The sequence below is a fragment of the Ascidiella aspersa genome, chromosome 2 (assembly GCF_963924565.1).
Source record: "Ascidiella aspersa chromosome 2, kaAscAspe10.2, whole genome shotgun sequence".
Lineage (NCBI taxonomy): Eukaryota > Metazoa > Chordata > Ascidiacea > Phlebobranchia > Ascidiidae > Ascidiella > Ascidiella aspersa.
In genome coordinates this window covers 33,797,591-33,912,922 of record NC_139448.1, presented here as the reverse complement: position 1 = coordinate 33,912,922, position 115,332 = coordinate 33,797,591, and the positions used below count along the sequence as shown (strand labels likewise).

At 36.7% G+C, this 115,332-nt stretch overlaps 2 protein-coding genes and 1 non-coding gene across 3 annotated transcripts; 1 reads left to right on the top strand and 2 right to left on the bottom strand.

Annotated features, from left to right (window-relative positions):
• Nucleotides 1-9,800: 9,800 nt before the first annotated feature.
• Nucleotides 9,801-101,793, bottom strand: LOC146165421 (uncharacterized). The gene is made up of 94 exons (XM_083380922.1): nucleotides 101,717-101,793; nucleotides 101,524-101,649; nucleotides 100,764-100,947; nucleotides 99,027-99,284; nucleotides 98,260-98,368; nucleotides 97,524-97,721; nucleotides 96,568-97,101; nucleotides 95,676-95,850; nucleotides 94,507-94,598; nucleotides 93,942-94,010; nucleotides 93,322-93,453; nucleotides 92,354-92,752; nucleotides 91,794-91,975; nucleotides 89,969-90,098; nucleotides 88,771-88,917; nucleotides 87,465-87,657; nucleotides 86,119-86,378; nucleotides 85,552-85,704; nucleotides 83,538-83,695; nucleotides 83,087-83,167; nucleotides 82,918-83,014; nucleotides 81,810-81,904; nucleotides 81,323-81,446; nucleotides 80,735-80,826; nucleotides 80,273-80,422; nucleotides 79,839-79,962; nucleotides 79,184-79,347; nucleotides 77,173-77,306; nucleotides 76,432-76,525; nucleotides 75,902-76,055; nucleotides 75,017-75,191; nucleotides 73,703-73,845; nucleotides 72,239-72,366; nucleotides 71,301-71,547; nucleotides 70,597-70,687; nucleotides 69,860-69,956; nucleotides 68,619-68,806; nucleotides 67,692-67,984; nucleotides 66,880-66,968; nucleotides 66,239-66,466; nucleotides 64,322-64,517; nucleotides 63,285-63,491; nucleotides 61,336-61,598; nucleotides 60,325-60,493; nucleotides 57,720-59,307; nucleotides 56,404-56,700; nucleotides 55,704-55,832; nucleotides 54,808-55,286; nucleotides 53,757-54,108; nucleotides 52,518-52,727; nucleotides 51,780-51,986; nucleotides 51,123-51,405; nucleotides 49,998-50,249; nucleotides 49,013-49,289; nucleotides 47,053-47,499; nucleotides 46,728-46,830; nucleotides 46,185-46,354; nucleotides 45,675-45,814; nucleotides 45,046-45,176; nucleotides 44,269-44,492; nucleotides 43,314-43,484; nucleotides 41,390-41,502; nucleotides 41,001-41,110; nucleotides 40,465-40,546; nucleotides 39,893-40,003; nucleotides 39,459-39,597; nucleotides 38,835-38,952; nucleotides 37,710-38,004; nucleotides 37,098-37,278; nucleotides 36,718-36,800; nucleotides 36,125-36,249; nucleotides 34,620-34,826; nucleotides 31,565-31,710; nucleotides 30,798-30,914; nucleotides 30,325-30,455; nucleotides 30,152-30,259; nucleotides 29,438-29,608; nucleotides 28,423-28,583; nucleotides 27,469-27,629; nucleotides 26,322-26,468; nucleotides 25,207-25,292; nucleotides 24,599-24,741; nucleotides 23,853-24,030; nucleotides 22,220-22,382; nucleotides 20,771-20,997; nucleotides 20,163-20,337; nucleotides 19,358-19,517; nucleotides 18,686-18,851; nucleotides 15,726-15,914; nucleotides 15,004-15,169; nucleotides 13,735-14,003; nucleotides 13,037-13,198; nucleotides 11,075-11,189; nucleotides 9,801-10,000 (listed from the first exon to the last, which is right to left on the bottom strand). The coding sequence occupies exons 1-94, from the start codon at nucleotides 101,791-101,793 to the stop codon at nucleotides 9,801-9,803; spliced, it is 17,964 nt and encodes a 5,987-aa protein (XP_083237048.1).
• Nucleotides 29,043-29,117, top strand: Trnav-gac (transfer RNA valine (anticodon GAC)). Its single transcript has one exon. It is a non-coding gene; the product is annotated as a tRNA-Val (tRNA).
• A 1,180-nt stretch (nucleotides 101,794-102,973) lies between the features above and the next one.
• On the bottom strand, nucleotides 102,974-112,644 carry LOC146165420 (OTU domain-containing protein 1-like). Its single transcript, XM_083381988.1, has 6 exons — nucleotides 112,477-112,644; nucleotides 109,348-109,551; nucleotides 108,657-108,789; nucleotides 108,155-108,278; nucleotides 106,882-107,117; nucleotides 102,974-105,972 (listed from the first exon to the last, which is right to left on the bottom strand). The coding sequence occupies exons 1-6, from the start codon at nucleotides 112,587-112,589 to the stop codon at nucleotides 105,748-105,750; spliced, it is 1,035 nt and encodes a 344-aa protein (XP_083238114.1). The 5' UTR covers nucleotides 112,590-112,644; the 3' UTR covers nucleotides 102,974-105,747.
• Between the last annotated feature and the right edge of the window lie 2,688 nt (nucleotides 112,645-115,332).

The window sequence follows — 115,332 nt, the reverse complement described above, 5'->3', positions numbered from 1 at the left end:
ATACTCAAATACAGATGATGGTGTAATTTTCGATTATCTTTTAGGCCCTGTGCCATGTGAGAGTGATAATACTGTGAGCCCTAATGCCTCTCCGCAACCTCACAAAAAAAATCGAATTCCTCCAAAACGAACAACTATGGTGTTCGTCGGAAGAAACCAATCAATTCTCGTCAAAGTCAAATTTGGTCCCGGGAATGTCAAGGAATGGAAATTCGGAGACTACAAGGGCATTGAACCCAAACAAACCAAAACCGTGAATGCCCCTGAAAGCGGTATTGTCAGGCTTGCAGTCATTTTTAGAAATGGTTCCCGGTCTTTGCTAGAAATATCAAGGGATGGCGAAAAGCACACATGTCTTTTCATGAACTTAAACCAGCGTATTTCAATTACATATGGTGGTGAAGAGTTGAAGTTTTCGGTGAATGCAAATACAAACACACACGCTACATACAAAGAACGAAATATCGAAGTAGAAGGAAAACTTGCCGCTGATGATCTCTTCGGCAACGAAAAAATACGTGTAATTGATCGGTTTTACACTGCCGACTTTGATGAAATTGATCGAGAGGAAACAGTGGACAACTGTCCACTTGCCAAATATGTGGTGTAACACATAGCATTTTAATATTGGCCTTCCAGTTAATCACCTTCGTTATGCGCAATGTGTTTACACCTATACAGTTGAAATGATACAGAAAAGTCGGGACTTTTAATCCGGGAAATCCCCAGTGGGCCTTTTACTTTTCTCTCGTAAACGATACTTCTCTTGGTTACGCAATTTATGACCTTAGCCCTAAGCTCTTCTCTATTTACTTTTTTCCTTTCTTTTCGATTTGTTGTTATGGAATGACACGCCAGGTTACCCAGTCAGCGCGGCGCTGCTCTACATTACGATCGGCATGCAGAAAACTATAGTTTTCTCCTGATAGCCTGTTTAGTTTTAAAACTTTTTAATTATTCTGCATTGCTGTCATATGTTTGTAATTTTTTTATAAATTTTGTGATTAATTTGCTGTGTATATGGATTTTGCTTTACTTACAGAAACTGATAACGCCAGTTTGGGCGAAATATATATTCCTTTTAGATAATTTTTTGATCATGGGTTTCACGCGAGTTTTTAAACTTTGAGTCTCATTTTTTGTCTTTAGGTCTTACGAAAAAGAAAATCCCACTCCAGCCATTTTATTAATTAACAACGCCAGTTTAATGCTATTTTGCGTAATTTTTTTTTTGAGTGTAACAAAGTAGGAAATACACCAATTTTATCACAAATGCAGCCGATTTATACACGTAGCTTTAATCTAAGCAAATTACCCTAATGACGTTTATAGGACGTCAAAGTGACATAAAATACTAACTTTAAATGAGGTAACATCACTGCATTTTTACCAGAAGGCTTATGTAAATATTAAGCTTCTTGTACTGTTTTGTTTTGCAATTAACCATTCGCCAAAGCAGTTACATTGGCGTTTGAAAACTTTTCTGTACATTTCATAGCAGCCTCCACTTGAGTAGCAGAATTGCTTCTTTTTGCAACTTGTCATTATTTTTGTTTTATTTTAGGTTGTCATTCTTTCTTGCAGTAGGCTATGGCTTGTTAACTGCAGAAAGTGGCCATCAGTCCGTTCGTACAATTTGTTTTGGTTAAATCAAGCTCCAATGCAACTATCAAATGACAAGTAATAATAAGATCCCTAAAAAACACGTTTTAAGAAAGTTCGCATTTATGTTACATAATTGTGTAAATGTTGGAGCTTTTTTATCGCTTTGAATATTTCGACTATATGTGATAACCTGCCAAGAATACGATGTTGCATTCTCACAATATTTAAACTTGCATGTTGAAAGTAGCAAAGGTACGGCCCCTTTTATAGTTAGGACTGACACTAAACCTTTTACAGGCTGCGAAAAACGATAATATCCGGTCGCTGTTGTATCACAATTTATGTTTCTGCACAGAAACTTGTGAAAACGTTTACCGGTCTGTTCAAGTTGTAAATTCTGTTAATAAACTTCCTTTTTTAGAAGGCGTGATTCATGTATATGTGCGATTGTAACATATTTGTTTGTCAAGTCGAAAAAATCGTGTAAAGCGTTTTATATATACGATTCTCTGCTATAAAGAAATTTAACAGGTATAGCCTTGAATAAACTTGTTTGTATGATAGGTTAAAGTTAAGCCAACAGGGTAGGATGTCACTATATATATTGTTTATGACTAATATTGTGTAATAATATAACAAATGACAATTTTTTTATTTTGTTTCTAGAGATATGTTCAAAATATAATTAGGACTTTCTTCACCTGAATATTAGTAAATATTTTATTTTTGAGGTACACCGATTGGCGGTGACAAGTTTGACGACTTACTAAACAGAATACATATTTTTGTTGAACTTCATTAACCTAATTATTGTTGACAAAGGAAATATACATAACTTTGCAATAACAACTATGGTCGGCCTTAATAGATTGTCATACAGTTTACAATTTCAATAAAATTTAGTTTTGAATTTCAATCGTCTTCATTAAGGAAATATGTCGCAGACCGAACTAATTGTCCCGGCGGATCTGGCCCGCGGGCTGTAGTTTGGTGACTCCTGGTCCAACGATACCCAAAAGTTGGGTCTTTTAATCTGGGAAATTCCCAGAGGACCTTTTAACAACTGGTTTTCGTAAAACGATACTTCTCATCAGATTGTAAACAAGTGATTCTAACGAGTAAACTGAAAGTCTGCTTTAAGCGTAACATTTAAAGTAGAATTCACGATTTTACGAAGAATGTATTCAATTTAAATACAGCCTATATTTTTTATCCAAGTTTTAAAAATCTTGGATTAAAAAAGTTAGTTCAAGTCGCTTTGACACAAAAAACTAACCCAAGAGAGGATATTTACAACAATGCCTTTCATGTTGTGTTTATTGCAAGAAAGCACTTTATATGTTGACTGTGAAGTTTATACACCCAATTAAACGTCAGTTGTTTGTCTAAATATAGTTACCCCCTAGCACTGTTTTGTATTGCAATTGGCCCATGGCAGACGTAATAAGGGTTGCAAAACTTATTTCTAATGCAATGAAAAGCACATAATTGTGTGGCACACTCGGTCAACAAGAGGATCTCAAATATTAGGAGATTGGAAGAGGGCCGTTATACCATGGTCTTTGTTAATATTTTAAAGACTGAATACATTCGATTCAAGCGTAAAAAATGCACTTAGTATTAAGTTTCCAAAACTTTCGTTTAAAAGAGTGCCACTGTACAGAAGTTGCTATTAGGCTGTCAATCTGCAAAAAAACGCGTAAAACATATTGAAAAGACAGATATGATTCGTGAATCGCGAAAAAATATATTTTTGAATTATTTAATAAACCAAGCAAAAAATAGAGTTTAGGGTGACATGTATGGATCATCACTTGGAAGTATGTGTATATACACATGATATAGGCCTATAGCGAGGACCGGATTAAGGTTTTGATGGACCTGGGGCTGTATGGTAGTCAGAGGCCTATGGGTCTATTTTCGTTCTGTTTACTGTTCCAACCAAAATTAATTCACCTAGCAAACAGATTCAATTAACATGTTTTCTAGTTTGACATAAAACAATGCTGTGGATCACTTCATAGCTGTGTATTTTTTTTCCGAAATCTCGATTTTAATACAGAGTGGAGCTAAGGAATGCAACCTATTTTGGCCCATTGAGCAGACAGGAGTCGGCAACTCTAGTCGCGAGCCAAAACCAAACGCAGAAAGGTCTCTGCGGGCCTCACACATGACAACTAAGAATTGTGTTATTGAAATGTTAGATCAACTGTCAATCAGGGGAGCCTCGGATATTTTTTTCACTTAAAACGTGTTTAGGTACATTTTCAGAGACAGTAAAGTGTTGACGCGAAGCGCGAAAAAAGGGATTTGTTTGGTTTAAAATTCGAGTTCACACGTCGTCATCCATACTACTAATGACAAGTGTAATAAAACTACTTTGAGGGAACGCGATAACATTTAAAGTTAAATCAGTGTTTGTTAAGCGTTTTAAGTCAAGGCGCACCTGGTCAGCAAAGCGAGCGCGATTTTTTTTGGTATAGCGGTATTTCTTTTAAATTTCTTTCAAGTTTTTATTACATTGCCGAAAATAAAAATAAAAGTTCTTAATAAAATATATGTCCAATATTTTTGAATACGTTTTCCGTTGCGCCGTGACGCACTTGGCAGCCTTCCACGGCGCAACGGTAAAGAAGCGCTGATAGTTGAAAAGACAGCATCAAAACGTAAACAAACCGGACGTAAAATGGTCATTCGCGCAAAGCGAGGAAATTTGTTGCAATTACGTAGTTAAAATAGTCAAAAAGCATGTGAAATAAACTCTGTCTAATTTGTCAAAGAGGCGGCGGGCCAGATGAATTGTATTCGCGGCTCGTAGGTTCCGACCCTTGGAATAGACGAACCCATTTTGGTAGTCTTTTAAGGACCGAAAATAAGCGTTCGCCTAAACAATTGGTAAGCATTAGATAAAAGATGCATCCTTAATACAAAAGACACGTTACAAAACGCATACATGAACTCATTTTCCCTAACAAATCTAAACATTTGAGCTGCTACTTTCTATGTTAAAATGGTTTTAGCAGTGAAGAAAAATGAATCATCTCTTCAGGCAGTGATTTTTTCAGATCATCTGGGTAAAACACTGAAGCAAAGTCTTAGCACACTTTTTAATATTACGGTTAGACTTGGTATAGTTCCGCCAGAAACGGAAAAAGCAAACACGGTTCTTCTTCAAATCTGTTTGATGGGTCAGGTAATGTGTTTTCAGAGTTGTCCCCGCTCACCAATCGCACTTTTTCTCTTTTCTAGATTTTTGCTTTTCCTAACCACTTTTTGTATTTTAGTCTTATTTGTAATTTAGCATGAAACATGACTTCGTCAAACCTTATACTTACATCACATTCTAACATGTTTTTGTAACACTCCTCTACACAACAAATTCTTTAACACTGCCTATGAGGCTTGTTACCTTACGAAGCATGCTGGCACAACACCGAAATAATTATTTGAAACATTCACGATTTTTAGGTCCTGTAACAATCTGGCTGAGCTAAACATTACTTAGGGTAGCTCATTGTGGTTTGTTATAAGTTTGTTTTCGCATAGTAGCTTAATTTGTGTAGTAACAAGCATGCACAGACGTCACAAGTTTACAGCCTGACGGTCTCAAAAAAAGATGTGGTGATATCTCTAAAATATAACTTTTTATACAAGATAACTTCGGTTGGTCATATTAAGTTGTTAGCGGTGGGCCTATTTTTGTTAGTGGGCCTGGGGCTGCAGCCCCTCAGCCCACGCCTTAATCCGCCCCTGGCTATAGCTTCAATCAATTTTTTTTTTGATTATTTTTAGCTGTAATGAATATGAATTAATTTTTCTTGTGTTTCAGTAAACATAAGTAAATCTAATCAGAATTAAAAGCCCATACATATTTAGTTATTATTTTGAACATTTCGAATAACTCTTTAATCATTAGACTATGTTGAAAATGAATAAAGAGTTTTTTGAAACGTTGAAAATGATACCTGCACTTCTGTATGGGCTTTGATATTCTTCAACCATTATGCTCCGTAAGTAGATCTCTTTTCTCTTAAAATCAAGTTGAACGTTTCGACAGTAAAACGCCCTTATGGGCGGCACGCCGCCGGTAGGGTTGAGTCCAAGTGGAACAAATAGTGCTAAAGTTTTGACCCAACACAAAGAATCTACAGCAGTGGTTGTTGACGTATTTTCTATCAAACTCCATATGCATACTCTGATATTAAATAAGTATCATCCTAAACCAAAATAAATTCTGATTTTGTAAATTAGACATATAGGTATAGCCTAAGTACTTACAAATGTAGTGCAACTAGATGTTTTTAAATGAAAAGTTTTGCATACTCAAGGGCGGGTTTAGGATATTTCTCGTTGATGGACTATGAAATTTTTTAAAAGTTGTGGCCTAATATCAGAAATATAAATGCTGTTAGGACAACCTTATTCCCAGAATTTTCCATTGTTCATGCCAACAAAAAGCAATATACTGTAACGAGTCCAGGAAGGCAGTGAAGCAACCTAACAACGGCAGTAACAGTGTTTAAACACACAAAGTCGAAATACACAAGATTCAGAGCTCTGGGACGACGCCGTGTGGCTGGCAAAGATGCGTCTCGACTAATCAGCGATCGGTAAGGCCGTCTCGACCAATCAGCGATCGGTAAAGTGCTAAAGCCCTTGGCCAAGCACTTGATGGCGCCAAAGGTCAGTATTTTTTATCCAAGGTATTTGTTTTGAATAAAGTTAAGGACCAACGATTTTAATATTTTCTCGCACGGCAATTTTAACAACAAAATATATAATGTCGAGTTGTGAACATAAACGAGCCCAACAAAACGCCCACCCAGCAATGGCGGTATTATAGTGCTAACGTGAATGAGGGTGGAACTGCACAGGGTCTATAGCAGCCATTCTTAACTCATGTAAATGCATTGGAAATTTGACTATGCTTGCGCAATATACCATCCGTGTTCGTTTGAAAGGAACTCGATTCTTTTTACGAGGTTTCGAAGCGCCATCAGTAATATCACTCTCACATTGCACAGAAACTAAAATAAATAGAAAAATAAGTACAATCAATAGTTTTATTAAAGTTTTAAGTTTTAAAACACGGGACAAGAAAGAATGGTAGGCCAGATCTGTACAATTAGATAGCATCTAAATAACTCACTGCGACAGCGCGAAGCGTAAAAATGTTATTTTTATATTGACACATTTCCAAAACCACCTTGTCTATTACAGTATATTTAATCAAAACAATTACTTTTTTGCAAATAATTAGGTTTTCTTACCCTTAAGCGGCTTGGAACTGCTCATGCGAGCCGACTCTTTTTCAAGCCAAACTTTGGCGTGATTGTAAAACCTGTTGTTCCCATTTTTATCTTTACGACCAAACACCTCACTCAATTGTTCAAGGATATCCTGTAGAACTTCATTATCGGTGGCCAAATTATTCACATCTTTGGCATTTGCCGGAAACCAACAATTGTTTGCTGTACCTATATGAATGTGATTTTGGACACCAACATCGGGAGCAACATTACTTGGTTTTACCATACTTAACCAACAGACCAGCTAGTAAGCCTTTGTCAAACCTTAAAGTTGCACTTTATTTCCTGCGTTGAATCAGGCATGTTTTGTTACTTCACATCGCTGCAGCAAACAGAAAAAAAAAACAGTAATTATTTTCATCCGGTTATATACAAGTGTGAGTTTTTAACTATAAATTTTTGTACTTTTTTATACGTTAAATAATGCATAAAAGTGTGTACGGACGGCCGGTTGCGGGCAACATGACTAATCCGTCTTGTCGTGAAAGAAAATGCTAGGTCTGGCAGTAAGTCAAACTCTATCATAACTCCATGCGGGCCCAGCAGATTAACGTATAGCTTATACTTTTGTCACTATTAATCGATTTACAATATAAAATCTCGTTGTTCCTTAACTACAAGTGTAATTGTTTTTAAGTTGTTATACTTTCTCTTTAAACAGTGTGTACAAACGGCGAGTAAATAACAACATGACTAAGCTGTCTTGTCGTGATAGAAAATGCTAGGTCTGGTAGTAGGCTAAGTCGCACTTTACCATAATTTTATTCAGCTTGACAAAATGAACCTCGCTCTTTACTTGAAAAACTACAGCGATTGGACTTACATTGCAACGCCTCAAATCACAGTAGTTTGTGCTTTACTGACTGGAGTCTTAAAATGACGCTGGAAGCCCACAAGACGACAAAATGACAAACGACATTTCTTCTTCAGTTCATCTCGCTTGACTGACTTTTAAACATCAGTGGCCTACGGCTTATGCGAAACCAGTCGAATGATACACACATTGACAATTTTAAAATCAACTAAAAGTTCTTGTATACTATGCAATTTGTTTACAAATCTATTGCGAACGTCGTTTTCCGGGAGACTAATACTAAATGAGTGTTGTTTAAACAATAAATATTAAACTTAGCGAATTAAAGCTGCCAGTTCAGCCAATTTTGAATGGCAATTGATCAGCAGCTAACTAAAAACACACTAACTGGGTACAACCATATCGGTAATAAGAAATTTGTTGGAACTTTATTTGTGTAAACCCAACTTATAAACACCCGCTCTTTAAGAGTGAACTCAAGTAAATATCGCCATGCCGTATCATGTCATGGTACAACACCTTTGAGCTGATATATTTCCTTAAAAAGGCCTGCAAAACACACATTTAGAAAAACACCAATCTTGCTTAGCAATAATGATGCACAAACGTGTTTGACGGATGTTGAAATGCGACATTAGACTCGATTATAGTCTTAAAGTATATAAGATTTAGCCTACATTAAACACTGCGAGTTCTACACGTTTTGATGATAGTGAAAACAATTGTTTTAAATAAAGCCTACTGAAAGTGAGAATAAGTGGTGGGCTGCACATAAACATCAGACGGACCTGACATTCCTGCTCTAGCATCTCCGGATATAGCTCCTATACAGAAGCTTTTTTTTTTTTTTTTTTTCGGACTTTTTTAATAAACAGAATTAAATTAGGCAATCTTTCTTCTCCAGAAAGAAGGTGGTATAGCCTACGTGGCGATGGTAAAACAGCCTTGGGTGACACGCTGCCGAAAAATGTTGAGAGCCAGTGGTGTAGACAAATAATAGAAGGCTACTAAAGTTTTGACACATTATAAAGGAACTACAGCAGTGGTTATTAACGTGTTTTCTATTAAAGGTCTTGTGTCCTATACATACTCATATTCACCATCCTAAAATAACTTCTGATGTTGTGAATAAAGAAAATAGCTCTGGGACGACGCCGCGTGGAAAGTGCGTCTCAACTAATTAGCGATCGGTAAGTCCGTCTCGACCAATCGGCGTTCGGCAAATTCCGTCTCGACCAATCCGCGTTCGGCAAACTCCGTCTCGAACAATCCGCGTTCGGCAAACTCCGTCTCGAACAATCCGCGTTCGGCAAACTCCGTCTCGACCAATCCGCGTTCGGCAAACTCCGTCTCGACCAATCCGCGTTCGGCAAACTCCGTCTCGAACAATCCGCGTTCGGCAAACTCCGTCTCGACCAATCCGCGTTCGGCAAACTCCGTCTCGAACAATCAGCCATCGGCAAAGTGCTGAAGCCCCTGGCCAAGCACTTGATCGCGCCAAAGGTCAGTATTTTTTATCCAAGGTATTTTTTTAAGTACTATCCATTGTAGTACTTATTCAAACTTTCTCGCACGGGAATTTTAACAACAAAATATATAATGTCGAGTTGTGAACATAACGAGATCAGCAAAATGCCCACCCAGCAATGGCGGTGTTATAGTGCTAACGTGCATGAGGGTGGAACTGCACAGGGTCTATAGCAGCCCTTCTTAACCTGGGGTAAATTTCCTTGTTTTAGGGGGTAAATCCAAGGTATGCAAGCTCTGAATAGTTTGGTTCCGTTTCTTCAACTAAACTATGCGAAGCGTTTTTTCTGCATTGCTTACTATAAAATCTTAAGCACAAAATCGACCTGAATCTGATCTTCGTTGTGCATTACCTACTACTTTACCAGACATTGAACAACTCGTTGCCAAAAATCAAGGGCAGCCGTCGCACTAAATATAACTGATGTAATTTGTTACTTTCGTTTTTTTATTAAATGAGCACCACTTTAAATATTAGGGGTAAATCTGATATTCATCTTTGTTGAAAGGGTAAAAGATCCAAAAAGGGTTAAGAACTCCTGGGTCTATAGGGTATTGCTCTTGCAACGACTTTCTTCCAATTCCGTCTCTTCCAGTTCAGCTTGAAGCTCGTCTATCGACACTTGGGCGTAATACTCGAGCTCCAACGTGGAGACGTAAGACATAAGTTGGTCGATTCGCTTCTCCAGCATTTCCATCGGTGAGTCGGCGGCTTGTTCGTCTTGCTGGAAGGCTGGGCGAGACGCTGAACGATCAGTACACATTACATATTGATATATTACCCCTTTTGGGCAGGTGGTATTTTGCAACGTGGTCACCCTAAACAGTTTCGGTTCGTGTTGACCAAGGTCGACATGGGATTTTTTGAGGTAACGTCATACAAAAAAAAAAGCAGACTTATGAAATCTGCTATTTTCAGTCCGACAAATGAAAACTGAAATGCAGTGTAAGGAGAAAGCGCCATCAAAGCGTGTGTTTCAATTAAATTATTTTCTTTCAAAAAAATAATTTCAGTTTTAACGCCAAGAAGTTAAGAGGGCCTTCATGAACCCCTAAAAATAGTTCTGCACGTGAGTTGAATCCCAGTTTAGGAATCCCTGGTTAAAGGAAAATTGTGGAGAGGGGGCTGGACTTATTTTTTTCTGTCGGGTGTTTATACAATTTTTTTTGACAGATCAAAGTATCAATGCGGATATTAAGTTTTATGGTGTGGTATAACAAATGGCCAAATGAAGTGGAGGGCAACACAAAATGATATGCATCTGTCAAAAGTATCGCCTGGTTTATATCGTTGACCAATTTTGCTAGAATTACAAAATCAGAAATATATACTTATATTAACTCGGCGGGCCGGATGTGGCCCACGCGCCGTACTTCGGTGACCCCTGACTTCGATTACTTCCTCTCAAGCAGTTCCCAAGTGGGCCACCAATCTCAGGCAGGGTTTTTTAACCGGGGCAAAGACAGAGCCGTCTTTAGGGGATAATACGTAGTAGGAAACTGGTCCATAAAAGCCTAATTGAAATCTTGGTGTATATTGAAAAATAGAGTTTAATACAAAAACGATTTGCCGCCTTTCTCCTTAAATCATAGTTTCACTTTTTTAGGACCGAAAACATTCGGTTTCTAAAGTCTACTGATATTATGCCGTCATCTCTAAAAAATGTATGCCGGGTTCATGTGAAGCCCCCCCCCCCAAAAAAAAAAAATTAAGGAGTACTGCGTCAAAATAAGTTTGAAAAAACCCTGCACTAGACCGAGCGCTTGTCCCAACATTGATTGCATTAACGTTTTACTGACCAGGTTCGCGTCAACTCACCAATAGCATTTCCAAGCCACTTCGGCATAAAACTGTAGCAGAAGGTGATCAGTTCCTTTTTGAAGTAATCGACCACTTCGAACTCGTTCTTGGCACCCTGGACCTCAATGCGGGCCTGAACAAATCAAAGCAAACGATGAAAAGCGAGGTTACACATTTTTATGTCATTCCGTTTCTATGATGACGCATCATTTTAAAATCGTCTTATAAAACGTTCGTATTATTACATGGTGTTATTGTTTTGTGATGTTTCTCTTGCGTAATCTTACGTCGATTTGATATTTCCGTGATACTTGGTCGCATAAATGTGTGGTGTAATTATTTTGCGATCGTAATATTTTGTAATCCTAACGTTATATATGCAAAAAATTTCGTAATCTTATAATTTTATCATTAAAAATTTGTAAAATGATTACCTATAATATTGCTATCATTGTTTGATTAAATAATTTCGGGATACTTATATTTCATGTTTATGATAATGTTTAAACTATGATTCAAGCTAATGATAGATCATTATTGTAAGTCAGGTAATGTTCTCAAAATGGGTCACTCCATGTATATCCAGGATGTATAACACAGAAGTGTTTTAGATCACAATTATTGGGATGAAAAATAACAACGTTTCACTCATTACTAACGGCACTGGTTCCTAGCCTTTAGTGGCTCGCGGCAACACTTCTAATAATAAATAGGTTGAGGTACTCTTACTAGAATTTTTATTCAGTAATTTACTATAAGGCCGCAATAAACGGATCTAGAACAGGGTGGTCCAAACCCAGGCCCGCGGGCCACATGATGCCCGCGACATCATTTTTCGTGGCCCGTCTGCTGAATTATTGTAATACGTAAAGTTGGGGGTTTAATCAAAAAAATATTGCAATTGGTTGGTTACAGGCCTAGTTACATTATTAAATAAATTAACCGGTTTACTATCACCCATCAAGTTTTAATCCAGGGGTGCCAAGAACGCCTAATTTTGGTATGTGTTAGAGCTGTTTGAAAGTCGCAGTACGTTCTATATAGAACTTTTTAAAATGGCTGTTTTGCGAACTTGTAGGTTACATTTGCGCTTTGTTTTACGTCTTTTTAATGTGCCAGTAAACATAACATAAAAAGTACGACCCTATATATAAATTACTATTTTGACCACTTTAAAGTACATAAACGATAAAATATATAGCGCTTCGGTAAAGTATTGTTTTACAGGATTTCACTGTGACTAAAGGTTAATGCCCTGGACCTTTCCATCGTGCAATTCTCGCCAAATATATCTATAGTTGAAAACATTCTACGCTTATGAATGCAGTCTTCTGTTTTGTCAAGTACGCAATTTTTTCGCGCTTCGCGCGCACCATTTTCCAGCAGTCTAATTATCACATTACTTTTTGACGATGCGTATGCCGTCATCGTTAACATATCGTGCCTTGACCAAACAAAAATCGTTTCCGCCCCATACGCATGTATCACTTTATGTGGCCCGCGAAGTATCTCAAAGAAATACTGCGGCCCGCGACGCTGTCAACCTTGGACCACCCTGATCTAGAACAATACACATCCACTTTGCACAATGTAGGAAAATATAATTTAAGTCATTATACTCTAATTGTACACAAAAAGCCATAGAAGGCTTCAATTGACCAAAAAACAGATTCTTAGAGATCCCGAAATATCTGTCGGCATCCTTGACATCATAGAAATCTGACACTCCCGCTCCACCAACGTCCAGTGAATTTTGGAAAAATACTTTTCTGAGCCCGTTAAAATTTGCGATCCAACATTTTACAATCACATTTTTCGCGTTTTTTCACGCTGCGGTACGCTCCTAATAGTCGTCTCTTTTGTAAAAACACGTTTTCTGCCTGAAAGTTTTGCTTTGTGTTCATCCGATTTGTACATTTAACATTATGTAACAAAAGAACGCCCATTTGCTTCACAATTACAACTCTATGCCTAACTTACAGCCTTGATGCTGTCGTCCAGTATCACGATGAACATGTTGATGAGGAGTATAGTACAAAGGCCTGCGAATCCGGTAAAGAAGAATGGACCCAGGAATGGATCGGCCTGTTTTAACTCCGTGAAGTCGAAGCGACCCAGGAGCATCGAAAGCATCTCTTCCGCCTGCGAAGCAACAGAACTATAGTTGTCTGCTGTGTGTGGTGGGATGTATTTTGCAGTATTTGTATCTTAGACGACAGCCGCATTTGTGTGACTATACAACAAATGTAAAACAGGTAACACTTTATAAAAGACTAATAAATGTTTTTTTAAAAACAAATTATTTATTAGTCTTTTATTGAATATAATTTCAAATTTCAAAAGACTAAAAAAGAGAAAAAAAGTGAAGACAAATGATGTAGTGGCGTAGACTTATTAGTATGGCGACGTAGCCTTGAAAAATTTGCCAATTTTACTACCACAGTTTGTCGTTTAACGTTGTTACCTAATTTATACACTTTACAACTACAAAATGTAAATTGTTTCTATGAAAGAGGATTGCCTTTACAGAACATATTGTAAAAGTTGGTACTAAGTTTAGGGAAGTTTTATTTAAACATCAATAGCGGCATTAAAGCTCCCTTTAATTTATAAAATAACTAAACTATGTTTCTCAAGAAAGTGGCCAAACTTTCTTCAGCTATGAAAAGCAAACTTACGGTCAAGTACAAGGTGCTATACGGGTAGAGTTTCTGATGAAACCAAACATTGGCCAGAAAGAGAAATGCGGCAAAGTAGATGCTGAAAGAGGCGAGGAAGTATGCGATGGGCTTGGCGGCGTGTCTGAGCGTGTAGGCCAGCAGTCTGATGCGTTGGTTGAAAGCAAGCAGTTGGTTGAACTTGATCGTGGCAAAGAAGAGCGTGAACGCCATCGAGTAGCGGAACGAGTCGTTCCAAAGCGCAATGTACTGGAAGTTCACGAAGGTCTCTGTTGGGATATAAGTAGAAATGAACAGTCAGATTAGCATTGAGGCAAAGTAATATATATTGTTGCAGACAATAGTGTACACTAGGACGCGGAGACGGTTAAAAAACAACCCGAGACCAACTCCCCGAGTCCGGCCTAACAAATAGACTCAAGTCCAAATCCCGAGCCAACTCCAGACAATTCGTCCATTCTGTCATGTCCAGAGATCGCTTCCTACTCTACAGTCTATATTCCACCCATTTATGGAACTAAAATAAGGTGGATATACATGAAGTCACTCCAAAAGGGGCATACAACTCATTCATCACTATTACGTAGTTTGAACTTCAACTATATAATATTCCACCTTTACGATAGTCAGTTTGCGACTTATCAGCCTTAAATTTTGGCATTGACTTCCGACTCGGCAGCCCTGCTGTGCACTAGACAGTTAGCTATACTGTAATACTAAAATAGGAAATATAAATCGATTTGTAACTGTCAGAACAAGTTTGAGGATTGTGATTCAGGTAATCGAAATGTAACAAGTGGGAGTAGTAATTGCCTTATTGTCAAACGTCTAATTGTGTTTGATTTGACCTTGTTAGATAACTAGTAAACTATTGCTTTGAAAAAATATTCGTTATCTTTGTAAACTTTCAACGTGATAAACATCGAGGCAACACGGTGCATATATGTTGTAAGTTACAAAACAGTTGATCTCATATCTATGCGTTTGTATACCAAAAGAACAACAAGTGTTTAAGAAGGTCTAAAACAACTTAATTAAAATACTAAATACTGCAGTTACCTCCAAATTGCATGTTTTTTTAGCAGAACTGATAATGTCGTGTTTAACCTCACATTGTTCTATCTTTTATTTTTGAAACCTTTTTTGTGCTTAGGCTTAGATCCAATTATAAACAATAAAAATAATAAAATTTTAATTTTTCACTTGCTTAACTACCACTTGAAAATCATCAAAGCATTATATAACTATCTCAAGTGTCAACGTTACAACCTTTGTCGAAGTCCTCGTGTATCTTCTCAAGCACCATGTTCTGGTGGATTGTTCGGACTGCGTACATCGCGATCGCGAACAAAGAGATCGCCGCGCTAACGAAATCAACCCAGTTCCAAAAGCAGTGGAAAAACTTCAAACCGTTGGCGCGAAGCGACATGAAAATCTGAAATTAAAGCAACCTAAATTGGTTTAAATTTATCAAATTAAAAGTTTTTTTCTAGTTGGAAGCACAATTAGGTTTTGTCATAGATTCATCGATATTAAAATACTGTTGAATGTTATTCTTTCTTCCGCAAAAAATAATATATATTATTATTCTATAAGCTTTCAAAATCATTGAAGTAAATATTGCTATTATTTAATGCAATTAAATGTTTATTAACCGCGAAAAGATTGTTTGATAAAACCTGTTATTGGTTAGTAAGTTTATCGGTAAGCAGCCTGCTGATTTGTCGATAGATTCATAAGTACAATGTTTTCGTAAAATTGTTGTGGTTAGCTTTCATGACGTCATATGGTTAAACGGCAAATAAAAACAGGGAATTATTTTTAAAAGGAAACTAACCAAAATAGCATTTGCTTGGAAAAAAGGCAAATTAATTTGGAATACCAAATATTGTCTTTGGAGAAGTCGTAACTTAAAAAAAACACATTTTTACCACAAGGCTATATAGTTTGTATAAAAGGAAAAATAATAGAGATTTCCAGGAAACGCTTACACTGAACATTTTGTAGCACAAGACCAGCGCAAATACGACGTAGATTCCAACGAGCAACGTTCCCTTGCCGTCGATAAACTCGTAAAGCCGGATCGAAGTAATCGAAGGATAACCAAAGAAGGCTCCGTTGCCAGATCGCTCAAGGAGCAGAACGCAAGTGGAGAATAAGTTAATGTTGGCATTGTAAACCTGGAACGTGAAGAGGGTGTTTGACTTGCAGACCAAATGTCCCAAATTTAACAATTTAGTATCGTAAACTTACAAAATTGCCACATTCACACTTGCTATGTATGTAACCCGTTAAACGAGGCAGATTTAGGCGGATTATGTTTGTAGTATGTCTGACCCTATAGTTTGACGAAAAGTTTTGCACTTAAACTATATACTTTTAATTTTGTAATATATAACGAATCAATAACATCTTTCTACCATAGCTTTTTTATTGAAAGTAAAACCTCTTCAAAATACAACTGTAATGTTAAGAAAACTACACGTTTAGATGTAACTTTGTTAATTTTACGTTACGACGCAAGTTTGTAAGGTCATTTATTAATCAACCCGCTCAACTAAAAATATAAATGTCAAATTAGCCAATTTAGACTGCGCACGATAATTAGTCGCTCCTTAAGATTTGGTATATTTTCAATCACAAATAAAAAAAATATATCAGTAGTGAAAGTTGATGTCCACTGAAATCTTTATCAGTTAACAGACCATAAACACAATTATCTTAACGACAACTTAGTTCCTTAATTTGAATGAATTACACAAAGTTATCAACACTAATAACAATTAACACAGAATAAATATAAAACTTAACTTACACCGCAACAGAGTAGATGTTACCACTAACACAGGCGCGTCTCAAATGAAGGGCAAACGAGACACGTTTAAACGAGACACGTACATGCTCTAGGCCAGTGGTTCCCAAACTGTGGTACGCGTACCACCGGTGGTACGCGAGAGTCTTTCAGGTGGTACGCGAGTAGCTTCAGCATACGTATAAATTTCGAAAACGTTTAACTTTTAAAACTTTCAGATTGGGTAATTTGCCGTGCTGCGTTTTAGTTACCTTTAACTTGAGGTTTCGCACGTTTATGACGTAACACTTATCTTGTTCAAGATAATAAAACGTTAATTGTTAGCTGGTTTAATATATATGTAGTAATAAACTAATAGTGAGCGGTGTAGTATTGTCGTATGTATCGACCAGCTGGTGAAGAAAAAACACTATCGCATTGAACCTTGGGTTTTGTTTAATTTATGGCTTCTTTGTCTTCCTGGTATGGCGTTTGGTAAAGTTAAATTCTGCTTACATGCTCATTTTATTTTGAACTAGACGAAATACCCGGCGTTGCCCAGGTTAAAAAGAATAGGGTAACACTAATTTACGGAATGATGAATGGTCGGAATGGTCGGAACGCTCACAGTATTATTATTAATTATAATAACACTTGACCCACCTTCACCCAAACGCTAACCCCCACCCTAACTCAAATATTGTGCGTTGGTTTAATAATTGTTTTACCGGGATAACACTGTTTATTTTTTAACGGGGTAACACTTAAATTAGTGAGCGTTCCGACCATTCATCATTCCGTAAATTAGTATTACCCAAAATAATATTTACCGGTTATTCGTAAGATCTTCGTAAATGACATAAATAATGCAAACATATTTTTTTAAATGTCATAACAAGTTTGCTTATACCTAAACGTTTGAACTGAGTGTCACTAAATAGAAATTTCAAATCATGTGATGTGAAGTCGGTTAACTATAGCGCACAACACTTGGCTAAGCATGCAATACATCTTTTAAGTGACGAAAACCTGTGACATTTGTCAATTGAGAATAACTCCCAAACGTACAACTTTAGGTTGTTTGCAGCAGCAATTACCTAGACTTGCTTGATAGCGTCATGTTTAAGCAAATACGTAATCCCGGTGCTAAACTGCGTCAAACGTGAGAAAAATCCTTATTGAAAAAACAAATGCTTACTGTTAACTACTGGAATAAACGCAATATTTCGCGAACTCTGCTAAGTATTGCGTGGACAAACGGCTTAAAAATAAAAACTCAACTTTTCGTAAATTTGCGAACTCTATACCTAAATTTTTCGCGTAAACAGGCATCAATAAGTTCCTAAACATAATAGTCTTAGTTAGAAACATTAAAATTTTACTTTACTAAGGAAATATACTTACTTTCATTTTTTTTATTAACCGGCAGGTAATTGCGCTTGAAAAAAAGTTTTGCGCGGATACGTTAAACTTGGACTATCTTTTACTTAAACTCTGCCTAACACAAAAACTTCTAAATATACCTATATTAAATTAACTAACGCTGGGGCCTGGGATACGTGTTTAAACACAATCTTGGTAAGTGACAAATCACATTGTAACATTTTGTAAAAACATTTTGTAAATCGCATAAAAGTGTGATGCAACACATTGCAAATTGAAAGTGAGCATTACAACAGTTTTCCACCAGTAAGGTTTGAACACACGACCCCTGGTTTACGAGACCAGTTTTCTACCACTGAGCTAAAGCGCCGCAAACTCAAAGCTGCTCGAATTTCATATTATAATCATCACCGACTGGGCGAACATCTTGCCACACACATACACACATCTTACATCTCACAAACTTTCTCTTTTATTATGTAGATAATATGTTAAACTAGTTAAAGTTTGAGATATTCTGGTAAGGCGTAACTTAGGTGGTACCTCAACACTGTTCAAAAGCTCAAAATGGTACGCGAGAAAAAAAGTTTGGGAATCACTGCTCTAGGCAAAGCGCGCCACTAGGAGCAGTGTTTAAATAAAATAAAACGCCAAGGTTAACAAGTAGCACACACAACGTACTTTACTCAGCCTAATGTGAAGACTGAAACAGCATACCTATGTTCTTAAGGCAATGTTTGAATATTTCTAAAGTACCAATTTAATCGCAAAACCAACCGTGAACTCTACAAATATGGCGGCGGTTTGTCGATCGATCCACGAGTTGCGCTTGAGTTTGTCGAGTATTTTTCTGCTGCTCTTGGCCGTGTTTCCTAAAGTGGCCGAATACCCACCGCCGTCGTACCAACGGATCAAGCCGTGATAGGGAAAGCCTCCCAAAGCCCTGGAATATAGAACAAAATTTTATGAAATATCAAAAGCTAGAAGAGCTGTAAGAAATATTATTAAGCCTGACTTTTCATAATACTGAGCTTTGGAAAAATATCATTTGGGCCTTGACACCACTTAAGCTCCCAATCTACAGAAACAAATTAAAAACAATCAGTTGCTATTTTTTCCTTATGTGTTTAAGCGGGAGACCTCCCAAAGACATAAACATTTCAAATGTTTAATTGTCTTTGAAAACATTCCACTCCGAGATGATTGATTTACTGAGCTGAAGAAATATTTTTGGACAGACTAAAATCATTGATTTTTTACGAATTTGCTGAAACAAATCAAAATCAATAAACGCCATAACAAATAGAATCGTTAAGCAAATTTTCAACACAGTTTATATAAATTCACAAAAAATGTTTATGTATTAATTTACATTTACAGCAAACACGAATATAGGCTATATGCAGATGAAATACACCCTTACAAAAATATTGGTTCTGCAACCCTTACATGAAATTTTGGAAGCTCCAAGGCGATTGAGTGACATTCGTGGCAACATCATCGTTCACCCAACCTTCTGTAAAGTCACTGTCCTCCTGTCCAACCAAAGTGTACCCTTCAATGCAATCTCGCCTCAGTCCTGTTCTCGAGTTATTCACAAAACAAGCACCTGAAAGATTTAAGGCTTGTTAGGGAGAAATTTTAACCGTGGACAACTGAAGCGTCGGATAAACCGTTAACTGTGACTATTTTTCACTCGAAAACAGTGCTCCTTAGCTTTTTTAATGAAATATGTTTGGGGGCTCGCTTATTAACCACTGGTGTACAATGTTTTTGAGTATCCGGCATTAAAAATCACTTTATAAACGGCTTTAACATTGGAGCATAATGGTTGGAGGTTGTAGTAAGACATAATAAGAATACCAAAGGCTATACAGAAGTAGGCAGCATTTTAAACCCTGTTGAAAATGAATATAGAGTTATTCGAAACGTTCGAAATGATACCTACTTGTGTATGGCCTTTGTTATTCTCACAAGGTTTAACATTGTTTTTCGAAATATTGTTTTATACTTTATGCCATCACAAACGCGTTGTATTGTTAAGACAAACGCAGGTTGTTTGTCAATTGTCGTCTAAATGCAATTGCTGAAACGATAGTATATTATAAGTGATATTCAAACGAAACTCGAAACGTCTTAAACTGCAGCTTAAACAAGGTTGCTATAGGTGCAAATATCAAACATCTATTTAGCGAATTGAACAGAATGAATGATATACCAAGTTTGCAGATTATTTTTGAATGTAAAATCTCACCCTCGTGAGCGCGGAGTTGTCTGATACGAGCTGGTCCGATGACGAAGGTTTGTCGGTTGCTGAGGAATCGGCTTTCCATCCAGGTGACTCGCTTGCCGTTGTACCAGTTGGAGGCGTGCAGTCCTTCCACCAGCACTTCATCGCACCACGACCAGAAGTCGTCAACAGTACGAACCTATCCGAGTAAAACATGAAGTGTTGTTACAATTATGAAATGTATGATATGTAGCAATAGACTCTTAAATTGCATAAGTTAGTTACGTCTTACTTAACCTTTTAACTTAAATCAAAGGCGTCAGCAGTGTGGGCCCTTAAAAAAATGATGTGTTAATACAACACATATGCAATGTATTATACAAAAAATGCTCAAACAAAGCCAATGCTAGCTGCTGTAATTATTTAGGATGGCTGCCTTGTTTTTTATTTGCCTTCGCTTGCCCATTTACTTTTTTACGTTAGTACTGAAGTTTTAATATTTTGACGCACGGTTGCGCGTGAGCTTGGCAAAAAATAAAATGCAATTATCCAGGAATTAGTGCCAGCTGATTTCTAGCTTTCCAACTTGACCAATAATCAATTGATACATTAACTTTTTGGTGCCGACAGACCTCCAAAAAGGCGGGATCTCTCTCCAAAAAGAGTTTCGAAAGAGATTGGTGCATCCGGAACGCGTTGTTGTCCTTAGCAACGTTGGCCGCTATCAGCAGGAATATGACGTAGAGGAGGTAGGTTGCCACGTCATGCATGGTCGAAATCATCCGCTTGTGGTGCTCACGAGCTTTTTTCGCCTCGGCCAATTTTTCCGGGTCGGGACGGAAGCTGCGCTCTACGTCATCTGAGTCGAAAGATATTTATTGTCGTTTGTTAAAGTTATGCTTCGATAAAAAAATTGTTGTATAGAAAAACAGGAATACTATCGGCTGCATGGAAATGAGGATTAATGATTATAGTACGATTTCAAGGCCACTAAATTTACCCTCATTGGGCAACAGCAACCTCTGATGTTTTTCTTGTGTTTCATAGAGGCAAAAACAACGAATCGAATTCAGATATCACTTGCAAACACGGTGATTATCATAGCAGTAGATCCCTGAACTAGGTCTCAACACATTACTGTAAAAGGATTGTCAGACTAAATAGCTTTTCTCCACGGGTATTATACCTAAGAGCATAAACATTTTAGCGATAGTTTTGGTTGTTTAACCCTTGAAAATATTAACACCTACCAGGCTATTGAATAGGACACAGTATTAGACAAAAATATATCTTTTTAGTTTTTTAAGAAGTGCATTTTGGCTGTGTTGTTAAAAAAATCGAGCCTCTTGGGTAAAGAGCACAAAAATATTCTCCAACGGTTTTGTGCCTAATTGTTTACATTCGAAAATGTTAGATTTTGGATAAAAGATTTTAACCCTTAAAGGTGTTAAATTCAAGCAGTGCAGCCGACTTAAACATAAAATCAGCCTTTTACCCATACGGCGTAGGACTGAATTGAAACAGTGCTGTTCATGTCTGTAAACTTGTGGACTACTGAAAATAAGATTTGCGCACTAATTATTAACCCATTTTCTAAAAATGGAAAACGCCGGTTGTAACGGTAAATCGCATTTAATTTTTGCACCAGACAGAGTTTTTCGCAGCCGGAACACAAAGATACCACTCTGCAGTTCCTTTGGCAACTGTAAATGCCTAATTTGCCAGGCTAATGATTCACGTCCCACAATAACAACAGTGCTGTGTTATCAGTGCCAAAAGATTCCCCTTTTTTTGTTTTTTAATTTTTCTCGACGTAATCTGTAAATATTTGCTGTATAGAACACTATGGACTTCCTCAAATGGTGACCCCGACGTAACATGCAACCTTCACCTACAACATTAACAAGGATAGCTTGGTGTCTATATTGATAGTTTGCGTATGTGTATACTATACATATCTGTCGTTATCGTTGGCCAGTACGAATCCAGAAGGGCTTGATCACAGAATACACATTGTGTATAACATGTACGTTTCAGTTTAAGAAACAGCTTATAGTTTTTATATTATAGTTCCTCCTTACCAAACTCATCTTCAAGAGGACACTGAACAAGCCACTCCTCCTCCTTGCGTTTCAGATCCTGGACGTTGACCTGCATCTGATCTTGCTCCTCCACTACTTCTTCGGCGCGATCCTTGGCGAAGCGGTTGATCGCACAAGAAAGCACAACGGCGCCAAACACAACCTGACAAAATTTTAAGACTTAAAGTTTATTAAATTCCTGTTTTGCGAAGGCTTAATGTGTGCGCATACTTTTTGGCTCAGTGATTTTTCTATTTAATTTTTTTCTGCGGCACAACACAAGCGTTTTCTGAGTCATGCATTTTACTACTGAATTAAATTGTTGAATTGTTGGTGGTGTTTAGTTGTACACCAGTTCTGACTGTGTATATAGGAAGTGGGTAACCATTGTACCAGATTGTTAAACATTGAATTAAAAACCTTTTGCTTCCTATAACCAAGACTATTTTTACTTCTGCTTGAAATTGTTTTCCCTTTTTAGACCGAATTTGAGGTCATTTGACAGTGGCGGCTATCTGACTATTTATTATATATGTGTATGTGTATATACATGTGTCACGGGTATATGTGGAAAGCCTTCAGAGAAAATGCTCAGTAAAACTCACTTCTAGCCATAAGTCATTACAAATCGTCTATGTATTTTTTCCTGTTAGTTTTATATATATTTTGAGTATTATAAGCGTGCAATGCGCCATGGACTTCACCCTTGATTTAGATAAGGGGTGTCCAACAAGCGGCACGCGTGCCAAATGTGGCACGCGACCTAATAAAAATGGCACGCAAGCTCTTCCTAAAAAATGCTAAAATTGGTATTTAGCCAATTGTCAGACAATACTGAATTTGTTATACAGCCATTGCCATTGTTTGTTCACAATATAAAACAATCGCGGCAACACGACAACCAACAATTACTTTTGATATAGTAACATTATACTGTGTGGAGGCTAGCATTCACATAATATTAAATATCTTGGTGTGAAGAAACAAAAGTCAGCTCACCGAGAGACACTTAGATGTAGTGATGCGCATTTTTACTAGACAGTTTTTTTTCAAGTTTAAATAAACGTTCTTATTTTTGGTAAAAAAGCGCTTTCATGATTAAAAAGAATTGGTTCGGTTATGAAACTTTGGCACGGGAAGAGGTTACAAGTTAAAAATTGGCACGCCGGCATGTTTGAGTTGGACACCCTTGATTTAGAACAATACACATCACCCATTGTGTACAAAGTAACTTGCTTTATTTCTCAATCGTCTTAATCGTAAATCGACTATATTGACCTCACCACATTAGACCAGCGGTTCTCAACCAGTGGGCCATGGGAACATTTGAGGTGGACCGCAGACCAATTTAAAAAAGCTATTTGGTTTCATTTGTGTCACTATATTTAATTTTACAGGAATAATGGCTTGGGAAGGAATTAACAAGAAATGTAAACTTATTGTTCAGCCGCAAGTATCTTACTAATGCACAAATGAAATAAATAATTTGTTTTGAAATATGTTCTGCTGTGTTTTGTTCTAAACCTATTTTATAGTTTTTTCTTTCATAAAAATGAATTGGGCCACAGAATTTTTTTGCAACGTAAATGGGCCACGGAAGAAAAAAGGTTGAGAACCACTGCATTAGACCTACCTTAATCGGTTGCACAACAAATATGGACTGTGTTAACGACAGCACGATTGAAAGAAGCCAGTCGTTTGACTTTTGAGCGCCCCAATCCACGCTGTAGATGAACACAAATGACGCGCACACTGCGCCAACTATGAAGAGAAGGCACCAAGCAACATAGATGAACCAGTATGGAAGATTCCTATTAAAAAAACGTTTACAGTTTCAAAATTGGAAAAACTGTTCGTAAGTTAGTGTTTAAGTTGAAAAAAAAAAAGTCGTTTGTAATTACTGGACGACCTGAATTAGTTTGATTAAATTATAATTACAATTATAAATATACTTTGATGTTTTTTATAAATACATGACAATTATACGTTGTCGAACATATTAATTTACAACTAAACATGCTAATGCACAATTAGGTAAAAAATGAAACCTTTTAAGTTTACAAATTTTGTTATTTTGCTTAAATCACATTTGTAAAAAATCAGCAATTGGCAGTTTCAATGTTACAAAAGCATCAGCCTTGATAACAAAAATAATAAAATATTGCATCCAGACTAAAATAATTGGAATATATTGTAAAACCCATTAGTCCCGGCGAAACAAAAAATAGGAATTCATCTAATCATTTGGGCATTTGTAACTATTAAAAAAAGTTAAACAAACGCTTGCTCTGCCTTAATTTTCAAATCATAAGTTTATTCATGGTTGCGTATCAGTCTTTTCATTTGATTGACGTTTTTGATATCAAATGATTTGCAAACCTGGTTTTAGTTATGCCTGGGCTTTTGTCTTTGTTCCCAGTTTCATTTTCGGTCAGTGTATCGAGGGCTGACGTGTTCAAAATGTTTCGAATGTTGCTTGAAATGTTAACTTCGGTCGATTTCGGGGGAATTTTTCGAAACAACTGTTGAAATGTGTAAGATGAGAAAGATTAAATATTATTTAGACTTTCCTGTCTAAATTAAAATCAGTCATTTATAAGTTCTTACGAAAAAAACTTTTCGCCACAAAATAAGGCAGCATCAGTATCTTAATTCGAATGAATTCAATATTTGAACCGCACAAACCTTTAAAATATTTCCCTCCAAAACTAGACTTATATTTCACGATTACGTAAAATGTCTTGGATTACAAAAAAATATGACTTAACGTGATACATTAAACTTAAATAAAATTAGACTTATTTTTTATATAAATTTTTTTTGAATAAATTTAGAAATTTTTTTTATTAATAATTATTATGAAATATATATTTATGACGAAATATTTTGTCTTATGACAATACCAAATACGTATTATTATGCGACCCAAAGAGTGTTGCGTGGAATTCAAACACATTTAGTTAGGAAAAGCAAAATAGAACCATTACCTGGACAAGCAGAATGTTGACAGGTATCACAATGAGAGAGGCCTGAATGCTGATGAGAAGTTGTTGAACTGTGAAGCTTATCGGGCCTGAAAAAATGCAAGCTGAATGTTTTCTGGACTTGACACAGTTTTACAGAAAAAAGGCTTCCAAAATCATTTTCGCATGCTGTGCTTTTGTGCGACAGAACATCCAAAATTTACCAAAGCTGATCGTTCATTTACCTTTGAATCAGCTATCCTACTGAATCGATCTTAACAACTTAAGTTTTGAACACAGTTATGACAACAAGAAAGCAAAAAATGAATGTCACAGCTTAATACGTCAAATAAATCAACACCAGCTTTATAAAGACGTTTCCATACTCACTTGTATTATCATCAAATCATGTGACTGAAATAGATTTAAACGCAATTCAGAGTGTCTAGTCCAGCGGTTCTCAACTATTGGGCCATGGCTCACTGGTGGGCCATAAGAACATTTAAGGTGGGCCACAGACCAATTTAAAAAGCTAGATTTAATTTTTATTTGTGTCATTTTTAATTTTACGGGAATAATGGCTTGAGGAGGAATTAAAAAGGAATGTAAATTTATTATTCAGCCGCTAGTATCTCACTAATGCACGGTTGAATAAATAATCTGTTTTAAAATATGTTCTGCTGTGTTTTGTTCTAAACCTATTTTAAAGCTTTTTCTCTCATAAAAATTTTATTGGGCCACAGAATTTTTTGCCACGTAAATGGGCCACGAAAGAAAAATGGGTGAGAACCACTGGTCTAGTCTCTTGAAGCGCATTAATCAGCACCTAATGCATACCTAACGAGGCTTAAAATCTAAATATTTAGCAATTTGTAAAGCATTATCAAATCGTGAATTTTTACACTGATGATGGCATGAGGTATTACCTGAATGTTTGTAAACAACGAAATGTCGATTTTATCGAATATTATGACTTTATTAGCTTAACTGATTTAACAAAAAACGGAGCATAATGGTTGAAGGTTGTAGTAAGACGTAATACGAATATTAAATACCATACAGAAGAAGGTATCTTTTTGCACGTTTTGAATAAATCTTAATTATAAAAAAACGGCTTATCACAATTGAAACGTGATTACCGATTTCGATCCTTCCCTGCTGACCACTGTCATTTGCTTCTCTTCCGTAAAACATAGCACTGGTCAACATCGTGCAAAGTAGTAGGACGAATGCACAGGAGAGACGCTGAACCCTGGTGAAGTTGCTCTTGGTGGGACGCGAAAATACTGGAAACAAAACGTAAGGGTGATAAGTAGATAGAAGGAACCTTGGTGGCGATACCTGAGAGAGTAAAGAAAACGCCCTGACGAAGCAGGCTATGAATTGGTGTCGTTTTAAAGATGAGTGCTTAAGTGGTTATATGACATTATGACAACCTTGTTACGGTTAAGGTTCAAATATTCAGCCATATTTCTTATACCGGAGCAATGATTATATTCATAGAGAAGTAAGCGAAGGACGAAAATGGCTACAAGTGCTGTATATTCGAATTATGACAAGCTTGTTGCGGTTAAGGTTCTAATATACGGCACTTGTAGCAAATTTTTTGCATTTACGTCTATGTGAATAATCACACGAGGGTAACAAATACAGTAACGATTAAAAAGTTTTGCATGCAAAGAGCTGGTTATCAAAACAAGTCGTCAGTCCTACTACTAGATCAGGGTTTCTCAGCCTATGGGTTGCGACCCCAAATTGGGTCGTCGTTGATTTGTTCGGGTCGCAGTCTGTATTAGTTTATATTTACGATTTATTGTAGCTGGTTCTGAGCAAGATTGCTCGAATATTTAAGAAAACTCGGAAGGAATACAAAGACATCCCTCATATTATTTAAATTGGGTTTCTTTATGACATTTGTGTTTTGTTCACTTTAGGCTTACGGAAAGTTCAGTGAAGAGAATTAGGTCGTAAAAAATCACTGATATTTGAACTTGTTAATGCTGTAATGTTATGTTTGTCCGCTTATAACAAGCTCAGTGAAAAATAGATTATTAGATTGTTTAGCCTTATTAAATTTGTATAGCAATAATAGTACATTTCAAACAATAGAACAATGTTAAATCCAGAACTGTTATTTAGGTAATGTAACGATTTTGAAACATAACCCATTATACAAATAGGTGTTTTTCTTGTTATGTTTGGTCTGCATTTCAACAACAATAGCTGAATCATTCTATCACCAAATAAAATTTTTGACACACAAAAACACCAGGAATAAATGATTACGTGAAAACCAGAGATGTCCATCACTAAAGTCTCGTTTTGTAGATGACGTGAACAGGTTCTTGAAGCTTCCGATCTGCTCGTCACCGGCGACCGGGAGTAACCTCTCGACGCTGCCATCTGATTCGTCCACAGCCAACCAATCATCGCACATGAAGTAGAACCTGCGAGAATCAAATAGCGTGGTTAGCTAGATCAGTGTTTCTTAATCAGGTAAATGGTTCACCCCAGGGTGAATACAATTTTTGCAGGGGTGAACCAACCAAAAGGGGTAAATAACGGTGAACCGTCAGAAATAGGCGATAGCTTGCGAGTAGGGCGGATATTCCGGTGTTCAACCTGTTCAGTAAACAGGTGAGAATTTCCAAAAACAAAATTAATTCTAATTTTTTTCACAAGGGTGAATGAAATCTCGAGATAGATGCTAGGGGTGAACGAAACTAAAAAATGTTTAAGAAGCACTGAGCTAGATAACAGAGACTTTACACTTGTCATATTTACAACATTGCTTATTTGCGGACTATTAATGGTAAGACCTACGCAAAGAGGAATAAATTTTATATTGGTGGACAAACATCAACAAAGTATAACGTTTGGTAAACAATAGCTGAATATGTTTCCCAAACAAATCATTTATTTATAAAAAGTGAAAAGGTTTTAATTCAAATTAAAGATGTTTTCAGCTTGTTTCAGTCTATGGTTACTGATTATTTCATTCAGCCTATGATTCGTCTATAGTAGGGTTTTTAAACTTTTAGTAACGCTGGAACCTAAAAACAAGTTTGTTTTGAGTGGACCAGGGTGGACATAAAGTTTTTCAGAAATAAAACAAACCCTGGTTTAGAGGTTTATTGATCCATGTAAACAAATTTTGTTTTACAAAATGCAGTAGATTGTTCAATTCAGTTCACGTTTTGCAGAACTTCGGAACGGAGTTTGAAAGTTTTAAAGAATCACTTTTTATTGGTCTGAAGATCAGTTACGATGATGTGATCCAGGAACCAGGATGCAAGGGATCTACTTCCGGAGTTGTCGTGCCAGATCTTGATACAGCTCAACATCCCAAGAGGACGGTCCTCCACCATCAGGAACTTACGGACGCTTCCACGACTGAATTCCTAGAGACAGGGAAACAAGAGGAATTGTATATTGGTGGATGTTGACAACATAATTTCGACAGTCTGAGACAAAACAGGCGTTACAAAGTACGTAAGGGTAGTTTGTGCGTACGGGTACACGGCTCCACGAAGATCAAAATTGTAACAGTAAAGTCAAAAAGTCCTACTTTATAGTAAACTTAACGTTTTGTAATCTGATAGGATAACAAAGTTTATCACAGAGTAACAAAAATGCAATTGAGACGTACACCTACAGATTTTGTATTTTGTGATCAAGCCCTTCAGACGTACTGGCAAACTCTAACGTCCAAAAACAGGAGCCTGTGTAGCTCAGTTGGTTGAGCGACGGTCCCGGTTCGACCGAGGTCGTGAGTTCAAACCTCACACCACAGGCTAGTTTACGAACAGGATGCAGCAGGCAACGGTGCTATGGTTGTTTATCGACTTGCTACCCTCTGAGCCTGTGTAGCTTAGTTGGTAGAGTGACGGTCCGGACATGACCGAAGGTCGTGAGTTCGAACCTCACCGCAGGCTAGTTGTTTTTCTAGCCTTGCCTTGCTTGCACTCTAATCCTGCTCAGGCTGACTTACTTTGGTAAGGCATGAATCTTCTTGTGTGTTAGAGCTATCTCAGCATATAAATAAGCGTGTCGTGTGTCATGTACTGTTCGCAAAGGTGTTCGTGAAAAGAATTGCAAGCATATCAAACCACAATCCCCAGTTCTTGACGGTAGTTAACTACCGTTGCTATACAACGACTGCATATTTGTAAAGTGCAATAAATCTGTTGTCGCCATAAACCTATACATTAGTGCGTTAGGAGTCTATACCATTACTCGTTTAGTTCCTACTCACCGTTTCTTGCGAGTCGGCGAGTACTCGTACTTTCGTGTCGGCCTTATCTCCGCTGAGTACGAACCGAACTCGACTTTTGGTGTCGGCGTCTCGAGTCCACCCGGTCTTAATCGTAAGTTGGTAGAAATACTCGCCGTTCAGTTTGTTGTCCATCAGCAAAGCGATTGACCACTGGAAATTAAAATATGTTCTTATCTTAAGGTTGATAGATAAATAATTAATAAATAAAATACGGTAGTTTGCTAATGTTGATCCGTGGGGGAAACAAAAGTTATTTTAAACTAAAGTGTTAAGCAGAAAAAGTAAAGAAGTTGAAATGTTTTTTCTAAATGTTGATGAGATAAAATTGAATAAATAAACTTTAAACCGGTGTTGAAATATAGACTTAAAATGCGGTTCGGTAGTTGCTTCGTAAGTTGATCTATACTTATGTAGTAATGTATTGAAGTAAAGGAAAGATAAAACGCAAAAATCAATTTCGTTTTGTTTGTTTTTCAAGATGATAACTCACACAAAATCGTTTTCGGTGTTTCATTACAGATTTAAAATCAAATTAAAAATTGTTGTGACTATCATTAGCACCGATTCGTTTTTTAACAGACATATTTTAATTCTTTTAGTTTGGTAGAGTGTCATCCGCGAGGCACATTCTGAAAGACCAATTTATCCGCATAAACTATAATAAAACGATTAAAACATTTTTAAATTTCTCACCTTTTTTACATCTTTTTTGTCCTGTCTCCTGCAAGCGATTATTCCGACTACGTAAATCAGAAGCAGAAACACAAGAGTGAGCAGAACGGCCAGGTTGTCTTTTAAATTCTGTTAAAGAAGAACTAAGAGTGAATAGAACGCCTCTAACGGTTTCACAGAAAACCTCTAGAAACCTGAAGTTTATCTCCGAGTGAGGCAAAGTCAATGGGATTCGGAGCCACGAGGAATCCGGCTCCAAACGATGTGAGATGAGTGCAGAGGCAAACAACAGTTGAAGAGGTTGATTCAGAACTCACCACGCATCCTAAAAAGGTATATACACCACATGGTTATCAAAATGTAACTTTTATTTAAAAAGACTAAATTTTAATTAAAATCTGGGTAAAATTCACATGTTTTACCTCTTTTTCTAATCATTTTAAAAAGTATTTACGCTTTCATTAGAGAAAAGCACATAGCACTAAAAGCGATGAAACCTCTACGAGAAAAAAAAACGAAAAATATTTTACAGTGACGATTCGTTGAGCTATTTGCGAAACGCTTCAAACTAGAAAAGATTTTAAGTTTATCAAGTTTTATGTTTTCATTCTAAATGCTACTGAACTTGTGTGTTATGCTTCAAAGGTTATTGTTTGTGTTAATCTACCTGCAGTTTCCCACTTTTCTGTTGTCTCGTTCCAAAACCGACACGAAGTGATAACCGTGCTCAAGAGGTAAGCTTTTAGAGTTGCGTTTTCCTTTTTCGTTACGTTCCCTATATCGTCTAAAATTAAAAAGTATTAAGTATTTCAGCATTTAAGTCATCAGAATAAAGCGTTACACAATAAATATCAAAGCCTGTACAGAAGCACATAGCACACTTCGAAGGTTTCGATCAATTGTTATACTTTTTTAACATATGCTACCTATACTTCTGTATGGGCTATGACATACATTCTACGTCTAAGTACAACCCACAAGCATAAGGCCCCAAAGGACAAGTGTTTACTATGACGATGAAGAAGTATAGTTCCACAAACTGACGCGGTAAGAGGCAACGTTAAAGGGCGGTGCTTGCTACTAGCGATTACCAAGTTCACATTTGAGGTTATAAAATTCTTTAAATACTTATGGCACTAACAAAAATTGTTGAATAACTTGTGGCACGAACAAGCCATCAACTCAGCTGAGATGCCTTAAGACTAGGAACAGATCCAAAAGTGCAACGATACACACAATGATGTATTTACCGATCTGATGTATCCCAAACACATATCGACTGCTTGGTGAAATGTTAATGAAATAATAACCCTCAAAGGCAAAATCGTTGAATAACTTGTGCCACTAGCATACAAAGCCATTGATTTAGCTAAAATGTCTTAAGACTAGGAACAGATAAAAAAAATGTAACGATACACACAATGAAGTATTTACCGATCTGATGTATCCCAAACACATATCGACTGCTTGGTGAAATGTCGGATCCGTTAATTCTCAAGCGGAATTGATTTACTGGGTCGCTGTGATCCGGAATCTCACGAACGAATGTGTTGTTCCCAATAGAAGGAAACGTGTCCAGTCTGTAACAAATTGCAACAACATAATGAGATTTAGCACAACGACACAAAAATTGAAGATAAAGCAACATGTCTATACAATAGATCCCGGTAAATATGCTGTTGCTACTAGGCATAGTACTGAAAATAAGTTCCGGTAATATGTACCGGACGAACCTTTTAATAGAATAAACTTCGGTGTTGCACTGGATTCTCCCCTAAAAAAAGGAGGAGTAACCGCTTGGTATTACTCTGTGTATATAATTGAAAATTTTTCAATTTTTTAATTGTAATTTTTCAATTTTTTAATTGCGCTTTTCCTTTTTTGGTAGGCTAATTACTAACGAGATTAAATCCCTTGTTTACGTTTTTACTATTATAAGATGTGTAAAACATTTCAAACAAAACTCCAAAACCATCGAGTATACGTTCATATATATAAATCTATATGTATGTAGTTTTATAAAGATTTTTTATTGACCAAAAATCTGTAAATTACAAGGCCTTTGTCTTCTCAATCGAAGGAAATGTTTCGAGTCTAACGTGTGGAAATAGTAACAAAATGGACGCGGGATTAGACAAAAAACTAACACGAAATTAAATGTAGAGTATACTTCAACTGTACCATTTACCTTAAAACCTGTTCATTCGACCGATTGAGTCTTTCCTGAGTTGGTTTTCGATAAGAATTAGAGTAATTTTGAATGTTTTATTTGCGGGTATATCAACAATGAAACAAAACGATGTAATAAATTAACAAAACAATAAAAAATGGAGTCTTTAATGATGAGTAGATGCTTTTCATTAGTTGACATTATGAACTGTACCGTCTATATGAGCAAACGATACTAGGACAAAAATTAAAGATACGCTGAAAATATTCAAGCTTAAGGGTTATTAGATAGACTTATAAAGCCAAGCCTAAAAATACAGTTTGAATGAGGTACCTATACTTGTAAAATAATTTAAGCAACCGGTAACTGTAATTTTCGTTTTGAAGGGTTTGTTGATTTAGACAAGAAGTGGGACCTTTTTATAAACCATCTGGCACGAAGTATGGATTGAAGAGAGCTGCAGATCTGGTTTTAACCCAGTCTTGGGGTCCACGTAGTCTGCGTACTTTACTTCCCTCATTACCGAATAGCCTGCGCTTTTGGCGTACTTTTGAGTGTAGAGCGAACCGGCAACCGAAACGAAATATTCACAGTTCCTCAATCTTGCGAGATCCATTCTCAAGTCTTCGAGGGCGGAAAACAGCCCCAGTGCCCGATATTCCGCTTTTACACAAGCAATGGTACAATACATGTAGCGCCTGGTGGTCAAGTCTGAATACACGTCGCCCAAAACCGACTTTACGAACCGAATCTCAGCGGCGTTTCTTTCGCTAGCAGCGTGGCTGTAATAACCGTCACCCTCTTTCAAATCGTTTACTGTACAAGTTTCAACTGCAACAAGTTCGCCAGTTTGTTTCGCGAAAGTTCCAAGAGAAGCGTTGCACTTAAGGTTTTCTCTGACAGCCACGATGTCAAAATTTCCAATGTCCTCTTTCGTAACTTTAAATATTAGTCGACCAGGATGCTGGTAGCTGTAGTTCTTTTTAACCAGTTCGTTAACTTTGGGCAAATCCGTTTCGTTCAAAAGTCTGCTAAAGAACCCAGGTAAAATCTCTACCCCTTTGTTTAAAATAATTTCGCCCATTCTAAAGCTTTCTATAGGTTTTCAAATGTTTCAATTTGTTGAACTTACAAGGTTATCCGCATACTATGATCACAAAATAAACGGTAACAAAAATTATGTTAAAAACATTAGCTGTAGCCTATTCTGGCAATGCAATAGAAGATTCAATGTTTTGCTGACAATAGATAAAAAGGATAATAAAACTAGATAAAATTTGAGAAATTTTAGCCTAATCATTAGGCTATCAAGGTATATACATGATCCTTAATTTGTTTAAAAATGCATCTAAAGAGTAGTTGACATTTCAATCACTCCAAGTCTTACTGAAGGCGACACTCTGAATCTCTGAATGACTGAAAGGACGTTTTATGAACATTAACCCATATTTGCTTTCAATGAGTTCAGGCGTGTTGAAACGTCTTGTAGATGTACCACAATTAAACGTGTAAGACATGGCCTTAAACAAGGCGGTCGTGTTAAGATTTATCGCGCATTGAATTTAACGCGCATTACATCACGACGGTAGCTAGCTCCATTTGTATTTTTACTTCGTTCGCTATTATGAATATAACAATTACAACAACCGGAATAAGGAAACTAACATTAGTGTTCTAATGATTCCAAACAAATAAATTGTAAGTGTAGAACCCTCTTGTACACCGAATACCAGCTTCTGCCAACCTCAGTAGTAATACGTCTCAACCAGTAAATATACCCAACATTTTCCATATAAAGCTCACCATAAGTCTCCCACAGACTAACCGAATAAGTAGAACAATTAAGGAGATTCATGCAAGGCAGGCTAGAAAAACAACTAGCCTGTGGTGAGACTCGAACTCACGACCTCCGGTCATACCGGGACCGTCGCTCTAACAACTGAGCTGCACAGGCTCAGTGGGGAACGAGTCGAGAAACAACCATAGAACCGTTGCCTGCTGAATCCTGTTCGTGAAACTAGCCTGTGGTGAGATTCGAACTCACGACCTCGGCCATACCGGGATCGTCGCTCTACCAACTGAGCTAAACAGGCTCAGAGGGAAGCGAGTCGTGAAACAACCATGACAACATCTACTTATATCCTATCAGTAGGGTACAAACAACTCCATACTGAAGGGTATCCACAGTTCCCAAGTTAAAAAACTGTATGCATCTTGGTTAAAAAGTTTTAACAAGTTTTTGGTTCAATATTGAAATGAGATGGATCATTAAATTGGCCTAATTATGCAGATTGAAGATTCAAAAAAAGAAGTTCCTACTTGTCGGTGAGAAGAAAGTAGACCCTCATGCGGATGTCGTCATCGCTTGTGTTTTGGGGGAGAATCGTGATAAAAGTGACGTCATCGTTGGTTGCAGTTGTGAACTCGTGGTAGGACATCTGGTGGTCGCCGGTTGGGGTGAAGTTGAAAAGTTGAGGGGGAGCGGATGAGAGCACGGGATCAACAGGAAGCTCAAGTCGATAAACGCTGGGAAAAAATGTTTACTTCATTTAACTGAAGTTTCGAAAATTTAAGCTTAAAAAAAAAAAACAATTTTTGACCATGCACACGAAAGACATTACATAAATAACATAAAAATTGGCATAAACTTATACTCATTACGTTCTTTCCCTGCAAAACGCTAAGCAAAAATAAGTTTTTAGATGTGCTACTGAGATGAAGCATAAGTTAGTTTGAGAACTTTACCATAAGATTACTTCAAGTCCATGAAAAAATGTACAAAAAATAAATCTAACTTTACAGCGTGGTTGAATTATTGCCTTTACATCTTCAAACAATACACTATGAAACAACGTTGCATTTGAAGTAACATAATAGGCTCAAATGCATTACTCAAAAGTGTGTTACTAAAGGCCCGTTTACACTACAGCTGCACTGAGCAGAGCAAAGCGTAATTTGCATTTAAATTCTATTGTGGCGAGCGTTTCACGCTTTGCTAAATCAAGCCCCGTGCAGCTATAGAAACACGTTACGTTTTGTCGCGATTTTTACGCCCAGCTCCGCTCGGTGCAGCTGTAGTGTAAACGGGCCTTAAGCAATATTAATTGGTGGTAAACGTTGAAGGGAAAATTTTACTCAATTTTAAGAAGCGTTACTGCAATGAAGTAAGCTTAGTTTGAAAACTGGTCTACCATAAGATTAAGCCCACGAAAAAAGTGTACACAAAATTAATTTAACTTTACAGCGTGGTTGAATTAATAACTTTACATCTTCAAACAATACACTATACAAAAAAAAAATATTACTTAATTTAAGAAGTGTTACTAAAATGAGGTAAGCTTAGTTTGAAAACAGCTTAACATGAGAGTACTTTAATCCCTTGGAAAAATATACACAAAATCAATCTAACTTATTGTGACACGAGAATCCGGAGAGTGGTCATCATTTATAAAAAAAAAAGATTTACAAATTGGCTTATTTCGAATTCAACAAACAAAACTGCAAAAGGGATGTTTTTTAAGGGGTGATATTTCGTATAAATTTAAAAAACAACAAAGATACTTTGAGAAGACAGGCTCTTAGTTATTTGTTTACTTCGATTTTAAATCAACAACTAACATGTCGCACTTTTATATACTTCGTTGGGCACTGTCTATATGTTTTATTCAAATACTTCATTTCTTTGCAGGCAATATATATATGTTATATATATATTTTAACATCTTTAAAAAGTGTCTTACCTTAACGCTAGCATTGCTAGATCATTCTTCAGTTACTAACTAAAGGTTTGAGGTCAACATTTGCTTAAATAGAGTAAAGCTTACTTGCTGGAATTTTGAAACGCCTTTGTTCCTGTATTATGATGTTTGAACGTTAAACTGACGACCGGGGTTCGAACGTTGTTGGCACTCTCATCCCAAACGTAAGGGTTAACGTCCATCGTCAGCAGCTAGTGTATGAACAAAAAAACACGAGGTTTTCAGTTAAAAGCGAAAACAAAAACGACTGCAAGACGCTATGCGGACAGAGTACAGACGCTTTCAATTACAACGATAAAACACGGTGAAAATCAGATCAGAATGTTTGTTTCAAAAGTTTTGACTTTCAATACTGACAGTTTGTTTTTGAACACAAATAAGTGACAAATTTTAGAAAAATAACCTTGAAATAGGCCGATTTAAATCATCCATACCATAAATCACAAAAAGGAAATTGAGGAATAATTGCAAAGCATTATATAAACGGCACGCCTAATTGGGATAACAAAAGTATGAAGGTTTTATGTTTTTTCAGGGATACCCCATATTAAAGAGTATAAACATTAAACATGTCTCTTTTCTGGCTGGATCAGTTTTACATCATAACATAATATAATATAATAATATTTTACTATATTATAAAAAAAAAAAACAATTACCTCTGCGTCGACATCGTCACCATTTAACGAACCAGATGAGGTGTCACAGGAGCATAGCTGTATTAGGCTGTTGCTGAATAAATCTAAATAAACACCAAAAGTATCTATTAAATAATGAAACACTAGAATAACTATACAGAACAACACTGTGTAGTGTGTAGTCTATATTTCTATAACTTAAAAAATAAGCTTCTTAATGGATTGCAATTTACCTAAAAAGTAACATATAAGCATTATAGAATTTATTGTTTAGTGATAGTCAGTGTTATTCAACAGAATATATTGAGTACCGTAATGTTAACAAATTACGATTTACCAACACGACAAATGCACTCAGCACATAAGCAATATTGCCCCAAAGCAGATTCGAATGCACAAACCTGATATTCCTTCTGTAGCGTTACTTTCTCCAGCAAGTTGATTGATGTTTGTCTTCTGGGTACGAAGCTGCAATTCCTTGGTTCTCAAATCGAGAGAAGGTTCGCCGATAACCTTGTTCTGAAGTAAGGCGTCTGACATTCCGGCCACAGAGTGTATGGCGGTTTTACCAACATTGCGAGCCTTTTTAGAAATAGCGATATATATATAAATATATGTACATATTTCAATAACAACTTTGTTGTATGGTCCTTATGTTTATAATGCCAACTTATGTTATTGGTTTAATCTGTTCATTTCTTAATAGAACCAATGATTTCGAAACCTAGCGTGCCACGGAACCGCCGTTAGGAACCACTAATGCAATTTCTAAGTTTACGAACATCTGACTACTTAAAGAGGACATCTTGAAATAAAAGAGGAATCAGGTGGCACTGTATAACGACAAATTGTATTGATTTATCGACAAGCTTTTGCACAAAGTAGAAGTGAAGACAATTAAAAAGCACAGCATTGCTTTTTTTTCAGTGCCACCTGATTTCTCTATTTAGAACTAGACAAATACGGCCATTCACAAATATTGGAAATAAAAGCGATCCTTGAATTCCACCAACCTGATCCCTGTTCCTCTTATATGTTTCCTCCTTTCTTCGGAGCTCACTCGCTCTTCGTTCCTCTCTTTCTTCCGGAGACAGGAAGCTCTCCTCCTCATCCAGGATCGCTTTGGGGGAAGCCCCGCTCGGCACGGGAGGCGAAAATGACGTCACGGGTACGAGGCTGGTGTTCGAACCGGCGACCTCGGCATTGTCGAGCAGTTGTCTTCGAGAAGCCTTCATAACGTTGTCGATGCCAACCACCATTACGGAAGCTGTTTCGGCCACGTCTTCTGAAGGTTTTGACACTGAGAGTCTGCACAGAAAACTCCCTTAGGACAGTGTTTCTCAATATATGGGTCGTCGACTGTAGCAGTTCACATGGTTATAGATTTATTGACATTGATTCTGAGCATGATTACGTTAATTCTAATGTGGACGCCGTATTAAGACATGTCACAGATTCACTAATTCACTGAGATTAAATTTATGTTTCCATCGCTTACAATGAGTTCAGTAAAGAAAAATGGTCGTCAAGGCTTCGCTGTTATATTTACGCTTGTATTTGTGGCACCGCGAAAAAAGGTTGAAAAACACTGCCTTAAAATGTCTACAAGTGTATTTATATATATATATATATCAGCCTGCCTACATACAGACTAAAACAAATCTATACCACAGTGCTGTAAAGAGGTAAGTCAATGACTTAACATAAGTGCGCCTGAACTGTTTTAAAATTGACATGAAGTTGATTTGCTCTCAGAATGGCTTGACTTGTGCAACTGATTATGAGGACTGGGACTTATTTTTTTGCCAACGACTTTTTAAGGTATTTTCTAATGACTTTACTGGAACTTTAGGTAATTTCAAAATGATTTGTTCGTAGCACAGCTATATTAGGACATAACGCGATATAATGATAAAGAACTAAATTAATGCAACAAGTTCCTGTCAAATCACTGTGAAATGAAAGTTGCCATAGAGAGAAACAGAAAGTTATAATATTTATAGCAAAAGTCAATCGATAAAATACTAAAAAATGAATTTGAAAAAATGACATCATAATTTTCATACCTCATTTCTCTTTTAGATATTATAAAATAACTATATTTAATTATATTTCAGAAAATTCTAAAAACATATCACCTTTTAAGTGAGTCAATCTCCCCCGAAAGTGCATCTGCAGCCTTGGCCTGCGTTTCGTCGTCAACCTCATCTATAATTTCCGTCAGGCCGCTAATTGCTCGAGCAGATTGTTGGACGCCTGTGTTAAAACGTAGTATGTAAATGTTGGATATGGTTGTACAACGCATTTTAAATAACAGATAAAAAAAACGGTGTCATACTGTAGCTTGATAAGAATGTTTGTCTTAGTTCCAGCACTGATAGTAAGTCTTCACATAACTAGGTGACAAATTTGCCTAAAATTATTTAAAAGTAGCGTATTGTATTTTGGAAAAAAACAGTCTTGAAATAAACCGAGTCAGGTCTCCCATAACATAAATCGCAAAAAGAAATAGAATGTGGTTTTGGTTGTGCAACGCATTTAGAAGACAAATCATACAAAAAAATATTTGGTTTAAAAAAAAAAGAATGTCGGTCTTAACACGAAAATAAGCAAGTAAAAAATAAACCACCTTTCACTATTTTCATGATTTCATCAGCAACGTAATTTAATCCAATCTAGATATATATGCGATAATCAACAACGTTTGTTGGATTAAATTGTATTTTAGGCTTAATCAGTTCTTTAACGGCACTTTGCATTACCGTCCAACCCGTTTTCAGGATTAATTCGACTGATAACCGCATCTACAAGACTTGTTCTGATCGAAGCCCGTTCCTTCTTTTTATGATCTTCTTCGAGTGACGGCGAATTTTTCGATGTTGAGTTGGTTTGATTGCTAGTCTGCAACAAATACACGTACATGTGGTTAAAAACTAGGATTTCAATAACATTTCTACAGGATATCGAAATCATTCAGTCTAATCAGGATTATAATGCAAGCAAGGCAATGCTACAAAATATGATTCAGCTTATTTTGTAAGCCTTTCCAAAGGCATCTTGTGTACTATATAAAATGTACGGCTACCGTTGGTCAGTCCAAATCCAAAGGACTTGATCACATAATATATTTCACAATGTGCGTGCAAATGTTTGAGTCGTGCGAGTTAAGGTACGAAATATTAAAACCAAAACAAACCGGATTATTTAGGAGGCTAGCAACGGTCATAGAAAGTTGAGAAATCCCCTGTGAGTTCGAAATCGGAACCTCTCCAGAGGAAATGTTTGACAAGCTTTCGACTGACAGTTCCTAAAACAGCAACAAAATAGAAGTTAGCAGTATTCCTTCCATTCTTTGCACATGTCCGGACAATTCTAAATAGGCTATTCATGTGGCACTGTATAAAAACAAATTATATTCAAACCTATAGACAAGCTTTCGCATAACCGTGCTTCATCGGGTGATTTTCTACTTTGATCTGATCAAGCACGGTTGTGCGAAAGCTTGTCGAAAATTAATACAATTTGTCTTTATATAGTGCCACCTAATTACCCTATTTGGAATTGTAACCAGAACTCTTGTCATCCTAAGGCTTTAAGACGGATTTTGTTGCTGTTTTAAAGGCGAGTTTAAAATAGTCCTTTGCAACATGCCCGCAATAGAAAGTTTCTGGGCAAAAAAATTTCAGTTTTCTCGTAAATGCATATGATTACAGCTACATTAATGATAAACATAATGCGATATTGTTTCAACAATATAATTAACCTTACCGTTGGCGCAAAGACCTTCGCTGTAATATTTAGTACCACCGACTCTCCGTACTCATCTAGAATACGAACTTGTAGCAGGACTCTAAAGTTGCACAAGAAACAGAGATTGCCAGTATTTTCATTTTACCATGATTAAATATTTCTTCACGACAAAACCCTTTAGTTTTACCCGATTTTATACAAAACTAAAGGTATGCTTGAGAAATTGGCACATGTTGTCAATCGTTTAAAATATACACCCAACAGCGTTATAATATCAAGGTAATTCCTAATAAAAAAAAAATTGTATAAAATTAAATGCTATAAAAATTGTAAACAAAGCCATTACATGTGTTTTTAAATATAACAAAAAAATAATTTCTCTATTTACAAAGGCGAACCAAATGCTGTCCAAATATGTTTTTTACATATAATTCAGTTTAAATTAAAAATCGCCTAAAGTAATAGGTATGATGTAGAGTAAAGCAAAAAAAACAATACTTTGCACCGCAAATACAGCCAACTTGAAGTACATTATTTTCAGATCTTATACTCACTGATAATCGTTTTCTGGGAGGCCTGGAGGTAAGTGCTTGTCCTCTATTACCGGAGAATTTCCAAACGAAAGGAGATTCGGAGTCGAATTGCTGCTAGTGTAAACGTACACCTCAAATAAAAGAAAATCATATTAGTTTTTGCAACCAGATTATATTGTGCCGTTTTTATGAAAATGTATACAATGCTGATTTTACTTAGTTTAATAGTAAAATATTAATTAGCATTGTCGTTTTATAGCTTTTCCCAAAAAATCTATAACTTTACTTAAAAATCGTCAATTTGTTAGGTTAAGAAACTGCGTGTAACTTTAGTTTTAAAATGACGTAAATTTGTTATGTTTGTTTCTAGGATAACATTTTAAAATATTTTTTTAGAACCTACACCATACTTGATAAAGTAACGCGAATTCATTTGCAGTAATGGGTACGCTTCTATCTACATTCAGTCCCTCGTCCATCCAGTCGGGACAGCTTATGGTGAACAAATCCTCCAACGATATACCTGAGAAAAAAACTAAAATTATAGACTAACATAAACATTAACTGTTCAAAATAAGGAAAGACTTTGAAATGTGGTCGTAATGGTTCAATATGAATCATCACTGTTTGGATAACAAGTGGGCTTAGTTACTGTTCGTATAAAGCAGTGATTCCCAAACTTTTTTTCTCGCGTACCATTTTCAGCTTTTGCACAGTGTTCGTGTACCACCTAAGAACAGGTTAGAAATACATTGATTTAAATAGCTTATTGTTGTTTGAAGCACTGCATTAGTGTCTTGGCGTCTTCAACCACATGATTCCCAACACAAATCAGTATATTTTTCGGGTTTAAGTAAAACTCAAAAAAATACTTAAAATATAAAAATGTCAAAGAAAACAAGACGATGGTTATTTTATAAAAAAATGTGATGTAAACGGTTGAAATGCAACGTAAAAATAATTGCAGAAAATTAACAAAGACTTTTTTTTTGAAATAGGAAATGGATTAATTGCAAATTAGAAGCAGAAAAAGACAACAAATATTGTTCAAGCCGTTTGTCCAAATCAGAGAGGCCTGGGTGGTTAATTTGTAAACGATTTACTTCTCATATGTTAAACCAGCTAACAATTGGCGTTTTATTATTTTGAACAAGATAAGTGTTACGTCATAAACGTGCGAAACCTCAAATTAAAGGTAACTAAAACGCAACATGGCAAATTACCCAATCTGAAAGTTTTAAAAGTTGGGAGTTTTCGCAAATTTATACGTATGCTGAAGTTAGTCGCGTACCACCTGAAAGACTCTCGCGTACCACCAGTGGTACGCGTACCACAGTTTGGGAACCACTGGTATAAAGGGTCCGTGAAGGCCAGATTGAAATATTGGTGTATGTTTAGGACGTTATTAATTTTACTAAGGAAAGAGTTTAATTAAAAATAAAACATTTTTGCCCTGACTGTCTCTATTTCTATTCACCCTTCCACATTTTGGGGACTGAAAACTGCAGATTTCTACAGTCTATTTGTATTACGACGTCAATTTATGACGTCATTTTTTTTTTAAATTTCTTGCTTACCGTGGTCCACGCGAAGCAAAAAAACAATTTAGGGGTCCGCGCTAAAAAAGTTTAAGAACCCCTGGTCTACTGGTATAAAGGTAATGCTGTTTAAAGCATTCCTTCACTTATACTTATTGTTGAATAAAACATAACAAGTATAGGATCGTTTGCTTGAACTATAATCCTGAATAAGATGACATCGGTAAGCCTTTCAAAAGGGCATGCGGTTTTACAGGATAATGAGTGGCGCTATGGTTTTTTTGCAAAAACTTCAGAAGGTCCTGATCATAGAAAACACATTGTGCATGTGAACATTTCAGTTCTAAATACGGGCTGTTTATACCCTCAAAATGATGTTGTATGTACGTACAGGCAGGCCAGGGATGGCCGTTTCTTGACGTGCTCCCCTCTTAAACTGTCTAGCTCAGTTTGTAAACAGACCCGAATGGCTAAGGTTGTGAGTTCGAACCTTACCGCAGGTTAGTTATTTCTCTAGCCTGGCCTGGCCTGGCCTTGCTTGCACTATTTTACTAAGTAGGCCGATTTGAGGTAGGATATTTTTTATGAGTTTTACATCAATACAGGTTCACTAGCCACACAAGTAACAAAGCGACGCTAGTGTAAGATATTCATTTGTTGTAGTCAGTGGGTCATAAAATTTGTAAAGGTTATTCTAAACAGTGCGAGAGATAAAAAATGTAGTCTGAACACTATAAACATTATTAACGTAGGTCGTATGCGGTAACCACAGCATGAAACACCAATAATATGTTACCTTCAGTAGGGTCCGCCTGACACGAACCACCATAAGGAGGCAAGTTGATGACGAACTCCGATTCCGAGTAGCCAGGGGAGGTGTTGGGGGTCTCACCCGTCACCCTTACTCGGTATTTCCTACCTGGGGTTAGGGTGTGCGGTCGAATCACCATGTACTCGCCATGGATGCCTGAAAACATTTTCGACAATGTTATTAAAGGACAAAAATGTAGTTAGTCTTTAGACAGTGTTTCTTGGGTCGCCGTTTACAGTAGTTTTGCTTGTTTTGATTTATTGAGTTGGTTCTGAATTAATTTCTCTAAAGCGTGAGAAAATTGTGGGTGCAATACAAAGACATGGCTCATATCAATAATATTTGAACTTGTTAATGATGAATTCTTATGTTTTGTCCGCTTATAGCAAGCTCAGTCAAAGCTTCACTGATATCCTTCGGCTTATTATTTGGTTGGCTGCGAAAAATGTTGAGGAACACTTTATTAAGATCTAAACTTAAAAGATTTCAAGGTTTCAACCAAGAGTTTTTAAGACTGTTTATCCAAAACAAAATGTGAGAATGTTAATGGTGCTTTTTTCAGTTTTCTACAACATGATAGATCGATCTGACATGTTGTGAATGACATGCTAATACGGTTTCAATACAAAACTTAAAACTGTCTTACATCACACTATTTTAAACTGTGTAGTATTATTTTGCTAATATAAACTGAAATCAAACAAAACTTATGCTTGACAACTAAGTTGTTTGATTGAAATATATAAAGCATATTTAAAACGGTACATAATTAATACGTTGGTCTTGTAACCAGTTAAACCCCGGAGTAATATATTTTTCTAACCAGAATAATCGGCAAAATAACCCTCATATATATTATATATGTAAAATGCTGTCCCAAAATTAGTGCCTGAGACTTACAATCTAATACAGACTTTGACGACGACGATTTAATCCTTACCAGTAGACGTCATTTCTGCAAATTCTGAAACTGGGAGAAATTCTTTTTCGTCAGTTTCTCTGCGTTTTCGTCCAGCTGTTCCTGTGCTGATGCTCAAGGTCCAAGTGTAGGATATAATGGAACTATTGTTCGTACCACCAATCGCAGTTGAGTTGTGCACGACGTTGAGCACCAAGGCCGTCCGCGAGTTTGTCTTAATGTTGCAGTTAAATCTGCAGTTGATGCTGCGAAGAAATGATAATGACAAGAGGATAACCTGTTTTCTCTCGTTAACCTAAGACAAATACTGTAGAAACTCCAGCATTTGTATCACTGTGCAATGAAAAGTGGATTCCAGGATTTGATCTACTGTAAATACAAACCCAATCATGTCAAGAAAATTTTTAAAGCCGTAATATTTTATAATATCGACATTTTCCTGTTGACAAACTTTTACGCAATAGCATCATGTCACCAGTGTAAAACTTCGTGAAAATAAAATCGACCAAACAAAAAAGAATCCCGTGCATTGTGTTCCAAACCAAGTTATTCTAGGAAAATCAATATTTCTAGTCGTATAAATTTGGTCAATATTTCGAACATCACGTTTTTAACAACTGCATTATTTTCTGCTGCAAGTGATGGCAAATACCGTGCGAGTAGAATTGTGATTAACTTCGTCCAGTAATTACTACTTTTCTTCTAAGCTAACGATCTGCTACAAAGCTAAATGCAAAATATCGATAAAAATACCAAACCAGTTTTTGCTGCCCACATTATTCTTCACAGTGTACTAACCTCAATTTCGGTGGTTCCCCTAAAGTGACGTCAATGAGTTGAAAGGAACGAGCAACGCGACTGGTCTTGGAATCACTCAAGCGAAACCGGATCATGTAACTCGATCCAAGTTGCAAAAGATTCGTATCCATCTAAAAATGAAAGAAATACAGTAAATATATGAGAGCAGGCGCAAATCTCGGATTTTTGTTTTTGGGATGGAATAAAAAAAATTAAGGACGACGTCACAAAGTTGCATTTAAACGTGGCGTCAAAAAGAAGTAATCTTAAGAACACTATACGCATATAGTTTATTATGTGTAATTGTTAGGCTGGAAGAGCTGACCGACAATACAAAAGTTATATTACAAAGGTGTTATCGATTCGCGCAAAGCGAAAAAACGCCTTTATATTGTTAAAGTTGCGAAATGTACGGCCATGTGTCCCCCCTGGAGCCATGTTATAGAGTGATTCGGGATGTTCATACCACGAAACAAAATGAACTAATTCCATTAGCTACTTGTAAACAGAACCTTGCACTTTCACTTATTTAAAACATTTTCGCATTTGGATGTATTTAAACTAAGGTTATTAATACAATTCGTGAAATAATAATTTTCTAATTTAATTGAACAAAGTTTGTACGTCACCTGTAAGAAACCGCACGAATCTGGAAATGATTGAGCCAATGAATTACAACGTTGGCTGGCAGCCTGTTGCGCTTTAGGGTAATACCCCGATGCCAAACAGCGATGGTTGGACTCATAATAATCGAAAAGAGTAGATGAGGCTAAATAAAGAAAACAAGTTTTGCTTCTGTTCAGATTGTAAAAAAACTGTTATAATTTTGAATAAATTTGTTTTTTAAAATGCTGTTCCTCATTTTACAAAAGATAACCGATAACTAACGACAAAAGATAACCGAGTTAAAATATATTACACGGAGGTATTACAACAATATAGAGCTTCAGAAAGCTTTACATAAGAAAAGTACGAAGATAATATCACAAAATACCATTTAAAAACAATTATCAAGCTTAGAGTACAAAATAGTGCCATGCCGCGTTTAGTGTTTTTTCCCCTCAAGTATGATCGTTTTTTTCTTCAAATATTTAGATCTTAGCATTGTCCGCCCTATATATATATGTATTACCACGAACCTGGTACATTACAACGGTACGTAACGTTGGCACATAATTTGTCATCTTCAACAACCGACTCCATTCCACTGGCTTCACTGTTAAACAGGAAATCAACAGAGACCACGCAGTGCCTTGTATCTCCACAGTGATCTTGTAGCCGTGATAATCCGAAAGCGCTGTTGGCCAACCTAAGAAAGCAATAAATTAGACTTTCCAATAGACAAACACGCACATATTCAACGCCTGTGTTCTACCCTTCTGGAGCTGCTTTTTGTCCAACGATTAGGGCTCACGTACTATTAACACGCCGAAAGCCATTGCAGACTCACCGAATCTGTTGATCAATGATGCAAGCAGGGCAGGCTAGAAAAACAACTAGCCTGCAGTGAGGTTCGAACTCACGACCTCGGGTCATACCGGGACCGTCGCTCTACCAACTGAGCTACGCACTACACAGGCTTAATGGGGAGCAACAACCATACGCCAATGTTTGTTACATTCTAGTACAAGCAATTTTACTTTCCAATAATTGTTTTAAACAGGAAAAACGATTCTTCTTACATTGATAAATCGTTGAGGTTTGATACGGAGTCAAATTGCAATTCATGATAGCTGTTGTGGCATTCAAGTTCTATTAGGTTGCAAAATATAGAAGAGGTCCAATCTATAACATAAGAACGAGGTTAGTCATAATATCAATATACAGCTGCTGATACTTCATGAATTGGTCGAAGGAGCTAGCTTTACAAAGGCGACTATAAAAGCCTAATACATATTTGGATTCTTCGCTGTATATCTTACCAAGTTCTCAACATCAACTCAGCTTCATAGTTTATATGTTTGGCAGACAAGGCATATATATTTCGAAATCTAGACTACAACTAACCAGGCTCTCCTCCGAACATCAACTCAGCTTCATCGTCCAAATCCAGAGCCTCAATCTCCGTTCCCAACTCCCCAGCTTCAATAAGAAACGGGCACGACCACAGGTACTTCAACCCACTTGATCCATTCACAGATCTCTCAGAACCACCATTGATCACATCAGGATCGTACGAAGCTGATTCAGCGTCGACACGAATCACTTCTCCAAACCCCACCGTGCGGCGAACTCCGTACTCCACAGCGGCCACCAGAGGGGGCAATATCATCTCGATGAATATGCAATCAGAAGCGTTGACTCCCTCGACTCCTTCCATGGCCACGTTAAGGCAAACCAAGTGCAATCCAATCGGGAAGAAGCGAGCCTCTATTGCCACGCTCTCCGAGTTGGGAGTGAAGAGCAATCCTCTCCTCTCCAGGAAGCGGATGTCTGGGTCTTGGAAGCGGGATGCTGTGTGCGTAAGAGGAGCAGTGGGTAAGAGGCAGTTTTGTAATGACTTTTAAGGCATTGACTTGACTTAAGTCACTGTTTTCAAATGACTTGACTTGCCTTAAGTCCTTTGAATAAATGACTTGACTTAAGTGCAGCTAAGCCACTGTTTCTAAATGACTTAACTTGGACTTACGTCATTTTTTCAAATTACTTGGGATTAAATTAAGTGTTTTCTATTAAAATTTATCACTTTTATTGCTGTATATTGCGTTTGTGTTATTTTTTTATTTGATTTGTTGCTTATAATCGGACGAGTTTACCAATTTTAAACGTTTAACAGATTCTTTTCATGTCAATAATTTAACTTAAAATTGACTTGCTCTTATTATGACTTGACAACGACTTAACTTGGGCAACCGATGACTTGAACTTGACTTGTTATTTTTGACTTAACTTGGATTTAAGTTAGGTTTCAAATGACTTGACTGGGACTTAAGTCATTTTAAAATGATTTGTTTACAACACTGGTAGGAGGAGTTGACACTTTGTAGGATTTAATAACCCTTCCGCCGCAACGTGATTATCGTAACTTTTACAAAAATAAATCTGACAAAGGTTAAGAATTAACATACCTTACATACACCCAAACTGTTTCAAAACTTATCTAGCTTTTTCGTCGCTTTAACCACACAACACAACAAAGCCAAAGGTATTCAAATTTATATAGGATTACCTAGGTATAACTTATTGTAAACAAGTCATTTTGAAATTACTTAAGTCAAAGTAAAGTTGTTGGTGAAAAAGTCAAAGTCTACTTTAAAAAATAACAAATCAAACCCCAGTCTAAGTCATCGGTTGCGCAAGTCAAGTCCTAATCACGTCAATATTAGAGCAAGTCGACTTCAAGTCAAGTTAGGGTCATAAGAATTTAACGTTAAACTATCTAAATTGGTCAACTCGTTCGCTTATTTAAAAGCAAATTCTCAACTCAAAACTAACAAGCACGCAACCGGAAAAGCAGCCTAGTCGGACAACAAAAGAGTGTAGGAAAGTTTGTGACAAGTAAACAGCAAGTTAAGCGACAAGGAAGTTTGCGTGGTACGTATATAGATGGCAATGAAAAAACAGGCCACAAAATGAGTCAGGTTACTACGAATGTAACGGAAGACGATTTAGAGCAGTGCTTCTCAACCTTTTTTCGCGGCGACCCAAATATTAAGCGTAAGTATGACGATAAGCTTTGGTGACCCAATTGTTTTTCTTGTAAGCGAAATAAAATTACCTTCTTGTGAGCGAACAAAAATAGGCATTAGCATAAAGAATTACGAGTTTTAATAATAAGACATTATTTGTAATACTTCCTTAATTTTCTTAATCGAAAAATTTTGCTAAGAACCAATTTTTAATTCGTATAACCACGTGAGCTACTGCGGTCGGCGACCCAACCAAATCAAACAGCGACCCAATTTCGGGTCGCGACCCATAAGTTGAGAAGCACTGGTTTAGAGAAAAAACAAGATTTTGTAAGGACCTGCGTGCGGAAGAGGGGCAGTGGACTCGGAGGAGTTGGATCCCACCACGTCGTAGGCATCCCAGCGAGTCAGGAAGCGACTGGTGGACTTGCAGTTGGGCCGGATCACCGAGTAGAGTCGGAACTCGAGGAAGCTGGCAATCCGACGTGCGTTGAGTCGCGAGTTCGACGAGTTCTTCTCGATGAGTACAAAGGGATAGTCGCACAAGACCTCCGTGACAGCCAGGTCTATGGACGCGCTTTCTTGGGATATGGCGTTAAAGCCGATTACTTCAATCTGAAGACATGTTTGAATTAGTTACACGTTGACGTTTGTGAAGCGATCACTTCAGTCTTACGACGGTGAATTAACATTCACTTCAGTCTAAAGACATTGCATTAGATGCACGTTAACATTTGTAAAACAATAATCTCAATTTAACGACATTGAATTAGTGGCACATTAACTTTTGAGAAACGATCACTTCAATCTGAAGACATTGAATTAATCGCACCCTAATATTTGTAAAACAAGTATAGCTCTCTTGGTGTGTAACTATAGTGTTGCCCGCAGCAAGTTGTGTTTTTACCAATTGAATATATGAAAAATCGCCAATTGAATGTTTTGAAGTGCAATGTTTACGCCAGACAATAATACACCCTCGCATTTATCACTATTCGACAAAGTTTTGTTTTAATCAATACTTAAGTTGCTGCTATTAAATAAACTTGGTCGCTTTTGGGTCGAAAATAAACAGTTCTATTGTCATTTGACGGATTATATTTGTTGAGAATGCCATAATAAGTTCAAATAAAAATTTCTTTAGGTAAAAAATAGATCGATGCCTTACGTGGTCCTCAAACTTTTTTTTGAAAAAAAGAAAAATTAACCTTTGAAAACAATGCGAATCACGTTTAAAATTAATCTCGACCTTAAGTAGGATAACGCAGACGAAAACAAAACAAAAGAATAATATAAACTTAAAAAAACGAAACTACGACATACCTTGCGCAGGCCTGATTCAATGTAGGTGTAATAGTAGGTGAAGTTTAGGGTGGCGCTTCCGTTTGACAAATCCCCGGTAAACGTAAAGCGCGAAAATTGGTCGCCCGTGTACAGCGAGGGGTCATCGGTCAAGAGGTGAAAGTCAAGGTCACTGCTGATTCGCGGGTCGTAAGCGCATTGTGACGTCATACCGAATGCGATATGCGAGCGGTGGTCGCCCGGCTGGATCTGGAAGCAGGAGTCCGACCCGATCTGAAAATAAACAGTGGAAACTTGAAAGCGAATCCGCTTCTGTATATGTAATGTTAACTAAGTACTTTCAAGTTCGGGATTTCATGATACAATATATGTCCAACATTTATATTTGACAATTCAAGTTTGCCTCAAATAACTGTAAAAATACCGTACAAAACAAAACGCGAAAGTAAAGTAACGTGTCGTGTTAAAAATAAATATTTAAGTCATTTTAAAATTGGCAGTCTTCTATTAGCATATGTTCCACTTCTTTAAACTCGCGACCTGTCGTCATACCGGGACCGTCGCTCTACCAACTATAAGCTACACAGGCTCAGATAGGAGCGAGTCGAGAAACAACCAGAAATACATTTTAAAAATAGCAATCTTCAATCAACCTATGTTTCACTTCATTATATACAAAGTTGAAGGGGCTTTTCTGGGTCTGAATAGCTTTTCATAAATTCGCACACACCAATAACCACCTGCGAGGACATCAATATTTTACTGTTCAAAAGAAGTATATTACATTGCCTGGGAAATATTTTCTACGGTTTATTCAATTAAATATTGGGCCGTCATAATAAATTCGTAAATCGTGGTTCGAATAATAAATAAAATACTTTGTACTTTAAAAACAAATGAAATAGAATAGGGCTAAACAGTAGGATTGAGATTACACAACATGGGGCCACACTAGTAATAAACTGAACTACGCTGCATTAAAATGTTATTCATTGTTAGGAAATTTCTTATTATAGTTCACATGATAACACAGAAATACTCGAAAAACAATCGGTGCTTCGCTGCGAGTCGATCTCACACTCTTGGGAACACGCGACCACCGTTCTACCAACCTTAGCAATCAAGCGCAAGCCTAAAAGAACTCACCTGTTCCACCAAAATACTGATGTTGGCCGTCCTATTGGCAGTGGGCGGCTCGACGTCGATAAACGTAATACCGCGGACTTCGGCAAGCATCTTAACCTTGAGGGTTTCTCGAGAAGATGTGACACCGTTACTGAGCAGGACGTTCAAGGATTTTATACCAGATCGAGCGAATTTGACCAGTAGGGAACTTTCAGCCGCGCAATTCTCTCTGACGTAGTCTGAGCCCAAGTACTGAAGCTGTATTTCGTCGATCTTAGGCAGGAATTTGATTTCCATTTTATCGCTGCAAATTAAAGAAATGCATTAAAGGTTGTGTTTTACTTTACATAGCACAGTTTTCGAAAATTGAAAAAGCATACAACCAAGTATGGTACCACTTTGTTTATAAAATATACTAATACGGCTAACAAATTTTTATAAAACCTATTTTTATAAAAGCTATACGAAAACGTGGCACCAAATGGGTGTAACGCCAATACGTTATGTACATGAATTAAAAGAACATTATCACATCGAACCCTAGAAATTATCAAATTAAGTATTACAAAATTCACTTGTTTGCCTAAATTTTACATTTGTACAACCCTTTCACGTCAATTTCCAACTTCAGAAATTTAGCATTAACAAACGTTCATTTACCAACATGAATATTCGTACCCGATGATCGCTTTCTGTGAGATATTGCACTGGACATTCGAGTGGTCATCAAACGCGGTGGGCAACACGTGGCCTTCGTTTGACCTTTCGACCTTGACGGTGACCCCTTCGTTTTCGAAACGCCACAGCGTGGTGACGTTTGTCCCTGTCGCCGCACACACTCGAAAAACTACGACCCGCCTCAGAGGCAGGTACGTTACGTTGTTTCTGAAAAGTAAGCTTGTTCAAGTGTTTGGTCTTGGAATATAGCTGTCATTTTTTAAAAAAAATGTTACTTTTAGCCGAAATAGCGTCGTTATTTATGTTTTCGTGCCAAGGGCAACGTTAGTTTTTGACGTATGCAAGACCTTTCCTGATTTTAAACATAAAGTACGACTGCGCTGTAAGTCATAGTTTGGATAAAACTATACAAGTTTCTCGAACTCAATTTTTGATATTGGCCTGAAACATTACAAAACTAGTTCTTACCAAACAATATTCTTTTGTGTTCAGAATAAATAAAATATATCTTTTATTTTACCAACATAAAAAATTCGCAATCTCATAAAAACAATGTATATTAGTGTTTTAAATATGTTTTAATAAACCATAAGGTTTTTTTTTTACTTTTATAGTTTAAATGTCTTTAGTACACATCGGCTAAGTTCTTTTAAACCATGTTTACTCCTCAGATGTTTTACATGATATATTAATGTAAAGATCGTTAAAAAACGAAACAATTTATAGCACTTAACCCACTTGGCAATGCCAAGCTTTCCGAAGTAAACGTTGTACAGCTCGGCGCCTTCAGCAAACAAGTCGACTTCGCTGGTATCCAGATCAATGTATTGGCTTGAGAGCTTTACTCCTGATATGGCGTCGAACACCCGGACGCAGTTTGGGAGAAACGCCTCTTCGTAGGAAATCGGGTTTGAAACGTTCACCATGATACTGAAAACACCGGCAAACCTATAGAGGTTGAAAAATAGGTAAACTATCCTGTTTAAAATAACAGAATGCTGTATTGAATATCATATAGGCAGCAAAATGATCTTATTCTATACTAAAATTAAAATACCGTAAAATAGAACCTTGATTTTTGATAAAAGCTCACTCCTTACAAATGTAATAGGAATTTATTCAAGAAGATTATCACTTTGATGTTTTCGCGTAGTTACCATTGTACAGTAAAAATGTATTAAAAGTTTAATTACACTTGAATGGCGGCTGGAACTTTGAAATAGTTTGGCGAAGCACTAATATATTTCAATGTTTTTCTCCTAATTTTTATTCCTCTGGTTGTCACTGTTTGTGGATCGTGCTACAAACATTAGAGCAATGACGTAAGTCAAATCCAAGGTTAATGTCTTAAAAAATAAATAACCATAAAAAATCGATGAAACAATAGTTCCATTCCTAGAATAGGTAACAACAACGGAACAAACAGCAAGTTAAGATTTTTACATTTAATAATAGCTGACGAAAATACCCCCAAAGTGATGATAAGTCATTTACGGTAAAAAAGACGGTTATCATTTTGCACGAAAAGATTAAGTCAAGTCTATTCATTTGAAACCAGGGACTCGAGTGCACTAAAATCAGTTGACATAAGTCATTGGAAGACCGCCGTTTTATGCTACACCACTTGTAGTACAACTTTGTCAACCTTTTACAGTAATTTAGCTCACAAAAAAATACAAACTTTCCCCACATTGTATAACGAAAGTTGTTTAAAATACAATTTGAATCTAAATTCGACAATGTAAACACCTCGGTTAGATGAAGCAAGGTATTCTGTGATATAACCAACAGAAAAACAAACTTGCCTAAAACTTGCCCCGACAGCCTTAAGTCAAGTCTATTCATTTAAAACTAGAGACTCAGTGCACTCAAATTACGTGTTCAAAGTGATTGGCCGTTTTCTGCTCTCCCACTCGTAGTGCAATTTTGTCAACATTTTACAGTGAGTTAAAGTACTGACAAAAAAAAATAACTTGCCTGTAAGAGTGGGTGAACTCGGCAACGTAACCCGCGCTCGAAAACAAGGGGCACGTAATGACGTCATAATGCTCGTCGCCGAAATCGACAGAATAGTTGACCTTCGAACCGCCCCCAGTTGCAACCGAGATCGTTACAGATGCACCGCTAATCGACTCCACCGACGAATTGGGGAAAGTTGAGTTTGCGTAACCGGCTGCTGACGTCACCTCTACTATGACGTCAGACACTGTTCGCATAACGGTGAATGAGTAGTGAAGGCTGTGGGTGCTCACCAGGTTTGAGAGCTTCGCCTCGATTTTGACTTCTCCGATTTCGTGATCGCCGAAGGTGATCAACTTTGGAAATAGGTCTGCGCAACAAAAATATGCACAACATGCAAAAGTGCTATGGCGTTAAAACTAGAGACTGATCGATATATCGGTTTACCGATGATATCGGCCGATATTTGGCTTCTACCAATATATCGGTAAATGAAGGCCGATACTTTGGCCGATATTTTGGTAAGAAAATATGATTTAGTTTTTCTGTACAACAAACAACTTACCCATTTTTGATGAAAAACATTTAAGTTTTTGCATCACGCCAAGTTCATTTGCAAAATAATAGTTTTATACTTAATAAAATACATAAACTAAAATGTTATGTAGGTTTTATTGCCAATTAATTCAAGTTTTAAACATTTCCCAGTTATATAAAAAATCGGTATCGGTATTGGGTAACATTGTAAAATATCGGGTATCGGTCCAAAAAATTGATATCGGTCGATCTCTAGCTAAACGTGTTTTTAGTGGGCATTGGTTTTACGTTGAATTGACAACTCGAGTTTTATAAACGGTGATTGTTTTGATTTAAATTTCTTCTTCGGTAACCGGTAAACTGACGTGGGATTATTTTAAAGCAATTATTATTTGCGTTAAAATGCAGACCTAGAAATAGATGAAAAAACGAAAGTTGTTAAAAGAAGGCATTTCTGCTAAGTTGATTACATTTTGTGGTTGTTCAGTTTAAGCGGGCAGGAGTTTACTTTAAAATCGTTTGTCCAACTTACCTATTTCGTAAGCGGCTTTGGTATAATCTAGCGTCTGTTTGGTGACCAAGTTACGCCAGACCACCGAGACATCGTTGGCCCAGCCCTCGGTAACATTGACACCAGAAGTGTTGTCACTCCTCTCTAAATGAGCTTCAAGCAAAGCTGTTCCGGGTGGAAAGGCTATAATAGGAACTGGATCAGTTACCAAGGTGCATTCGCTGTCAGTTAGCGAGTTTTGAACCGTTATATTAACGTTTAATGCAAGCCTGGCAGTGCCGAATACATTGCTGATCAGTACTGTAGGCTGGTAGGTTCCAGGATGCTGGTAGGAGTGTGAGAGAGCTTGCCAGTCCGACAATGTTGGGTTGGATCTGTTGACGTTTTCGCTTCTCTCTGCTGGCGCTGTCCCGTCGCCGAAGTCTACTTTGTATCTCGGTTCGGAGCCCCTTGGCACCACGACGTGTAAGACCATGAGGTCCACTATTGACTTAAGAAAACTGTAATAAAAGCGACAAGTGTTTTATGGCACGTAATAATTATTATCAATAAATCTCAAACCGTATACGTAACATTTTTTAGGTTTTGTGGAAATAAACCATGAGCTTAAACGACGTAATTACAAACCCGAATGTTGACCACAATAAAGTTAACTTATTTTGTCACCATTTTGGTTGTTGTCATACGTCATAGTAAGTGGAATCAGTTTTCAGGAAAAAAGTTTGGCTTCTAAAACAAACTTTTATTAAGTAGGACACTACTACGCAGTAATGGCTTTTCAACAGGATTACGTAGTTTTGGATTTACAAAAACAGATTCCTTTCAGAAAGACAATTCACAAACACTTCTCCAATCCACCCAAAAGTTATGTTTTAAACTGCAGGGTGACTGTTCTACAACCAAGCATATAAATTCACCTAGATGTCGAAGTGTAAAACTGGGCTCCAACCAAATGATATCCAATCTGTATTGTTGTTGTAGTGTTGATGGAGCTAACGTTGTTGCGCAACCAAAGGGAAATGTTGTGAAATCCGATTGCGTCATACCTGCATAAAACACAGAACATCGCAACCTTTAAAATACAATTACTTTTACGTACATATTTAAGATATTTTGCACACTGCACAAATATCTGGCCTGACAAAAAATTGTTTCAGATTTAAGGCAGTGTTTGGTTTTTCAGCAATTCCGAAAAAGTTTGACAGATTTTCAAAAAATGTTGACATTTTTTCTTGTTTAACGTTTTAACAACTTATGTAAATAGCATTAGTTAAAACGAAAGCCTAAATTGTTTGTAATAACATATTCAATGCAACGAAATTAGTAAGAGGCGTAAAAATATACCGCATAAACTAGAGTTTATACATCCGATGTTATCACAAGTATTCAAGAGACCAAAACGATTTCTCAAATCTCAAAGTAAATCCTTCGAATGGTTCTAACAACTACATATGTGTAAATCTACATAATTTTAAATAGTTTAAAAAGGCGATCTTTTAAAATTGTTAGTGGTCACTAAAGCTAAACATAAAACAAACTATGTGTGATCCCTTCGTCAATAAAACTAAAGAAATAAGTAGGCCTATTCCCAATTTCTTTATGTTACTTGAAACATACCGGTGTGTTAGGGTCATTTCGCCTCCGCCGATGCCAAAATCTATTTGGTGGGTCTCCAAACTCCCCCCGTCCCCGAAATCAACTTCGAGGATTCCCCTAGGGTAAGGGGGCTTGTGGGTGAGCAGAACTTCGGATATTTCCCTAGGTACAGGGGAGGGCGAGATGTCAATCTCAATTGATTCCAGTTTGTTCTCAATGAACACTCTGATAATTGAGGATCGTAGCGTTCCAAGGGCGTTAGAAGCTTCAACGTAGATTTGGTAAGGTCCGGCTTCGGAATATTGGGTGCACGCAAATCTGTGCAAGAATGAATATGTTTGATCAAGCCATTCATTTATTGAGCTGTTAATAACGTGTAATAATGGGTAAATACTAAATTGAGGCGAAAACAAATAAATTGTGACTAGGATGCCCCATTATATAGTGCAACGGGACATTACCAAAACTGACGCTATGTTTTAAACATCTGATGTAAAAACTTAGTAAGTTATTATTAAAGCTCATACAGAAGTAGGTAGGGCTTTGATATTCTTACTACGTCTTATTGCAACCTCCAACCGTTATGTTCCAAACTGATGTTAAATTTTATAAAGTCAAAACATGAAAAAATGGCTGGAGGCACTGTAGATAATTGGCTACAGATCAAAGAATTGCATCATCGACAATACCAAACGTAATTTGTATGTTTTATTTAAAGGCTGAAATGTCTGTGGAAATATGCGTGCTAGTGGTTTTTGTCTAGTTCGGTGTTGAACAACTTTTCGATTCTTTTTCTGATTTTCTTCACACTTAAGTTTTTTCTTGCCTTTATACCTTTTCGTAAAAACTTCCTGATTGTTTTACACTTCGTAAGTTGCTGTGTTTTAGTCCCTTTTCTTAACTTCAACGAAAAAATATTTAAAAAAATTCATGATTTTGGCATACACGAGTCATTTTATAGAAATTATACAAAGATAAAACGTAAAAGCGTAGGTGCTAGAATATTTCAAGTATATTCGAATTTTAATTTTTAAATTAAAAAAAAAACACTCCATTTGTTAAAGTTGTGTGAGAACAAGAATGCATATGATATCAGTCGTGTTTTAGGCGTTCACGAATTGTTTGACAGGAGCCATGAGTTCCTCTGTATACCTACGTTAGGCAACGTTACCAAAAAAGAGCTTGTAACGTTTTCAAAAAATAGTGGTGCTCACGAGACACAGTCTTTCTTTCAATGAAGTATATCTCGAAGTTGTGTGTAACATCGGGCGGCGTTAGGCAAAAAGCCTATTGAAGTTCGCTTAAAATAAAGATAAAAAAACACGTAAAAACTGTACCTTGTGTAGCACTCATCGGCGCCGCAAGTTTCCACAAAGTCATCTTCCGGATGTTCCGCGTCGCCGAAGTTCCAAGCCACATGCACGTTACTCCCGTGCGTTATTTCCATTCGGACACAAACCTCACCGAACAGCGGCACATTGCTGCTTCCGTTTCCCGCCAACTCTACCCGAACACCCCTAATCTCGGCCTCGAAAGTGACGTAGGTAAGGACTACCGGAACCGGTTGCGTCACGAAGTTGTGACATGTCACCACGGCCAGGTAGGTGGTCGGTAGCCCGGATGCTAGACACGAGTCATGACCTTGGTAGTTGGGCGCGTACACTTGGCTAGTGATTCGAGCAAAGCCTGTGTTGGTCGCTGCGTCGAAACGCAAAGTGTTGGGCTGGTAGGCGGCGTTTGTAGAGCTTGAACTGTCTGGGAGCGATAAGTTCCCGAACTGCATTGTACACTGTACGCTGGATCCCGCCTGGACGCTCCATTCGTGAATGTAATCGGTTCCGTAAATAGCCACAGCCTCTTCAGGAGCGTACAGTTGCCTTATCGGGGTTTGCACAACGGTGGAAAACGCAGCGCTTTTCAAGCTAACCCGGTTCGAGCATTCCACACTCACAGAATAGAAACCGTCGGCCTTGTACCTGTGAAACGTGGTAGGAATAGGCACGTCTTCAAGCTGAAGGGTCTCGGCCGGTGATCCATCGCCGTAGTTCCAAGTGCACGAGAATTTGGTGCCGGAAAGCGCCCAAGTACTGACCTCCATCAGCGCTCCAGGAATTCCGATTTCGTGGTGAATGTAGCTCAAGGAAAGCGGCACATCTGAGACCACCACTTCGACTGGCAGGCTTGCGAGAAAGGGCGGCGCCCCTATTGCACTACGCACCTCGGCTAACACTTCGTACTCGCCGGGAAGCTCGTAAAAGTGAGTGAGCTCTAGGGCTGCGATCTCGTTGGCGGTTTTCATGTCATGGTAAGCGGAGCCGTCGCCGAATGAGATTTGAAACCAGATTTGCTCGCGACCGCAGTTGCAGGCGGAGGCTCCCAAAGCATCGCTGATAAAAACCGCGCAGCATCGCAGATCTCTTAGCGAGAACTTTACACTAGCGTAGGCGGCGACATTTTGGATTTGGCTTGCTACTAAGGTGAAGGTTGAAAGCGGTGCGAATGAGTCAGACGGTAATGGAAAGGAAAAGGCGTACACTGAAGCGACTCCGCGACCATTTCCGCAGCTGTAGCGTCCGCCAAACTCATCAACACCGCATTGAAACTGGGTTTTAAACCTTCTGGTGCTGTTATACCGCCACGGGTAGGCTTCCAATGCTGAAAAGCCGGGTTCTGAAGTGCACTGTATAAGGTTTTTCACAGTTGGAAAGCTTGTCACCTTGTCGAAGCAAATGCATTGAGATCCGTCCAACGCCGCCGCCTTGGACTTGAACTTGCGCTGACACAGCTTCGTGCAGATGCGGGGAAGGTTGTAGGAGCCGTAAGCCTCTATGGCGGCTTCTGTGTGGTCTGGAAGGGAGTATTCTCCAACCGTGTGATCCGTGAATAAGGCGTTCGTGGGTTCGGCGCATCCCAACATGAACGGATCTGAAATGAAGATATTTGTTTGGTTAGTTGGTTTACGAAAATAACCACAGTAAGTGTATGGTGATGATGTTTTTAACTTACACTAATGCTGTTTCTGTTTCAACAACATTGTTTTGTATTCATTCGAATTAAGATACGAACCCACTTGTGTAAGCCTTCGTGATATTATTAAATCCATGTACACTTGATAAAGACTTTAGTATTGGATCCATTAGTTTTCTGTTATCACATGCCTTTCCCATGTTTTATGTCAGTTGATCAATACACGGGAAACAACAGCGGCAGAGGACACAGAAAAACACAGTGACATAATAATTTGGCTCAGAGTAACATTTATTATGTTTTTTTGTTTATTTCTTAGACTAGGGAAACATTATCTTGGAATTTTAGCTAGCTTTTATTCCTTTTAGAGGGTTTTCAATTTTTTCATTCCCGAGCCTTTTTGTAGTTTTTGAAACCTCACGTCACTCCCGATTTTGGTGTATCATAAATAAACAGCAGTCGATTAAAATCACATTCAAATTTGCAAAATGTTCAAATGTTCACTGCAAGAAATAAAACTTTAACACAAATGTTAAGTTGGCGTTTTTGTTCGTCCTACTCGTTTTACTGCTAAACTATTATCTCATACTGTTTTCATATTACATTTTTTTCTTTATTGAATAAAAAAAGCCCCTCCCCCTCCCAGACAACCCCTTGTGACCCCTAGGTTGCAACATGGGGCGTGGCGTTGTTTGCAATGTGCGCGCATTTCAAAATGCCTTCAAAAATATTTTTAAAAATGTGCGCACATATTGAATTAGGATAAGTTAGAAATAGAGAAGTTGGAGTTAGAGTTTGCGCACATTTTCGCACAATTGGTTCAAAAATATTCGCATCCCGGTCTCCCATGTTGGCAACGACTGTTTTAGACAAAAATGTATTGAATTCCCGGAGATACTTTCGTTTTCTTTTGCTTTAAATAGTCTGCTCAATCTAACAGCAAGTCCTACAACAACTATTTTATGGAACACAAACCTTTAGCGAGTGGCATTCGACAAAGCCTTCCAGTTATCACCATGCTGTTTGAGACGTCGTAGGAAAGTAACAATCCGTACGTGAAATCTCCGTTTGAATCATAGCCGCGAAATAAGCCAAAGCGGGTATTCGTAGATGGTGCTGGTGTGTAGTACAAGGGGGAAAATACCTAACAAATGAGATTCGTATTTAGTATAGATCAGGGATGTCCAACCTGCGGTTGTTTCGACTATCATCAAAACGTGAAGATCGCGCAGTATTTGATGCAGGCCTAATCTTGTGTTTTTATAATCGAGTCTTATGTCATTTCAACATCCATCGAACACTTTGTGCACCCATCATTGCTAATGAAGATGTGTGTTTTTTCTGAATGTGTGTTTTTCCGGACCGTTTTAAGGAAATGTGTCAGCCCAAACATGTGAAAACTTAAATTTTCGCATATTTGCGCATAAGTTCACTCTCGAAGAACGGGTTTTTATAAGTTAGGTTGTTTTATGACGTCACCCCTTTAATTTGAGAGATTTTGCGGCCCATCGAAAATTTTAAAGTGGCAATGCGGCCCATTCTGCGAAAAGGTTGGACATCCCTGGGATAGATAGTAAATTAAAAACAAAAAAATACGCACGTTGATACAATACAAAATATAATGAAAAGAATCTCTTTATCTTAATGAAAAGAATCTCTTTATCCCTACGTTTTGCTTCCTGCAGTAATCAGGAAATGCAACAACAACGCATTGAACACCAGGTAAAGTAAAACGACAATCAACACAGTTTCTTGTACCAACTGTATAATTAATATTTACAAATTATTTAAAACTAGGTAAAATGTAATTCAAAAAAAAAATATATATATAGATTAAAAAATAAATAAATGCAATTTTATTCAAAAGTAGATAATAAAATCTTTAAACGTAAAACTCTTTTTTCATTGTAATTCTGTCTTCATTTAGGGCGATAAATACATAGTAGACTTAAGTTTATTCAACGCAAACAATAATCCAGTCCACACCTGTTCGCTAAGGAACTGTTGCGTCGAGCTCCACACAAAGTCGTCGTGTGCATTGGAGTAAACCAAATCGAGCCAAAAGTTTTGGTTGTCCGGGTCGGTGAAGCTGGCCACCGCCAGAAACTCGGCCCAGGACCTAATCTGGGGAAGTCCCGCACCCTGGCGCGAGCAGGCCTGCTCAGCAACGGGGTAAGAATTGTTTCCGCTGGGCGTGTCGTACTTGTAGCAGCTCTCGCCTATTTGAGTCCAGCCCTCCATGCAAGAGCCTAAGGTTGGAAAAAATTGGTTAAGGTGTCATTTGGTTGTGTGAGTGTACTACAATTTTATTGTGTTAAATTCTGCAAATTTGTAAGTACTTCGTGGCTATAATGTATAAGCATTCCATGACTTTATTGGTGTAAGTTCTTTATGATTTTGTTGTGCAAGTACTTCGTGGCTTTATAGTGTAAGTATTCCATGACTTTTTGCGTCTTTTAAGATGTATTTGTTTTTGTTATTGCCTCTTGGCTCAATTTTGTAGGGTTTTTATGACCATATTGTCCATGATTTATTTGCATCCTCATTACTCTAGAATAGTGGTTTTCAACCTTTTTCATACCGCGACCCATTTTAACAACCCAATGTAACAAATGACCTCCTCTAAAAAAAAGATTCCTGCATATATAATACATTTGTGTATGCGCAATAGCACAAAAAATATTATTAAAAATAACAAAAATTATAGTAACACTCTGTTCAAAAAAATACTCATTTATTAAATTCATGCACAAGGCAGCATAAGTGAGATGGCTAGTGTTGCATCTTGGCGACAGGTTTGTCTATGCGTGCTCGCGTGGCGCTGTTGTTGCCAGAGCAAACCTGAGATCTGGCTCTACTTGTGACATCATAGCCAAATATTTTTTGTGATGAAATGCTTATTGTCACAACGCCGTTGTTGCGACAATGGATAACAGTTTTTTAAATTTTTTGCCGTACAGTAAACACTTGTTTAGCTTCTGATTTCTGTTTTTATTGAATTTAAGAATAAACATAGCGCAATATAAGTAATTGCAACTTGGATTTCAGGTTAGGGTTTTCACCTAGTTGTTGGACCAATTGCAAGAGCTGGTGTGTGTGTACAAGTTCTTTAGTAAACGTAAAAGTGTGTACTGTTCCAGAAAAGGTTGAAAAGCACTGCAGTAGGCTACCTATGATTGATACCGGGAACTCAATAGTAAGCCTACACGGTTATTAGTCTCGAACTTTCTTCCCGGCTGCTGATGTTTAAACATTTACTGTTAACAACATTCACTAATATCTCCAGATATTTTTTATTGCGATTAATTGACATTCTCGTAATAGTGATTGGTATTTAATCGTCGTCTTCGCGACCCCCAAAGAAAAGGCAAACGACCCACCGGGGGTCGCGACCCCCAGGTTGAAAACCACTGCTCTAGAAGGTTGCCCTTAATTAAGAGCAACATTAAAGTAAAAAATAGAAAGATTTTTACCAAAAAATTAAAAAAAATTACACACGATTTTAATGCTTTGTGTTAACCTTTCGCATTTTGATGTTAGTTATTTTAGAACTTCCTCAATTGTTTAAGCATTCTATAATCTGCGGTCAAACGGTCAAATCACATGGTGCCTTGACATTGTAGTTGTCCTCAGTGCAGTTAGTGTTACTACCTTGTGCTAGGAGCTCATATCATGAGTTTTGTCCATGATGCTTACACTGATGGTGTTTCTGCTTTAATAACATCGTTCGATATTCATTCGAACTAAAATATGAATCCAATTGAGTAAGCCTTTGTGTTATTAATAAATTGTCGTATACTAGTACATACTTCACTACTTTAGCATCGGGTCTGTTCCACTAGTTTACTTGAAATTGGCGTTTTCGACTAAATTTGTCCATGTTTGTTTGGTTTGAACTCAAAGTTTTAACATTTTGCACCGTACTTTCACCATACCTAAGGTAAGGAAAGGGCTTCCTTCGACCCGCGACTCCCAGTAGTGCATCTCGCCGAAATCGAACGAGCCAAACCCTGCCGAATAATCGTTCCTTCTCCCGATGGTAAGCGACTGATGAGGGTCGATTTCGTGCAAGCCTGGCCAAACTCTCTTCGTTGTAAGTGTTGTCCTGTACATTGCCCGACCATTCGCGAACAGACTGAGTCCTTTTAACACAGTTAAGGAAATTAGGAATTTTTCAGCTGGTTAAAATGAAAAAATGTTATAAATTTGTAACATATGTATTTCAAAAAAAGTTATTTTATTGCAATTAGTTTTACAAAAAATAAACTTTAAAAGTAGGCGAAGTGGAGGTCTGTGATAAACGAAATTATTTAAATGGACTAACCGATTATAAAGTCTCTCTGAAAACCTGCTGACACCCATTTGGTAACTCAGTTTTTCCAAAAAAGGTTGTATAAAATATAGTCAAACCCTTAGAAGCAGATATACATATCGCATAAGGAGATGACAAAAAAGCACAAAATGGCTCATTACCCTGTATTCTACCTTTTGCTTTTGCGCTTGTATAATAATTTGTAAAGTAATGCTCCCAATTTCCCGTCGTTTCAAGCCAGTTGTGAAATGGGAGCAGGTTTTGAACTTAAAATGTTACCTGATCATGTTGATAATTTAGTTGAATTTTTACACTTTTTTTCCTTTTTATACAGTACATGGCAGTAAACTTTAACAAACTACCGATATACAGAACCAAGGTAATAAACTTTGATGCATGCATGAAAGCAGACGTAACGCATTACGGTATAAATCCCTGCATTTATTGTTGGACCTTTATACGTTTTAACTGTGTACTGTTTTTGCGTTTTCCTTTAACGCAGTGCACGGCAGTAAACTATGAAAAAATACACAGGCAATAAACTTTTAACTGAACACGTATAGCAGTTTTAGCTCATCTAAAATATTAGGCAAATTTTAACGAATAAATTGTTATCCAAATGAATAGATTGAGCGCTGTTCGCAAGGAAGGGTTACTTACCAGAATCCTTGTGCCATGATATGCGTATCAAAGTGAAATCGTCTTCGGCGCCATGAGAAAGAAAATAGCTGGTCAACCTCCATTGTCGACTGGCCGTGGCAACGGTTGCTATGTGGTAGGAGGGAGGGTCAACATAGAAATCAAAACCGGTCGAAGCCGAGGAGGATGCACAAGATATAATCGTACATCTTTGGCCCTACAAAAAGTAATGTTATTGTATATTAATATATAAACTGTTGCCACCAGGCATAGTAATAACAGTAATCAAAAAACAGATCCTCTGGTAATTGGAATTAATTACAAGTTCAATTGAACTGTTTTTTTATTTATATTGTAGGCCAATATAGTTGTCCAATAATATCGGATCGGAGCCGATACCCGATGACAAGTGATAGTATTGGTAATTGTCCGATACTTTTAGGGTGGTATCGGTGCCTAAGCGATACTAAATTAATATAGTTATTTCAGCTATGATTTGTCACCCATTCCTGCTCTGATTACCCTAAAATGTGCATTCTTTAAAAAAAGTAGATTAACAGCTGTTGGTATTTAAATTTCCTAAAACTACAGAAAAGTTTGATTAAATAACCTGAGAAAAATTATCCTTAAACGTTAAAATTTTAAGTATTTTGCTTGCACAGTTATGACGTCATTTGGTATCAAATCGAATGGCGATACTTTTTGTCAAAACATTGGGAGTCGAACCGGAACCGAACCGGAACTTTATGAACCGGTTTTGACTCAATTTTTTCCGAACCGTAACCGAACCTGAACCGTTTTTTGTAAGATTTTAAAGAGCCGAGCCGGAACTGAACCGAAAATTTGAAAAAACATGAACCTTAACCAAACCCAAACCTGTAAACAAAAGCGGTTTACTCCAAGATGACGTCACAACTTGATTTTACAGATTCGATGTTTAAAATTTTATAAAAAAAAATTATATGTGAAAAACAAGCGTTTATTTTTACTTTTCAGATATTTTAATATTGGGTTGCCGTTTTTTTAATACTTCACGTAACTTAGATAAATGAATTACAATTCAAAGATTAGTCTCTACATTAATTGACACGCACTTTTTGATTTAACGCAACTTATATTGTATCCGAACCGGAACTTTATGAACCGGTTTTGAAATACCGATGGTCGAACCGGAGCTGAACCGGAACTGAACCGGATTCCGAACAATCCCTCAACCCGAACCGAACCTGAACAGGAAAAGTCAAACGGTTCGACTCCCTGGTTAAAACATCGGGCAGCGGTTTCGGATTCAAATGTCAGGTATCACGGCTTTATGTTGTTCCAAGTTCTGTATTAGTTGCAGCTTTGCTTTTGTGTAGGTTGTACCGGTGTTGTGACTCAAGTCATTGTTTGTAAACGAATTTGATTTCGAGTCATCAAAACAAACGACAGGTTTTGACTTTTGTTGAAATTTTTCTAAACCTTTTTTATAGCTTTTTCTTACATAATAAATTATTGGGATACAGTATTTTTGTGCAACGAAAATGGGCCACGAAAGAAAAAAACGTTAAGAACCTCTGATTTAAAGGGTTTCAACATCAATTTAGTGCGCAAACAAACGTGATTCTTTTAGAAACGTAGCTAATTTATTGACAATGCTCTGTTGAAAATAGGAACGATAAAGAAAAATTTTACGTTCAACGTCAGCATTTTCAACAAAAGGGAACTTAACAAATATGCAAGGAATCGAAACTTCAAAATTTTTCTAAGTACCGCGTAATAAGAACACCAAAGCCCATGCAGAAGTATCATTTTGAACGTTTCGCATAACTCTGATGTTGAAAATGAATAAAGAGTTATTCGAAAAGTCCAAAATGATACCTACTTCTGTATGGGCTTTGATATTCTTATTACGTCTTACTACAACCTCCAACCATTATGCTCCAAAATTCTAAGTACCATTTTGCACTCCTTTAGCCGGAACCAGAACTGTACAGTAAAGCCGTTTGGGCAGAGGTCGGGATTTTTCAGGCACCGGAGTCTGCCAAGGTCCTCCAGTTGCAGCCAGCTGTGACCTTGATCGCCGTCAAGGGCAGAAAATGCGGTCAGGGTGTCAGTGAACACGAGGTAGCGGTTGAAGAGGTCGTCGCCGTACGTTGCCTGTATACTTCCCTGGTTACCGCGTACCTGTGAAAAAAAAACGGAGTTACGCCAACCTGAATATATAAACTCCGTTAAAAGTTGTAAGCCTAGAGTCGGGCAGCAAAATGACATTTCTTTAAAGCTCACCCAGATATGTAATTATGCCGTTTGCGCAAGTCTATATCGCATGCAATAAAACTATCCCATAATAATAGATCGGGGGCCGATACCCGATGCCAAGTGGGTATAGTATCGGAATTTACCCGATACTAGGGTGATATCGGTGCCAATCTGATACCATTATTTAAGGTATTCGATCTTACATAGTGATTTTACATTGAATGGTAAATTTATCAGAAAATAATATTAAAAAGTTTGTTCTTTAGTTTGTTACATATTGCATGATCAGATTGAAAACTAACCGTTACACATTTCAAGAAATGTTATCAGCAACGAACCTCGAATTTGATGAGTCCATCGGTAGAGCGAAGAGTTCCTTCTTCGGTAACTTGGAAGTGTATTGGTGAACCTACCTGGGAGATCTCGTCTACGGAAGAAAAAGGTGAGTTTGATTCAAGTCGATTAGCATTGTCAGCTTTATTGATGACTAATATTACTAGAACGGTGGAAGTTCTGCATTGTAAAAACCTAATTTGATACCACGATCAAGTGAATAAAAGATACACACACAGTATTAAGTTGTTTGTGCTAACTGGGTGCAAGCAATGATGCCATGGTTGTTTCTCGACTCGCTCCCCTCTGAGCCTGTGCAGCTCGGTTGGGAGAGCGAAGGTACCTGTATGGTCGGAGGTCGTAAGTTCTAACAACTAGCCTGTTTTTTTGCATCATTGATTGACAGGTGAGTTAAGTCTGCCTTGGCTTTCTGGTGTACTACGTAAGCCGTAGTCGTTTGCAAAAAGCAGCTTCAAAAGGGCTAGAACACAGTTGTTTACCATATATATGAGTGTATCTTTCATTGAATGATATAATACAATGGAATCCGTTCAGTGTGAAGTTGCTTGTACTAACAAAATGTAGCAAGCATTGGCGTTTGGTTGTTTCCCGACTCGCTCCTCTCTGAGCTCGTGTAGCTCAGTTGGTAGCGCAAATATCCCGATATGACTGTAGGTCGTGAGTTCGAACCTCACCACAGTGTAGTTGTTTTTCAGCCTGCCTTGCTTGCTTTTCAATCAAATGATTTCGGTTCGAACACTTCCGGTGTGCATAAAAAAGCAAGCAAAACGCTGAAAGCTCTTGCACGTTAACTCACCAGCTGCCATAATAAGATCCGGCGATTGTTCGATAAACCAGAGATCGCTCACTTCCACCGAATCCTCGTTTGTTCTAGAAGGTTGCGCGCCGTTAGCTATTTTAACATTAACAGGGCCAACGACCATCTCCATGTGACTGCCAACGTTTAGGTAGTCAGATTCGCTAAAGCTGTTCATTGCTGGAACTTGGGTAGACCTGCAGTTGGTCGGCCAACGCATACACAAGGCCAGCGTTCCGTTTTCGTGGTACTGGATCCAAACAGTTTCGCGTATGTCGGGCATGAATGGCAAGCTGAAGAAGACAAATGTGAAACAAGGGATTTATAGAGTCATACACAGTCGCTATTACCTAACTTGTGCCTGTTTTTAGGATAAGTAGTAAAGATAAGTTTTAGTTTTTAAAGAGGTTCTAGACAGCGATCATGGTCACATTTAGACCGTCTATCATTCTACAGAGTAAACTGGCCAAATAAATAAAACATTAAGTGTTTGAGCTGTTAAGGTACAAGGTATTTTTTTGATGGCCACGAGCACCCATCGGAACCGTCCCTGCCTACAGATTTATTTTTAACTGTGTTATTTAATTTCTTGTAAACCAGACTTTAAAATACTTTCCGTTGTTATGAGTTTCATTAACTTACCTAAATAGGGTAATCACAGGTGGCACCATATAAAGACAAATTGTGTTAAAAGCTCGACAAGTTTTGCTCAACCATGCTTCATTAGCTTAAAGTAGAAATCAAAAAGTAATTAAATGCACGAAATCGCGTTCATGCTTCTACTTCGTGCATTTAATTGCTTTCATTTCTACTTTGACCTGGTAAAGCAAGGTTGTGCTAATACTTGTCGAGAATCAATACAATTTGTATTTATATAGTGCCATATTTAGAATTGGACAAATACGGTTATTTGCAAAGATAACTTACGTAAGGTAATGGTTTTCCCTCATTCTCATGCGAAGATAGAAGAGAAGCACATTGACTCCGCCCTCTTGGCGATCCATCTGACGAATTTCCAAACGAAAGCCCATGGACTCAGCAGAAGGAAAGAACGGGATATTTCCAACAACGAGAATGTGATTGTTGATAAAAATGTCGGTTAGTTGTCCAATAACCTGTGGACCAAAGCAAATTTTTACACTTGTCTTATTGCTGTTTCGAGAAAACCTAAGTTTTTAGATTCAAAAATAGCTTTTATGTTTTTTTTGCTTTCTCAGGGTTTACGCTCAATTTTATGAAACAAATACGAAGATGTTAGGTTTGCTACGACATTGAATTTGATCACATGACCGATTACATTTAATTCGAACACAAAAAAGTATATAAATGCCGTGGTTAATATAATAACAAATTGTTTAAAACAATGTTTTACTTTGCAACACATAATTTATGCTGCACGTTAATTCAAAGACTCACGGAAAAATATATTTTTGTTTTATGTAAATTAAATCAAAGATACTATTTAAAGACTCCGTGACAATGCTTTAGTTCAGTGTTTCTTAAACAGGTTAATAGTTCACCCCAGGGTGAATAAAAATTTTTCAGGGGTGAACCAACCAAAAGGGGTGAATAAGGGTGAACCGTCAGAAATGGATAATAGCTGTGCAGTAAATCGACTACTGAACTGTTGTTGTTTTTAGTGTGTTTTTTTCTGCTTATTTTATTAATAAAGTTGGTTTGCACTGAGTGTATAAGTACGAAAGTTTGGTGACTGTGTTTTGTGCTTTTGTAGCTTTATATTTCAGGACTCGAGAAATTGTACATTTGCAATGGTAAAACTTAGCTTGAGTTGGTCTTAACACTACATCAAAACAACCCAAGTAAATGTGTGCTGTTATATATAGAAGAGATAGTTTTAAACAAGGGTGAATGAAATCTAGAGATAGATGCTAGGGGTGAACAAAACAAAAAAAGTTTAAGAAGCACTGCTTTAGTTAACCTTTATTCAGCATAGTGTTTTTGTGCTTACCACAAGCTTTATCAAACTAGAAGCACAGGTGTTTAATAGAAAGTTTCGATACAAACACTTGTATTGATCATGATACAGATACAAATGAAGAGATTTTTGACATAAATGTCAGTTTATTGGAAGGTGTATAATCCAGAGTTAAATATTTGCACAAGATTACAGAAATGTTACATAAACGACACACGATTTCATTACTGACCTTAACTTTTACTGAAAGCGTAAATCCTTGGTGACAAAATATGGAATGTCCGGGGCATTTTTGTACGAAGCGACCGCAGCGTTTAAAAGTAGTGCTTCTAAGAAACAAAAACAATTGAAGTTTAGCTTTGTTCTCTCAGACATCACTTTAGAAACTGACACGTCTTTTTAGATTTCCAATAAAAGAGATAATTACGATCTAATGTATTTGTTATTACACAACGAATCTCATTTAAGTGCAACAAAAAAACAATTTCCATTCGTGATGCACACTATTCTATATTGCAATAGTGTATAATTTTATAATATAGCAATAAGAATATGTTACCTGGTCTAAAAGGCCGAGTCTTGGTAAGTTATTCAAACTGTTTTTTTGTTTTTTTTGTCGTCCAAAGTCGGACTCGAATTGTTTTAAACCACTCCGCAGACCTATTTGAAACCGTTTTCCAATAATTTGTTTTACTCAACTGTACGCATATTTTGTGACATGTAAAACAACCTAACGCAATTAAGAGCACTGAACTGAGACGGACATTTTAGATTTGTGCGGACTGGCAAGATTCACAATAGACTTGATGAATAAAAATTAGACAACATAAGAAACACCTAACACATCGAAAGGAGATCTTGCGTTTCAGCGGTGTTCAATGTTTTACGCATGTGCCCTGGGACCCCAAGTTATACAATACGAATTTACAAAATAACAAAAAGAAAAAATCACAAAAAAAATTGACTTACGTGCGACACTGTTGAGTTCCTTCAATAAGAGGAGTGGCCTGCAAGATAGTGGGAACCTCATTCACCCACTGGTGTCTCAGTGGGACAACACCTATCAGGTGAAAACAGATACAAAATGATATGTAGGCTTTTAAAAAACATTGCAAAAGTGGCGTTTTGTTTATCCATTGAGAATGTGATTCGAAACACGATATGAGGGTTGTGCCTGAAGTGGCTTTACAAAATAATTGAGTTGTTGAAATTTAGGCTTTGCAAAATAACATAAGGTTCTGTATATTCGTTTGAAACAAAACGTATTGACATTACTAAATATACAATACCGGTACATGCTTTTATTTTTTACCAAAACTTAGGGTTTCAGTCTTAGTACACAAAATCATTGAAAGACACGAGAGACATGATTAACTTTAATCATGAAACATATATAATTTAGGATTAAATTTAAAAAAATTTCTCCTATGGTTTAAAACTGTAGTGCTGGAATATATGCTTGTCCAATCGTGTTCTGCCTGTAACTATAGGGTAATCGCGTGGCACTATAACGACATATTGTATTAAAAGTTTGACAAGAAAAATGAGTTTCTGCTTTGACCTGACGAAGCACAGTTGTGTGACGCTGGTCAAAATTTTAATACAATTTGTCGTTATGGTGCCACGCGATTACCCTATTAAGAAAAAGGCAAATACCCAATTTAAAAAAATACCTGTAAACAACTCGCTATCTTTTTCCGATAAGTTTTTGTTCTGAATCACCAACTCGTCGATGTCGAATTGCCCGTCTTCGTACCCCTCATCGGACGTACTTCCCACCGTCAAGGTTGATTGATCACAGGCTGGCACACTGCCAGTCGTCGCCAAGCTGTTTTGAACAGGATTTGTGACTTCGATAGAATCCAAATATAGCGACAGTTCACTGTCGGGACTCCAACTGAACCAAACCTTCGTCCATTTCTGTGCGGTAGTTAATACAAGTTTACAACCGGATACCTCAATAGTGTTTCTTTACTGCCGGATACCACAATAGTGCTTCTTCAGGTTTTTGTCAAACTAAGGTTTATTAGACTTGCGATGAATGATTCGATAGAAATTTCATCTGGGATCTTGTTTTAGACCAAATTAATTTTTTTTATCAGTTTGTTTCAGAAAATCCTTCGTAACAATTAATTTCGCATGGTAGGGGCACAATGCTATCCGTTAGCATTTTATTATCGCAATTAAAGTTATATTTTTCGCCAATGGGGATTGAAGCGACTTACCAATGCATCGCGAAGTACAGTTTAAGAGCCTCTGGTTAATGGCATAAAATAAATACTGTAATACAAGAAGTTATTAGCGACCTAAAGTAAGTAGTAAAACAGTTTAAAATAGCAAAGGAATAAATCAGTGTCATAGCATCAAGTAACCGTGTTCATTTTAGTAGAATTCAAAACGTCTACTTCAAAAATATTTTGTGTTGATCGGTTAGGTTTTGCACTAGTTTTTCTAGCGGGGTCAAAACAAGTTTAAAGTTGCCCAAAAAAGTCAACAAGCATTTAACGTCAGAACATAATGTGTACCGATGATATTAACCTCGTATTTCAGAGTACAGCAAACCCACCGTTTGTTTCATATCAATGCGGCAAACGAATTTACAAGAACCCACCCTGTATGTCAGCTTAGCGGACTTGACTTGCTTCTCTTGATCTACTGAAACCTTTACAACGATTTTTTCGTTCGATGTGAGATGCACGGCGAAACCACCACAGGATGTCCCAGGAACCGTCGATCGTACTACAATACAACAAGAACCCCTTGAGTAGGACCATACTGACGACATTTTGTTAAATTGCTTACTGTTATGTGCGCGCTACGTTATATACCGTTCTAAGTATGCAAAGACATAACCGACGCTTTCCATGTTTATTTTTATGATCAAGTCTGTAAAACACTTTGAGTATATCTGTGCTTTAAATTCAGAAAAACTCACAATTGATAAAGTTAAGTGGGCTGGCCTTTAGCCCAACCTGTCGCTTCTTGATAGGTGCTATTTTTTATTCTCGTCCGTCTTTCTGTTTTGTTGTTTCAGCGTAATAAAAAAAAAAAACTAAAAAAAAAATGAGTATTTGATCAGTCTTACGAAAAACTATTCTGGCGAAACCATTCTTAGGAATACACAAAACTTCTAAAAAAACTCCAATTTACTTATCATTATCGGCAATGGTATCTACAGAAATAAATTAAAAAAACAAAACAAAAAACTTGTGCATAATAACAGATAACCATAGTCACAATTTTGTGCATTTTATATAGTTTGGGTTACTACATTAAAACTTAATTTTACTCCGAATCTACTGCTAAACAAATCTGAACTGTAAATTATTGTAAAAAAAACACATTCACTCTTTTTTTAAGATGCTATATGAAGTGACAAAGTAATTGGTATTATAAAAGCCTTTCAAATAGTAACGGTGTTTTTACGGCACAAGTTATCTTACCACTTCGTACCACCCAAACAACACTAACTCTTTTTTAAGTCGCAACATGAACTGACCAAACACTACTATAAAGCAGGCAGTCGAACCGTTTGACTTTTCCGGTTCAGGTGCGGTTCGGGTTTAAGGTTTTTTTCGAAATCCGGTTCAGCTTCGGATCGACCATTGTTATTTCAAAAGCGGTTCATAAAGTTGCGGTTCGGTTACTATATCAGTTGCATTAAATCTAAAAATGTGAGTCAATAAATGTATAGAGAATAATCTTTAAATTGTAAGTCATTTATTCTAAGTTACGTGACGTATTAAAAAAACAGAACTTAATATTGAACTATCTAAAAACAAACATGGCCTAACTTAACTCTGCAAAATACAAGTTGTGACGTCATGCTGGAGTGAACCGCTTTGTTTACAGGTTCGGGTTCAGTTAAGGTTCATGTTCTTTCAAACTATTCGGTTCAGTTTCGGTTCGGATCCTTGAAATCTTATAAAGAACGGTTCAGGTTCGGTTACGGTTCGGAAAAAAATTACCTAAAACCGGTTTATAAAGTTCCGGTTCGGTTCCGGTTCGACTTCCTGCTATAAAGTATAAACCCTTTCGAATATTAACGATTGGTTAACTGCACAAGTTATCTTACCAGTTCGTATCACCAAAAGTGCGTTGGAGGTTGGCCACGACATAAGCCTTAACCAGAAGGAAACTGTGAACCCGGATTTACAAGCAGCTGAGATGCCAAGTTTGCCCCAACACTCGTCGCCAGACGTTTGGACTTGCTGGCCACTGTTAAAGTTAAATTCGATGTAAAGCGATTTAGTAAAAGGCACATGAGGTCAATAGGTGGATATCTGTGAAGTACTTGGACCCGTGGTCGGCAAACGCCGGTCCGCGGACCGGTACCGGTCCGCGAGGAGTTGGTTACCTGTCCGTAGCAGGGCTGTAAGATTAAAATTTTGTTGAAAACGAACTTAAATATCCTTATTTTGAGAAGCTGGTAAGAATATAGGAATTGGTAATTATTTTATACCAGTGTAATTTAAGAAAAAAACGTAAAGGCCTGAAAGTTTTATTGAAATTAGCCGCGGGCTGGGTTAAACTAAATTGTTTGGCTGGCCGGATGCCGCTCGCGGGTTTCAGTAAGTTCAATAATTCTTAGATGGGAGCATCTCTTTGCGGCCAAACAAGCATAAAGTGCGCATTGAAAGTTGTAATAAATTTCCTTTCCTGAACATTTGTTGTTTTCAAGGCCGGTCCGCGACAAAATTTTAGTTTTAAACCGGTCCGCAGTACAAAAAAGGTTGCCGACCCCTGACTTAGACGATGTACTGAAATCACACGAGTTATAACTAAAAATCTATACAGGTGGACACTAAATTAGCAGTTTGGGCTCTTGCTAACAAACAGGAAAAGTAAAACTATATCGGATCAGTAAACTGTAAAAGCTATTGCAGACATTAAGCGATTAAACAATAAGCACAATATGCCCGCAGAACCGGTAAATACCGGTAAAAACTAGCTTGGAACAAAAATAATTTTGAAGTATTTAGAGACCAACTGATTGACAAATCCGACTCTGGTACTGAGAAAAGCTTCGTTGGCTAATGTATATAGGTTTATACATGATTTTTAGATAAAAGTCTTTAACGCTCTTATGAGTCTCAAAAGAAGAGTCATGAATAATTTGACTTTTAAACTTTTTTTTATTACGACTTAGCAATCCTTCGGTGTGCTGTTTTTCTAATTATTAATGCGAATTATAATTATTAATGCGAATTTTAATTGTAAATTAATATCTCAAAAAAGCGCTTTGTTTGTTTTTTATTTTTGGTTTCCTTAGTTCTATATACAAAAATAATCTAGCCTACAGCACGCAACCTCAATTACCCGTACAAACAATACAAAAAACGGCTACAGATATCAGCAATAAAACACAACTATAAAAGGCAAGACCAACTTGAATCTGAGAGCTCTGCCGACGACTCCAGTGACGAGCCTGGCGTATCTTCTTTCCTTCCAGCGCCAGAGAAGCGGCCTCCACTTAACTTTGCTCGCGTTCTTCTCCAAGCCAAGCTCGAGAGGGGGCGACCCCAAGTGGACAAGGTCGTCGAAGGTCGCGAGCACTGGTGGCGCTAAAGATCAAGTTGTTTTAAAAACAAGATTTGGGCTTTAAAGAGGGTTTTGATTGAATATCGCAAAATGTTTTGTATATGTGATATATTTTAAACGATTCACTGCCGAATTTGTTATGCTTTAATCCAACCAAAACCAACCATAGTTTTTGTTACCAGTGAAATCAACGTGGAAAAATATCTTTAAAACGTAATAAAGATCAAAGGACTTTAGCACAACAAATCAAGTCGTTATTTAAATTAAAAACATAAACAACAAAAATAAACTATTATCTACCATCAGATGTTTACATACCACAAGATATATTTAACAAAGTAAAAGTTGTGACGGAAATTGTCGTGAATAATTTACTTGCAACGAAACGTTTACTACTAAATTAGAACGTCTGATGCAATACTGTTCAAAGCGAAACAAATGCATAAAAGCAAAGTCTTGATGTGCAAATGCTATTTGAGATGACTTGAAAAAGTGTAAAATCTTGGGTAATACAAATAGTATTTGACCGGTCAATTGGCTGGATTTTATTGGACTGGTCAAATGCCCAACCCTAGATATATGTACTTGAAACAAAACGTTTACTGCTAAATTGGAACATCTGGTGCCATACTGTTAAAAGCAGAACAAATGCTTCAAAAACATATTCTCGGTATTTAAATGTTATTTGAGATAAGTTGAGAAAGTAGGTTTTCCATGTGCTATTTTTTGGTACCTTTACGCCGCGGAATATACAGATTGAAACTGGCGTGTAGGGGATCGCCATACATCGGTCCTATAAGGCTCACTGGGCATATGTAGCCGCTTCTGCCTTGCTGCTCGCATATCATCAGAGCGCTTCCCACAAAGTCACTTTGAACCGAATCGTTCTATAAGCAAGAAATCGTGAATGTTCGTGTACCTCAAATGGTAACTGAAACATACAATGTGGCTCCCCGAAGGCATCTTGTCTAATCCAAATGGTAATCATAAATATTTAATATTTTTATATTGGATCTGTTGTCATACAATGTCAACGTCTTCCAAAAATTGAAGAATGTTAAGCAGTGCGGAACAAAACGATCGAAAAAAGTATACTGTTACATCTTATTTTGAAAACAAAATTATTGCAAAGCCCAACTGTACATTAGAAATCTCAAGGATTTTTTTAACCACATTTGGACATTTAATAAATTTGCTGTTTCAAATAATTTAGTCAACTATAAAGTGCTTACCATAAAAATTCTACATTTTAATAAGTCGCACCTTTTGTGTCTTTGGAAAGAGACAAGAAGCTTGTATATGACAAGGTGGATCAGTACAATTGCCAACAATGCAGTTTGAGTCTTGACTCACAATGCTGTGTAATAACATACAGAGGGTTAACGTCTTTCAAACGTAAACCGCTAACTATACGTAGCAGGGATTCCACTGTTTTTTTTATTTTGTTAATCGCCCAATCTGAGCCATTTTGCAACTTTATAAATCTATAGAATGTAAGAAAAGATGCATTCACATATCAGTACAACAACTGTGGTCTTGTTGTTTGACCTATTGACTTTAACTTTTATATAAACTTACCAAAAAACTTACCTAAGAATTTTTTATAAACTTACCAAATTTGTACAGCAAATAAATCGAACAAAATATACAAAATAAGAAGGATCGATGGAGAGTAAATATCATTTTTGTACCATTCGTATAAAAATAACAAATGTTAATCAGGTAATATGCCACAAATTGTGAAGTATAGCTAAACAATATTTTTTTCGAAGTATAGCTAAACAATACGGCAGGCAACATTGCGTGTCCATCCATATTTTGTATCTTTGCTAAACAAGCCTTTGTTTCAAATTTAAATCAGCTTATCATTCAATCTTTAACATCGAATATCCTTTCAGGAAATGGATTTAAAAAATGTGTAAAGGATCTTTGCGCAATAGCCTATTAAATTGAGTCGGTTGGGACAAATTGCTACTGTATAAAACAAGATTGTTCTTGTCTTACTTTGCTGTGCCGAATGGTCGCATTATCTTGGTCATCCACGGACAGCACAAGGTTTCTTGCGAAGTTACATCTTCTATCATTTTTGACATGTACTTGATTTCGTACGCTGATGAAGTAAGTTGGCTGACACCAAACTGAAAGGCAAAATATATGTCACTTCGAGATGGCGTGATATCTAAAATAGACTTTCGTACTATAGTTCACAGGAGGTCATCGCAGACTAACCGAGTCTGTCGATCCATGATGCAAGCAGTACACGCTAGAAAAACAACTAGCCTGCAGTAAGGTTCGAACTCACGACCTTTCGGGTTCGAACTTACGACCTCCCCCCCCCCTTCGGTTATACTGGGACCGTCGCTTTACCAACTGAGCTACACAGGCTCAGAGAGGAGCGAGTCGAAAAACAGATATTTTTCTAAAAGCAAAAATTATATTTAAACTGCTTTTCACCAGCAAGGATCCTAACACTAGTAGAAACTAACCTTATTAAAAACGTTGAGTGACATCGGAAATCCTCGCATTAGCTTTGCGCTCTACAATTTCAATTGTAACATTGGCAACTTAGACTTTTAATGGCTTTATTCGCAATTACGTGATCAGATATTTACAATATATATTTTTTTGGAAATTTTAGACATATAAGTTTAAGCCAGGGCTGCTGAGTCTGTTAAAAACAACTCGAGACCGACTCCGGAACAATGTGCCAATTTCGAGTCCCGAGGTCGGATCCGACTCTACAGACTGTATTTCACCAATTTAGTTTTTATGAAACTAAAATAAGAAAATATTCACCATCCACTCATTGGGGTTATATCCCACAACACGTGGTTGGAATATATCAACTATATGCTATTCCAAATTTACATTTGTCTACCTGCGTTTTGAAATTTGGTGCTTGGCATGCGGACTTGGGACTGGGGTAGTTTTACGTGGTCTTATCCGAGTCACGAGTCTTAATCCAGCAACATAAACCGACTCCGTCGAGTCCCGAGTACGCATCCGACGCTCTGACTTAGACATTTTTAAAGTATTCTTAAGTCTTAAAAAAATTTCAGAAAAGAATAACTCTATATAATCGTACCTAAACAAGTCATTACGTTCCTAACTAAAATGAGTTATGTTTTAGCTCACCCGATTTGAAGCAAATATAGATCCGTTCGAGATTGTGTGATAACAACACAAGCAAAATAAGAAACAAATGTAAAGAAACAGTAACCAAGCAGTCCAGAAAATTCCCCCAACTTAACAGTACTTCTCATTCAATGAAAGATACACAGCTACACACACAATCACACATACGTATTCAACAACTGTGATCTAACCCTTCGAGAGTCGCTTTGACCAACCATAACGGCTTACTGATCATAGTACACCATAAGCCTTCAACATACGGTCGAATCTGTCGATCAATGATGCAGGCAAGGAAGGTTACAAAAACAGCTAGCGTGCAGTGAGGTTCCAACTAACAACCTCTGGCCAACCGGGCCATTGCTCTACCAACTGAGCTACATAGGCTCAAAGAGAAGCGAGTCGAGAAACAAGTATTTGACTTTAGATCCAAGTGCAGGGCAATGAGACTTTACCAAGTGTTTGATATTTCAAAGGAAGCCAAACTTATAATTTGGACTGGCTTTCACTAAAAAGTCTCCTTTTATCAAAAATATCGGGCATCGTTATCGGAATAAAATGTAAAGTATCGGTCACCCCTAGTCTAAACAAAAAATTATCCATAAAAGAATAAAAATACATAAACCAACCCAAGAAAAGACGTTATAGAACACAATACACGGTTTTTTTTTAGTGACTTTTAAAAATAAAGTGAAGATAAAAGCGTTAAACTTGATTTTTACACTGATGATGGCATAAGTTATTGCTGAAACGTCTGTAAATTGCGAAATTTCGCTTTTATCAAATATTATGGCTTTTATATTTTTATTAAAAGACGATATGTTCTCAACTAACATGAGTTTGCGTTTTAGCTTACCTTATGTGAAGTTCTGTTTCAGCTTACCTGGTAGGAAGTTGTATTTTCGGGAACCCGTGCAACACCGAGAACAGAACCGCCGACTCCTCGTTTCAGTTCAACGCCTTTACATCCATCGCTTGACTGACAGTTTGTGAAATCCACCACATTGCTACCCTCATAACTGCTGCTGGTCACAATCTGTTCTTGTGCTAAAAATACACAGAAAACTCGTTTGGTGAGATTTAACAATAAGCAAGTCGACCAATCGCTTTAAACCCGATCTTAACTAAAGGTCAATTAAAATAATTAATCAACGGAATAATGTGCTACGTCATTTATTTTTTGAATATATGTCAGGCCCAATAATTTTTAGGCAAGTTTGGTTTTAAAAAAAAAATATTTCACTAAGTTAAACATTTGAACAAGTTAAACAATATTCGTGTTTTCCCTTTCGACAAAACAATGTTTAAAGCATTTCCTTTTACGTATGCATAAAAGATGATTAGAACAAATGTTAGTTTAATACTACATTTACAATGTTTTTAAAAGCAAGTCTATAAGCATTTATGTAAAAGAAACCTTAGGGTAAAAGCTTGTATTGTTTTTTGTAATACATTCTGTCTATAATTAAAATGAAAAAAAAACGTGTGCGATCAACCATAATAGATATTTTATCCGCAATGGCAGAAAATCAACTTACGATCTAAGTGATCGTCGACGTGATACAGCTCAATGCCACTGGGCGCCAGTTGTGCGGCAAGGAGTTGCCATTTATATTCCAGCTCCTTTCCCCCTCTTGCCAGCAATATGTAGCTGTACTTCTCCTAAAAATAGACCAGTATTTGTCTTGGGATAATTTTAAAACTATTGATAGCGAATATTTATGCAATGTTCGACAATGCATATTAAAATATGCTTTCCGAAAGAAAGTAATTTCCAAATCTGAATGCTTAAAAAAATATACTCTCTTTTATCAATACACAATACAGGTGCTATGTCTGCCTGTAAATTATGATTAAAACTTAAACATTAAAGCAACTGGTCGAGAGCTCTTTTTTTGATACTTGGGTTAACTTGTTACATTACTCGTAAACACAGCAACACTAAAATGTGATCTAAAATAACTCTACTAACCTTTTGTACATCTTCCGCAAAGCGCAGTACATCATCCACAGGCATCTCATCCCCACAAGAGTAAACAGTGTTTGAGATAGATCCTTGCCAAGTCAAACCGGCCAAGTAAAGACAGCCCTCTTCTAAAGCGTCTGAAGTTGGTGGCCCCCACTACAAAAAACGAGATTTAAACTTTGCTTTTGTTATACGTGATCAAAAATCAATACTGGTATATTTGTCTCGCATTCAATGAACAGCATTCTGACATCCTAAAAGTGTATAAAATCTGCGTTGAAGAGATACACCTAACATACAACTAAACGAAACATACGAAGAATTGTTTGTAAGCGGCGAACGAAAATATCGGTTTTGTGTAAAAGCAATTTTCCAAATAACTGGGATAACACGGCAATTTTTTTCGCTTTTTAAAGCACTTGGTTTGCCTTCAAAAATCGTTTTAAAGCGCGTGCATTTTCGACTCACCGGAATATTTTCTCCGTTTAATCTCAGTTCAGCAAATCCTGGGTAAATGTCAACAGGGTACGCAGACATTTCAACTTTGATCAGAGGGGGCTCTGGAGAAAAAATAAAAAAGCCAAAGCGTGGTAAAATTAAAAAACAACTGTAACTGCTGTATTACGCTATATAAAGACATTACCATAAAAATTGTATTGTATAAAAAAAAAAAAAAAAAAAAGTTACAGATGTAGCGGACAGATACAAACAGCAGCGAAGCTTGTCATTGCTTTTACCAAGCTCATTTTTCAAAGAGAAATTAAACGCTATCGTGTTTTAAACCCAGCTCATGCGCGTGATATCATAGCGATCTATGATTGCTTCTAAATATATATAAATTACAGCGCGATATTATAGTTTTAAAAGCGTTAAAAAAAACAGGTATAACACAACGGCTTACGTACTTTAAAAATGTATTATTAAATTATTTCAGATTGCCCCTCTAAAGGCTTCAGGTTTAATATAATTCGTGTGCCGTTGTCGTTGGCCAGTACAACTTTTGAAAGACTAGATCGCAATTATGCACAATTGTGTAGGAATGTGTCGGGAGCTTACGTGTTATGTTGAGTTTGCAACCGTAGGCCGACAGAGCCAAGCAAGACCCAGCAAACGTTCCGTGTGCAGTGATTTTTGTACACCTCAAAATTGCATCGCCGGTGTAACCACTAAAGATGAAATCCTGCTCGTATAAAAAATGTTTGATTTTTGATTAGTTTCGGTAAAACTTTTGTTCTGTTTTATTTATAAAAAAAATAGATGAAATGGCAAGTTTGTTTCGGTAGACATAATTCACATTCCTTTATTTTTATTTAAATCAAAGTTGAATAAATATTTATTAAGACTGTCGCGTCGCAATAAATTGATTGTCTTAGTCTAATTTTAGAGAATAAATACGTGAAATATATTACAATTGTTGTGGCTTTAAACAAATACCAAACCATAGGCAATGCATTAGTGAGTACTTCAAAAGTTTATTTTAGTTTCGCCTAGAAAAATCACTTCAAAACAAAGAACAACAAACAAACACGGCACCCATCCTTACGTAGTCGGATCCATCAGTCCAGTAAAGTTCCTTGGAAAGCGGGTCGAACCGTAAGCCGATATACAAAGAGGTGATCAGGGGCGATGACATTAAACCTAGAAATTACACCGATACTTTACGTATAATAGAGGATTTCCCAGTGTTGTAAAAAAGTCAAGCCCCAGTCAAGTCTTTTTTAAAATTAGCAAGTAAAGTCACAGTCCAAGTCATCAGTTTTCCAAAGTCCCAGTCAAGTCTTTTTTAAAATTAGCAAGTAAAGTCACAGTCCAAGTCATCAGTTTTCCAAAGTCCCAGTCAAGTCTTTTTTAAAATTAGCAAGTAAAGTCACAGTCCAAGTCATCAGTTTTCCAAAGTCCCAGTTAAGTCTTTTTTAAAATTAGCAAGTAAAGTCACAGTCCAAGTCATCAGTTTTCCAAAGTCCCAGTCAAGTCTTTTTTAAAATTAGCAAGTAAAGTCACAGTCCAAGTCATCAGTTTTCCAAAGTCCCAGTCAAGTCTTTTTTAAAATTAGCAAGTAAAGTCACAGTCCAAGTCATCAGTTTTCCAAAGTCCCAGTCAAGTCTTTTTTTAAATTAGCAAGTAAAGTCACAGTCCAAGTCATCAGTTTTCCAAAGTCCCAGTCAAGTCTTTTTTAAAATTAGCAAGTAAAGTCACAGTCCAAGTCATCAGTTTTCCAAAGTCCCAGTCAAGTCTTTTTTAAAATTAGCAAGTAAAGTCACAGTCCAAGTCATCAGTTTTCCAAAGTCCCAGTCAAGTCACTATTACAGCAAGTCATATCCAACTCAAACCATTCTTATAATAATAAAACGATAAACCATTGATATAGGTAAACTCGTCCAATTATGAGCAAAAATTCAAGTAAAAATAACAAACAAAAAAACAAGTATCAATCTAATTGTTTTATGTGCAAAACCTGCGATAAATAGCTCACTTTTATAATAAAATGGTAAAAAAAAAAGTATAACGTAAAAAAAAGTATAGCCTTGGTGACAGAGGAGATATATAAGTGTGAGTATAGTTAATTTTGATTCACAAGCTCTAAACCAGTGTTTCGACAATAATGAATACCACCTCCAAGAATCTTGATTTATGGCTAAGTTTTTTCAAACCTGTAACAAAAACACGTTCCTCGTTTGAGTGGATGGATACAATCTCTGCTCCATGTTTTTGACATTCTTCTTGTGCGTCATACAGTGTGACATCATACTGAAACAATTGGTATTGTTACGCACAGTTAAAATGGATTGCCTCATGGTACATACGAAATGTAGGCATCACCAAAAGCCTTACCTTCACAATGTAACAAGCCAAGTTGAATTCGTCCCATCCATCTGGACAGCTGAACATTTTCACACAAACCTGAAGAAAAAGTAAAAGTACAAATTTTGAGGAAAAAACGCCACGACAATCAGTAATAAAAATGGTTTAAACAATGTCGATATCCTGAAATTACTTGGTAGAACGGATTAACTGTTTTTGTTGTTTTTTCTTTCAAATTACAAGTTTTAAAACGACTGGACAGCCTGTGCAGTTATTGAAGACACGTCAAAGTTTCTAAAGTACAGGTTATCAACTTTATCTTTTATAATCAAAGTTCATAACTAAAGACGATCTCTAAAAAATATAAGTTTCCAATTCTAAAACTATTCCAAGAAAGGGCAGTATTAGTAACAACAAAACATTGCGTACATTTGTAAACTAAAACAACTGTCAAACAGCAAGCAAGCACCTTTCCGTCGCCAGTGAATCCCTCGTGGCAGACGCACTGGTAGAGGTGACCTTGATCGATGCACGTGGCGTCCACGTGACATTCGTTCCCGTTTTGTTCGCATATGCTGTAGTTGGTGGCGCACAAAACGAGACGTTCATCAGGTTTTTCGTCACGCACTGCAAACACACAACACTACTACCAAGATACGTGTCGATCAACTTTACTTCAAGTCTAGTGCTCAGTGGTACTATACTAAAAAACAAAAATAGTATTTTTGGAACACTATATACGGATCTGTTCAAAAGTCTAATGGTGAAAATAACGGCCCAAATAGACGTAAAAAGCAGGGAGTCGAACCGGAACCGAACCGGAACTTTATGAACCGGTTTTGGGTCAATTTTTTCCGAACCGTAACCGAACCTGAACCGTTTTATGTAAGATTCTGAGGAGCCGAACCGGAACTGAACCGAATATTTTGAAAGTACCTGAGCCTTAACCGAACCCGAACCTGTAAATAAAAGCGGTTCGCTCCTGCATGACGTCACAACTTCTATTTACAGAGTCAAGTTACGCCATGTTCAAAATTTTATGAAAAAAAATATGAATATTGAATAAAAAAATTGTTCATTTTTTATTTTTTAGATATTTCAATAATGAGTTGCTTTTTTTTATTACGTCACGTAACTTGGATTAAATGACTTACAATTCAAACATTATTATCTACATTTATCGACTCACATTTTGAGATTTAACGCAAATTATATTGTATCCGAACCGGAACTTTATGAACCGGTTTTGAAATAACGATGGTCAAACCGGAACTGAACTGGAACTTTTAAATTACTCCGAACCGAAACCGGAACTGAACCGGATTCTGCAAAAATCCTTGAACCCGAACCGGACCTGAACCGTAAAAGTCAAACGGTTCGACTCCCTGGTAAAAAGCGACATGCTTTATTGTTTCAAACGTTTAGGCAAATGCTCATTCCATAATGAATACCTTCAAGAAATAATGCCACAATGAAAAACCTCCAAGAAAAGGATGATGGCATGAGCATTTGCCGAAACGTTTAAACAATAAAGCATGTCGCTTTCTACGTCTATCTGGGCCGTTATTTTCACCAATAAAAATAGTAATATTATTGTTTTTAGCCACAACGTACGGTAAAGTCTGTAGGTAAGGGTTTAAGTCTTTTTAACGAGCTAATACCAATACGGTACAAGATAGAGTCACATTGGGTTAACACTGTTAAGGAAATACTAAGTAGTGGCCGTGCAAAAAAAATTGTTCTGTAAAAACTTAACATTGCAGTATAAAACGCTTGGGATTACTAGGGCGATTATTTTTCGACTTGGAAAAAAAGTCACGATTCTGTCACAACTTGCAGGTTGGGCCAAGTCAAAATTGTTTACAAAATTAACCAACACGTTTTGAACTTGAAAATTGTCGTTCAGTATATTTTTAATTTTTTTAATTTTTGAATTAAGTTTTGAATTACATCCAACAACGTTTCAACTGTATCATATCTTCTTTAGAGCAACGTACGTAGTCGACAGGTCGGTAGAATTAGCCGCACAGGTTTATCGCATTATGTTCAGCTCAACCTTTGTATTGCTTCAGATAGCTGTGTATCTCTAGTTTGGACAAATGTATTCAACAGTATTACTGTGCCTTTCTTTCGGTGATCTGCAATTAGCCCATATCCTATTTCGATAATATTTTAGATCCTTGTTAATGTTTGCCATTCTTGAAACCTTTCTCAACTAAACTGTTTACTTTAACAGTTTCAAATAACCAGCGGCTTTTTTATTTTTATAGATCAAATTTCTCTTTATGTATGGTTAAAAATATCCACCTTAATTAATTAACTAATTGGTGTTTTTATAACGGTTTAGAATCACAACAATCTTCGTGGATCCGGATATTGTAAATGATCATTGAAGCTGTTTATAACTTAATTTGTTGAATTCCTAAAAAAATTTTCTTTACATTTCCTTTGAAAAAATGCGTTACAAACTTTCTAAACCCTACCAATCATTTTGGATATCCGAGTGAAGCAGGTGGCAGTTCCATCCAAAAACTCCTCGTAGCAACAACCCAGGTCGAAGCACTCTTGCTTGGTGAGAGATGTGAACGAGTTGTCGCCGCAAGATTGCCGCAACGACCGGTCGATGTTGCAATCGGCTGGAAAGAAAAACGAATGATTAGATCGGTGTGTATTAGAAATTTTTTCGTGTGTTGAGCAAAATAAGTTTAACGACTATTATAAGACCATTGATCTGATCGGTGTGTAATCCTTTTTTCTACGATTGTGAAGCAAATTTTTTTGTACGTTTGTCGAGCAAGTTAAATAACTTAAATAAACTGCAATGGTACTCAAAAACATTTTGATTTGCAAACTTTGCGTTTCGTGCTTTAAGCATGTTTTTATTTCGGTATAAGCGTTATGCGACTGTAAGTATTAGTCCTATATTGGCCTTATTCCGAACTCTGTTTCATTCCGACATTCCTTTTGTTGTTATTTCAGTCTTATGGCTGGCGTCCATTTATAAAATGTACTGTACAACAATGAGAGTGATCATATACCAACATGCTTACCTGTCAAACGTTGACAAAGGGTGTAAGGCAAGGCTACACCACATTCGACGACATTTGGCTGCACGTTTTGCCAGCCAACCCGCAAATAGGCGCATTCTCCGGTGGCAGCTGTAAAGAGGTTGGTTGGAGGTACAAAGGCTGTTGGGTAACCGAGCCACGTGGTGAATTGACCTTGAGTGACGTTATGGTTGACCCCTATCCACGCAAAGTTGTCCAAGGTGGAGGTTGCATTTACACCAAGCACGACGTCAGTTATGAAACTGTGCAAGGCAAAGAGGTTCTCAAACTGTACGTGGCACGATTGCGTTTTGTATCTAAACTCTAGTGAGGTAATTTAGGCTTGCATATATTACTATTACCAAACATGTGCAATCCAACTACTTTTAAGATAGAAAATTATTTATCGGATAACAGAGCGGTTTAATTGCAATTCAGTAATATAAAAAAAACAGGGTTTCCTACTTCTGTATGAGCTTTGATATTTACTACGGCTTACGACAACCTCCAACCAATATGCTCGAAAGGTTTTTTTAATTACGATTTTGATGATTTAAACAGTGTGAACTTTTCTAGCTTATTAAAACAGCGTATATTGTGTTTTATTGCACGGGGTCTGTGCTATCCACTTATCGGTATATAAACAAAGAAAACTACAGTAACTAATAATATGATTTTTAGACACAAAAATATGTTAGTCAATATTGATTAAAAAAATTGTTCTCGTTGGAAACAAACTTTTTCAAACGCGTCGCAAGAAAAAAATTGACAACCACTGGAGATGGCCTTTTATGGGAATTTAAGATATTGCAAGCGGAGTTTTTGCTACAGTTGGAGATTTTTACGTTGCCCAGGGTGTGAAATTGAAATAATTTTACTTAAGGATAAATCATAAGTTATTTGTTTTTAACAAAACGAAGATGAGATAAGAAAGCTAGCTTAAACTTAGAAAACGTTTTTGTAAGTTGAACAACGATTGGGAAGAAATTTACATTCAGATAGAAACAAGGCGACTCAAGATTTTTTGGTAGATGAAACAAATTCATTGTCATATCAATTAAAGTTTAGTTTGTCATTGACACCAAAACGAAATTTTAAACTGCTAAAGTTGGTAAAATTGTTTTATTGCTGTAACGAAGTATACGCAAAATGCTCCACGAAAGAGAAAGGAAAATAAAGTAAATTTTACCAAACTATATACAATTGAAACCTTTCAGTATTTGCCTAAATGAATTAGGCTGAGTCATTAAAAACATTTACTGAAGTGCAAATAAGCTAACGGAAGACATAACAAAACTGAACACCCCCGACAAACCACGGTACAAGCAAACAAACAAAACACCGCTCACTTGTAGTCCGTAGCATTGTCGAGGCCGACGTAAGCAACATGGCCGCCTTCGGTTTTGCACACGGCACGTGCGTGGTTAAGCGTTCCGCTTGAATAGGCAGGAGTTTGAGAGTATATTGCGTCGAGTCCTATCAAGGCGTACTCGTAAGTTCGGTTAGGAGCGCTGCCCCAACCTTCGTCGCTAAGGGGTCCAGCTGAGAAAAATTAGTATTTTACTGGAAAGCTATTTCTGTGAAGTAGTTAGACTGCGTAGAAAAGTGACACTGTTGCAACAACAGTCGGTGTTTGAATGCCTTAACTCAGGCCTTTTACGTCTTTTATTTACTAGACCAGTGGTTCTCAATCTTTTATGGCTTGAGACCCCCTTAAAAATAATAAATAGATTGCGGCACCCCAACAAGACTTTCCTTAGTTAATTCGCTAGATTGTCACAATAAACGAAACTGGAACAATACACATCAATTTTACACAACGTAGGAAGATATGATTGGATGTATTCCACTCTAATCTTACACAAAAAGTTGTAAGAGTTGAGCAAAACTTAGATTCTTAACGATTCTCAAATATCCCTTCGCACCCTTGAGGATTAGCAATGGCACCCCAGGGTGCCGCGGTACCCCGGTTGAGAACCACTGAAGTATACCTTAATTATTAGTTAGTTACTATATGACTTACAGATTTTAAGCCATTTAGGCAACTGAAAACAATAATGGGAAATCAATGTTTATAATAAATGGACTGGAAATGTAAATTAGTTGTGAGCTATTGACCCGTAGTAACAATTTGTTACCTGAATAGATTTGCATTATGGTACAACAACAAGAGCCTAAGTAAAAAAGGAAAATTTAAGTAAAAAAGGAAGAAATTACGTGCTAAAGTAGGCCAAATAACATACTTAGGAGAGTAATTTTTTTATGAATATTCAATTTAATACTGGGACCTTCTCTATTAACACGAAATGTTAGATGTACACTATTGTTGCAAAATATGTATTTATTATTTAAGATAGATCGCCTAATAAAAATACGCCAAAGTTCACGCCAAGTAAATTATATTAAAATAAAATACTTGCCTTTTTAAAAATATATTTTTTTATTGCGTTAAGAATTACCAAGTTTCAAGGAAATTAAGGTTCTACTAAAGTCTATTTGGGTTAACCAAGTTTAATTCATCATCTACTTGGAATAGAAAATAGCCATAAATATTCTAATATGTAAGTAGAAAACATTTTTTTTCTCTGAAACAAATTCAAAAACTGCCACAAACAAACGTATGGGCTTGCACTGCATTTTCTCTGTAATACAAACCTCGTCTAATTTTGTTGAAGCAATCCGGGTAGTTGTCGGAGGTTGGTTGATAGCAGTACTGATCATTTGACAAACAATTTTCTCCAGCGATTCCATCAACCATTGTACGGATGCGATATTGGCGCCTTTGGTCACAATCTTGAACTTCTGCGAAAATGTTGTAAACAAATATTGTGAACGTTTCAAATAAATCTTAAATTTTGGAACGCAAAAGCCCATTTTGGCCTGATAGCCTAAAAAAGGTTAAAAAAAACTTTTTAAAACTTTTATTTTCCAGCGCTTTTGGAATTCTTGTGAATTTTATGTTTTGTTTTTCTCGTGGGCGTACTATTAGCTTTGAAGATTTTTAAATGTCAATTTGTGGCAATTTTTTTTATCAAGCATCAAGTCTACAAATTACAAGTACAATTTATTTTTGCTGATGACAATTTTTTCTTTTTTTGGTAGCTGCTGATAATATTTTTTGTGGGTTGGTACAGGCCAAACGTGCTTGAAATCTTTTATTTCGCATCGTTTTCCAAAATCTTGTAAACTTTATGTATTGTTTTTTCTCTTTGGCGCACTATACCAGCTTTCAGGATGTTTACATTGCATTTTGATTTGCGTCAAGTTTTCATTTTGTCTTGGCAAACGATTTTAACCCAGTTTTCGCTGAAAGTATTTTTTATCATTTGGTTAGCTACTGATAATTCGTAAATGTATTTTGTTTTAGACGGGCCTTTATCTTGTTAACTTTGGTTAGTATGCTATACGCACAGGCCGATCGCAAAAAGTTACCACTACTACAATAAAATAAATTTATAGAATAATGCGAGTCAAATATACGCAAGGGCAGCTAGAAGGCTTTATATGTATGAAATTGCAATTTGGGCAACACGTCATAGAATTGCTTGAACGTCAAACTTGCATAACTGGGTCAAAATGACTAAGGTCGGGAGTTCGAGTCTCACTGCACGCCAATTTCTTCTCGGCGTATTTAAAACCATTTGGAGGCCGAGTCATTTCTCCAGGCCTTTCTTTAATAATAGACCTGGCTTTAACTTTATAAACATACCTTGAGAAGGATCAAAATAGAGATATATAAACATATAGGTGTAACGACTTGTTTAGTTCAATGAAATAGTTATGGAGTATTTCTTAGTGCTTAACACAAAGAAACACCAACAATTCTGCGGAATTCTGGCTCAAGTCCGTTTACCTGTTCGGTGCATGAACAAGTGACCACCTTCATTGTAGCCAGGCACGATCACTAGAGTGTTGACCGTCCTTGCGTGTAAGTAATGGTTGGCATGCACCATCGATTCGTACACATAACCACCTGGTTCGCGCTGCAGTTTTGAACACAAAACATTGTTAACAAAAAGGAAGCAGCTAAAGGTCAATTTTGAGAATGTTCTATACTTATAGGTTACAACTAGGAATCTCTGAGACTTTTCTATTTTATTTCGATATACATACCTGATATTTTGGACAAAAAACACGGCCGTACGATCTGATACTAAATGACATCATTACTTTGGTCAAATAAGTAAACGTGGTCTTCTTCATGAGTGCAATGATAATGTTTTCCAAGTTATTAGGATGAAATTGACTTTTATGTTAAAAGGCTAATTGAAATTCCAATTTTAATGTAGAATTTTATAAGGAATTTACCTTACAGGAATGTTACCGAGGTTCAAATCCACAAATTAATTTGGAACACAAATTAAATCAGATAGGAAAGGTTACAACTAGGCATGTTTCATAATAACACAAGTCCAAGTTAAGACGTTCGCAAAAATAACATGTAAAGTCCCAGTCCAAGTTATCGGTTGAACAATTCAAGTCCCAGACTTAGCTGCACTTAAGTCAAGTTATTTCAGTCAAATCACTTAAGTCAAGTCAAGTCATTTGAAAACAGTGACTTAGCTGCACTTAAGTCAAGTTATTTTATTCAAAGGACTTAAGTCAAGTCAAGTCATTCCAAAACAGTGACTTATCTGCACTTAAGTCAAGTCATTTTATTCAAAGGACTTAAGTCAAGTCAAGTCATTCGAAAACAGTGACTTAGCTGCACTTAAGTCAAGTTATTTCAGTCAAATGACTTAAGTCAAGTCAAGTCATTTGAAAACAGCGACTTAGCTGCACTTAAGTCAAGTTATTTTATTCAAAGGACTTAAGTCAAGTCAAGTCATTTGAAAACAGTGACTTAGCTGCACTTAAGTCAAGTTATTTGAGTCAAATGACTTAAGTCAAGTCAAGTCATTTGAAAACAGTGGCTTAGCTGCACTTAAGTCAAGTCATTTCAGTCAAATGACTTAAGTCAAGTCAAGTCATTTGAAAACAGTGACTTAGCTGCACTTAAGTCAAGTCATTTCAGTCAAATGACTTAAGTCAAGTCAAGTCAAGTCATTTGAAAACAGTGACTTAGCTGCACTTAAGTCAAGTTATTTTATTCAAAGGACTTAAGTCAAGTCAAGTCATTTGAAAACAGTGACTTAGCTGCACTTAAGTCAAGTTATTTGAGTCAAATGACTCAAGTCAAGTCAAGTCATTTGAAAACAGTGACTTAGCTGCACTTAAGTCAAGTCATTTCAGTCAAATGACTTAAGTCAAGTCAAGTCAAGTCATTTGAAAACAGTGACTTAGCTGCACTTAAGTCAAGTCATTTCAGTCAAATGACTTAAGTCAAGTCAAGACATTTGAAAACAGTGACTTAGCTGCACTTAAGTCAAGTCATTTCAGTCAAAGGACTTAAGTCAAGTCAAGTCATTCGAAAACAGTGACTTAGCTGCACTTAAGTCAAGTCATTTTATTCAAATGACTTAAGTCAAGTCAAGTCATTCGAAAACAGTGACTTAGCTGCACTTAAGTCAAGTCGAGTTAAACAATACGCAAAAGCGTTTTTAAAATTCAAAATAAACAAAGCCTATTAATAAAGGATTGCAAAATTCTCGTACCTTTAGCAGAAACGTGTTTTGGTTGGGCGTCGGCAAATAAGGTTGGAATCTCAGCATGTTAAGTACGTAATTGTATCGCAGTACTAGATCCTCGCTGACCAATCGCATCGAAACAACGTAGGGAGGACTTAAAGCAGGTGCACTGTACACCAAGTACATCGGCACAATATCCCGCGCTGACACAACAGCTTGAGCATTGACCCCAGTTGTTAGGGTGCGTTGAAGGGTAAACGGACCCGTTATACGACGCAAGTCTTCCTGGTTTGCTGTGAAAATAGATACAAAATACATTGTAGCTCGTAGACATATAGTTGTTTTTTGAAAGCTCAAACTATACGTAAAAAACATTTTTGAAACAGCTTTCAAACAAAGTATGTAAGTAGGAAAGATTACCTGGTATCTCCGACCTATACCCAAAATATACTGAACGTGTTAGGACTAATCTTACAAACTTTGAAAGCCGAAAAGATCACCTGTCATCTCGCAAACCCCCAGTTGTTCTCCATAACTCAAATAGTATATTAAACGCGTTAAGACAAATCTATTACATGGTATCTCGTAGACGTGATTGTATGCCACTGCTCAAATATCCTATCGAAACTTTAAAGAAAATTTATCACAAACTGTGAAAGTAGTGAACTCACCTAGTATCCTGTAATGTAGACCTATTGGTGGTTTCCACAGCTCAAATGTTATATTAAACTTTTCAAGACAAATCTCTGACACACTTAGTGAGTAGAAGAGCTCACCTTGTATCTCGTAGACGTGGTTGGCGGCCACTGCGCCTCTCCCGTCGCTCTTACAAGCGAAAGAAGCTCCCAATGAGGCGAAATGCGGGTCGGAAGGGTTGGAAGCCACGCACCTTCCGCCATCTTGCAAAGCGAACAGCGACAAGCCTTTCAACTTGGTCGCCACCGAGCACTTGAGCAGAGCGTCCTTCCGCGTCGAGTAGGCGCCGTCCAAGTAGGGCAGGAAGCCTTCCAGTGACGTCATCAGCGGATTGCTGACGTCATCCTTCCAGCAACCGCGGTCGGTGAGGTTGACTGCAGCAAAGTTAAGGTTGTTGACGCGGAATTTTTAAGACAAATACTGTTTCAAAGGATCTTAAACCTCAAACTTTTCTCCTTAAACAGTGGAGAATGTTTTTGAAAAAGAGATATTAAAAAAATAGGAAAAATAAATACAAATTTTAAGAAAATTACTGTCGGAATCCTAACGTTCAAATCAGTAGTCAAACAAACTAGCTTTTAAACAAACTGTCAAATTATTTTTAACGGTAAAAAAAATGTGCAACGGGTTTGTATAAGTTACACTTAATAAATAATATATAAGATTAATTATGCGCAACCCCAGTTCGAGAACCGCTGTACTATAAGTTGGTGCACTTTATACCAACACCGTTATACGTCTGATAAATCAGTTTATAACTAGCGTTTACAATAGCAACACCACTGAGAGAACGCCATCATTACAATTTTGTCGCTTTTTTTCGAACTTAAAATTTGCCCAGATTACACTGGGCGAACTAAACCAAACCAGCTGTATTCTTGTATATACTTCTTCAATACGTTGGTATTTTGCCTTCTGAAAACGATCAACTACTTAAACTTACATTGCATAGGAATGAACTTCATGTAGCATGTTGAGCTCTGTAGGTCGTAATGACAACCTTCCGCACGACAGCTTTCCATCGTAAAAGTGATCCCTTCCCTGCATTTCCATCCACTTAGTACGTTGGTTTCACCTGACAACAGTTTTCATAGCATTAAATAAACGTTAATTGTTGTTTAAAGGAATAGCGGTCTACTGCTCTATGAGGTGCAGTGTTGTAAACAAGTTATTTGAAATGGCTAAAGTCAAGTCGTTTACAAAACCTTTCAAGGCAAGGTCCAGCCCAAGTCTTCAATTACCCAAGTCAAGTCATTATAACACTCATGCTTCTGAAAAGACATGTTAGTCGACAAAACTTATCAAATATACCGAAATAATTACTAGGAGATTAGTTGATTACAAAATTCACATAATTACGAAACGTTATTAATTATCTTAATGCACTGTATACGACAGTTGCATTCCAAGAGTTTAGGTATAACTGAGAAAGCATTTACGTTTTTTTTACAATACGTTACTGTGCCATTAATAAACAAATACACATTTTATCCATGTAAGTTATGCTCTGGTTAAGGTTTTCCTACTGATCCTATGGTGTTTATAACAATTCAAATTGATTACCGAGCTGGATTGTAAAGTTTCTTTCACGGACAACGGGGACTTTTTCTGTTGGAATCAAGGTTTTGATGTCTGAAATTAAGACAACATTTTAAGTTAAGAATTTAAAATAAAAATTAACTGTTTATTAATATTTGTCGATGGCCGTATTCGCCTTATTCCAAATTAGGAATCAGGAACTGTCGAACGACAAAGTGTATTGTAATGTTGACAAGTCTTGAACTTCATCAGTTGAAGGCAAGAATGCTTTATTCTTAATTTGACCTGATGAAGTTTGCTGGCGCAAAATCTTGTCAACAATACAATCCTATTTTGTCGTTCAACAGTTCCACCTGGCTTTTAATGATTATATATTCCTTTGACGAAATACATGGATTTGGCTAACATGCAATTAAAAAGAAATAAGTTAGGTATACGTTATTTAGGTATGTTAGGTATACGTTATTTAGGTATGTTAGGTATACTTTTTTTAGGTATGTTAGGTATATATCTAATTTTACAGTATTCAGTTAAGTTGGACTTACGGCAAGTCGTTAACAGATAGTAAGCCTGTAATTTTGTAGTTTACCTCTGACCATAAGCTTTCCGGCAACTTGATTTTCAACAGTCAGCCATACACTTTCGAAATTACTGCCACCGTAGCACTTCCCAGCTCCAAACCTTTTGACAATAAATTATTTTCTCAATCTATAAATATATTCCTTCATCGAAATCACGATGTTTTAACAGTTCCACCTTAACACCATACTTTGCTACAATAATAGGCACAGCATAAATGTAGTACATTTATATATTTTTCTTACACGCTTATGCCGAAAAGCTTAGAAGTATTATCTCTCATTCAAACACGTTATTTTGTAAATGAAATTTTAAACTTAACTGAATCGACTTGGTACAATTACTTTACACATGTGATAGCTCATCGCTACTTTGGTTGAGTAAAATGGCAAAAATCCAAACTCATTTTTTTCCTAATGTTGTTTTAAAGAAGTGAAAAAGACTCTTGAAATTATTTTTTTTTGGTTTTGCCATTTAAATGGTTAACATTACTAAGCTGCTGAAATAAGCTCAATTTTCAACTTGAAATCTTGCGCCCGTGGGTTCTTGCCCAGGCGATTATATGATGGGCCTTCGTACGGATATCCGATACTTGACATTTTATTCCGATGCCGATACCCGATAATTCGGACAAAAAGTATCGCGATCCGATTCGATACCAAATGACGTCATTACTATGCCCCAGCAAGCAAACAGAATAAATAGAACCGTTCAAATGGAGTTTTCTGGCTGAAATTCTCATATAAATTCGCCTTCGGATAGGCACTACTACCACCCTCATATCGGACGAGTACAGATAAACCACTTGGGACCGGGTATCGGTTCCGATTCGATATTATCGGGCATCCATAAGTCTGTGTATACGAAAAAAAGTTAAAATAAAAAAAATAATTTTAACTCAAGTCATTCGACTCAATGACTTAAGTCCAAGTTCAGTCATTTGTTCAAAAGACTTAATTCAAGTCAAGTCCTATTTTTCAAAACTACTTAAGTTAAAGTCAAGTTTTTAAAAACAGTTACTTAAGTGCACTAAGAAATAGAGTAAGCTCAACCAGGCAACACATCAATAGATCAATAGATCTGTGAGGTGCACTTAGGTCAATGCATGTCATTAGCTAAAGTCATTACAACGCTTCTCGTTTATATGAAGTACAATAAAATCAACTTAACTCAACTTACGCATCGTAGGCAATCGTGAAGGTAAAGCACCCTTCGTAAGCTCGTTGCTCGCACAAAGAGGCACATTCGTCAGCGGGACTAGAGCTCGAGGCGGGAATCGAACCCAGGACCATCGCATCCGGTTGTTCGGTCGCAATCGACTGTGTGTCGGGAAAAATTTCCCAGTCTACCTTATCTGGTGAATCGGGGTTTCAATGAAAGGAATTCTGACGGTATTATTTTAGCATAAATTGTAGAATTATACAAACATGCAAAATATATATAAATCATCTAAGTGATATTTTAGAAAAAGGCGGATGGTAGGCGACAATATATGTCGGTGTTAAATATAAAATTACACATTTACATAAAAAGATTTTTCAACTTTATAACTGCAAATTTACAGAACGTTGCAAATGGATTATGGTAATCTAAAAAAAATATAATAAAATATTTACATCATTTCGTAAAATGGAAAAGGATAGGTCAGAATGGCACACAAAGACCAAATTCAATTGTACAAATTTTCTTCCGGCAAAACAAATGTTTTTGTCGACTAAACAGCCTGGCAGAAACAGCATATTCAAAGACTAAATTGTCAATTAAAACCATGCGAAATGCAAAAAAAAGCCACGACATATTATAAACAGAAAATGGGCAATTCGTTGCTATGTGTTAAATAACAAAGTAGTTAAATCAATAAAATTCAACTGTAAACTCTCCAAATAAGTAAATTTATTTCTAAAAATTGGAGTGTTGCAATTTTGAGTTTACCGTCAAGTACAAATATTTAGCAATTATGGCGTAAAAATACACATACTTACCAATAAAAGCCAACCTTATAATCATCTTTTTCCAATCGGTGAATAGAAATCGTTATCCCAAATAATAAACCAATTAACCGAAGCCTTACATTTCTCGCACAAGAAGAACTCCGTTCGTTCACACTCTAGCGCCTTCCATCCGTACGAATCGTCTCCGCTCATCCGATTACCGAGTGCCAGGCACTCCCCGGCGCCGCTCGGTTCCGGGACAAAGTCGCCCCCGTCCCAGGTGCTTCCCCACCAGTGGGGGGCTCCAGAAACCCCTTGGGTAACAGCTGTTGTTGTTTCAAAGTCGCCGCTGCCGCTGCCGCTGTAGCCACCGCTGGGGGGCGTAGTGAGTTGAGGAGGCAGGGGAATCCCCTCGCCGTCAAGCCAGCTCCAAAAACCATTAGAGTTGTTTCCAGCTCCAAGCCAAACGTTTACGGCGTGGGAAGCGTCCGTGGCTAGCTTTGCTTGTGTAAGGCGGATCGCGAAATCGCGGAGCTCTCCACTTTTGAGCATGGCCAAGTGCGCCACTTGGTGTGCATTGTGGTCGCTAAAGGATCGGCATTTTTCGCTCGCCGCGCTTCGGTTGAACGGAGTGGCGAAGAAACGGTATTGGCGGCCCTCGAACAGCAGCCAGTCTGTGCAAAGATAAATCGAGTATTTATTATGTTCATGTTTTTGTTAAAGGTGCACGCCTTAACATTTTCACGTGTAAATAATTTTAGACGTTACCAATATCGTTTGATTAAAAAAAATTGGTAAAGTATGGCCTTTTCGACTTTTTAAAGTAAGGATAATAACATAGATACCTGACAAGTTCTATAAGTATTTTAAACGGAATAACAGGTTAATTGAAGCAAGGCATTTTTTTTTTCAACATCTGTATGTTAATTTTGGAAACACATACACAAAAACCAGAAGTATTGCAGTTTATTACAGATTGAAAAGTTGTAAGATCAACTTAAAGTAAAAACGCACGGTTTTGCAACTTGAAACACATAAAAATTTACCCTATATTTTACAAACTAATTTAACACTTAATGGAAAACAATCAACGTACCGTTCATTTCGTAACGAAACTCGTCGAACAGACTCGGGTCCACATTATCCTCGACTATAGCGGTGGCGCCTTTTTCCCGACAAATCTCTCGTTCTTGCTGCTTGTCGTCCTGCTCCAATGCTACAGCGTGTGGGCTGACGCAACCGATTGTGGTGAGGAAAGTTGAATTGGGACAAACCCAGTTTGTGGAAGCTAGGTCTGAAAATGCAAAAACAAAAACAGATATTCTTAGGGGAAAGTAGTGTTTTAGACTCAGGTACAAGTATTGGCGCCGAAACTTAATACAAAGTAGTAGTGTCGGTGCTAGTCCGATACTATATAGAGTGGTATCGGTGCCGATCCGATACATCATCAATGTGGGAATTTCAGCCATAATTTTCAACCTAACGCAGAGATTTCAACCTCGAATAGTAAATAAAAACAAATACTGTATTAGGTGAACAACTGGAGGTAACTAAACTAATCTTAACCTGCAAAAATACTTGTTTTTTATCAATTTTGCTTGTTGGTATATGTACCGGAATAAAATGTCAAGTATCGCACATCTCTAAGTCGTTGAAATGTGAACTTTGTTGTTATAAATGGTAATTTGCAAGGCCGTTAAAACCGACCTAATATGACAAAACGACAGAGAAAAATTAGTTTTTATCGCCATTTTAAGTGACAAAAATCGTTTAATAGAGTTAAAATCATTTTAGGGTTAAGTCAATAGATCACATTAGACTTTATGGAATACCTGTAATAATGTCTTCATTTACATACAAATTCTTGCTGGAATCCAAAACAAATAATTCAGTGTCGTTGGCCACAAATATCCGTCGAGCTCTGTTAAAAAGCTTTCCAAGCTGCAACAAACAAAAAATTATTCCAAAGTTTTTTTTTACCTGGAATAAAAACATGCTATCGTAATATATTATTTTAACGTGCACTAAAAGACACCTGTTTAAAGCATAGTCGGAGTATTGTGGGGTTTTACAACAGCACCAATGGAAATATATAAAAAAGCTTTTCAAGAAAAAGTCATGGGATTTTTTTAAAGAAACATATTAATGAGAGCACACTGATAACTGAATTACTTATTTTGGTTGCAACAAATTACTTATTTTTTGATCTTAAATTGTTCTTGATTGATTTGCGTATTGTATTGAAGATTCTTTAAAACCCCTTTCGTTTTTCCAAACTTGTCATTTAATGTGCTAGGAAGTTATTTGTTTTGAAAGCGGCGTAGTAAAACCAATTTTCATAATATTTGTTATTGTGTTGGCCGTGGCATTTCGGAAAACAGAGTGTTAAAGATTTTCCTTTTTTAATCTTAATAAAAAATAGTCTACTATAAAAATCGAAAGTTTATTTGAAGTGCAATAAGTATAATGCTTTTCCAAGACACGCTGTTAAACAGGAATAAATCTAAAAAATCGTGTTTTAACCAAAGAGTGATACTGTGAGTCTGTTGTTTATCTCAAATGAGTTTTCCTAATGTAAAATCGCTAATGTGCTGCTTACTTTTTCGGAAATTTGTAAGGAATCGTAGAACACGTAGAACTCCCCATCAACGTCAAGGCCGAGATAGTCTGGGCCGTAAAAGTTTTCCAGCGCCTGAATGGCGATCAATTTAACGTCATCAGTCGTTTCATTGGTTTGAATCGCTGTTGCGTTTTGCGATGCTTTCAGCAAGAGAGGTTTGTAGTTTGGTTGGAGTACAACAAGTTCATTCGAAAGGCCACCAGCTGATGCAACGTAGGTGTAGCGTTCTGACGAGCACTGCAATAAATAAGTTGAGTTTTTTTAACAAAAAATATTATGTGTTTTAATGTGCATTGTTAAAATGTAAGATTTGTTATGTTTATACTGAAATGTTAAACCTATGAACCTAACAAAACGCAAAATGCAATAATTTTGACCATCGACCTACTTTTCTTGCTACAATTTATTGGCCTAGAACCGATCGCTACGTGCCAGCTTGTTTATTTAGTTTTCTGTTTTAAGTTTGGCTAGTAATTCTAACGTCAACAGCCAACAGATGGGCTTATCAAACGAAAAGGTAGGGTTATTTTATAAATCATCACTATATGCCTTTTCCAAAGCGGTGTTGAATTATAATGCCATTTGAACGACATTGAAAATTTATTATAGCATATTTGTAGAGTTTATTCGTTTACTGAGATTTTTAATAAACTAGAAAGCTATATGCAAACAGAGCACAGACGTGGAGATGCAATATGAAGCAAGTTTAAAAAGTCGGCCATTTTTAACCTGTCGCTAATCTACATATAAGCCTGCTAGTTGGCAATACTTTCAACTCTTAGTAATTCGCAGAGCGTATACTCTGGTAGGACCTTCAAGCAAAACTAAAACATCGACATTTAAATCCATTAACTCTTATACTTTTGGGAATATATTAAAGAAACAGGATAAAAGCTTTTAGGAAAATGACTTAATAGAAAAAAAAGTAACAGTTATTGTTGTACCTTGCTATTTGCTCTTACCAGGTGCCAGTTTTTCCACAACCACAATTTGTCGGGCAAGTCCGGCCTGAAGCTGTGAACCAGAACAAACTTATCGAACAGTTTTATAAACTGTATTTGACCAAACAGCAAATTTTCTTCAAGTCCTATCGAAATCCGTTGCGAATACTCGTTCATATAGAGTTGCAGACTGCACAGTAGATCGTCGCTACTGGAAGCAATAACAGATCCGATAAAGCATGGGCAAACTCCGGCCTGTGGGCCAGACCCGGCCCATTTCACCGTTGAATTTGGCCAACGGGCCATTTCGCAAAACATTTCAAACGTGGAATTGGTCAAAAAAATTAATCGCGATTACCTCACACGAAACATGATCTAATCAGCTAAAATTTAGTATAAACAGTTTAGTTGGCAATTGAGGGGTGTCTGATATTCAACAGATTTAGCCGATACCGATACCAACAACTTTCGGCAGAAACTATGGCGATCCAATCCGATAGCAAATGGTGACACTACAAAGCTTAAACAAACAAAATAAATTAATTTAAAACGTTCAGAATGCTGTTAAAAATGATTAAAGAGATATTCGAAATGTTCAAAATGATACCTAGTTCTGTATGCGCCTTGATATTCGTATTTTTGTTTATTTGCTCAGGTAATTTCTTCACTCAGACTTTTCACAACTTGCTTAAAGGGATAACCAACATAACATATAAACAAGCAGGTAAAAAAGCCAAATTTACCTAGAATTAGAACAAGATTCGTTTTGTCTCACGGCCTTGGTAGACCAGTGTAGGAATCCCCCTATGAGGCCGTAGTCCGGTATCCGGTAGAGGTTGCCCTCGTCCGACGTGACGTCATCCCTGATGACGTAGAAGTGATTCCGGGTGTGGGCGATCGACCTTACGCTGAAGGGAAGCGGGATGGCGAACTTGTGCGAGCAAGAATGAACGCTTTCCCTGCGAATTGAAAATCTTGTTGTAAAAGGCAGTTCCCTGAAAAACTTTTAAATATTATGAGCACATACATTCAATCACCGTAATATTAAACGATAAATATATCACGGTTTGTAGTCTTGGAACACTTCGTGCTGTCATCCGATGACAACCACTATACCTAACTCGAGCAACACCTCAAGCAGTTAAAATAATTTCTTGCGATTTTGTCACATTTGAAAGCTGGATTTAAATGCTTGAATTTGGAGACTGCCATTAGGTGCTTAATAAATTCCAAGCTTTCAAGATAGAGAGGCAGCAATGTGGAGGACGAAACATCATGAAAGGCGATCATGACATTTTCCAATCTGTTTATTGCTCTTACGTAAGATCTGTAGGCCTACTAAGCTACAAGACATATGTCTTTTTTGCGAAACTCTGGAACAGACGAAATATTGTTTGGGTAATCAAGGTAACCAACTCCCGAACCCGTCCAGACATCCTAAAAATACTGAAAATATATTTTATTAATTAAGTTGGGGAACCCTAACACATTATTCAACGATGCAGATTTTGTCAAATATGTTGGCTTACTCGTACCTCCAATATAAGGCAGGACCAAAATAGTCTTCTACGACTTCCAATATTCCTCCGTCGAAGTAAGTGTTCCTGGGAAGCTGCAAAAGATCGATTGGCTCAGTTTGGCAAGTCGCCTTGTTCCAATTCCTTCAAAAAATCAGTTTGTTTAGCTTTTGGAAGGAAAGAGAATAAAACAAAACTGTATTAAAATTACCCGTCAATGGCATCCGCTTTTTGAGCACCGGACAAAACTGTACAAAGATAGAGCGCCAAAATGTAGGATCGAAACATCGCCGGAAAAACTGTTTTCGCAGTAAAATAAAACCTGAAATTTCAAACGCTTCGCCTACCCACTTCGCTTACTCATTATTTTGAATTCGGTTTTTCATTTTTTAGGGTTCAGGTTCGCAGACGGCAATACAGAACCGAAGGTTACGCTTCAGGGGTAATTAGGGGGTATATAGGGGTCTGGGTGCGCTTTGTTGTGACTGGGTTGTTCATCGTCGCTACTCGCTCGCTATTAAATATTAATGCCCGACAATGAAATTAAAAATCGAAAGGAGAACGAGGATTTCCGATGTCTGGGTAATTGAAGCCTACAGTTTTCATTTGGCCCGTTTACCTGGCCGCTTTCCAAAGAAGTCGGCTCAATTTTTTTAGGCTCACTTACAGTCAAGAGCGCATAATGAATTTTAGTTTGGGGCACTCTTTTTTTTAAGATGACGCACCAAGTTTTTTTTAATTTAGGCTACAGAGTTTAAATATTTTTTTCTTTTATTTAGGCTACGGTTAAAAAAATTCAGTTTGGGACCTCATTTGTTAAAGATGACATCTATCTCAAGGTTGCTTTTTCAGTTACGTAGTTAATTTTTTTTATTTGCATAGTTTAAAAAAGTTTTTCTTTTATTTACGGTTAAAAAAATCAGTTTGGGACCTCATTTGTTAAAGATGACATCTCAAGGTTTTTTTATTCTGTCACGCAGTTAAATTTTTTTTCAAATGGGCAAAAAAGACATTTTGGGGAGGGGGCACGGCCTCTTGCCCCCTGGAACCACCCCTGCTTCCAGGGAAGTATGTTTTTTCTCTAGGGAAAAAATAAAAAGAAAGGGTTTGGCAGCAAAAAGTGAGCGTGGTGCTTTTATACAGTGGTGTTCGTTTTTAAGATGGCCAACAGAAAATAGAAAACAGACCAAAAAGAAAGACGGCACTCTTTTCTGTGAACTTTTGAACCGATTATATTGTCGCGGATACTATAACTTCTTTGTGTCGGCATTTATTAAAGACTCTAGCTTGGGGTTGACCTTTAGAACACATTTGGGGTGTGGGAGTGTAAAAATAGCTTTTCCTTTGTTCGAAGGAATTTGACTCTTTTTCTCACTTTAAATTTTTTAATTAAAGGTATGATATTAACGAATGTATAGACACGGAAATTGTTTACTATATTCAAAACTATTCCGAAAAACTTTGTGTATAAAACTTTCCTGCAATTACAAGTTGGATACCGTTACCACATTAATTACATCGCTTTCGCAGATTCTTAATGTAAAAGAGTTTTACAGTAAGACATGCCCAACATGAAGCAGGACGATAAAAACTGAAACTGAATCAGGTAATGCCGTTTTTCCAAATCAAAATTGGTACATGCAATACCTCCAAACGTTATCTGTATAAATAATTATTTATTTTTTGCTGCATATATAAAAGCATAAGATTTCTACAAAATAAGCTGTTTTCTTTGGCGCAACACTGTTAATAAGGCCTGGAAAACAGTGACGTCTCTGCTATAAAAATGATCAGTCGCAATCGGTCACGTGACTAGTCTCGAGGTGGCGGTATTGCGCAACTTTGGGAAACACGTCACATGACTGCTACGTAACGCAATTACTATATCACGGGTCGAAAGAAAAGCTCACTTCGCAAACACCTTTATGTTTTGAGTAAATATTGGCGCAATACTTATATTTTTGAGAAAAAGTTTTTAATTCTAATTTTAAAAACTAAAAAAATAAGACAATTTTTTACTAGGGCTTGTTAATACCACCCAACGCAAATTCAGTTTAGGATTACAGTGGGCGTAATTTGTGATATAATTTCCCGAGCCGTTTCAAATTAAACTCTAGTCGACTCATTAAATTAGTTCGGCAAAAGCGCGTCAGAAGACAACGAAATATTTCACCAGGAATAGTTCACAACAAACGTAAAATCTAAAATAACAAAACAATAAACAAAACAAAAGTAAATGAACTCCATTTTCAAGTGAACAGTGCTTGGTTTGGCAAACGTTTTAGTTTTAACCAACAGTACGACAGAAATAAAGGAAAGCTATCATGTAAGGCACATGAAAATATAATATGCACGTAGGTATTGCATGAATTGCATTGCTACAAACACTACTTTCGAAAAAGGAAGACAATCACTGTTATTTTTTGCACAAGGAAAAATACAGTGTATCACCAATGGTAAAAGCAATGGCAATTTTAAATGATCTTTTACTTATATATAAAGCATTGACAAACAAGTATTTGAATTTGTTTTTGTGGTAACTGAAGGAACAATAATTAATTAGTCACTACTTTTATTTCCATTGGATTTAATTTAAAATAAGGCGCAATATTTAAAATAAGCTTGCTTTATCAGAGTATGCACATTAAACTGTTTTACTTGGTGTAAAATTTTTTATTTTTTTTAAACGCACTAGCAGAGGAGTGTTTAGATTGGAAATTGAAAAACTAAGTCTACTGTAGAAAATTTCGTGTCTTTCGACAGGCCTTAACTAATTTTAAACAGATGGCTAAATCCGGATAACTTCTACCTTTCGATGTTTAAGTGAGAAAACTATAGGAAAATACATTTCTCCACTGAATTGCACATTACTTAAAGAAATGCCTGTAAACAACAAGGAATATTTCGCATATCACCGTCGCGCAAATACATAAAATTGCCTTTGCAAATGTTATTAGTAGTCTCACAGTTTCCAAAGTAGCAAAGAGTTTCCAGGAAAAATCGCTACCAATATTTTTTTTACGTATCATTCTGACATTTGAAATAGAGTGTCGCGTTTTAGGGGTGTTCCATACCCCGTAATTTATTCCGCTTTTGATATTTTACGCTGAAGTCGTTCGATCTGATACCGCATGACATCATTAATTAGTTGAAAAGTCAATATTGATAAAACTGAAATGTTTTTCAGGGTATCAGGGCAATTTTTTTCAGCGCTGGAAAGCTTTTATGCACCTTCGATTGTTAATTTACTTCTTCCTGTCAAAACTAGCGATTTAAATACAAAATGCTGAGTTGGATAACAAACCACGAGCGAACTGCACAACGTATCGAACTACAGCCGATACCATCTTATAGTATCAGACATGTAGCGATAATATCACATGGTATAGGGCAGTGGTTCTCAAAGTGAGCCACTTGGCTCACTTAGGGAGGATTTTTTTAATTTGGGGAGGAAATTTGTTCCAGGGGGGAATAGGGGAGAAAAATAACATAAAAAAAAAGAAGTTATTTAATCGGTTAAATGCAATAAATAACTGATTTAACTATTGTGATTCACAATAGTTAAATGTAATGATTGGAGTTGTAAAAGTCCATTAGACCCATAATCTAAGCCCATTGTTTGTTCACAGTCACATATTAGTCTATTGTTTCTTCACAGTTACAGCCGTTAAAGAAATATTAACCAATGCAGGCATTGCATTTTACATAGGTATTAAATCTATATACCAATGTTATACGTTCAAACAACCTGAACTTTGATACAATTAGCGCATCCAAATTACATCGAAAAAAGGTAGTATACCTTGTGTTTTTTCTGGGGAGGAATTAATAGTGCTTGGGCTTGTAAGGGAGGAATTCGAAAAAAACTTTGAGAACCACTAGTATAGGGTATCGGTTCCAATCCTACATTATCGGGCATCACCAATTGTTAAAACTGCTCCTAGTTTTGGACAAGTATCGATACTACTGTTTAACATCGAATATCGGATCTCATATTATCGGACATCATTATTGCTAAAATTAATATCAAATTTGACTTAGCATGGGTTTCGATACAAACCTAGTATCGGACGAGTATCGACACTACTATTTAGTATCGGGTATCGGATCCGACCCCCTATTACATCAAATTGATACCAGATAACCAAAAGATCGACCAAATCCTAGCATTGAACGATTTGCGAGACAACAACTTAATGGGTTTGGCCCTGATCCAATATTATCGGACGCCCCTAGTTAACTTTATGCATATTGATCGGCGTACTGGTCGACGAACGCATCGTTTTCTTCTTGCTGCAAAGACTTAGCCAGCTGTTCGTCGTTGGCCAGGTTCCAAACGGGTTCCCGGGACCCTTGGGCCCCGTCCGGCGCCGGTGGGGCGCTCGGCGTCGTTACGTCATACACTTTGGAAGTGACGTTGGAGACCAGGTCTTTGCAGAATTTCGTCAGGCGACCTTGGCCGCTTGCCTGAAAAGAATGTGGTTGTTAGGTTACAAGTGAGAGAGAGAACTTAAATCCGCACGAATAATATCAAAACTCTTGGAAACAAGTACACCGAAAGCATCGCAGGGCTAGATCACAGTCGTTAACACACTTACATATATGTGCGTGCAATGCGTATGTTTCATTCACTTTTGGAAACAACAAACAATTCTGTTTAGGCTGACTTATTTCGGTAATTGCCTTTCCTAAGCATCTTGTGTACTATATATGTGCCGTTGTCGTTGACCAGGGCAACTTCAGAAGGGCTTGATCATAGATTAACACATTGCGTATAATATGTATGTTTTAGTTGTAAAAGTCTTGAATCCGGCTTCTAGCTTGGTCGATTGGACGCCATTCATTAGGCCTCGCTGTTAGGGTACCAGACTGTTAGCACTTGTTTAGGGTTGGAAGTTGGTAATCAGTAGAGTTACGGGTGAATTAATCTCAGATTTCATTATTTCTAAGACTTAGCAGTTGTGGATGTTTACATCTTAGTCTTGCTGTTTGAGGCTTAGCTTTTTTAGTTGTTCTAATTTCGGCGAGTCTTTAGAAAAAAGCGAGGTAATCCTACAAAAGTAAGTACTTTTTTCAAATTTCTATTGCTGGATGCGGCGTCCCAAGATTAACAAAATTAACCAAAAAACAATACTTTTGGAGGTTGCTATCTCATCTATTTTGTTTCTTTAGGCAAAGTAATGACGTCGTTTGGCCGAAACACGATACTTGTTGTCCACAAAATATCAAGTATCGGTATCAGAATAAAATGTTGTACCTGACAGCGCAATCATAACCGTTTAATTTGCGCAAAATTAAGAAACGTAACATACGATTCAATCCTAAAAAAGAGATTAATAATCCGATAAGAAATCATCCTCAATCAAGCTAAGATACCTGCGCGTCTTCTGATGCGAGTTTTTGCGCCAATTTCTCGTCTTGTTTCAACATTTTACTTCTCTTCTGAAGCCAGTCAATGTACTGTGGGTCGTAAATCTCTCGGTCCAATATGAGGTCGTAATGGCCGTTGGTGAGCCAGGATAACCACACAGTGTCCTTGGAGGTTATTTCGCCCCCGTTGGGGTGAAAATGGTGAAGGGTGACGTGCACCTTGGGGTTGGCCGCCGTTCCGCCTGTAAACAAAAACATAATGTTGTGAGTGCGTAGAGCAGTGATCCTTAAACTATGTATGCACCTCGAGACTTTTAAGCAGTGCTGTAATTACTTAAGTCAATGTTTCAACTTTAGTACACTTAAGTCACTGTTTTCAAATGGCTTGACTTGACTTAAGTGCACCTAAGTCACTGTTTTCAAATGGCTTGACTTGACTTAAGTGCACCTAAGTCACTGTATTCAAATGGCTTGACTTGACTTAAGTGCACCTAAGTCACTGTTTTCAAATGGCTTGACTTGACTTAAGTGCACCTAAGTCACTGTTTTCAAATGGCTTGACTTGACTTAAGTGCACCTAAGTCACTGTTTTCAAATGGCTTGACTTGACTTAAGTGCACCTAAGTCACTGTTTTCAAATGGCTTGACTTGACTTAAGCATTTAGGGAAAAATGACAACACAGACTAATGACTTCGGTTGAAATGAAATGTTTTCAATAAGAATTTGTTTTTGTAAATTGGGTTACTTATCCTAATTTTAGCACATAAAGCAATTTGAGTTGACTTGGAATTGACATGCACTAATTATGACTTGACTGCGACTTGACTTGTTAATTATTCAAAAAGACCTGACTTGGATTGAAGTTATTTTATTTTCGACAGCATACCTACGAAATATATAGCGATCGAAAATAGACAACATCAGAAATGTCCATAAACAGTTTTAAATAATGTGGAAAGGTCATAAAACTACACCTGGATTATTCTGTAAGGTAAAAATACCTGCCTTGATGAGATATATTATCAAGCTAAAAAAATAAGGAAACACTGGTAGAACATCTGGTTTCCAGAAAATTGCTGTGATTAGCGGATTAGAAAATTTTAACCCTTCCGATGCTGCTAAAATTCAGTATATTTACAAAAAAGTCAGTATATTTAGTAATGTAATTTAACAACAGAATGTATAATGAGCAACTGCCGACTCGACCAAAAAAAAAAAACTTGTTAAAGGCAGTAAGACAGAAGACCAAAACAGATATGCCCAAGTCATTAACTTTACCTGTAACAATAGCAATGTTGATATGATATAGTTGAGTTAGAGCTAGGATTTCTGTGTAGCATGCCCAAGTCCCTTTTTTAGATGCTTGCTTCAAGAACTCCCATGCATCTCCTTCGATTACTGGCTAAATTAATGAAAAGCAAATATATTCCTTAATGTTGCTTCTGCTAGAACTACACTTCGTAATTAGATACTAGCAAATTGCACTTTAACAATGATAATCTAAATATATATTACTGTCCCTAAATACTTTAATACCAGTATATACTGCACTTCTATATGTAGTAAAGTACAAAGACTATCAAATGTTAGTTAAAGTTATTCTGACAAATATATATCTATCGAATTACAAATTTATAATATTTACTACATGAAATGTAACTCCATTTTAACTAAATTAAGGACAATACTTGCAAGTTTTTTTTCTAAAATTTCAGGAAAACTACAATATTTATGTTATATATATATTTATTATTGTTAACAAATATTAACATAATCTAACCTCAAAATCCTCAATGTGGTTTTGAATGTGATTTACAGTATCATTCCTTAAAACCATGTACATTGATTGATCATGGGTGAGAGCCTGTGCCATCGCACGATACAAGCAATTTCCGTCAGGGATAATTAAACACCTAATGTTCATTTAAAGAAAAAAGAGTTATACAAAAGCAGGTTTAGCAAATAACAAATAATTATATATAAAATGTTAATTAATATTATATATAAATAGTTAATTAACATTACCTTATCTGGAGCATAATGGTTGGATGTTGTAGTAAGACGTAATAAAAATATCAAAGCCCATACAGAAGTAGGTAGCATTTTGAACGTTTCGAATAACTCTTTATTCATTGAGAGTTATTCGAAACGTTCAAAATGATACCTACTTCTGAATGGGCTTTGATATTTTTATTATGCATTACCTTATCTCTCTATATCAATTTTATGTAGTTATGAAAAATAGTATAACTTGCTATTTTTAGTTTGGCAAACATAATATAAATTTTCCACAGCCTTAAACACAAAATAATCACTTTAAAAATCACAACCATGAAGAAAGCAAAAAATATGTTAGCAAATAACATTGTTGCATATCTTAGTGAGGTTTTTAACCAAAATTTAACGATTACATTTCGCTTTTGCTAGTGCAGTCAAAGTTCTCTATATACATAAACACTATATTAACCAACCTGTATAAATCATATTTATCTTTCAGAAATGCATCCTGGTTTTGTAACTCAAGACTTGGTTTTAAAAAGTTTTTAGCGTGACTTGTTTTAGGTTGTTCACTGTAAACATTATTACTAGATGGAGATTCATCAGTCTGTGGTTTTCTTTGTAATCCATCTGTTTCATTCACACAAAATGATGGAGATCTTGTAAAAGACGGGTGCCTAATAATAAAAAACAATTTTAAAACAAGATATGTCCCGAAAATAAATTTTCGGCCCATATAATAATAAGGATGGTGGCATGTGTTTAACAATAAGATATTTGAGAACAGAGTACTTGTTAATTTAATTCTTAAAGCAAACAAATTTCCAATAGTGAATAAAAAATATATATTGGTTATTTAAAACTTAAATGTTTTTTTAAAAAGTTACACAAAAATTTATTGTTTCTTATAAAACTGCTAGAAAAGTGTCTGCAGCATCTGTACAGCCTGCCTAATATGACAGCTGCATAAACTGATGTTGACAGAATAATTACTATGGAGTTATGTTACTTCATAGTTTATTCAAATATTATACCCAATATTTTAATAAAAAAATATAACCATCCCATCCCAAACCAAACGGCTGCACAACTGTGATAACAAACACAAATTTAATTGTAGTCAAAATTTATAGAAGCCTTAGTAATTATTTAAAAAGTTTTAATAATGGTTTTAGCATCGGATAAATAGACTGTATACCAACATAGCAAACAAATACCATCACTAAAACTGAATATTGATGAGTGTGAAAGACATTTTGATTCCTTTTGTTTAAAACAATGATATGCTAAGTGGTGTGATGCTGTCTGAGGACTTTGAATGGTGTTGCTTCGATAGATGGAGACAAGATAACTTTGGTCTGTTTAATAACTACTAATAAGCTGAAAAATTTAATTATTATGTATAAACCAAAGTAGAAACACAGAAGCATGTGAAGAATGTGAGTCAAAATTTGCAGACAGTAGTAAACTAATCTTTTAGCTATAATTCAATTTGGTGGCCTTACTGGCCTTATGGAATAAAATAACTGGCAGTGGAAAACACATAATTGGAGACACCATCTTTTAAAAGATTAATGGCAGAAAACTTTGGATATTGCTGAGAAAGATATTTTGGTAGCGAAAATTTGTGCAACTGCATTAACATGAACGCTAAAAGTTGCATGGCAGTAATAACTTTATTTCTAAAATGTACGCAGCTGTAAAACAATTCATAACAAAAGTCGTAAGCGTGACTATGGTTTTATTTTGAAGACTCAATCCCTTGATTTTCATGAAATGCACGACTATGGGTCTGGGTTGAGAAAAAATAACCAAACTTTTTAACCTGGCATTTGCATTCAGTAGTGATTTACACACTTTTTTTCAAAATAAGTGTCTATTTGCCCAGATCGCTCAGGTCAACCATTAGGGATTAGTACTATGATTTGAATTGGGGTTAGCATTTGCGTTATGGTAGTGACATTAAATTGGGGAAAGTGGCTATTTAACCAGGATATCCTTTTACGCTTGCTGCCATATGTGAATATTTATTGATATGGGTTAGGGTTTGGGCGGTGGTAGTCCAGTTTGGAAAGTATGGAAGATCTCGACGAGTGCAACGGCCGAAAAAATCTGGGTGACAGTGTAAACTTTATGATGCACTGGTAGTGCAGCAGTGTTAACATATGATGATGCGATAAATAAGGGTGGACAAGCGTTTTACATATTTTTGATGCAGTTTAAATTTATTTTCGGGTGCGGTTTTACAAGGTTGAAAACTGCCATACTCTCCACAGACCAGAAACTATACAGCACAGCACAAAAGCCAGCACAAAAAAAAAACAAAGGCAAAATAAAAATATTTTAAGAAAAAAATTGTACCACGATACCAAGAATCGCCTATATATTATAAATTTAAAAAAAAATTAAAAAAATATAAATATTAAATATTAATATTTGCAATAAAATAGGGAAAAAATGCTTGATCTATGATTTTAACTAACAAATTCGGGTTCTCCACAGTGGGTGGTAGTATTCGATTAAATCTTCCGACTTTTCCACAATTTCAATGATTTTTTTAGAAAGCGATTTAAATTTCTATGTTAGCCAGGTAAATAGCCTTAGGAGGTTCCTATAGGGTATTTTTCTTGATCACTCTTTATGCGTGCACCCATTAGTGATTATATGTTGATTTCAGAACTACTTTGGTGTCTGGGTTAGGGTTCCTCTGCGGGAATGTTTCGACAGGAAATTCGCGGGATTTCCCGCGAATTAACAATCCCGAATCCCGGGAAATTTTTTTAATAATCCCGGGTATTCGGCAACCTAGCAAAACTTTAAAAATATTGCCGTCTTTGACTAATATAAAGAAAAAAATAGTACCAACCATGTTAACGTCGTTGCCTGAGTTGTTTTATTTGCGCTCACCAGCGATAAAATCCAATTACATTTATTCTAACAAAAAAATGCATCATGCATGCACAAATAAGGGTCCTGACTCGTATTAGAGAAGGTCTGGTGCTCCCTTATGAACGTATAAATTAATAAAAAAAAACGGTCTTTAAATACCGTTTACCACAACGCAAATTATTTGGGTTAGAATGCCGGTTAGCGTTTGGATGAGGGTGGGTCAACCAATATTATTAATTATAAACATAATAATACTTGACCCACCCTTACCAAAACGCTAACCCGCACCTTAACCCAAACAATATGCGTTGTGGTATGCGGTATTTCTTTCTTTTGTTTTTTTGCATAACTTTCCACGTACATAAGTGAAAGAACGCCCATAAATGAGCTTAATTAAATGTTTGGATCTAAAATAAAAAGCATACAAACCTCAAAATGACGTAATTTTATGAATATTTTTTTCGTCGGGATCCCGGGATTCCCGGGAAGTTTTATTTTTCAATCCCGTTTCCCGGGAGTGAAAAATCCCGGGAAAAAGAGGAACCCTAGTCTGGGTGAATAGCCTTTTTCTTAAAAACATTCAAAAAGTGAATATCTTTTAGCTTTTGGCTGGCTTGCTTGAGAACTTTTTATATCACTCTAAATTACTTTGTTGTCCAGGTAAATAGCCTCTGCCGTTTCTTTTTAATTAAACTCACAACTCACTTACTCACCTTACAATACCAGCACTCTGTTGATCTTCAGCGTTGACAAACCATTCCTGCACTGTTACTCCCAAGTTCTTTAACAGATCCCAAGGGTAAAGTGAGTTGTATCCGTTCTCCATAACAACATTAATATTAAACTATAAAGTTAATATCAACAACAACACATCAGCAGCATTTTTGTGAATATTTTTAATCAAAACAAAGTATTTGGGGAAGTCCCTTTAAAACTACTTATCCGACGTTCATCTCTATTCTTTCGATGAGATTTGTCGTCTTTAATTAATTATTTATTATTCATTGTAAATAAACATCACAGAAAAAAGATGTCACAAATTAACAATAAAATTGGTGCCACTAAAAATGTCTATATAGCTTCGTTAGAAGCCGACCTGAAAACTGTTCACTGAATGCAATTTCAGTAGCTCATATGCGACTTATCTGATACAAACAAAACGCGGATTTCAAATCTTTCACTTAATTGGAGAAATCCATTGCGAAATTTTTAAGGAAACGTTCGGGTGCACAATCTCGCACATGGATGTAATTTGTAACTGAATAAAGTAAAATGGGCGTAGACCTAGGCAATTACCATACGTCCCGATTTAGGACAGTCCTGATTATTTTCTCCCGGCGTCCCGAATCCCGACTAACAACCAAATCGTTCGTTCGTTAGTCAGCCAACGTTTTAAATCAGGGAGTCGAACCGTTTGACTTTTCCGGTTCAGGTTCGGTTCGGGTTCAAAAATTTTTTCGGAATCCGGTTCAGTTCCCGTTCAGCTCCGGTTCGACCATCGTTTGTTCAAAACCGGTTCATAAAGTTCCGGTTCGGATACAATATAAGTTGCGTTAAATCTAAAAATGTGGGTCAATAAATGTAGAGAATATTCGTTCAATTGTATGTCATTTAATCTAAGTTTCGTGACGTATTAAAACAACAGCACTCGATATTGAAATATCTGAAAAATAAAAATCAAGTTTTATTTAATCAATATTCATGTTTTTTTCATAAAATATCGAGCATGGTATAACTTGACTCTGTAAAATACCAGTTATTACATGGAGTGAACCGCTTACGATTCGGGAAAAAATGGCCCAAAACCGGTTCATAAAGTTCCGGTTCGGTTCCGGTTCGACTCCGTGTTTTAAATACATTACAATAATACAAGTTTCGCTGTGAGTAGTTTGTTTAGCCAACGTAAAGAAAAGTGATGTGCGTTTTTATTTCCTCGCCTTAAATGTAAATGTTGTTGTTACGTCACTATAGCGTGTAATTGGACCTGTAGTTGGGTTGCACATTAGCTAGTTATGTATGCTAGAGAAAAATGTTGTGTCCCAGCCATTATGAGTTACAAATAGTATTAGGCGCTGGTCTGGAATCCTACTACAACGCACATTATTTGGGTTAGGGTGCCGGTTGGCGATTAAGTTTGGGCTCGTCAAGTATTATTATTAAATAATGAATATAACAATACTTGACCTAACCACACCCAAACGCTAACTCGCACCCTAACCCAAATATTGTGCGTTGATTTAATAATTGTGGTGGATTCTAGACCAGCACCTAGTATTTTACTTTTTTATTTATACGTCTTGTTATGTGTTTCCGTAATTTTCTTGTATAGGAGGAGGTATTCATTTTGCAGTGCAAAGTTAATAAGATAACCGAAAACTGTTAAGGGCGTATTTTCTCGCGCGAATTAATTGACTTTTAGTTCGTCGTAACACTTGGAATACATTTGGTCCTATACATTTTAGTGGCCAGCGCGAGAATTTGACTGGCAAGGCCCTCTTTAATTTACACGTTTTGTGACGTCTTGATATGACGTATTTCTGTGACGTCATTACCACAAAAATGGCATATCTGGTGTCTGTTTGAAAGCGTCGCGATTTTAACCCCCAATAGTTTGGTAACCCTACCTAGTCCGACTGTTATAGTTCCTCTTTTTTTATATAAAGTACAGTACCGGTAGTAGTTAGAATTTTGCAAAGCGATTGACATAAGGCAGGCCTATACCCTCCAAACTTACGCAATGAAGCGTGTTAACTGCATACTTTAAAAAAAAGTCTAAGTAAACGGTGTTACTAATCTCTCAGCTATTTAGTACAACTAACATAACAAATATCATCATAACTTGATTCGAATGAATGGCATAATTAATTCACACAATAACTCACTTGACAATTATTAAGTGTGTAGCCGAATCAGTAATCATGGGTACGGTAACGAGAATGGGCATCACTTCTACTTAAAATTGACTTACAAGTAATTTAGCGAAATTAAAATCCAACGATTTGCATCATAACTAACTCAGGGGTTGTAGTTGTGGAATGTAGATTATAGGGGTTGACTTAAGGTTTAATAGACACTGACACTCAAAGTTTAAAAACCTGAGTAAAACACAGGATCGGACTTTTGTAAAAGGAATATATATTTCGTCTTTACTGCAATCGTCAGTAATTAGAGATTCATTACGAAAATTTAATCTTGTGTTTCACTTGGGTTTTTAAAATCTGGGTTTCATTGTTTATATACGCGTCGGCGGCGCTGTGATCGATAATTAAGTAGTAACCTGCTGCTAACGTAGTAAGAATATCACAGCTTATACAGAAGTTGATAGCATTGTGAACGTTTTGTACACCTCTTGTGCATTAAAGGAATATTCGAAACGTTCAAAATGATAACTACTTCTGTATGGACTTTGATGTTGTTGCTAAGTCTAACTACAACCTCCAGCCTATATGCTGCTAATGATTTCGGATGCCATAAAAATACCCTTACACTCTTTTATAGATAATATAAGTGTTAATAAATTAAACTAAATAGTTTTTTAAGGATACGTGTAATATTCGATAAATTAATTT

Coding starts and splice junctions, on each gene's coding strand:
- LOC146165421 (XM_083380922.1), bottom strand. CDS start 101,793: ATGTTTCGATCCTACATTTTGGCGCTCTATCTTTGTACAGTTTTGTCC. Junction 83,015..83,086: donor TTGTGAAGGTAAGGCTTTTG/GTGATGCCTACA, acceptor CAATTGTTTCAG/TATGATGTCACACTGTATGA. Junction 30,260..30,324: donor CACTCGGAGATAAACTTCAG/GTTTCTAGAGGT, acceptor CTTCTTTAACAG/AATTTAAAAGACAACCTGGC.
- LOC146165420 (XM_083381988.1), bottom strand. CDS start 112,589: ATGGAGAACGGATACAACTCACTTTACCCTTGGGATCTGTTAAAGAAC. Junction 108,790..109,347: donor GATAAATATGATTTATACAG/GTTGGTTAATAT, acceptor AATGAACATTAG/GTGTTTAATTATCCCTGACG. Junction 105,973..106,881: donor TCGCATCAGAAGACGCGCAG/GTATCTTAGCTT, acceptor CATTCTTTTCAG/GCAAGCGGCCAAGGTCGCCT.